The sequence below is a fragment of the Sphaeramia orbicularis genome, chromosome 15 (genome assembly GCF_902148855.1).
Source record: "Sphaeramia orbicularis chromosome 15, fSphaOr1.1, whole genome shotgun sequence".
In the NCBI taxonomy this organism is placed as follows: domain Eukaryota; kingdom Metazoa; phylum Chordata; class Actinopteri; order Kurtiformes; family Apogonidae; genus Sphaeramia; species Sphaeramia orbicularis.
In genome coordinates, this window is record NC_043971.1 from 17,796,100 (window position 1) to 17,940,278 (window position 144,179).

Below are 144,179 nucleotides of genomic sequence, written 5' to 3' on the forward strand. Positions count from 1 at the left end.
GTGAAGTGGTTCATGTGCATTTAAAGGGCCAGCGCTCAAAATGACCTTTCTGGTGTCATTACTCAGAAATAGGGTTGAAGATGGACCTGTGGAGTTGAATTAATGAAGAATTCAGACCCAAGCATAGCATTTACAGTTTATGTAGACCACAGGGAAATGTTTTAAAATGTATAATTCCATTTAAAAAAAAGCTAAATAACACTCCTTTAAGAAAACATCCAAACAGTTAAACAAAAAGAGTTGAAAACATACATAGGGGTGAGAGCTAATAAGCTATGCTTCTTCTCACTCCTTTCCGAATATGACTTTTTTTTTCTTTTTCTTTCTGTGTGTATCATTATTTTATGCTTCCTTGAATTTTCATTTCTATATTATGTCGTGCAAAGAAGTCGGTAGCAATCAGGCAGCTTGTATCATTTCCATATTTGAAATAAATCAATGAAAAAAAAACAAAACATACGAAATACTGACTTTTCCTACAGGAGCTGTTCATTACTGATTTCTTTTTTAATTGTTTGTGGGTTTCAATACTGTCCACATATTTCCTGTATGTTTCTTGTTAGAAATAAAGACACGTCCATTACAACTTTGCAAAAACAGGCTGCCCAAGACTTATGCACAGGATTGTCTTCATAAGGACACCAATTAGATAAAATCATTTAATCATTCATTTCTACAGTGAAGTAGTAGTTTGTAGTCCTAACTATTACAAATGTGATCTGATTTATCCAGGTTTTAATTTCTTTTTGTCAATGACAACTGTATTTTTACCTCATGGAATCAGGGGTGTCAAACGTGGCTTGTGGGCCAAAACTGGCCTATTAAAGGGTCGAATCTGGCCCAGTGATGAATTAGCGAAGTATGAAAATTACACAGGATGTGTGTGTGTGTGTGTGTATATATATATATATATATATATATAATATATATATATATATATATATATATATATATATTTTTTTTTTTTTTTTTTTTTTTTTTTTTTTTTTTTCAGTTCCAGATGCATGTTTCTAAATGTTTGCCTGTACAGGTATAAATAAGTGGAAACATAATATTATTAAAAGTGCACTTATTTTTCTTACATTTTCATTATGTAATTTTACTTTTTTTGCTCTAAAAACAGGGACAAAAATTTGTAGTTGTCATTATTTGTAGGTTATTATTCTGTTATTTTACTGGTCTGGCCTGTTTGAGGTCAAATTGGGCTGAATATGGCCGCTGAACTAAACATTCATGATCTAGATTAACCCCAACACTGTCATAATTCTGCATAAAATCAGCTTCTACATAGAAAATATATGTATAAAATGATTCAATAAGAGAAAGATGAGTCAGTCTCAAGGATTATGAAAAGTCCTTATAAAAGCATTCAAGTGTCTGACACTCTGTACTCATGTAGATGCTTAGTCACTGACACATTCCGGTTTTTCAAGCACATTTTTGTCTCTTCGGGATCCAGTTTCATCTTCAAACCTGCTTCCCTTTAACAAACCCATCACCACAAATCAAAATATCTGTGCTGATGGATGTCACACATGCTTTACCCCTGTGGCATTTGGCCATTTCCGCTCCGACGTCTTCTGCAAGGGTGGGTCCGGTGTACGGTGACCCCCCCACTAATCCCTGTTAACATATTGGTATTACATTAAAGGGTCTGATGACGCGCTCCCGCTGGAGGTTGAAACACTGATCTGATGAAATCCCAACAACCTGTTACCTCTGACGAAACCAGAGAGCACTACAGTCATGTTGGATCTGAGTTTGAACTCTGGACGTTTGTCAAGAAGTATTCAGATTCTTGACTGCAGACGCACTGTGAACGTCAGTTCCGGTAAAAGTCTGCATCCAAAACCTAAAAATATGAAAGTATTAAAGCTGTAAGTGGTCAAAACTGGACTCCTGTGCACACCATTGTTGTGTTTTACTTCCTGTGTCGACAGTAGTGACTGCTGGAAATTGCAAAGAGGAGGCAAAAGTTGCATTAAACCACAATGTCAGCCTTCGTGTCGGGTTTAAGGTTTGGCTCCGAGAGGCTTTTTTGTGCACATACCCAACAACAATAGGTTCATCTAGAGCACAGGTGTCAAACATGTGGCACGGGGGCCAAAACCGGCCCGCCAAAGGTTCCAGTCTGGCCCGCAGGATGAATTTGCAAAGTGCAAAACATATAAACAGTTAAAGACGTTGAACTCGAAAATAACAGCATAGCCTAGAAATAATGACTCCAAATGTTCTTCTTGGTTTAACCCTTTCATGCATTCGTTGTGAGAACCTTAGCCAAAAATTTTTTTTTTGGTGTTTTTATTCCTCCTTAGGCATGAAAAAAACAATGCGATCCAGTTTTTTTTTTCTAAGGAGTTCCAAAAATATCTATGCATTTAATTTTTGAAGTAAAGAAACGTGTTTAAAACCCAATATCAGAGAGCGATTTGAAAACAATGACATAAAAACATTTTTAAGGCTGCTAATCTGATGTCTTCTGGCATTTTAACATATTCTAATGCTAGTAATTACTCACTTCATGGAGATAATATGCCAAAAAAAAAAAACTTCTTATCTAACAAATAATTGATTTACACAAAAAAAATGTTACTGCAGATCAGGCTTACAAGAACAGCAAAGTTACAATAATGGTATGAATGTCAGGGTATGAGATGGTGCATAAGTGTCCACTGTGTTGGCTGATATGGAACTAAAACAACAAAACCCATGAATATACAAGAGAACAGCTGGAGAATAACTGTCCACTGTAGTGACCTATGCACGAAAGGGTTAATGTGAAAAAAAAACAGTATGACATCATGCAGATAAATAATGGCAACTCCTATTTTTTCTCTTTGGTTTATTGCAAAGAACATTCAACTCTGATATCCTTTAAAAATAAAACGTCAGTAAACTAAACAAATATGAACAACCTGAAATGTCTAAAGAAAAATAAGTGTAATTTTAACAATATTCTGCCTGTTTTGTGCCTTGGTCAATCTGATCTGTAATGCACATGTAAAAATCATAAGTTGAGGCATAATATTGATCAAATTTCTCTTTGTATTATTTATTTTTCTTCAGAGATTTCTGTTTTTTCAGGTTATTCACATCTTTTTTGTTTGGATAGTTTGTAAAATGTAGATGATTTCATAATTCAATGTTATTTTTTTGCATATAAAAAATTTGGAGTTGTCATTATTTATAGGCTATTATGTTATTATTTGACTGGTTCGGCCCACCGGAGATGAAATTGGGCTGAATGTGGCCCCTGGAAGAAAATGAGTTTGACACCCCTGATCTGGAGCAGCTGTGTTTAGTTCAGGAGTCACATTCAGCCCAGTATCCTCCTAAGACTCAGGAAAGTAAAAGTTTTGTCTTTTTTTTTTACATTGAATAATTGCCTTGATTCGAAACGGAATGATGCACCAGTTTTTCAGATACATTTTTTTTTTAATGGAATGTCCTTTGCAGTGGATAACATTTCAGCTAAAAAAACAAAAAAAAATAATAAAAAGAACACTCTGACATGGACTGAAAGAGAATAATACCTACGCTAACTCAACCCTCTTATCATGATGGGATAATATTGTGACTCATTGACCCACTTTGTTATGGTTGTACTTTAAGTTTTGATATTGCTCTGTCTGTGCTTGGTGACGCTCTTCTTGTGTCTTTGCATTTTCATTTTATGGTATGTTTGTTAAAAAATGCAAAATCTGTCAAAAGTAAAGTGTTAAAAAAAAAAAAAAAGAAGAAACCTGTGAAAGTCTTGTCCACTACAGGGGACAAAAACCCATTGCTGGGTCTCAGGAGGATATGATCTCAGTAAAATAATAACATAATAACCTATAAATAATGACAACTCCAAACTTTTTTATACAGTGAAAAATGTAAAATTATAATATAAAAATGTTTACATCAAGCTATTCTTCAAAAAATGTGAATGACTTGAATTAACAACCATGATCAAACTAAAATGTCTTTAACCTATAAGGACCAGTGTGACATTTGTGGCAATTCCAAAATGAATTTTTTGTCTATATTTAACCGTCCTTATGTGGTTTATCACCATTTATTGTAATATTATCTTCTGTATTTTGTGTTTTTTTGTTTTTTTTTTTCAGTGAAAATCAGGTATTTTCCAACATTTAATTTATTAATCATGTAGATGTTCATAAAAGCTCAGAGTAAAGCTGAGGATTATTATATCAATAACAGAGAAAACTGAAGAAAAGGTGATTTATTCAGTAAAATATATCATTAATTGAACATAAACCAAGTGTGTCCATCCACTGTCATTGATCCAACTCCATGGGTTTTACTGGTGAATCAGTGTTGTAGAAGATGACGGTGTTTCCATGGTAACTATGGAGCCTCTGAACGTCCAAATGGGTCATATCTGATGACCATTAAAAGATGAATAATTGTATTTTACACCAGTTACTTACACAGATTAGTGGATCAACAGGGATTAAACAGTTTTTATCAGTAGATGATTTTGGTAGATGGTGGATGTTTAGGTCTTCATGGATTAAAAAAAAAAAAAAAGTGAAGTTTTAACAATATTATACCTCAGCTTCTCATTTACACATGTTCATTACAGATAGAAGTGGATCTAACCTACAAATGCACAAAACATTTAGTAACAGGCATAATATTGTTAAAACTGTCATTTTTCTTTAGACATGTCAGATTGTTCATATTTATTCATGTCAGTCACAAATTTCTTCTGAAAAAATAGTTTGTAAATGTAAACATTTTCATATAATTTTCCTTTTTTCACTAAAACAAAGAGACAAAATAGGAATTGTCATTATTTATAGGTTACTATGATAGTATTTTACTGGTCCGACCCACTTGAGATCATATTGAGCTGAATGTGACCCATAAACTAAGATTATTTTGGTAATATTTTTACATTTCACAAATTCATTCCACAGGCCAGACTGGACCCGGATTTGGGCTGTGGACCATATATTTGACAGCCTTGATCTAGAGCACAGGTGTCAAACATGTGGCCCAGGGGTCAAATCTGGCCCGCCAAAGGTTCCATTCCGGCCCTGCAGGATGAAAGTGCAAAAATGAACCTGAACAGTCAAGGTTGTCCAAATCATTTTAGTTCAGGTTCCACATACAGACCAATGTGATCTACAGTAAAAATAATAACACAATAACCCAGAAATGATGACAACTACAAATTTTCTTTGTGAAAAATTATGTGGAAAAAATTTAAGTGAAAAAAATAAGATTACACTGAAAATATTTACATTTACAAAACTATTCTTTCACAAAAAAATGCAAATTAATACATAAATAAAAACAAAGATGAACAACCTGAAATGTGTAATTTGAACAATATTCTGCCTGTTACTAAATGTTTTGTGCCTTTATGGATCCACTGTGATCTGGAGTTGTGTTAATAATAATAATAATAAGAGATGGAATATTATAGAAATTGTTTAAATTTTAGTTCCAAACTCCAAAATTTTAACAATATTCTGCCTGTTACCAAATGTTTATGTAACACTGTGTGTAAATGTACATGTATAAATAATAAGTCGAGGCATAATATTGTTAAAATTGCACTAATTTTTCAAATGAAATTTCTGTTTTTTCAGGTTATTCACATCTTTTTTTGTAAAATGTAAATATTTTCATAATTTAATTGGGGGTTTTTTGTACTAAAATATAAAGAAAAAGTTGGATTTGTCATTATTTACAGGTTATTAAGTCATTATTTTACTGGTCTGGTCCGCTTGAGATCAAACTGGGCTAAATATGGCCCCTGAACCAAAATGAGTTTGACACCCCTGATCTAGAACTTCATTCACATGGGACTACTGTAACACGTGACTCTCTGGTGATTTACAAATTAACCCTCAAAGACCCAGACCATCTGTGGCTAAATGTTGAATAACTTTTTAACCAGGTTCCCAGACATATGCTTTAAAACGTCTGTTTAAGTGCAGTTCTTCAGCTTTTCAGTGCTGTTACATTTGTCTTATGTGGATTATTAGGCACTCTGTAGCAGGGATGTCATATTTATTTTAGTTCAGGGCCACACATAGCCTGATAGTAAAATAAGTAGTAATAATAAGTAGTAAAATAACAACGTACTGTATAAACCAGGGGTGTCAAACTCATTTTAGTTCAGGGGCCATATTCAGCTAAATTTGATCTGCAGTGGGCCGGACCAGAAAAATAATAACATAATAACCTAGAAATAATGACAACTCCAAATTTTTATCTTTGTTTTAGTGTAAAAAAAAAACCCCATTAAATTCTGAAAATACTTACTTTTATAAACTATCCACAAAAAAAAAAAGCCCTGAAAAAACTGAAATTTAAATTAAAAAACATACAAAATTTAGCGCAATTTTAACAATATTATTCCTCAACTTATCATTTCTACATGTGCATTATGGATCAGATCTACAAAGACACTAAACACTGAGGAATAGGCAGAAAAATTGTTAAAATTGTGCTGAATTTTCTTTAGACATTTCAGGTTGTTCATATTTGTTCAGGTTATTCAAATTTTAGTGTTACAAGATAGTTTGTAAATGTAAATATTTTCATAATTTAATGTTATTTTTTGCACTAAAACAAAGAAAAAAAAATAATTCTAGATTTTTTTTAAACTTAATTCTAGATTTTTTTTACTTAATTGAAGTTTTTTTTTTTGCTTAATTCAAGATTTTTTTTTACTTTATTCAAGATTTTTTTTTAAACTTAATTGAAGATTTTTTTTGGCTTATTTCAAGGTGTTTTTTTTGCTAAATTTGAGATTTTTTTTGGCATAATTGAAGATTTTTTTTTACTTAATAGAAGATTTTTTTTTTTTTTTGCTTAATTGAAGATTTTTTTTTTTTTTTTTTTTGCTTAATTGAAGATTTTTTTTGGCTTAATTGAAGATTTTTTTTTTTTTTTTTGCTTAACTGAAGATTTTTTTTGCTTAATTGAAGATTTTTTTTTACTTAATTGAAGATTTTTTTTGGCTTAATTCAATATATATATTTTTTTTACTTAATTGAAGATTTTTTTTGGTTTAATTGAAGATTTTTTTTTTACTTAATTGAAGATTTTTTTTTGGCTTAATTGAAGATTTTTTTTTTACTTAATTGAAGATTTTTTTGGCTTAATTCAATATTTTTTTTTTTTTTACTTAATTGAAGATTTTTTTTTTTTTTTTGCTTAATTCAAGATTTTTTCCTTAATCCAAGCTAAATTTTTTTTGCTTAATTCAATTCAAGACTGTGGAATTTTTGCACTTGGCAAAAACATCCCAGGGGCCGAACTGGACCCTTTGGCGGGCCGCATTTGGCCCCCAGGCCGCATGTTTGACACCCCTGGTATAAACGATGACAACTTTTGTTCTTTTTTTTTTTTTTTGTTATAGTGTGAAAAAAGCAAAATTACTTCATAAAAATATTTACATTTTCAAACTATCCTTCTAAAAACTGTGAATAATCCAAATTTCTAAAGAAAAATAAGCATAATTTTAACAATATTTGGCCTTTTACTAAATGTTTTGTGCCTTTGTAGATTCACTGTGACCTGTAAATTGTAATACAACCGTCTAAATGAGAAGCTGAGGCATAATATTATTAAAATTGCATGTTTACTTTTTTACACTAAAACAAATACAACATTCTGGAGTGTTATTTCTAGGTTATGTTATTATTTAACTGGATCCACTTAAAATCATATTGTGCTGTACGTGACCCCTGACCTAAAATGAGTTTGGCACCCCTGATCTAAGAGCCTTATTCACATGGGGCTGATGTAACCTGTGGACCTCCAGTGATTTACAAATTAACCCTCAAACACCCAGACAAACTGGGGCTAAAATGTTGAATCATGTTTTAAACAATGATCTTGCTTAAAAAAATCACGAAAAATTCATTTTGGAAATCGCTACAACAATAGTTAACCTGTTTCTGAAGCTGAAAACTCCACTTAAACTAGTTAATTCTTCTAAATAAAATTAAACTGAACATTAATAAAGCATCATAGCATCACAGATAGCGGTCATAATAATGGTATTTCTTAATTTTATTGATGCTAATGGTGGAATATGGTTGTCTTTTTTTTTTTTTTAGAACCATGATACTAGCATTAAGAGGATTTCTGAACATATCCTCTAATAAATATTGTAATTATAATGTTGTTCTATCCATATTTTGTAATTACACCTCCTGAATCCCTGTTTAAAGTGATGTAACTGGTTAAAAGTCACTATTTTAAATCTTTAATCCTATCAGTACATTATATTTCCAACCACTCCTTTTCTAATGTGCAAATGAAGTCATATTTTGCTTTCATGTATATGTATAAGTTTTTTTCCCCCATGATTTCTTACTACCTGTTTTATTTCTAAGGACTAAGTAAGATTACCGTGTTTTGTTGCATATTCAAAATACACTAAGCTAATAAATAAATAAATAAATAAATAAATAAATTTAAAAAAATAATTCAGGTAAAATGCAGTTTTTTCGCAGCAGTTTCAATAAAACCCATGTAGTTTGTAGTTTGACACTGGTTGGAGACACTTGTTTTTACGTTCATTTAATGATATATTTTGCTGAAAATGTCGCTTTTAGTTAAGTTTTCTGCATTTTGACACAATAACCTTTGAATTTCCTCTGAGTTTTTTATGAACATCTACATAATCAGTAAATGCAATGTAGGAAAATACTTGGATAATATCATAATAAATGGTGATAAATCACTTAGGAAAGGTTAACTGTAGAAATAAAATGATACTGAACATTAATAAAGTACCACTACATTAGAGATGGTAGTCATAATAATGGCATTTCTTAAATGTAATAATTATGCTAATTGTGGTACAGGGTTGTCTGACCTTCACAGGATTTCTGAACGGATCCTCTAATACATGTTGTAATTATATCCTTATTCTATCCCATATTTTGTAATTTCATCTCCTGAATCCCTGTTTAAAGTGATGTAACTGGTTAAAAGTCACTTTTTTGTATCTCTGATCCTATCAATAGATGTAAATAATTCAGGTAAAATTCAGTTTCTCTGCTTTTCATCCACATCAGATTCGAACCTATTTGGACCATGCTGAAAATGTCACTTTTACTTAAGTTTTCTGCATTTTGATCCAATAACCTTTGAATTTTCTCTGAGCTTTTTATGAACATCTACATAATCAGTAAATGCTATGCAGGAAAATATTTGATTTTCACTGAAAAACACAAAATCCAGAGAATAATTTCACAATAAATGGTGATAAATCACTTAGGAAAGGCTAAATGTAGAAATAAAATTAAACTGAACAATAATAAAGTGCTATAAATTTAGATATGGTCGTCATAATAATGGCATTTCTTAATTTTTAATGATTATGCTAATGATTTTACAGAGTTGTCTGACCTTTAGAGGATTTCTGAACGGATCCTCTAATACATGTTGTAATTATATTCTTGTTCTATCCCATATTTTGTAATTTCATCTCCTGAATGCCTGTTTAAAGTGCTGTAACTGGTTCAAAGTCACTTTTTTGAATCTCTGATCCTATCAACAGATGTAAATAATTCAGGTAAAATGCAGTTTCTCTGCTTTTCATCCTTATCAGATATGATCCATTTGGACGTTCAGAGGCTCCATAGTGAACATGGAAACACTGTGATCTTCTACAACACTGATTCAATAAAACCCATGTAATTTGACACTGGTCGGAGACAGTTATTTTGCTGAAAATGTCACTTTTACATAAGTTTTCTACGTTTTGATACAATAACTTTTGAATTTCCTCTGAGCTTTTTATGAACATCTACATAATCAGTTAATGCAATGCAAGAAAATACTCACCTTTCACTGAAAAACACAAAATCCAGTGGATAATATCACAATAAATGGTGATAAATCACTTAGGAAAGGTTAAATGTAGAAATAAAATTAAACTGAACATTAATAAAGTAGAGATTAGAGATGGTAGTCATAACAATGGCATTTCTTAATTTTAATGGTTATGCTATTGGTGGTACAGGGTTGTCTGACCTTTAGAGGATTTCTGATTTACCATTTAAATCCAGTATTAAATATACATGTTAAATCTACACGTTACTCTGTAAATATGTTTACGGTTTGATGCGTTTTTTACAGTATTGTTCTGATAACCACAGCTTCCAGTTTTTTTCTGTAAAAACAACAGGATTTTTTTTTTTTTTACAGTGTAATACATATTGTAATTATATCCTTGTTCTATCCCATATTTTGTAATTTCATCTCCTGAATCGCTGTTTAACGTGCTGTAACTGGTTAAAAGTCACATTTGTCTGTGGTTTAATGTCTGCAGACGCCATTGCTTCTGTTACTACTGACAGTCAGCGTGTCTTTCATCTGCTGCATTACTCTCTGTTATGTTAGCTTTGATGCTTTTACATCTGACCGTCTCACTGGGACCATAATTCAGTCCGGCTGTAACTGGACCCCCCCCCCCCACCTCCCTTCTCCACCCTCCTTTTCTGACCCAGATCCACAGATCCTCAGCCATTCTCGGCATCCACTGTCGAGGAGAAGAGGGAACAGCTGGGGTAGCCCCCGCCCACACTCTCCACGCTCCATGCCCCCTTATGCCCCACGCTGTGGGCAAACCGGGGTTATTAATACCCCTTGTGAGTAGAAGTCTGACAGGAAGAGCCAGGTTACCACAGAGAACCGCCACGAGGTTTCACGCAGGTTTCACTCAAGCCTCGTTTTCACTCTGACATAAAAAGGACAAGACTGTGTCTTTTAATTCACATTTCATTAGACTTGGATTAAAATGCAGCAGGGATTTTAATATTTACACTCATTCTTTACTTTAATTCAGTCTCTCATTTTGTTTTTTGATTCCAGTTTAAGTAGTTTTTGTCTTATTTTTTAATTAACTGGACTGTTTTAGATGAGTTCTTATTAATTTTTTGCCTTTCAGGAGATAAACTTCAAAGAATAAATTTACATTAAAGCGTGTGTGATGGTTTTAAAGGTCCCACATGAGCCATTAACATTAGAGGAAATTGAGCTGCTTTTACATGTAATTTGTGTTCAATTGTTGACTCTAGTTTTTGAAAACTGTTCAATATTCATCAAAATCATCAGTGATTTATTATGATGAGAATAAAGTAGTTTCACACAATATGGGGCCTTTAATGAACCGTGGGATTATAAGACACATTTAATGTTAAACTCCTTTAAGCTTCTGTAAAGTAAGCTTTTCCTCATAAGACCTGAAAAAAGTGAAACTGAATAAAAACCATCTAAAACTAGTCAATTTCTCAAACATAATAATAACAATAAAACAACTTCTGCTGTTGTCAAATTAAACAAAAACCAAAGTGGAAGACTAACTAAAAATAAAAACTAATGAAAATTTCAACATAACTATGCTTCAGAGCAGAGTTGAAGTAAAACTGGGGCAAAGTTGACGGTTCTAAGCCCACTGTTTCCTCTGAGGTGATGTACTGCCATCTAATGGACATGACCAGATTGATGGTGTAAACTTTTATTCTATATAGACAGTCAATAGAAACTTTGAGGTAGAAATGTATGCATATTTACCTTCACCAGGAGGTACTGTGATCATTTTGCTTAGTGTGTTTGCGTGTGTGCATGCGTGTTTGTTTGTTTGTTAGCAAGATAACTCAAAAAGTTACGGACAGATTTTCAGGAAATTTTCAGGAAATGTTGATACTGGCACAAGAAAGAAATGATTAAATTTTGGTGGTGATCGGGGGGGGGGGGGGCAGATCTGTCTTGGCAGAGGTCTGCGCTCTTTGAGTGCTTTTCTTGTTCTACTTGTAGGGGGTTGTAATTATTCATTGTGGATTTATTGATGACTTAGTGCTGGGGTAGTTGAGATCATGATGAGTTGTCATGTTGTCATGGTTCATTGCACATGGGTTGGTCTCTTTGCAAAACTGGACCAAATACACACTGAGCAATACTCAGTGGGTATCTGCACAATTTGAGGATTGGTTTTGAAGGCCTATATAAAGGTCCAAAAAAGGCCACCATTGTTAGTCCAGTGAACTGCATCATGCCACGTCTATCACGTGAACAACGTCTCCGGGCACTGGGTATGGTGGAGGCCGGTTTCAGCTACAGTGATATAGCCAGGCCTATGTATGGGCTGTTCCCAACCCACAATCAGAAACCTGGTTGAGTGCCACAACACCACAGGCTCTGATGATGATAGACCGCATCCAGGGCAAGAGCGAGTGACAACCAGGCCATACCTGATACATTGACTGTTGTGACTTTGTGTTCGGCAGGTGCCATTTTCTCTTGTTAAGTTTTTTGTTGGAGTTTGTGTGGAGTTTGCATGTTCTCCCTGTGTCTGTGTGGGTTCTCTCCGGGTACTCCAGCTTCCTCCCACCATCCAAAGACATGCACTGATAGGTTAATTGGTTAATCTAAATTGTCCATAGATGTGAATGTGAGAGTGATTGTTTGTCTCTATATGTCAGCCTTTGCCCCTATGTAGCTGGGATAGGCTCCAAGCGACCCCCATGACCCTAGTGAGGATAAAGCGGGTTCAGAAAATGAATGAATGAAAAGTTTATTGTTTTGAAATTATTCTTGAAACTTTAGATTTTTGTTTTTGTGTGCCAATATCCTAAACAAATGATTCATATGAAAAAATTCCAGTTTAGGGTTTCAAAATAAAAATTATGTCGAAAAATATGGTCTCAAAGTTTTCATTGACTGTGAGTGTATTTTTACTGGTCAGGTACATCTTCTAGTCAGTACTAACTGTATTAGCTTTTATTTGCCAATTTTAGCCTTTGAATCCAGTATTTATTCCACTCTATCACTCTACTTTTTAGGTTGTTTTTAATGTGATTTAATCATTTTTATCTCATAAACTTGTTCGGTCTCACTATAGATTCATCCATTATTTGTAAAGCACCTTGTTTGATTCAAAGTACGACATAAGACAAGGTGGAGTTCATTCGCTCCTTCATTCATATATTCATTCATTCATTCAGGTTTTATTGGTCCAAGTGCTGTCACATTCCAGCACAACAAGGAATGACTATAGGTCCACCAGAACTGGGAAGGAGGGGGGTATTCGTAAATAATTTTTCACATTTGTCTGATCCGTACATTGGGGTGTAACATCAGACAACAAGCGCTAAAGTCAGTACGATATAGTGACGTAGCTAAAACCAGCTGTGTGGTCAGTTAGAACTACTGTTGTGTCTATTATCACGAGGATTACCGGGTGGTCAGGGACGTTGTTGCTAAACTGGCTCTACTTGAGACTATAATTCCTCCCGTCGTCTTGTTTTTGATTCGTCCAGGTCCAAACGCAGAGGTCCGTGAGTCAAAGTGCATCGGCTGATTCCAGACACTGCAGACGTACACAGCTAGCTGAGTGCAGTAGACGGTGATCCATTCGTATTCACCTGAGATAAGCACAGAGGGAAGCGACGCAGAGGGGAGGAGGGATGGGGGCGAGGGGGGGGTGTAGGTGGGCGTGTCCGTGCTGGAAGGGCTGCAGGTGGGACGCTCTGTTTCTCACCCCTGGAGATCTCCATTGCTTTTCCATGGCTTCGTCTAGGTGGTCCTGATCTGAGCGTAGCGGATTTTAGATCTGCAGGGAAGAAGAAGTAAAAAAGGAGTAGAAGAAGAAGAGGAAGAAGAAGAAAAGGAGGAGAAGAAGAAGAAGAAGAGGAAGAAAAGGAGGAGAAGAAGAAGTAAAAAGGAGAAGAAGAAGAAGAAAAGGAGGAGAAGAGGAAGAAGAAGGAGAAGAAGAAGTAAAAAGGAGAAGAAGAAAAGGAGAAGAAGAAGAGGAAGAAGAAAAGGAGAAGAAGTAAAAAGGAGAAGAAGAAGAAGAAAAGGAGGAGAAGAAGTAAAAAGGGGAAGAAGAAGAAGAAAAGGAGGAGAAGAAGGAGAAGAAAAGGAAGCGAAGAAGAGGAAGAAAAAAATGAGGGGAAGAAAAGGAGAAGAAGAAATGGTAGAAGAGGAAGAAGAAGGTGAACAAGAAGAAAAGGAGGGAAAAATGAGAGGAAGAAAAGGAGAAGACGAAATGGTAGTAGAGGAAGAAGGAGAAGAAGAAAAAGAGGAGAAGAAGGAGAAGAAGAAAAAAATGGAGAAGAAAAGGAGAAGAAATGGTAGAAGAGGAAGAAGGAGAAGAAGAAGAAAAGGAGGAGAAGAAGAGGAAGAGGAGAAGAAGGAGAAGAAGAAAAAAATGGAGAAGAAAAGGAGAAGAAATGGTAGAAGAGGAAGAAGGAGAAGAAGAAGAAAAGGAGGAGAAGAAGAGGAAGAAAAATGAGAAGAAAAGGAGAAGAAGAAATGGTAGAAGAAAAAAGGAGAAGATGAAGAAATAGAAGAAAAGGAGGAAAAGAAGAAAAAGGAGAAGAAAAAGAAAAAGGAGAAGAAAAGGAGGAGAGGAAAAAAGAAGAAGAAGAGGAAGAAAAAATGAGCAGAAAAGGAGAAGAAATAGAAGAAAAAAAGGAGAAGAAGAAAAAAGAAGAAATGGAAGAAGAAGAAGAAAGGAGATGAAGAAACAGAAGAAAAGGAGGAAAAGAAGAAGAGGAGGAAGAAAAGGAGAAAAGTAGAAGAAAAATGAGAAGATGAAGAAATGGAAGAAGAAGAAAAAGGAGAAAAAGGAGAAGAAAAAGAAGAAAAAGGAGAAGAAAAGGAGAAGAAAAAGAAGAAGAGAAGAAGAAAAGGAGAAGAGGAAGAAAAAATGAGAAGAAAAGGAGAAGAAATAGAAGAAAAAAAGGAGGAGAAGAAAAAAAGAAGAAATGTAGAAGAAGGAAAAAGGAGAAGATGAAACAAAAGAAGGAGGAAAACAAGAAAAAGAAGGAAAAGGAGGAGAAGAAGAAAAGGAGAAGACAAAAAAAGAAGAGGAAGAAGTTAGTTATGGATTACATCAGTGGTGTTAAACTCACTGTAGTTCAGGGCCACATGCAGAGCAGAGCAGTAAAATAACTAAAAAAACCTAGAAATAATGTCAACACCAATTTTTTCTCTGTTTTAGTGCAAATGTTTACAATCTTCAGTGCAGTTTTAACAATATTCCACCTCAGTTTATCATTCACACATGTGCATTACACCTTACACCTCACAGTGGATCTACAAAGACATAAAACATTTAGTGTCAGACATAATATTGTTAAAATTGCACTTCATTTTCTATGGAGCTTACAGGTTGTTCATAGGTTATTCACACCTTCACATGAACATCTCCATAATGTCATTTTACTATTGCAGTTTTTCACATTAATACAAAGACAAAAAAATCAGAGCTATTATATATAGGTTGTTATTCTATTATTTTACAGTCTGGTTTGCTTGTGTGTGGCCCCTGAACTAAGATGAGCTCAACATCCTTGAATGTTAATATTATTTTTTCACTGTTAATTCATCCCAGGGGCTGAACTGGACCTTTTGGTGGGCCGGTTTTGGCCCGCGGTCCGTATGTTTGACACCCCTGGATTAGAAGATGAGGATGAGAAGGAGTGTGTGTGATGTAATCTGTTACATCTGGAGTCTATTTTGTCCTTTCTTTATTGACGTTAAAGCCTACAGTTATTTCAGCCTTTCTACGCAGAGGACTCGAGTCGGATTTTCTGCTCGCCACTGTTTGGACAAGGAGTAAACTCACGTCAACAAACTACCAGCTCCCAGCACAACAACACAAACACAAGCCCGCACAAATCTTTCATACTGAACCTTTAGGACAAGGGAAGTTTGTGTAGCGCATTTAGAAAACACAACACATCGCTGCCTGAAGACCTGAACAAACAACAAACAGCATCTGGATAAATTAACACGAGGAAATTACTATAAACAAATGAAAAACAACAAATGCTACGTACAAATTGACATGAATAAAACCATTAAAAGACGCTAAGAGATTAAAAAACAACACATTTCGTGATTAAAAAAATTCAATCAAAGGTGTTAGTCGATGTAAATCTTCACCTAAACTGACTGTGTTTCGTTTTTGTTTTTTTATTAGTGTATTCTTTGAGTAAAACACTTTGTATGTGGAATATAATGGTCGGTTTGTTGCTTTCAGTCTTTTCTCTGTACAGGAATGTCTTTTAACAGATTCCGGTTCAACAAACCCATTCAGACAGATTGATTGTAACACGAGTAGAGTTTTTACAAGGAGCTCCATTCAATAAACACTGAGCAATGTTTAACGTCGACTGGTTGGTTGGACTCCATTATTTCAAAAACACAGTATTTCACTCTTGAATGTATCCTACTAGGAATCACTGATACTTTAGTTTATCGATCATTATGTTTAGAATTATATTTCTCCAAAGCTAGTTGACAGAACATCACAAGCATTCTGTTAGAATCAAGTATGAAATAATAATAATAATAATAATAATAATAATAATAATAATAATAATTCAATTCAATTCAGTTTTATTTGTATAGCCCAATATCACAACAAGGTTATCTCAAAGGGCTTTACAGAGTCAGGTGGATGTAAACATCAACAGTCAAATAAACATAAAATAAAATAAAATAAAATAATAATTATTATAACTTTATTTATATAGCGCTTTTAAAAACTGAGTTGACAGACAAAGCAGAATTGCACAACAGCAGGATGTAACTGAAATAAACAAGACGCAAGCAAAGACACTAAAACAGTAGTTCCCAACCTTTTTTGCCTGTGACCCCATTTTAACATCAAAAAGTTCTGGTGACCCCAGACATTCAAAACAGAGACATGTTTTTGGCAAACATAATTTGTTTTTGATCATGTAATAGTTTGCTATACTATGTTGCAAATAAACATTAATTTTAGACAACATTTAGACTATATAATGTAAATTGTTATTAGTAAGTTTTAATTTTTAAATTTTTGTTTTTTATAAATTATTAGAAATGTTCTGGTGACCCCAGACATTCAAAACAGAGACTTTTTTTTGGCTAAAATTAATTTGTTTTTGATCGTGTAATAGTTTGCTATACTATGTTGCAAATAAACGTTAATTTTAGACAACATTTAGACTACATAATGTAAATTTTTATTAGTAAGTTTTGATTTTTTAATTTTTAATTTTTTAAAAATAAATTATTAGAAATGTTCTGGTGACCCCAGACATTCAAAACAGAGACTTTTTTTTTCGCTAAAAATTTGTTTTTGATCGTGTAATAGCTTGCTATAATATGTTGCAAATAAACGTTAATTTTAGGAAACATTTAGGCTATATAATGTAAATTTTTATTAGTAACTTGTAGTTTTTTATCAATTACTAGAAATTTGAGGCGACCCCATTTGAATTCCAGGCGACCCCACGTGGGGTCCCGATCCCAAAGTTGAAAATTACTGCACTAAAATATGGAAAACAACACAACACAATAAAAGAGATATGAAGAGAAAACTAGAAAAACCATGACACTCTGAATAAATTAAAATGTATTGAAGTAGAGAGGACAGAGATTACAGAGACATCACATGATGTTGTCAAATCAATGTAAAAATGAAGAAATGGAATAAAACAACATCATGTATGTCAGTATAAAAGAATAACCAAAACAGGGTGAAATTAAATATTCAAACATTAAGTGAAGTGATTAGATTTTGGTTGTAAAAGGCTAAATAAGCTAAATAAATAAACTTAAATATTGCTGGAACTAGAATGTCTGTCACTAACTGCAGGGTCCTGGTATTTCAGAGAACTACATGAATAGTTCATGACAGTGGATGCATGTGTTCGTGTTGATCATTTCCTGTCTCTAGTCTGATAACCAAATCAATGCACGCAGCTCTAAGCAACATGAGACTGATTTAGTTTCATTTTGTCTTCGACCAGTTGACCCGAGCAAGACAGAAAGACAGGCCAACAGGAAAAAAAAAAAAAAACACATCGGAGGAAACCGCAGTGTTTTCCATCTGAGAACATAAAAATCTAACATTATTGTAAAGTGTAAAAGAGAAAATTGTGTCATCCATCACATGAAATTTTAACCGGGTAACTAATATGTGTATACAGTGACATTTCAATAGTAACTGAGTGTTTAGAGTAAAAACAGCACCTGGGGGTCTTCTCTGAAGGCTGTCTGGCTTGAGAGGAGCTTTTAAACTGGGCTTCAAGTCTGGAGTAGATGCCTCCTGCTGGCTGCAACACACACACACACACACACACACACACACACACACACACACACATAGAGCAAAAACAATCCAGCATCAAGCAGCTGCAAAAACTAGCACAGACACCATAGGAACGACCACAAGTCCTGATACTGAACAGCAGTTTTACATTTACAGACAGGTGACAAATTAAAGGAAAAAAAACAACATAGACTGTTATAGTGGATTATTGGTCCAGCATGCACCACCAGAGCAGTTTTAGATCCTCTTCGTATTTGAACTCTAAAGGATGCACACATTCTAAATAGAGATATTCCTCATGCGGTATTTTGATGTGCTGTTTAACATGCATTACTCGATATATACAAAAAAACCCCACTTAAATCGTAGAAGAGACCACCCCCGCCAGTATATTATCGTATGTGTGTGAGCAAACAGGAACACACACCTCTTTTGTGTCCTTGGACTTGCTCTGCTCCTGCTCTCCAAACCTCATCTTCGTCAGGTAGCCGACGATCTCCACCATGCGGCGCTGATCTGATGAGAAGGAGCGACGAGAAAAAGCATGAAATCACAGAAACTCATCAGCGTGTCGAGGGTATTTTAAATATTCATCCCTCCTTTACCTTCTTCTCTCTGAGCATCCTGGTTGTAGCGCATGGAGCGAGAACTGTCCCACTTACTTTTCTGAACGCTCACCCTGAAAAACACAGATTTGGTTTGTTTTTTATTCCGAAAAACGTAACGTTCAGCCTAAAATGCACGACTTCTTACTTCTCTGCTGGTATTCATTTGCTCATACAGTCGTGGAAAAATTATTAAACCATCAAAAGTCATCAAAAATAATGGTTACGCAATCAAGTACCAACTCCTGTGTGTATCATGTGACTAAAACAGACAGAAAAGAAAACATGGAATGCCTAAAAGCACTGTTTTTGGCAGTACAATGCCATGGCTACTGATGTAAGGACTGAAGTGATTTTGGTTATTATCAAGAAAATCATGGAAAATGGCTAGATATCAGCTTTGAAATTAAACTCTTATGAGCTATTTTTGTTGTTATCATTATATTTGTCCAAACAAACGTACCTTTAGTTGTACCAGGCATTAAAATGAATAAGAAATAGAAGAAAACAAAGGTGGTCTAATAATTTTTTCTTCAACTGTATATTGCATTCCATTGTACATACTGTTTTTACATTTGTTTTTAATTTTTTTATAGTGTACATATTTTTATAGGGTGTTTTATATTTTATATTATCTGAGTATTATGGTTTAACTGAGATCTAAATTTCATTACATGTACATGTAATGACAATAAACATTCTTGAATGTTGAGGGAGTGTTAACAGGTGAACTCACGTGAATGGCGTGCTGTCTCTTGTCTGTGACTGTGGAAAGGGAAAGACATCAAAGAAAAGACAAAACAAACACTTACTTGAGGTCATGATGTCCAGCTGAGGCACTTGAAGCAGATGTTTTGGACTAGTCATGCATAAATGCGGAAAGCTCTAATTCGTGGCTGTTGCTTTATCTTCCTCACTCAGTAAAATAAGCTACATTCACCTTCAGTGTGTCCAATTAAATCCAAAATAAACTCCTGGAGTTTTTAGGACACATAATGTCCTAAAAACTAATACCTTTTTAGGACAGTTAAATGCAACTTTAGCACTTTATTTCACTGTGTCTAAGTGGTTTTGTGCAGTTTCCTCTTTCATCTAAAGGATTGGAATGACTCACTTTCTCCTGTTTCTCTTTGCGTTGGAAGTTCGGAGAGGACAGTTGTTTTTTCAGAGGTCTGTGAGCCTTTTTGGCCTTCTTAGCAGCTGGAGATGAGAAGAAAAAAAAAAGGCATGAGCGAAGTGAGCATTCTGATGCCATCTGCTGGAGAAAGCAAGCAACAGCTTTTGTAACAGAATTCAGACCTTAGTGCAGTTCATGTCAGGGGTTTTCTCTTAGGAAATGATTTGAAAATGGTTATTATTACTTCAAAGTCCTGAAGCTCTGATCTAACTGAAGCTCAGGACTTAATATCAGCATTAGTATGTGTATTCTAAACATCATTATTTTCTTATTTTCCAGTCTACACAGGTGAAATGAGGATGATTTGTAGCATGCATCCACAGAAATAGTTGCTAACAAAAACCCTAAATTCAACATTCATATTCTTTAATGTATATAGCGGTATATATTGTAATAATAGTATGTTTATTCCTTACTATAGTACTTACTTCTATCATACTTTTATTTTTGTACTATGTTTGCGCCTGTCACCAAGAAAAATGCCAGGAACTCTACACTGTACCAGGTAATAAACACTATTCTGATTCTGACAAATACCTGTGAAATAAAACCACTGAATGAAATATTAAAGCCATTTAAAGCAACTCAGTAGTAGCTATTTTCAAGTAATCCTCCATGTGAAAACATTAAATTAAAGTGTGATTTTTTTCAGTTCTAAAACTACATTTACCAATATCTCTGGGAGTCAGTTTTATGCCAGAATTTCTACATATGATAATCCATTTTAATACTATATATATACAGTCAGTGCTTGACTACAATGTGAAAACTAAAGGAAATATAAAGTTTTGGAAATTAAGACCAAAAGAAAAACTCATTTTGATGGTATATTTTTCCAAGTACTATGTGAAGTTTTTTTGTGAGTGTTACCATTTATTGCAGGTATATCAGAATTAAGTGATATTTGTTATTATATTTATGAAAAATATCAGATTTTCACACTTTTTCTTTGGCTGTATATGAGTATAATGGTTTCATTTTATACATCAAATGTATTTCAGATTTTTTTTGGGAGACACATTATTTCTTTTTATTTCAGGAACTTTTTTCACTAATACATTTTGAAAATTATTCTTTAAGGTTTTTGTTCAGTAAAATTTCAACTCAGCCCAGTGAAAACTAAAGAGCTGATAAGAGGTACATTACTTATATTAATGATGGCATTAGGCTGTTTCAAAACGATCCGTGTCACGACATAGGCTGTGTAATGTAAAAATAGATGCCACGAAGACACAACGTGAGAGAACAGTGAGAGAAGCGTCTGTTTAAATAGACTAGGGTTTTATTATTACGTGTCCTCGTTTCACTGTTACTATTTGCTCCACAGTGGCCAAAGCTCACTGAAACATTTAATGCAGCCGAACATGACATTTATCAAGAGGTCAGAGGTGATTAGTCACAGTAAAGGGCAAAAAAACCTGAGGGCGTCACGAGGCACATGGTAGGAGACGGTGTGAGTGATGCAGGAATCGCTGAGGGGGTGAAAAATTATACCAACACTCACAATGTGTCGAAAACTTCAGTCTATTTTAGAGATGATATAAAGGTTGAATATTTGCCAGAAGAACTATCCTGACTCTGAGGATGAGTGTATGAACCTGAACACGTCTTCCCAGGGCTGGGTTTTTAGTCATGAGGTTTACCAAAAAGTGGGAGTTTGATGGTTTTCCAAACTGACTGAGTCACATCAGGTATTTATTTTCACCCCGCCCCCCGACGGGGAGGCAAAGGGTAGACAACCTTTCAATAATACATTTTTACAGAAAACCGCAGTGATTGATTTAATATTTCTATAGGTAATTTCAGTGGATGAAAACAAGCCCATTTATTAAGGGGGAGCACTGTGTGGAAAAACAGTATTTAATTCATGTTTTGCATGGTTAAACATTGTAGAGTACAGCATCAATATGTCTAAAGGGCTCGTCCGGGATTTGAACCCGGGACCTCTCGCACCCTAAGCGAGAATCATACCCCTAGACCAACGAGCCACATGCTGTTGCACAGATGTACCATCCCGACCCCCCAAGGAGAGGCAGGGGTAAGGTTTTTGGTTCAGTTTGTTTGTTTGTTAACACTCTAGCAGCAAAAATCTTGGTTGAATTCATACCAAATTCGGTTTATAGATTGCCAGTGACCCAGAATAGATCTCATTATATTTTGATAAAAAGTAGGTCAAAGTTAAATTTTTTTATGAATTAAAAAATTTTTTTTTTCCCCATTTACTTATAATGGGCGAAATTTCAAATGTCTGTAGCAGCAAATCTATTGGGTGAATTCATACCAAATTTGGTTTATAGATTGCCAGTGACACAGAATAGATGCCATTACATTTTAGTAACAGTAGGTCAAAGTTAACATTTTGATGAATTTTTTAAATCTTTTTTTTTTCCCCATTTAATTATAATGGGTCAAATATCACATCTCTGTAGCAGCAAAACTGTTGGTTGAATTCATAACAAATTGACTGTATAGATTGCCAGTGACCCAGAATGGCTCTCATTACATTTTAGGAACAGTAGGTCAAAGTTCAAATTTTGATGAATTTTTAAAATCTTTCCTTTTACTTATAATGGGCAAAATATGTGCGAGGGGCGGGGTTTGTTGTGCCTGGCACCACTTGTTTTTATCGTCATTTTAATTTTTCATGTTCACTATTATTGTACGTAAGTAGATACCTGTGTCTTCATGTATGTAGAGTTCATATGTATTTAGAGTTTTTATTATTTTACTCTTTATGTCTTTTTTTTTTTTTAATAACATTTTGCATTTATCTATCTAGAATTCCTTGTATGTTTTTAGGTAAATAAAGCTGATCCTGATTCTGGTTTACACGACAACCTGCAATTAGTGACAGATGTTTCAAAAATGATACCTGATGAGCAGCGGCTGTTGAGCATACACTTTATTATAAGATCTGTCAGCTTTTGTCATGATAATTGGATGGTGGAATGGTAAGAAGGAAAAAAGAAAACCTGAACCCTCAATTCAGTCAGATGCGTCCACTATCCTTGTATCATAATGAACAGTTGTGACCAAAAACAGCTACAATTTGCTCAAGTCCAAGTAAACTGATGACATTTTGTTAGATGTTCCTAAGATATCACATTTTTAAAGATAATAGGGACTTGCTGTGTGTTTTAGAAATTGTTTGGATTTTCCTGCAGCGCTCAGGATGAATAACATGATTGAAACACTACAGCAAGTAGCACGACTGATGTGCTTCTTAAAGACAGGTACTTGTGGAAAATACTGTTTATTTCAAGTCAAAAAGTGAAAGAATCGATACAAACTACAGCCTCCAAGTCTCAAACAGTAAATAATGTAGTTGAAGGAATATCTTTAAGTGGCGGTACAACCATTTCCAAAAAATGAAGGAAACAGACTGCTAACATTACAGAGGATGAGCATGGTTATCCTGGTTATTTAAGATGTAGAATCTGATGCTGTTTTTTCCTGTTATAAAAATGTTGCCAAAAAGAAAAGTCTAGCTTCTCTTAACTTGAATATAACGTTTTGTTTCTTTTTTGATGAAGGCATGCGGGATGAAGGTCATAAGGACTGAGACATTGTAGAAATAAGTGTTCAAAAAAGGAGTGTGCAGGAAGCCTATCTTGTTATTTTAACAGTTTACCCCTTCTCAAATGCATTTCAAGTGCATAGATTATTTTTAAATGTTATAAAAATGTTCAATATAAAAAAGTAACTCCACCTTGCTTTTTAGACAGCTCCTCCTCGTCCCCCACCTCGTCTTCGGTGACCTCTGACCCCGTGGTGTACTCCTCATCTTCTGATAGGAGAGACTGCTGCCTCTGAGGGGTCACAGGTTAAAGACAGTCAACACTGACCTAAGAAACATCATGATGGAAACTCATGTACAAAGTGAAAATATAATACAGGATGTATGAGATTAAAGAGGGAAATGAGGGAAAAGTCCTACCAGTTGAAGACTCCAGTTTTTCAAAAGGGAAAACTGGTTAAAAAAAAAGAAAGTATCTGAGGTCAGAGGATACAAGGAGAGGAGGTGAGGAGAGGAGTTGAGGATGTACAACTAGTGAAATGTAAAGGTGGGATTAGACTCACAGTGCTGCCGTCTCCTCTGAGCGGTCCAACGAGGGTCGGCTCCAGGAGGACATCGCAGTCCTGAACCTTCTCTGAGCTTGACGGACTTTCCTCGGCACTAACACACACACACACACACACACAGTATCATATATACTGCCCGGCCAAAGAAAAATCGCGACAGGAACATTTCACTGCATCACCTTTGGTTTTGATTACAGGAGACATTCACTGGATTTACTGTAACTAAGCAAATAGTTCAGATCCTTCCATTGGTAAGTACTGCAGTGGTTAATATGTTTCAGCTGTAACAAGTTATTTAACTCTAATTCAGTATTTTTCAACCTTGGGGTCAGGACCCCACATGGGGTCACCTGGAATTCAAATGGGATCGCCTGAAATTTCTAGTAATTGATAAAAATAAAAATAAAAACTTATTAATAAAAAATATATGGCGAGTTGAGAGAGAAAATCACAATACAAAAAAGACATGACAAACTGTGAAGCTGAAACTGAAGCACTGTGGTACTGTTTGTCTTTCAAATGTTCATTGTGATCAGTTTTAAGATGCCGCAGCTCTTTCATAATTCATAGTTTGAGTTATTGTTTGTTCAGTATTAATTGTCAGCCTTGGAAATACAAGCTGGACTGACTGTACATATCCTGATCAAGGAAAATAAAATCTTCACTTTTTTTTGGCTTTTCTGTCTCCATCTGTAATAATATACATTAAATAGCCTAAATGTCGCCTAAAATTAATGTTTTTTTTGCAACATACTATACCAAACTATGACATGATCAAAAACAAATTAATTTAAGCAAAAAAAAAAAAAAAAAAATCACCATTTTGAATCTCTGGGGCCTCCAGAAATTTGTGATGTTAAAATGGAGTCACGAGCCAAAAAAGGTTGGGAACAACTGCTCTAACTGATGCAGTAAGTGTCCTCTCATGTCTCTAATGTCAAGAAGATTGGACAATGCCAGGATTGATCAGGATCATCAGGTTTGTGACGGAATGGATCAGGGAGAATGAGACATCATGTTGACACATGGATTCGCCACCATAAAGTCCAGACTCTAATTTGGGATGTGATGCAGAATTGATGCAGCTGACCAATTCGCCATCATGAATAATCAAAATTTAACGCACCTATAGAGGGAAAAAATATTATGAACCTTATTGTGACACTACGTAAGCATTATGTGGCAAAAAAGATGTCACAGTGAACGCCTTCTGTAACCAAAACCAAAAGTGGTGCGGTCAAATATTGCATGTGTGACTTTTTTTTTTGGCTGGGCAGTGTATTTTAATTGAACACTAACGATCAGTAAGAGCTAACAGCTTTAAATGTTCCACACAGTGGTGCTCACCCCTCTGCAGACGCTGTGTGGGTTATACACACTGCGTCTCGGTGCAGAAGCAGGTCGTTCAGGACTCTGGTCTGGACTGAAGTCTCCTCGTCACAGTTCTCCTCATCAGGGACGCTCACTATGTGGTCCCGCATCTTACAGCCCTGCAGACACAAAAACATGGAAATGCATGCACTCAGCACTTGCATTTTCTCAAAATGGGAGAACGTGCTCAACTTAGAATATTTGACCTGATGCAAACTGGACGCCCAGGTGTAATACAGCTACTTAATGTTTGTTAGGCTTAGTGTCCACAGGCAGTTTTTTTTTTTTTTTTTTTTTTTGCACTGTCAGATTCTATTTTTAAAGCACTCAGCGTTCTCAGAGCACAATGGGTTTTTTTACGCTGCGCTCACAGTGTTCTAAGTTGAAAAGAGTTCAACTTTTAGATCATCAATGTCACTTTGCTCTCAGCAACAAATCAAAATCAACAAGAGACATGACTTACAATATCAATAATGATGGAGGAGAAACTCAGTGACAACCCAGTTATTTATGATCTAATACTGATGGATTTACATGATCTAATGAAAGAACTGAACATCCTCCACATATAATACATTCTGAAAACTTGAATAATAATGGATTAGATTTTTATAGTGCACGGCCGTCAATTTGCACCAAATGACCACCACCAAACATTCGTACACCAGTGTGAGTGACACTGGAGGCAAGGTGGGTGAAGTGTCTTGCCCATGGACACAACGGCATATGACAAGGACAGAGTGGAATTTGAACCGCCAACCCTTTGGTTTTTGAACCACTTGCTCAACCTTTATACACTACATCGCTCTGATGCAGCCTCGGACTAAAACACATTTCAACACATCCTACTTGGTGACACTAATAATGAGGTAAGTATTTCTATAAACAGTTAACTTACAAGTGTCTCGTCTTATAAGGATGTCATTACATTTAGAAAACAATATGAGGCAGTTCTCTTTGTGATGCTCTGAGCTCTGACAGTCTATTCATGCTAATACTCCATAAAGCAGTGATCGACTAATTTCCTGCTCAATTTTTTAAGTTTATCTCCTTGATAAATCAGCTGCACATTTAAAGTTTAGACACATACATTCCCACCTGAAAAACATCTTTAAACTACTTTTTATGAGCAAACAATAGTAGTATTTCACATATTGTGATTTAGACCAGCCAGTAATGAATGAATGTAGTAAGGAGGGTTTTGTTTGTAACTATAGCAACAATAAGTGCCCATCACAGGCACTCTGAACGTCAGGTCATGGGAACTTCCAAAACAAAAAATCCTGCCTGTGGACACAGACCCATTATGCTGTAACTCTCTTTCTTGCTGCTTTTATGTAGCTTGGTTTAGTCAAGAAAGTTGTTCTGCAAGAAATCTTTATCTTTATTATCCCCAAGGTGGACAAATCGTGTGCAGTCAACAAAACTGCATTGAAAGCAACCGACCTTCAGAACCAACAATAGGATGAAAAACGATAAAACATATGTAGCTACAGTAGCAGGGACAAAGGAATTGTTCTGTTCTTCTCCTGCTTATTCAGAAATTTGGACCACAAGGACAGAATACATTACAGACCTGCAAACTCAGAGGGACTGAAAAAGATGACAAACTAAATCACCACCGACCGACTGACCAACCAACCGACCGACCGACCAACCAACCAACCGACCAACTGACCAGATAAATAAAGTTAACAGATGGTTGACTGTTACAGTGATCCGAATAATACAGATTATTCCTAATTACCTCCGCCAAGGAGGTTATGTTTTTGCCAGGGTTTGTTTGTTTGTCTGTCCGTTAGTGTGCAACATAACTCAAAAAGTTATGGACAGATTTTGATGAAATTTTCAGGGTTTGTTGGAAATGGGATAAGGAAGAAATGATTAAATTTTGGTGGTGATCGGGGGTGGGGGGGCCCACGGGGGGGGGGGGGGGGGGGGGCACTGATCAGCCTTGGCGGAGGTCTGCGCTCTCCGAGTGCTTCTAGTTTTTTATTATTTTCTTTGGAAAATCCGCACAGGGGTAATTTCAGTATGACAGGTTTCACTACCAGATGTTCACATCAAAAAGAATGCGGTTGCGCATACCTGAAGGTTTGGAGCATGTGCATAATTCTTAGGGGGTAAAAAAAAATACATACACAAAAAACTCGCATGATGTGTTCTATCAACATCGCTGAAGATTCTGAAAGTCCATTTTACTGAGTGGGTTCGGAGAGTCAGGTGTAGACCTGCAGTGATGTTTTTCAACCTGTAGTGCTCAGTGTGCTGCCTCCAGAGGCCTATATGGCAATGACTTTCATCAGTATCAGTGACGCCCCTCCCAAAAAAAAAAACAACAAACTTTTCTGATTTAGACAATCCACGTGGATGGGCAATTTTGAGATCAAAACGGCAAATTTCACCAAATGGTGACTAGTGAGGATGATAAAGTAATGATAAGCCTGTAATTTCACTGCATATCTTTACAATGCTTTGCAGTTGCTTTCTATTTCTGTGAGACAGTGATGAAAATAAAAAAAGGGGAGTACTTATTCAAGAGAACAAGAATAAAACATTATCATAAAAGTCTGACTGACATTAAAGCCACAAAGTTAAAGATAAAAATACATGTTACTGGTTAGTGACTCAAACCTCAAACTGTTATCAACGATGGTACAAAGACACTTATAATTATCTCCTGCTTCAACATAACACTGTGTTTATAAAAGGTGAGTCATGATTGGATGAAGAAACTGAAGAAACAATTAACAACAACAACAGGAACCAAGACCCTGCTGAAAATGTCTCCTAATAGTGTCTTCTGTTTCTTTGTTTTTCGTGGGATATCGGTGTAAGAGTGTGTTTTTACCTTGGGCATACCAGTGGGATCAAAACGTAAAACCCTCTGGTTGCAGCAGGGGTAGATTCCTGCACCATGCCATCCTTTCTCTGCTCCCAAACCAGGGTATAACACACTATCAGGGTGGTATCTGCAGTGGGTCAGCTCCGCACACACAAACACCTACACACACCATCAGAAAATATAACATCAGAGTTTTCTTATTAAAAAAAAACAACAAAAAACTATGTAGTACCTAACTGTATGTCTATGTCATTACAAACACAGTATACAACATTGTTAAGGACTTGTCTTTGTGTCTTATTCTTTTATCTTCTCAGCCACTTTTTACACATGTAGCACATACACACTCACCTGCTGGCATCTGGAGCAGGTAAGGTAGTTGATGGTTCCCCAGATTCTCCAGTAGACCAGAACCCAGGACTTGAGCTCCTCATACAGGTCTGTGATGTATTCATGCACATCCCAGCTCTTCTGTCTGCAAACACACACACATTACTGCCCTTAAAAAGCAAAATGGTAGAAATGGGTCAGCTAAACTCTCATTCACAGACACTGACAGACTCATTTTTTCCACTCAGATGCATGTGCAGAGTGGAAGTGCAACATCTAGTGGTAAAATCTGGTAAAGTGGTTCGGTCTGGTGTTCAGCTTCATATTGAACCACATAAAAAATGTTGACCCAACCCTTCTGAATAGGGTAAGCCTGTTCTCCTTTTACACTGATTTGTCATAATACCTGACATGTGAATAGATGATCTCTCCTCGGGCATCAACATTAATTTTCCCTGGAACACAGGAGATCTTCCTCTCTGTGTCTTTGGTGAGCAGCTTAAGGCACAGACCACACCTGAAAGTTAACACAAACATGACGAAATTACCAGAGAAAAAACAAACAAACACAACTAAGACTCTGTGGAGGTGAAACTTCCAGCTTGTACAAACCTGTAGAGAGTCGAGGCGTTTCCTGGTGAATCCCTGCTCTTATAGTTTGGATCGAACAGACGCTCAATTTTCTTCTGGAACAATTTGCTTTAAAGGTGAAATAGAAGAAAATGATCAAAGAGTAGCTACATTTGTTACCATATGCCTACACATACACGATAAGTTTTCAGAAACCCTGATTTCGGATATTTTGTGTTCTTCTTACCTTTTAAACTTGTCCTTTTTATCCCTGATGTCGTCGGCCTCGTTGTGGTTGAACAGCTCTGCAATCCGAGTGGCCAGGTTACTGTTGATGCAGTTCATGTTGCAGGGCGTGGCCACGATGGCGCTCATGTGTTTGTGGCAGTACTGGATGCACTCCTCCACCTGTACATCAACCAACACATTCAGCTCTCATCACCACTTTTACAGAGAAAATGTATTCAATTTTCAGTGACCCTGCCTTCATTCTTACCATGTGAATACTACTGGGTCTGTACTTTAATTAATTAAATACATTCTTTCTTTAAGTTATAAATACTGTCCAAAACATCCATGCAGCAAGAACTTAACAAAGCTCTCTGGGCTTCTTGTTTCCCTTGTAAACATTACAGGCTGATTATATTTACATGGTTTCTATATGATATTTTTTTTATGTCTTATCTTAGCATGGACAATCAGTATTTGGACAGTTATACAGACTGTATTTGGTTTTTCAGGGTCAGTGCTGCAACATAGAAATCCTAAGTCAAGTGAGAAACATTCTGCTAAGTCAGTTTGGTCATAAATCTCAAATGCAGGCATAAATGGCAAAAATCATATGTCTTTATGCGATTTATGTGACTCAGATCACATACAGTAGCATCTGACATTTCCAATACTAGACCACTTCTGTATGTGGTCTTAAATCAGTATTATTGTCTTAATTTCATAACAGACAAATAATAGATTGACATTTATCAAAATACTGCATGGTGCTTGGTACATGTAACATCTTTGTTATTGTCGTGGCTTCATAATTCTGATATTGATCAAATTTAACAAATGATGTGAAGCCGTTTAAAAAAAAAAAAAAAATCACGCAATATGGATTTCAATGTGACTGAAGCTTATTCTCAAGCCATTATTAATACATTAAAGCCAAACCGCTGTGAGTTTTGCTCAAGTCTCTCTGCATTGATTTGTCCTCAGTTTTGGGTAGTGTTCCTTCAGCTCAGTTTCATGGACTTTTACCTCAGCATGTTCCTTTTCATATGATATAGGTTTCCAATTTGCTCTGAGGTCATACAATTCAATTCTTTATATACTGGCATAAGCCTAACACTTAAATGTAGAATAATAGTGCATAACTGTCCCAATACTTCTTGTCCTGTCCTCAAAAGGTATAATTAACAAAGATTTGTACCATTCAGTTTCCATACTTTACACTGAATTATCAGAAAAACAAAAGGCCCAAAGCACATCACCATCAACACCCAGCATAACACGTCACAACACTTACTAACGTATCCATCTTCAAGAACTCGGAGGAGATCAGGATTGAGATCACATTGCTGGGCTCTGTAACCGACAAACACCACATGACCAATGGACGAACATAAAACACAGAACACACAGCCAGTGACCCACCAAATACACACCACGTTTAGTGACCAAAAAAATGAAAATAAATCAAGCACCATCCACTGAGTTACACAAACAGGGAGTGTAAGTGGCAGCTCAGGCATTAACATGTGTATTTCATGTAATATCGACTGTTGAAGTAAAGTTTTTCCTGGGTTTTACCGAGCCGGGGTTTGTCCTTGGCTCCCTCTCCTGCTGAGTTCCTCCTGACATAGTTCATGAGCCAGTCGAAGATCTGAACGTCGCAGTGGACCGAGATGTCCACCTCCTCCCACCGCTGCGGATCCACGGACAGATACTCAGCAAAGTAACGCATCTCTTTGACCAGAAGGTCTCTGGGACAGGTGAAGTCCTGCTTCAGGTTCTTGGTCTCATCGCACACATGGATGACCATGTTGGGACTGTGAGGAGAGGAAATGTTTACATGAAGAAACCCACCAGCCAACATGACTCCAGAAAACTGGGACAGGTTTGACCCTGCCATTAAATATCCACTGTGCAACATTTAAGGGGATTAAAAAGAGTCCACAGTTTTTCTACAGCAGCTCCAAACGGACTTCGTCTTCCTCTTTTTATGATTTACAGAGGGTGACATCCAGCACTAATGTGCATCACCATGACCTACTATTGTCCGGTGTATGCAAGTATTAATGTCCTTTAAAAACCCTAAACGTTATGTGTAGCACCTCAGCATTTTAGACCAAAATTCTGTGAGATTTCTTTATCACTCAGAAAAGCAGACAGAAAAACACTGTTGTGTGTCTTTGATATTTTATCAACATTCTAATTATAAAAAAGCAAAAATGAGCATAAATGTATCGTTTTTGGTCAAATAACAACAGTGAACAAAAGGGTGTACTGTATCTAGGACCCCCAAAAACCTAGGGAAATCCTTGTGAAACAGTTCATAGAGACAAAAAGTTGAAAACATACTCCCGTGGCTTTTGAGGTTTGTTATCCTCCTCTAAAGAGACTCTTTTCTCTTTCTTCTCCACAACATCCACCCTTCCAGAAGATGCTGATTTGGACACTACTAAAAAAAACAAAAAAACAAGTGAACTTTCAATCCAGTTACAGAACATCTCTGATATTCCACACCAGCTCTTAGTTGATATGCTACTTATTATTCAGTGTCAAGTCAATGTATCATATTAACCATGGTTTTACCATGGTTACAACTTGTGAATAATCCTATAGCTCTGCCCTCTCTCCTGCCCTAATGCGACCTGATGATTTCCTGATGAGCACAATCTGTGCTGCAAAAAACAAAACAAAACAAAACAAAAAAATCTAAATCAGTCACTATGCCAAAGGTAAGATAATATGCGTGAAGTTCAGGGAGCAGAAGGGAGTGAGGGGACAGACAGCATAAAGCTTCAGTTTTTTTTTTTTTTTTTTCTGGGTCCAATTCAGATTAGTCATTCTTATTCAGCGGACATATTCACTCTTCTGTGTCATTACCATATCCTGTACTAATGCCTTTGCATAATAAATCAAGCAAAAGACATTTTGGTCTTCCAACATATTGAGAATATTAGGTTTTTTGAGGCAATTAATTGAAATAAAACTTGCATCTTCATTAAATTGGGTTTAGCAAACACTTCCTGTGTCCTTTGTCAGATTTTTATCTCATATTTGCAAACCAGAAAACCTTTGTGTGATTGGCAAATGTACACGCTTTGTCAAAGTAACTAATAGTTATTTCCAAAGCTGTATGCAAACACAGAATAAAATGAAGTGTTGGTTCTAGGAGTGAGTGGAGACGGTTGAGATGTAGTATTTAAAGTGTCTTTGAAGTGTTCTGCTCATTGTGAACTATCTGACCTGTGGTTTTGCTGGTGCTCTGGCTGTTTCCTGTCTCCACCACCTCCCCAGTGTCCAGCAGTGTGGGCAGGCCATCTGAAGACGAGTTATGTCCTTCTGTCAGTGCATTACATTCATTGTCCACATGAGGAAACCCACCGGTGGTCTTCAGCTCCTCAAATCGACGGGCACACTGTAAATTCGCATCATTATATCCAAACAACTCAGGATGGAGGAATGGCACAGATGGACAAATAGACATTCTGGATGAATGCAGATATTTCTCACAATCCAGAACTCCTCTTACCTCCTTAGGAGTGAAGCCCGGCACAAGCTTGGCCACATTGTCCCAGTTTATGGGCTGGGGTACTCCCCACAGAGAGCCCAGCACCATGTCCAAAACCAGGACGTTGTTGTCGTAGGGAAAGTTGTTGTTGTCTGAGCAGAAGCGGCTCATCTCTACAAGACACCAAATGGAAAAAAGATCTCAACGCATTAATTTTAAAGATTATTATCAAAAAATGTTTCCCACAAAGTCATCCTGTACCTACCATGCTGAGGGGCCACAATATAAACATCAGTAGGTAAACATAATAATAATAATAATAATAATATAGCGTGTGTAGTTTGTCTCTTTTTCATCACCATGCATTGTAACCTTAATTTACATCAACAGCAAAATGATTATGTAAGACTCTGCTCACCTCAATATTTCAGTTCATTATAAGATTGTGGTGGAGCCAAACAGACTATAGTGGGCCACCACAGTCTACATCATTAATGGGAAAGACTTAGACAGGGGAAGTCAGATTTAAAGTGATGGAGCAAAAGATTACTCTCTTATCACTGAACCTGTCCATTAATTTTGATTTGATGAATTATCTGATTGTCTTTTGTCAATATTTGTCATATTTACCTAAAATAAACATGCCATCTCAATCAGAACAAATCACCTCCTGTCACTTGTTGAATTATCAACTGGTCATTTTAGGGAAATGTGTAAGTAAAAGACAATTCTATATGAATACTAACTGTAAATTTACAGCAGGCATCCCATATTATCAATCTAGTCTAATCATACAGAAGTCTGTTCCCATAATAATGAGATACTTTCTCTTAATATTTATGACTGTAATGAGATACATATATGAGATACATATATGACTTAATATCTCATTAGCATTGACAGATGGTTAAGTTAAAGCTTAAAATAATTGTACTTCAAGGAGATTGGCAATGGACAAATATTAGATTGGTCCATAATGATCATAGAGAATTCATGTAAAATACCTGAAATTAAAATAAGATTCAAGCAGTCATGTGTTAGGATCCATGCAGTATGTACTATCCTGAAAGCGTATAATATTGTCTTTAAGGAATAATGGATCGTGCACCCTACATTATTGTTCATCTGGCAAATTCTGTATATCATGAGATTTTAGCATTTTATGAAACCATTCTCAAATCTATGACTTACTAATTCATTACCCTGAAAACTTGAGAAAGGCTCTTATTGTTGTTAAATAATATGTAATTATCAGTGCATCATGAATCATAATTATGTCACATTATGCCATAATTATGAAACACTATGAGACAGTGGTGAATATGGGTTTGCTGAGTTTAATTTTCCCTGTTTTTGTGGTGGGTGCTGTATTATATCAGACCATTTACTGGAGGTCAAACACTCCATCCTCCTTAAACACATCACAGCCTGTCAAGTCCTGAACGCACCACTGCTTTAACGTTACATAATGTCACTAACAAAAACATTAGGTCGAGTATTTGTGTCTTTGTACAAACACGACGTGAAATGATGATGTTACTGGAATAAGTAGACAAACTCCGGGCGGTGATGCTAAAGCAGGCCGAGTCTGTCCGTCCTCCTCCCGGCCACAAATAACGACATCAACCGCTGTGAGGTGAAATTAAACCCGTTCATTCTTTACGAAAATTAAAACAAATAAAAAACGTCTTGTATATGTAGACGTACTTAACTGGTGTCAGAGGTCTTCCTCTCCGTTGGCTCGTACAGTTTACTTCTTTTATGTCATAGTGTGTGAGGTGATGCTGGTGATGAGGATGATGATGATGCGGGTTTCTTCTACCGGCTAACTGCAGCCATGGCTAATGCTACCGCTAGCTAACTTTGCGGGACAGGATCTGTTGCCTTCTGGTGCCCTCGGTAAATTCCTGCGAAACAACTCTACAAGTCACCTCAAATACTGGTATCTCATTTGATCGCGGTCAGATCTAATAAAAACCCAAAAAGTCGTACTTTTAGTTAATAATATAATGAAAAGTTATTGATCTTGAATCTTCGAGTTGGTTTTTACCCGTAATTTTAACATTTTCGTTGGACCCTGAATGCAGCAGAATACTCGACCTAACTTAGCTAGACCTGTTAATGTTTTTAACATACAACCACTGGAAAATATCGAAGGAATGTACGGTCAAAAGTACTAAATTATATTCTAAATAACTGTATAATAAAAGACAAATAAATGATGCTTTTCTGTGTGTTGTGAATGAAGTAGCTTCTCTGTCCATTAGCGTCCTGTTGCTGAGAAACGCTCTAATGCACAGTGAAAAAGAGAGATAGAGCAAAGATTAACTCTTGTAATGTTATACTTAAAATGATTCATATCGGTTCATTATTAGGTTATAGTCTCTTTTAATGGTTCTGTTTTATATACAGTGGTTAATAAATGTAATAGACCACCACCCAATGTAAGGGTTCTGCCACAGCTGCCCTAAATTAACAGCAGTGGTAATTACCAAAATCATTTTTTATGATGGTTAATCCGCCAGTATGTTGTTTAACCGAAATGATATTTTTAATGCTAAAACATAGCCTAATTATTGTTGTTCACTGTTAATTTTCAAATGTACTGTTTTACAAAAAAAAAAAAAAAAAAGCAAGGTACATTACTATTTCTTGATTAATATGTCAAATTTTAGTTATTTACCACTATTTATTACTTTTATTAGACTTTTTCTTGTCATTGTAACATGTTGTTGATGAAACAGATTAATCACTGAAATAAGTATGTAGTGGAGGGCTCTTATCTAAGCCTAAAACTTAGATCCAAATGGTGACTTTTTTTTAACAGTATATAAATGCATAGGCTGACTTTATGATGATAACAGATGAAATGGGTTAAATACAACTAAACTAACCTGAATTTCATCCAGTAGGCCTATAGACAACTTTTCAATAATATGTTTTTACAGAAAACTGCAGTGATTGATTTAATATGTATATTGGTATTTGCAGCGGAAGGAAACAAGCCCATTTATTAAGGAGTAGAACTGCGTGGAAAGTTATTTTATCATGCATATTTCGCATGGGTGGACATTGTACATCATCAATATGGTAAAGGGCTCGTCCGGGATTTGAACCCGGGACCTCTCGCACCCTAAGCGAGAATCATACCCCTAGACCAACGAGCCACCTGTAGGAACATATAAGTATTATCCTGCTATTCGAAGGGAAGGCAAGGGGTATTATTTTTGGTTCATTCTGTTTGCAATTCATCTCACATCATCTCAACTGGGCTTTGATCAGGTGATTGTAGAGATCAGGCCATGCATCTGCAAATTATCAGTCAAATATCCCATACTTTTTCACTCAGTTCTTTCAAACTTAAGTTGTAAAAACTGATTGCAAAAGCAACAAACAAGAATTGAGAATACTGGGTTTTGTTGCATACATTTACAAATTTCTATTCTAAAATGTCTTCTATATTATGTTTTAGTGTTTACTCTGTAGGACATGTCTAAGAATATAAGTGGACCTTGAGTGTGTACTTCAATAAAGATAAGACATGGAAGACAAAAGTTGAGTTTCTGAAAATATTTATTTTCAAAATATTTATATTAAATATTTACATAATCACTTTCTGTAAGTATAGAACTGCTGAAAATGTGCAAATCTAGCCTGTTCATATTCTGAATGAATCCGTTACCATTTACACACTTAACGAGGGCCACGTCAAACAGACTTATATAATTATAATCTGAAACACAACATTTACACTTACGTTTTCCACCGTCCATATATAAATGATACATCGCTGCACCTCTTACTTAAACTAAACCCTGTTCCATCTCGACACAGACATGACCAAAGCAACAATGCACTCTATATCTGATGGACTTTGACTTGTGTGAGGATAAACACACCTGAAACACAACAGTACACTGAATCTGTGTAGAAGCCATTTCTAGAAGAAGGGTCACACAGTGTTGGATAAGTTTAACCATTTCCTATGAGCCAAGGGGTTAATTTAAGTCATTCTCACTAAGGTCCATGGTGCACTCTTAGCTGCAAAAATCTATTAACGTCAGCTGATTATTAATCAAGCTGTAAGAGCTGCCCACACCAAGAACAACTACAAGGATAAAATCATTCAATTCAGGTAGATGGTGAAGGTAAGTCAGAGTCTGAGTGATTTTATGAGTAAAGTATGTATCCACTGAACACATCTGAATTTACAGGAGTCACATTCAATGCCTGTCAGTATTTTTTGTGGACATTTTAAGATAAACTGCAGCATTTTTGTATTAATTTCATATGAGGAAAAGTGGGTAACTAGCCACGCTTTTGTCCCCTTTTCTACAGTGGGATGTTTGTGAATAAAAAGGTAAAAAAAATGCATCAATTTCATGATCAACATTAATTCTAGGGCTTCAGCACAGTTGGAACATGCACTGAACGTCATTACTCAACAGTATGGATGCTCAATGTGTTATAGTTCCAGTTAGATTTCTAGGTGTGGACAGCCCTTTAGTTACATATTGCAAACAAGTACTGACTAAGCCAAGCCAACAGGTGCACCATCACAAATCATTCTTCTCTGGGATGTTTAGAGTTGTACTGGAGGGCAGACTGGAGTTGATAGAAGCTGGTGTTTCTGTATACGCCGCCTCCAGCAGCTCCTCTGATGACGGTGGAAAGGAACCGAGGCTGGAGGTGAAGCCCGGGGCTGGATACGGCTGTGGATGTACTGCAGGAGCCGTTTGGGGGGCCTGTGGGTTCTCTTGCTGGATCTGAGCGAGTGCCTCCATCTCCGCCTGCTTACGGCCTCTCCTTTTACCCAGGACTTTCACGTAGTTGGCTGGGACGAGCCCCGTGGTCTGACCATCCACGCTGGCCAGAAGCCAGCCTCGCACTCTGGGCTGTTGCTCTAAATAGTGAGAATAAAACACATACAGATATTAAAGGGGTCACAGTTGGCTAAATCTACTTTTATTAGTCTTTGGTACATTTGTGTATTTGGACCCTAATAGTTCCAAAAGTTTGAATTTGAACCCTCCAGGTGCTGCAAAGCTATCTTTATATTAAATTTGGCAAAAATCGAGTGGATTTCTACAACCTGTTTTAATTCCTGCTTAATTTGTTACGTATTACAACTAGCTACATCATGACATTTTACACATGTAAGGTCAAGACTTCTGACAAACATTTCTCTGAGTATGCCACAACTGTTCATCAGCAGCAGTGGTTGTAGTAAAAACTGAAAATATGTCCAAACTTTGAGCCGATTACCTAAAATATTCCGTTGTTGGTTGAATTAATGAACGTGTCAGTCAGACATAGGGGCCTGTGGAGTTTAATAAATTAAGAATTCAGACCCAAGCATAGTACTTACAGTTTATGTAGACCACAGGGAAATGTTTTAAAATGCATAATTCCATTAAAAAAAAGCAAAATATCACTTCTTTAAAGTTCTCCAGTTCAGTATGGTATCTTTCATCAAGTGGATTCAAGACAGGACCTGATCTTAAGGTGAAAAGACAGTGGAGGGGGTTGTTGTGAGGAATCACATAATCAGATGATCAGTACTGAGAAAACATTCACTGTCAATGGCCAGTGGAAAAGTGTAATTACAGTATTTTACAGACAGAATTACACAATGGGTTTGTAGTACTGATGTTACTAGGCCAGTCAGTTTATAGTAATACCATATACAACAGGAATACTACATAGATGTTTTCAATTGTAGTGAACTTTAACCTGCAGACTGTTTTTTGCAGCTGCTGAAGAAATAATTCAGATTCAGATCACTTTATTTATCCCCAAGGGGCAATTCAGTTTGCAGGCATGGGTCACAGCAAAGGACAAGACATTAGATACATTCCACAATACACACAGATCTCTCAATGTACAGGACAGCTGAAGGGTCCAGCCATAAAGTGCAGCAGTGACAAAATACACCAGTAGCAATAAATAGATAAAATAGATTTTAAAAGCTAAAAACCTGAAAAAAAAAAAAAAACAACCTACCAGCGAACCTGCCAACCAGAGCAAACTCAGGGAGAACTTGTTATAGTTTTGTTGTAACTCATTTACATGTTAAAAGAGGTGGATTGTCATTCTACACTCAAAAGACCCGTAATATTGTAATGACAAAATTTGACTTTGCGTGCTAAAAATAAAAGAACAATCAGAACTACAAAAAGATTTTAAGTAAACTTATACAGATTGTGCAAGGTCCATAGAACTTAATGGAGCTTTTTCTGTTTTCTTTTTCAGATTTCTGTCATAAACCTCCTCCAGCTCCAGCTGGAGGAGGTGTCTGGGGAGAGGGAAGTCTGGGCATCCCTGCTTAGACTGTTGCCCCCGCGACCCGGCCCCAGATAAGCGGAAGAAAATGAATGGATGGATGGATGTCATAAACTGGGAGGATATGGATGAGTTGGTATGGAATGAAACAAATACCACTTGAAAATAAGCCATAATGCGGAGCCCTCACCTTTAGGTGCTAGGTTGAGCATGTCTCCAGCCCGCAGAGAGATCTCCTCCTCAGAAGCAGCTGAAAAGTCATACTCTGCTCTGGCCACCACATGGTCATCCTCCCCACTCGCCCAGTTGGTGTCTACACATAAAAGGCACAAAACATCTTCCACTGTTACAACTAGAAGTACAAAAAAACCCCCAGACAACAGACATGAAGACTGATTATTTCAATTTTTTAAATCGACCTAGGGAAAATATACAGTCCAAATAATAATAATAAAAAAAAAAACATACTAAAAATTTAAAAGCTTTGCATCTATATTTGGTGAGATTTATGACACTCTTTTTATGCAAGATGACATAATCTGTAGATATAATACAATAGTAATACAACACAGAATCAAATAATGAAAGTTAAAATTACCATACCATATTGGTAATTTTATACCATATTATTCTTTAAGGTTCTTGAAATCAAATTTCAACTCAGTCCAGTGGAAAATAAGCAAATGGTAGTGCTAGTGTAGATATTTATGGAGAAAATGTAAAAATGATGAAAAGTGACAAATCTGAAAAAATCATTACAATAAAAGTGATATGATTAGAGCTGTGGGATATTTCAAGGTTCATTTTACATGATTTTGATGATTTCACGAGAAAGACAGACATGTTGTCAGCTACATTACCTGGAATTACATGTCAGGGGCATACAATTTAAAAAAATACTACTACTACTAAAAAAATATATTGAACAAAATGAATATTTAATACTTTGTTTCATGCTGACTGTGAAATTGCTCAAATGATCTAAGTAAAAGGAGGAAAAGAATCAAATATGAGTCAGTACTTTTTATTTGAACAAACAAGGCAAAAGATAATTTTATATTCAGATAAAATTCAAAACTAAAATTACCATATGGAAATACTTTAGAAACCATCAATTCAATGACTTCACAGAAAATGTGTCATGTTGTGATGCAGTATGTGTCACTATATCGATCTTAAATGACCTGTATCTGTATGTTGGTCATATTACAAAGCCCAAATGTGCAGGAAAGGTAAACATTTATTCTGAAGGTAAAAACCATAAATGCGATCCTTACTGCTTTCTTCAGACCAGGAGCTGGAGCTCAGCAGTTTCCAGATGAGGTAGGGTCCTCCCAGGACTACTGCAAAAAACAGAATGATTGGCCAGGACTTGACAGTGTTATCATCCATCCCTGGTCCGAACCCTCTGGAAGCGTTTGTAGCAAGGGTGTCAGTTGCACTGTCTGCCCATAAATCCTCCACCTCAGAGTCTGTTCTTCGACCCAGCAGCCTTTGTAACCGTCTGTAGAGGTAGCGCAAGGTGCGTACCAATGCAAATGCTGACAGAACCCGGGTCAGGTGTGCACGTAACCGTGTGAAGTGGTTAGCCACATCTAGAACAGCACGGAAACTGTTATATACAGCTGAGAAAGTGGCATCCAGCATCATGCTAACAGAGGCAAAGGCGTGGACGATGCTTTCAATGGACTGGAAGGCACCACGGCTGCTCTCCTCCGCCTGCTGTACAAATCGGCTGGGGGCAATGTCATCATTGTGGGGTAAGCGGCTGTATCCACCCAAACCATAGGCACCACCATAACCACCACCATAGGCACCACCATAACTGTAGGGACTGTATCCACCATAGAGGGAGCTGCCATAGGGGGAGTAAGAGGACGTAAAGGAACTGTAGGATGGACGGTAGGAATTCTGTACAGGACGAGGAGGCACTGGTGGCACCATCCTGGTCAAGACAGGAGGGCCAGCAGATGTGGAAGGGGCTGAAGGTGGTGAAAAATCTGTAGACCTGTGAGGTGAGAGAGTAAAGATGACATCTTTGGTGAGTTTACGACAGTATTGTGTGCACATCTACAGCAGACTGAGTTCACTTTATGCACAGGAATAGCACATTTATACAGTAAACAAACTTCCAATATTTAGTCAAAAGTGAACAAGGCTGAAAGCCCTGGTACTGAAAAAAATCATGATATCAATTCAACTTTAATCTGGACTCAAAGGTCCAATATAGACAGAGAAACACAATATAAACAGGGGGGAAAAGATATGCATGTAGGAACTGTATACGGGTGATTAGGGGAGGTTTCAGATTTGAAGTCATCTGAGCTCATCTTCATATTATACAAATAGGAAAAAAATTTATACTGTTAAAGGCAGATAAATGTGATTGGTTGTGTGTGAATGATAAGATTATAATCTATGTTGAACTGAGCTGAGAGCTTTGTACAGTCCAAAAATACAAATACTAGATGAGATAAATCACACAAGACACAATAAACACATTAATATTATGCAAGTGACTCCATAGATGTAGAATGTGGTAATGACTGATGTTCTGCTGCAAGCTTTAAAAGTGCCAAAACCCACCTGACACAGACACACAGTTTCATTCAAATATGTACAGTGTTCACAATATACAGGTTTTCTGTTCAAATAGAGCATTAGAACAGTAACTGATCAAAGACCGTAAGCTCCTTGTCTTGTTTAAAGCCAAAACTGTCACATTCTGTGCTGGAGGGTTTTTAATCTTGTATGACAGGCTTTAAAGTACATCCATCTAATATTTAAATGTACTATGAAGACTTACTTCCAATACAGACTGAACAATGTGTTTTTTTCTCAGGGCTGATACTGACTGATATTTGAAACCAATAAATGCAGTAAAAATTACAACCTTAATGTCAATTTAAAAAAAAAAAAAAAAACTCTGATGCACAGCTGTTATAAGATGCTAGACAACATACAATTCAACAGTATCTCAACAACATTTATTGTAAACTATGAGTATGGGCTCTGATCACTGGTCTAAAATAGCTTTGTTTTAAAAGAAACTTCAGTTAGCAGCCTACAATGACCTGTGCTGGAACAAACTGAGCTTCATTAGTGCATTAAGTATTTCACCTCCATGAGTATTTATATTAATTTCATGAACTTAACAAAAACAAGGGGAAAAAAACTTGTTATTAAAACCAAGAAGATTATTATATATAGGCCTATCTTATATAAAAGATTACAGCGGTCCAAGGTATATTAAAGCTGCTTATTTTTGTTTCATTCCATGGCTGGCCTTTTTTGTAATTAATGAGACCAATTAATAGTGTCTGAAGTACTTTTAACCTATTATATTCTGTGTTCTGGTCCTTAATGAACTAAACAGGTACAAGGTTCACATTCTGCTAACTCCACAACATGCATATGACTGAGCACGGCCTGTCAGCCCTGGGTTACTTTAAGTTAACTTATCTGCAGTTTTAGATTCTCTATTTCTTCCAAGGGTGAAGTTTGTTTAACGGGCTTTCGTCAGCTATTACAGCAAATACATAAATGGAAATGTATTGAGACTATGCTGCGTCAAAGATCTGTTATTTTGCCCCTCCTGCCTGTGCAACTTTAGCATTAGCTTACCAGCTAGCAGCACGGAACTCACAACAACCCACGTTTTTATCAAATAAAATATCAGATTACCTGTAATTTACGGGCGCACTCATCGCCCCCGGAATTCTCCTTTCCCATGGTTTTTGTGGAGGCCGTGAATCCATGGTGTAAAATAATAAAAAAATGGCCACTAAGTGTGAAATTTTGCGAACCCTTGGCCGAGACCTGTTTGTCCCACCACTGCCGTTCCTGATGATGCCTTCATGGACTCACTCGTAAATTCCTATATTATAGCAACTCATCGGTTTTATTATTCCAGTACGAGGGGAGGAAAAATCTTTTGATAGCAGTAAAAACACACTATATGTACTTGGAATGCAATTTTTAAAATCAGTTTAAGAAACTGGAGTAGCTTACAATAAATTCTTCACGTCAACTATTCCGATCAGTCTGACCGAAAATCTGACATGTTTATAAACACTTAAAGGTGTCTTTTACTGAAGCGGATGTTTGGTTGTAATTCATGTGTTGGTGAGTTACTGCCCTCTTCTGCTATGGAGTGTAAATTAGGCAATACTGAGAATATAAATTACTTTCAAAACTAGAAAACTGAAAAAGCAAAACTTTTAATTTTTGCAGTGCCCACTATATAACCTATTAACCTTGAATTTGATACAGAATGCTACTTATCTCTTCTCCCATCCTCCTTTTGGTGCTACATTTGGTTACTTTTCTTCACATTACACAAGTAACCATTGGTTTACTGACATTAATTTACACTTCTGTATTTTCTTTCTTCATAACTCCTTACCTCCTGATCCACCACATTCTATCTCACCCTTACAGATGAAAGCTTTCTCTTGCCAGACAGAGGACAAATCTCAACCTATTAATCCTTCCTCATGTCTGTTTTTTCACCCATCATAATGCAACAAACACTCCTATCACTTGTATTTTTAGTTAAGCACTTTCTCATGTAGGCCTACAAATAAACATGGCTGTAGGTATGTTTAAAAATACCCCATTACAAGTAAAAGCCTCTATAAAATAAGTAATCATGAGATAAATATTAGCACAATATAGTTAAATAAGTACAAGTACTGCTTTGGTCCATCTGAAGGATAAATAATCTATAATTATTAATGCTTTCATCAGGTCATCTTTAATGCTGCAATTGATGAGGTTTTGCTTCCTCTAGGATGTGACATCATAATCAAATAGTTGATTTTCAGTTTTATATACAAACATTTAACCAGGTGACTCTTCCAAGAGAGTAGCATGGACATAGTAACAACAAATCAAGAAACAACAAACAATGTTTATACAGTATAAATAAATAAAGTACAATATATAGTTTAATACAATAAGAGACCAGAATAATTAACGTTACAGTTCAAGAATGATGTCAGTGCAAATGTAGAAGTAATTGCATTAACCAAAAGTATTACTTCTATGCTCCTTTAAGGTTTTAATTCCCCAAAAGTAAGGCAGATCCTTCTGTAAATCATTTCATGAAATATGGGCAGTGTTTCAAAAAGATGTTTTCTTCTTATTGACCTAAATTTGTGATAACTCCGGGAACTACCATTTGTAGGATGTTCTGGGAGTGCAGACCATATTGCTTTTGGGTTTTACCCATGTATGTACAAAGATAAGCTGGAACCACAAGGATGGATTTATAAATAAATACCAACTAAAGTGAGTGTCTGTGAACATGCAGAGAAGTAGACTTTGCAACAGGATACAGAGGATAGTGAACACAGCCAGTCATAAAACACAAAGTTCTTAAATAGTAATTATTTATTCATTAAATCCAAACAAGTGAAAAACCCATGAAAGACAGGAAACACAATCTTGTGTAACTCCGGTTGTGCAATGAATTCCCTCAACAGGTGTCCAGTCCCTGTGATGAACTAGCGACATGTCCATGGCATACCCCACCTTCGCCCATAAGTAGCTGGGATAGGCTCCAGCGACCCCTGTGACCCTAGTGAGGATAAAGCGGGTTCAGAAAATGAATGAATTAAGTTATTTAACCTTGTGGTGAACATGTAATTAGAAATACTGAAAACATAAGGATAATGTCTGTTAAAGGGGTCACATTTTGCTAAACTCACTTTTATTAGTCTTTGGTTCATTTATTTGTGTATTTGGACCCTAATAGTTCCAAAGGTTTGAATTTGAACCCTCCAGGTGCTGCAAAGGTGTCTTTATATTTATTTTGGCCAAAATTGAGTGGATTTCTACAACCCGTTTCAATTCCTTCTTAATTTGTTGCATCTATAACTAGTTACGTCATGACATTTGCACATATAGGGTCAAGACTTCCGAGAAACATTTCTCCGAGTACAACATAATTTTTTTTATCAGCAGCAGCGGTTGTAGTAAAACTGAAAATATGTCCAAACTTCGAGCCGATTACCTGAAATGTTCAGTTGTTGGTTGTATTAACGAACACAAGTGACTGAATGGGACAAAGCAGTTCAGTCAACAACTTGTAGGGGGTGGGGCGTGAAGTGGCTCATTTGCATTTAAAGGGCCAGCGCTCAAAATGACCTTTCTGGTGTCATTACTTAGAAATAGGGTTGAAGATGGACCTGTGGAGTTGAATTAATGAAAAATTCAGACCCAAGCATAGCATTTACAGTTTAAGTAGAGCACAGGGAAATGTTTTAAAATATATAATTCCATTTAAAAAAGCCAAATATCACTCCTCTACGTAGAAGATCTGATTTGGTGAACTGCCCCTTTAAGAGTTTTCGCATTGTTTTTGTACTCTGTCGCTTTCCGTCAAAACCGGAAGTGTTGTGGTTGTGTAGTTATGATATGTAAGCGGTGTGTTTAGCGCTGCTGGTTCAATCTAACATATTTTTTTTTTACCTTTAAAAGAGTAGAACGAAGCCTCAGAATGTCTGGGGGGACTCGTCTGGAAAACGCTAACCCTGTTATTTTCCAGCGGTCGGGGGAGAGGCAGCTGACCGCGTCCGAGGAGGATGATGATGTTCATGACCCCATCGACGACCGAGAAATCTTCGATATCCTGTTTAAACTATGGGTTTAACTGTGTCTAGACATTTCTTATGGTTCACACTGGGTTTACACATGCCATGTATCTGCATAGTTGTTAAATGAGATATTCACAGATAGTCTGGAGAGTTTGTCTTGCAAGCTGTTGCATCATTTTTAGGTAACTGCGTAGCTAATTACAATATGTCACTCTGTTAGTGGAAAATATTATGAAAACATAAAATTGCAAGATACCCACCAAAGAAAAATGTGAACTACAGCAAAACTGCTCTTGGGAAGAAATTAAGTTTGGTTTGCTTGATATTGCATAAGTATGACACAAGGATCACATGTCAGCAGAAAAATGGCACTAATTTCACATTTGGTGTCTTAAGGTTAAAAATGTACCAAAACATCACTAGAAATGTCAACTAATATACAGTTCTGGAAAAAAAAAAAAAAAAAGAGACCACTGCAAAAGTATCACTTTCTTTGATTTTACCATTTGTAGGTATCTGTTTGAGTAAAATAAATGTTTTTGTTTTATTCTCTAAACTACCGACATTTCTCCCAAATTCCAAATAAAAATATTGTTATTTAGAGCATGTATTTGCAGAGCTCGACACATGGTCACAATAACAAAGAGATGTAGTATTTTCAGACCTCAAATAATGCAAAGAAAACTGAGTCATATTCATTTCTAAACAACACAATGTTAACGTTGTAACTTGGGAAAAGTTCAGACATCAGTATTTAGTGGAATAACCCTGATTTTCAATGACAGCTTTCATTTTCCACTGCTGTTGGATGACTTTATGCAGCTCCTGGCAGAGAAATCCAAGAAGCTCAGCAATGTTCGATGGCTTGTGACCATCCATCTTCTTCCGAAGGTTTTCAAAGTGGGTTCAGGTCTGGAGAATGGGCTGGCCATGACAGGGTCTTCATCTGGTGGTCCGTCATCCACACCTTTATTGACCTAGCTGAGGCCAGGAGCATTGTCCTGTTAGAAAAACCAGTCCAGAGTGTGGGAACATTGTCAGAGCAGAAGTCCAGTAGTTTTCAATATAGTTATTTTTTGATTCCAGTTGCTTTTGTGGTACTAATAACACTGTTTTTGCCTATTGTAAGAAAATAGCGATGGCCACATTAGTGGTTTTTATACTTCTCCTTCTTAAATAAGACATAGAGCAGGTGTTTATTAAGTAGAATAAGGTGTGCTTGTGTTGGAATTCAATAGACACAGGAATGGAATGGCTGTCATACATGATTTCAGAGGAAATTGCAATGGTCTCTCAATTTTTTCCAGAGCTGTATAAGTTTAACACTTAAGGATGGGCATCTATTTTATAGCATTTGCATTGTATAATCTTTAACAGTCTTCAGATTGTACCTTTAAAACAGGTGTCAGTTGATCGAAAAAAGTGGATCAGGTTCATCAAAGTTAGTTGAATTACAGCTGAAATTGTAGAAATTAAAATAACCAGCAAATCCTGTTCTTTTATGGAAAGGTGAAATCCTCCGTAAGATTAAAATCTCTACTACAAGAGTGACTCGGACAAGCGAGTAGTGTAGGCATTTTTATAACAAATAACAGCAGAATACAGAACTTTCATAGTTTACAGATGAATGAATACAAAGATCTAAGGCCATAGATGAGGTCAGTAAAGAAGTGTAGCGGTGGTTACATCAACCAAGAGTATAATTTCCTCAGTACTTTAAAAAAGACTTAAATTCCCTCAGAGTTTCTGCAGTGTCAGGTTCCTTTTCAGGTCCTTCTGTAAATTATTTTAGGAAGAAGCATCAGCAGCATCAGTGTTTTTTGCTCAACTTTGTTCTGACACTTGGAATAATTTGTATAGTGCTTTGAGACAGCAGATTATATTTATTTTGGTCCACCAGCAAGCGGCTGCATAATTTTAAAATAAGATCAGATAAGACTTTATTGATCCCACCATGGGGAAATTTCACAGTTGACAGCAGTAACATACAACACACCAGTGCAAGAGAAAGACGGGTAGAAAAAACCCCACAAGTGAGAGGGAAATATAAAGGAAAATGAGAAATTTGGTATTTATATAAATATTTATATAAATAGAGAATTAGAATTAAACAGTTTTAAAATATAAAATTTAAATGGTATTTACATATTTACATTATTTACATTTTGGTTGCACATGTACATGGTGTGATATAGGGGTGGTGGGGGTGGTGGTGGTGGTGGTGGGGGTTTACTGTGAACTGTTATAAAATCTGATGGCTGTGGGGTGGAATGACCTGTGGAAGTGCTTCTTCTTGCACAGTGTGTAAAAGTCTTGTGCTGAAGGAGCTGCTTTACTAGATTAACTGCATGTAGTTAATTTTCCCCCAATACTGGTTAACTGATCTAGCAATGTTGATCATAAAATACATTATTTTAGGGTGAAGTCAAATTGATGATTTTACTTGTATTTATGTATTTTCTATGTTTTAACTTCTTTTAGCAATGTCCTGAAAACTTTTTACACTGTTTAGAAGTGGTGTTATCAGTCATTTATAATGCTCGACATGTGTAATGAGTCTTAATGACATGATGATCCAGGAAAGCAGCTGCAGTGGGCGACTAACCTCATTAAAATGCAGGACTGAGAGGTTTAGAAGATCCTTCATGCCCACTGCCATCAGTTTATATCAACTCTGATGTTTTGTAGGATGATGATTACTTGTTCTTTAATTCTATTTTTTTTGTTTGGTTTTCTTTCTTTCTTTCTTTTTATAGAGCTAAATAAAATACTGAACTTCCTCTTGTGGATCATTAAAGTTTATCTGCATCTGTTAAATTCTTTAACCAAAGTTACATCTGATCAGATCCATCAATGACCCAGAGCACCCCCTCTCTCTGGAGGAGCTCAATGTGGTGGAGCAGGTCCGAGTAAAGGTACAGTATGTATCTAATATGTTTTGAAGTTACTTTATGTCTGAAAACCATTATCATTGTATTTCTCTTTTTATGTTAAAATATTTATGTTGGGAAAATGACGCATCCACACTTTAACACCAGTTTTAAGCAGGAATTTTGACAAACAGAATAAAAACTACTGATACACTTTAAAGCTGGTTTTCTTTCTTTCTCAGGTGGATGATGCAGGGAGCACTGTGGGTGTGGAGTTCACTCCCACCATCCCCCACTGCAGCATGGCAACCCTTATTGGTCTGTCAATCAAAGTGAAGCTGCTGCGCTCCCTCCCTGACAGGTTCAAAGTACGTGTGCATGAATGGAAAGAATTAGAATGCTTTTTCTTTGAATGATTTAAGTTAAGGTGTTTTTTTTTTTGTTTTTTTTTAACTCTTATTTTCTCTCAGATTGACGTTCACATCACCCCTGGAACTCACGCCTCAGAGGATGCAGGTAAAAAAAAAAAAACAAAAAAAAACGTAATGGTGTATTTTGCAACGGTTTTTATGCCAGTATCATGTTTTGTTCTCTATACTGTGGTCACGAAGTAGTTTTTACTAATTGTTCCAAGTGTGATATTAACCTAATCAATGCTGAATGAGTTTTCTTTCTGACTGTTAATTTTGCTGTGTGCAGTGAACAAACAGCTGGCAGACAAAGAGCGAGTGGCTGCAGCTTTGGAGAACTCATCGTTACTGGAGGTCGTCAATCAGTGCCTTTCCACCAGGAGCGTCTGAGCCAAAAACCAGCTCTGTGTCATCCTGCTTTGAGACACATTTTGCACAAACAAAACATGCAAGTAGCTAGCAGCTAGTTTTGGTCTGACTAGTTGTTCAGTCATCTTGTTACATATAAATGAAAACAGGTGTTCTCCACAGAAAAGTATAGGGATATGAGGAAAATAACACAAACTCAAAGAGTGAAAAAACACATCTTTGAGTGAAATGTGAAGGTCTTTGATGTAAAAAGGTTAATAAGAGTTTGAGTGACTTTGTAAAATTATTAATGCTTGTGAATTTTATAAAGGAAATGTACACATTAATTAAATAAAATGTTGAAAGTATTGATTTTCATACAATTTTTTTGTCATAAATACAATGGAACTGCAAGAACGGAAGTCAGATTGTCAGTTGATTTTTGTCAGAACAGCATGAGTAATGTACATACCTGATGAAATCACAAATACATTACAAGCTAAGAGACAAGTTTACAAAAACTGCTGTAGTGTGTGTCCACTGGACAGAAGGTTAAAGTTATTACTGTATTTTAATGACCATACTTGTCCAGTAGGGGGGGCCCTTGATCTATTCTCTCCAGTGCTCCATGCAGAGTCATCTGCCCAGGCTGGTTGTGTGTCCATCATATTTAATGAAGCAATTTGGCAGAACAAGTTCTGAAATATTCAACATGCTTTTACTCCATCTCCTGCCTCAACTCATCGGACAGCTGGGAATTTATTTGGGCTTTATTCAACTAATGGATCTTTGACCCTTCATAAAAAGACCAAAATATGGTCATAACTTTTAAATAGTTTGAACTCAGAATAAATACACTGGTAACATATTGCTAATGTAAAGATCATATAGGAAATTAAAAACAAAAAAAAAGATAATGCAATCACTGCATGTTAGGTGCTGGATCTCTCCTCAAAAATCAGCAGAACTCAACTGAACTTTTGCTATTAATGACAATAATACGTATTTGAAGAGTAATTGTGTGAAAATGCAAATTCATGAAGTGAAATACTAACAAAGCAATGTGTTAATAATAACCCTGTCTTTAAAGAGGATCTCAATTAATAATAGAGAAATATACATTTAGTTTGTTTTATGGGATTATAACTGTTGGCGGAAATAATTTCTGTTCCTAAGGCTACAATAATATTGTTTTGTATGTGTGAGAGTATTTCTTTTTTTTTTTTTTTTTTATCCCTTGTTCCACATCTGGAAACATTGCATCACTGCTAAAACCCCGGATAAGAGACCCAGCAGACACAGCTGCAGTAAGTCTGATCCAGAGCCTTGCAGAGGGAGGGTTTCACCAACAGCATTGATCAGGGAAGCCCTGGAGAGGAATGACATGCACAAACCAGATACCACTTACAAGATGATAACAGGACTCTACAAATAAGTCCTTTAGCTATTACTATAACAATCAAACATACGCGGATATTCAGTAAAATATGTATTTCTATCGAGTCAGTAAGTGTAGGATGCTAAGATTATTCCAAATGATTATTTTTCTAGTTAGGAAAATTAGTAATAATGAATTCCAGTTAATGAGTTGCCTAGTTTGTGTATCGTACATGTAGCTAAATTACATAATATTAGCATTATAAGGCTAAGTTAGCAAAATGTTATCATTATGTTAATGCATTATGTTAACACTAGCGTGTTGACCCATGTGGATCTATGAGTTTTAGATGTGGTAGTTTTTATGCTGTTGTGTATTTGTGCAAGCTGTTCCACATTTGTCCAGCAGTCACCACCAAAGTGTTCTAGGCATAGCAACTTGATTGTAAGGCAATTTTATTCCAAAATTACTAATATCTCCCAAAATATTGGTCCTAGGAACTTCCTGTTTTCACTACTGTGTTCCTTGACCAAAAATACACAAGTATGTCAAACTGCAACAGTCAGCTCTTTCCAGATTTTGTGTGATTCTTGAGACACACGCACAAATGCACGCATGCACACAGAGGCTACTAGGCTTTTATAATATAGATTATATTAATTATGTTAATGCTAATATTATGCAAACAATTTTTCATTATGTTAGTGTTATTTTTTCAAAGTTGGTTCCTGTTTGTGTCTTACATTATGTTTTAAAAGTTTTAATATACTTGAACTGTTAGATTAGTTATTTAGCATCCTAACATTAAAATAATTTTGCCTTGTTTACTTTTTTCAATCATGATAGCAAGCTAATTTAGCAAGAAGTTTGCTCTTATGCTAAGCTAAATTAGCATTCGGGCAATTTTATTTTTACATTTTATGTTGAGGTTGTTTGAGTGTGAGTTATGTAAAAATATGGTTAAATTTCATTTTAATGTGTCTATGACATATTCAGTTTTACAGATTAGTTGATGTAGTGAAAAATTTATAGTTGTCATAAATGTGGCTTGTAAAGTTATCGGGTTTAGCTATGTGTTATCCAGCGAATCACAAGTATTTGCTCACAGGAATCAGATGTACACAATGTTCAAAAAGTTGTTCCTGTTTGTGTTTTACATTATATGTTTTAAAAGTTGAACTGTTAGATTGGGTATTTAGCATCCTTATATCCAAGTAATTTTTCCTTGTTTAGTTTTTTTCAATCATACTAGCAAGCTAATCTAGCTACATTAAACAGAAATTAAGTTTGCTCTTATGCTAAGGTAAGTTAGCATTTGGACAATTTTATTTTTACATTTTACGTTGAGGTTGTTTGAGTAGGGGTTATGTAAAAATATAGTTAATATGTCTGTGATATATACAGTTTTACAGATTAGCTGATGTGAAAAATTTATAGTTGTCATAAATGTGGCTTGTAAAGTTATCAGGTTTAGCGAAGTGTTATCTAGCAAAACACAAATATTTGCTCACAGGAATCAGATGTACACAATGTTCAAAAAGTTGTTTCCTGTTTGTGTCTTACATTATATGTTTTAAAAGTTTTAACATACTTGAACTATTAGATGACTTATTTAGCATTCTAATATTAAAATAATTGTGCCTTGTTTACTTTTTCAATCATGATAGCAAGCTAGCTAAGTCTGCTGTTATGCTAAGCTAAATTAGCATTCGGGCAATTTTTTTTTTAGATTTTATGTTGAGGATGTTTGAGTATGAGTTTTGTCAAGAATATAACTGAATTTCATCTTAATGTGTCTATGATATATGCAGTTTTACAGATTAGCTGATGTAGTGAAAAAATTATGGTTGTCATAAATGTGGCTTGTAAAGTTATCGGTTTTAACTATGTGTTATCTGACAAAACACAAATATTTGCTCACAGGAATCAGATGTACACAATATTCAAAAAGTTGTTTCCTGTTTGTGTCTTACATTATATGTTTTAAAAGTTTTAACATACTTGAACTATTAGATGAGTTATTTAGCATCCAAATATTAAAATAATTATGCCTTGTTTACTTTTTTTCAATCATGATAACAAGCTAAGTTTGCTGCAATGCTAAGGTAAGTTAGTATTTGGGCAATTCTTCAGTTTTACAGATTAGCTGATGTAGTGAAAAAAATTATGGTTGTCATAAATGCGGCTTGTAAAGTTATTGGTTTTAGGTATGTGTTATCTGGCTAAACACAAATATTTGCTCACAGGAATCAGATGTACACAATATTCAAAAAGTTGTTTCCTGTTTGTGTCTTACATTATATGTTTTAAAAGTTTTAATATACTTGAACTATTAGATGAGTTATTTAGCATCCTAATATTAAAATAATTGTGCCTTGTTTACTTTCTCAATCATGATAGCAAGCTAGCTAAGTCTGCTGTTATGCTAAGCTAAATTAGCATTCGGGCACTTTAATTTTTTACATTTTATTTTGAGGTTGTTTGGGTATGAGTTTTGTCAAGAATATAACTGAATTTCATCTTAATGTGTCTGTAATATATGCAGTTTTACAGATTAGCTGATGTAGTGAAAAAATTATGGTTGTCATAAATGTGGCTTGTACAGTTATCGGTTTTAGTTATGTGTTATCTGGCTAAACACAAATATTTGCTCACAGGAATCAGATGTACACAATATTCAAAAAGTTGTTTCCTGTTTGTGTCTTACATTATATGTTTTAAAAGTTTTAACATACTTGAACTATTAGATGAGTTATTTAGCATCCTAATATTAAAATAATTGTGCCTTGTTTACTTTCTCAATCATGATAGCAAGCTAGCTAAGTCTGCTGTTATGCTAAGCTAAATTAGCATTCGGGCACTTTAATTTTTTACATTTTATTTTGAGGTTGTTTGAGTATGAGTTTTGTCAAGAATATAACTGAATTTCATCTTAATGTGTCTGTGATACATGCAGTTTTACAGATTAGCTAGTGTAGTGAAAAATTTATAGTTGTCATAAATGTGGCTTGTAAAGTTATCGGGTTTAGCGAAGTGTTATCTGGCAAAACACAAATATTTGCTCACAGGAATCAGATGTACACAATACTCAAAAAGTTGTTTCCTGTTTGTGTCTTACATTATATGTTTTAAAAGTTTTAAAATACTTGAACAGTTAGATTAGTTATTTAACATCCAAATATTAAAATAATTATGCCTTGTTTGCTTTTTTCAATCATGATAACAAGCTAAGTTTGCTGCTATGCTAAGCTAAGTTAGCATTCGGGCAATTTAATTTTTTACATTTTATGTTGACGTCTGAGTATGAGTTTTGTCAAAAATATAACTGACTTTCATCTTAATGTGTCTGTGATATATACAGTTTTACAGATTAGCTGATGTGAAAAATGTATTGTTGTCATAAATGTACCTTGTAAAGTTATCAGGTTTAGCGAAGTGTTATCTAGCAAAACACAAATATTTGCTCACAGGAATCAGATGTACACAATATTCAAAAAGTTGTTTCCTGTTTATGTCTTACATTATATGTTTTAAAAGTTTTAACATACTTGAACTGTTAGATTAGTGATTTAGCATCCTAATATTAAAATAATAATGCCTTGTTTACTTTTTTCAATCATGATAACAAGCTAACAAAGTTCGCTGCTATGCTAAGATAAGTTAGCATTTGGGCAATTTTTCAGTTTTACAGATTAGCTGATATAGTGAAAAAATTATGGTTGTCATAAATGCGGCTTGTAAAGTTATCGGTTTTAGCTATGTGTTATCTGGCTAAACACAAATATTTGCTTACAGGAATCAGATGTACACAAAGTAATACATGATGTTGATGAGCAATTTAGGTACAATTAATCCCTCAACACAAAGTATGAAGAGGTCATTTGAAGGGCTGCTATACTACGTGTCTGCAGAAAATGATATGTAGTGTGATAATTCTTTCCAGGGTTGTGTAATGTTGTCATTTCTGGTGGTGCTTTGTGAGAGTCTTGTCTCAACTCCGCCTCTGTAAGGCTCTGGATGAGGCCAGTTTAGCTGGCCTGCCTGGCTGCCAGTTCTCTGCAGACTTCAGGATTGGCTGCACACAGATCCTCAGCGCCAACCTCAGCACATTCACGATCGATAGAAGATTATCAGCCCTGCACAGTATTCCGTATCAACAGAGGTAAGTTGAGCACACGTTTTTCTGACTTTGTTTCGCTTTTGTGTGTGTTGTGCGTGTGTGGAAAACAGCTTCAATGGAGCGGAAACCGTGAGACTTGAGTTTGGTTTCCATCCGAAAAGAAGTTGTCATCTCTTAGAAAGTAGCAGTGAGTGATTGTAGCAGTGATAACATATGATCTGACATGAATTGTTGACTTGTCGGTTAAAAGAAGTGTTTATTTGGTCAGAAACGTGGTGCAGCTGTACAAGGCTCTGGCAGGGGCTTTGGCAACAGGCCAGGGGTTGTTCTTTCTTCAACCCATAAATGATGGTCAATGGGAGTCTTGAATTAAACTCCTTTTTCTTTTGCAACTTCCTCTGCTTTCATATTATTAGATTAAACCTCGACTCATACATCCAAACTGAGCATAAGGCATGTGTTTTGAGTTGTGTTTTTTTTTGCAAAGTGAGCAGCAGAGTGAAGGGGAAAAAGGAGCAACCAGTGTTTTCACTTATTTTGACTTCAAAGATTCACACATACTCAGATAATCCAGTCCTGACTGCAGCTGGAAGGAGCATGCACATCATCAGCTGGAAATGGGTCAAAAGAGAAGGAATGCATGTGTGCAACCTGTTTGACAGAATGCCATTTGTCTGTTAGAAGACGCTTTGCATGGACGTACATAGACATGCTCTTTGAGGCTGAGCTGCTTCTGTAAACATTTAGTTTATCCAGAACTGTGCGTTGCAGATGGAGAAGTTCAGAATAAACACATGTTGATACATTATCAATCTAATGGAAAGCAGAATAATGTGTCTCTCTTTTTTTTTTTTTTCTCCCCACAGCTCAGAGGCCTGTTCAGATATCATTTACATAGTTGTTTATAGTTTAATTCCACTTCCTCTGTTACAGTTTGTGACAGTTGTTTAAAGTAACCTAATTTAAGTTCAGTTTTATTCTGCAGAACCACCAGAATATCCTCAGAATAGAATCATTCTGTTTGGCAAATCTTAAGGGCTTAAAGACAAAGCATGTAACATTTTCTTTAACAATAATCCTTCACCCACATAACTTCGGGCACTCTATATTTATCTTCTGTTTGACTCATTTTTATCTTCTGTATCTGACAAAACTGTTGCATCATGCCATTTCCAATCAAGGCAGTTATATAATGTAAAAAAAAAAAGAAAAAAAAAGCCAAACCCTTTCCTCTCTGGGTCTCGGGAGGATATGTGGTTGTGTATTTACCTGCAGACATCCTGCCTTCTACCTGTATTTTCTATTTTCCTCTTATTTTCCTGTGTTTACCTTTGGAGAGGGAGTTTGTATCCAGCCAATAACAGCATCCATCATGCATGAATGAAACAACCGAAAATACAGTGAGTTAAAGGGGTCATGTTTTGCTAAACCCACTTTTATTAGTCTTTGGTTCATTTATTTGTGTATTTGGGGTCTCTAATCGTTCAAAAAGTTTGAATTTGAACCCTCCAGGTGCTGCAAATGTATCTTTATATTCATTTTGGCCAAAATTGAGTGGATTTCTACAACCCATTTTAATTCCTGCTTGATTTGTTGCGTCTATAACTAGTTGCGTCACGACATTTGCACATATAAGGTCAAGACTTCCGACGAACATTTCTCCGAGTACGACATAACTGTTTATCAGCAGCTACAGTTGTAGTCCATACTGAAAATATGTCCAAACGTCGAGCCAGTTACCTAAAATATTCAGTTGTTGGTTGAATGGGACAGAGCAGCACAGCCAATAACCTGGAGGGGGCAGGGCATGAAGTGGCTCATGTGCATTTAAAGGGCCGTCGCTCAAAACAACCTTTCTGGTGTCATTACTCAGAAATAGGGTTGAAGATGGACCTGTGGAGTTGAATTAATGAAGAATTCAGACCCAAGCGTAGCATTTACAGTTTATGTAGACCACAGTCAAATGTTTTAAAATGCACAATTCCATTTAAAAACAAGCAAAATATCACTTCTTTAAGTTACACAGTTCTCTCTTCTTTGGATTCTTCTCAGTTACTGCCCAGTCTGACCGGTTGGTGATGCAACAGAAACACCTCTAGGACTTTCCTGTAGGCTGTTGTGTTGGTGTTTTTTTTTTTCTTCCCTTTTTTAGAATATAATCCCTTGGACTGAATCAATGTTGTTGTTATGTTATGTTATATTTTGTATTTCCTGTCTTTTATCTCACCATTCCAGTCTGTTGCTCGCTTGACCACCATTCTCACTTCCTCATTTGCTGAGTGAAGAGGAGGGGCCATGTTTTACCAATTGTGTTTCCAGAGTCAAGTGAGAAGTGTTACATACTTTGACTTTAACCTTTTTTTTTGCATTTCCTTTACTGGCCTGTTGTTGTGTAGTTTTCCGATATGGGTGATGCAGGTACGGACCATATTCTGATAATTAATACCTCAAAAGATGAACAATACTGATCTGATAAAGCCATAATGTGATTTTCTTGAATATGATGCATTGGGCTGGTGACTATTCTTTCTTTTGTTTCTTTCATAATGGATCTATTTATATTATTAGCCCAACAACAGCTGAAGATGCATTTGCAGATAAATCACTTCCTATAAGGTGCCCTGAGGGAAAAAAAGGACTTTGTTTATATGCACTTTAACATCCTACTGTTTGATATGCATCATGTAAACTACAACAGTACCGTACTCCCAACTCTGCATGTTTTACACATCCAGCAAGTCAGTAGTTTCTAAAACTAATGTTGAGATTCATGCCTAGAAAGCTTATTTTTCTGGAGAAACACCAGGAGAAATATGCTTACTTTTAAACTTAATGGAAGACAGCACCAACCTTTTCATGTAGGTGTTTGAAGGACTGAAACTAGGAGACTAAAACACCCCTTACTTTTCAATGATGAAAAATCTTATTTTTACTTGTTAAATGAATGTGGGAATTTTAATATTCATGGAGAGCTGAATAGGACTGAGCTGGTGGGAAACAAATATTGATATTATCATGATAAATATTCAACCAAACTTTTCTTCTAGTTTAAAGGCAAAATTTTGATTCTAGGGAAAGATTAATAAAGGTTATGGATCATTTTAAACTGTTGTTTTCGTCAGAACTTTTCAGATGTCGACAGGTAGAACATCCATACAATTAAAATGCTAAAATATTGCTTCAGTGTCAAAAAATACTGTGTGAACAACAAAACGCTGAAAGATGTAGCTTTATTTGACAATGGATACAAAATAAAGACTAAAGACACTAAGAAATCTAATTATCTGGATGTGAACCACTTAATTCCATGGAATACTATCATGATTCCATATGAAAATTGTATTGCTATATGATTCAAAATTATATCATGATTTCTAGAGTTATAATTTTATCACTCAGCCTTAAGTAGGAATAATGTCATTTTTGAAATTAAGGCATAAACTAAGATATTCCCTGGATGTACAGTGTTTTTCATTACAAACACATTCATTGGCCAAAGTAATGTGTTTATATTGATTGTTTGTATCCAACCTACAGTTATATATCTCCAGTTTATAGTAAAATGTTAGCTTGATCAGCTAATTAATTATTTACTGATGACATACTCATGACATATGCTGTGACAAGACCTAATGACACATCATTGCAGATGCTTTGTTTCCTTGTTTTTTTGGGGGGGTTTTTGGATTTTAAGGTTACGTAATCCATCTGTGTGTAGAGTTGTCATTTCTGTGGGTCTCTGCGTAGTTTGGACTGACTTGGCTGCTGTCCTGAGTGTCCACACAGTGTTTAGTCATTCTTGGATCTTTTCAGCTGTTGTTTAGTTCTGTCAAATCTTCAAATGAGATGTTGTCTTGCCAGTAGAGCAGAGGAGAAGTGCCTCGTCTATCTGCTGATGTCGCGTCTTTTTGCATTCTTATTCGTGTGCCTTGTCACAGAACTAGTTTTAGTTTGAGTTCTTGGCATTCCTTAGTGCCTCGGAGGAGTGCAGTGGGATGAACCTAGCCTTGGTTAGGAAGTGAAGGGATGGGTGAATCCACAGCCATGTCTCCCTGCTCTTTGCTCCTTATTCAGATCTGTCATGCTCGTCCTCCAACCGTGTCTGGTGATTTCAGCTCGTCCTGTTTTGCATTCACTGATTAAGAAATAGCATGTGCAAAGAATTGAGACACTGTTCAACATTTGTGTTTTGCAACAAGAGCGTGGCATGTGCATTTGTGTAGTGTGTGGGTATAGAAAAAACATAACGCAATGTTGTGGTTTGTCTTTGTGCTCAGCCCTGTTTCCTCTGTAAATCATGTGATCCTGGCATCTTTGTATCCATCCGGCACCAAGACTCATGACCATGTGGCTCTTGTGTTGTAAATGAGAAACACCACAATCTTCAGCCGCATTCTTGATTTAGACAAAAAAAGATTTATGTGGTTAGTAAATCCAAGAGTTGTAAAAATGCCGGTGTTGCTGTATAGGAGCAGCAGGTACTAGAACATAGTGATAAGCACTGCAGTCTGGTTTCCTCTTATGACCTTGGTAGAGAGGAAATGGATGAATGAATTATTATTAGAAACCAGCCAACGTATGGGACACTGACAGTTTCTGGAAATTCGCCAGTAATGGGGGTTGCTCCTCAGAAACAGGATAAACAATATTTATGTTTTTCTCTTCAGACTTTTTCTATGATAAATGAGGATTCCTTCAAAGTAAATGCATGTATTATCACAATATCCTTTCATTTTGGCCTCACAAAAACTCTCAACACTTGGGTTGTCAAACCACTGAGTCAGTTTCCACAAATTTAGTGATGGTTGGTGGCATTTGTGCTTGGCCTACAGTTTATGAGTCATATGTGGTGTGATGTGTGATCACAATGCATGTAAAGTGACTGACTAGCCTGAAGGCAAGCTGAACTAATGTGCATGTGACTGTGACATACAGGATGAGGGGTGGGTGGGTGGGGGGTGGGGGGCATGTAAATCTTCTCTTCTCTTCTCTTCTCTTCTCTTCTCTTCTCTTCTCTTCTCTTCTCTTCTCTTCTCTTCTCTTCTAACTGAAGACATAATATCATTGTCTGTAACTGATACACTAGAGCCGAGATGATATTATTTTCTCAACTTAATGATGCAAGATGGGAAAAGGCATCAACCACATCTACTGTCTCATAATTAAAGACACAACAAACACAGTAGTATCAGCAAATCAGCAAATCACCTCTAATAGGCTTTATATTGTGATTTTTAGTTGCAACCGTTGATTATTTTCCTTGAGGCTTAATCTGCCTTTTACTTAAAAGATTAATCAATTACTTAATTTTTCTATAAAATGTCAAAATTGGCTATAAATTAAGCCTGTTAAAATGGTCTGAGCAAAGGATGATTTCCCTGTTTTTATTCAACCATCTGGAGGTTGACCTGTTGTATGATATACGATAGTATGTTGCAGAAAACTGTTTAATTGACCAGTGTCATCACTCCTCACCCCCGAAAATTTTAAGACTGAAAATGCGCTATGCATGGGTAGGGGCTAGATTTCACTTTCTTTTTTTCTTTTCATGTGTTTTTTTGTTCAGACGACTAAGTCAAAGTAGTTAATTAGCATATGCAGAAATAAATATTAAGCTATCTATAAAAAATTTAGGAGGGAGTGAATTTTTTTTTTTTTTTCAGCTCTGTGTTATTTTTCTTTAAGGTCAACATTTCCAGTTTAGAAGCCTTGTATCAGTTATTGACTATTATCAACCCCAACATCAGTAGACACAAATAGATGAAAATGTCCAGTTCTTAATGCACTGTGTGAGATGTTCAGGCTCCTGTTGCTGTAAAAATTACTAAAATGATGCATCCATTGTCCATGAAGTGCTGGTTAACTTTTTCCACTTCATCAACTAATGACTGCAGTGCATTAACACTGTTCCATGTTTTTCACTAGCAGAAGTTAACCTTGTTAAATAAATGCCTGTGGTTATTTTCTAGGCCACAATAATGGAGTAGTAAGTGAAGGAAATAGTCTAGATTTCTGAGAATTACTTTCGGTCTGAAGTTATACAGGGATGTAGGCACAAGGTTGGTTTTGGAGTGACGATAATGTTTAATTCTGAGTCATTTTATCAGTATGTACTGAAGTTCTGTTCCCTGAAGTGTCTCCTTGTCTTTTTAACGAAATGCAGTTTCACTTTATGCTCATACTGTATTTATTTAGCTAAAGATATCTTGGCTACTTGCTGATTTGTCATTTCTTTGCTGTGTTTTAATAGTATGAGCATTTCTTCCTGGAGCATGAGCCAATTACAATGGCATTTGTGGGGAACACTGGCCTATTTTATGGTTTACTGAAGTACCAGCTCAGACACTTTTTTTCCCCTGACTGGAGACTGGTGCCTGGTAAAGAAAAACAGCTGAGCACATGGGGGAACGCCAAGGTGTCTCTGTTTTAAGACAACGCTGTGCTGCTGTAGTCGGCTGGAAAGAGGAGACAAGAGGCAGAGTATTGAAGTGCAGACCGCTGCTGACTGTGTTTCGAGGCAGGAAGTGTGACATGGAGAGCACAGGAAGTGGCTGCTATGGAGCTACGCTAACCCTTTCTCTTCTGGCAGGGGATCTGTCCTTCAGCACCGTGGCTGGAAACCATTCACTTTCAGTTCAGTCAGTTTAATAGAAACAGTATGTTAAACAATGTAACACATACCCAGACTTATTTCTCAGAACATGTGGTGGATGACAGATACAGTCGTGGAAAAAATTATTAGACCGACCTTTGTTTTCTTCAATTTCTTGTTCATTTTAATGCCTGGTACAGCTAAAGGTACATTTGTTTGGACAAATGTAATGGTAACAACAAAAATAGCTCATAAGAGTTTAATTTAAGAGCTGATATCTAACCATTTTCCATGTTTTCTTGATAATAACCAAAATCACTTAATCACTTGTACTGCCAAAAACGGTGCTTTTAGGCATTCCATGTTTTCTTTTCTGTCTGTTTTTGTCACATGATACACACAAGAGTTAGTACTTGATTGCATAACCATTGTTTTTGATGACTTTTGATGGTCTAATATTTTTTTCCACAACTGTATTTCAAGTGAATTGTGGTGCAAATATAGCATTTGAAGTGGACAGATCCCAGTTCTGTTTAACACAAGTGTCTAAACGTCATCTGTAAAGTTTCATGTGATAATTAAATGAAAGAAGATTAGAGGTCTAAAAGTGTAACGCAGCACACAGTTCCCCTTCGTCTGTAATTTTGGACCCCTTCTAATCTTTCTCCTTATTTTCTCCCTGTTATATATAGTTATTCACCTTCTGTTTCTTTTGTGTTTGCTTCTTCTTCACGCTTTACTTCTTCATTGTGGTCATCAGCATGAGTGATTTCGCTTACAGTCAGATCAGAATAAGTCTGTCTAGTCTGCCTGTGTTTCTGTTCTCATACTTACCTGTTGTAAAACAAACCAGTGGTCAATCACTAATGCTCTGATGTGTTGTTTTGGCATTGCATGAGCAGTTTGAGGAAGTAATTTTTTTTTTAAATTTACAATGTTTAATTACATGTTCTTTTAGACCTGTGGTTCTCCTTTTTCTTGGATTGCCATTAACCAAACAACAATTTTTAAAATATTTGTCCAGTCTTCATTAATTTATGGGCTCTCGCTTCTTTGTAGTTTAATCAGGATAATTAAAATGCAGTTTTAAAAGGGTTAAAATATGGCAGATTAAATGTGGAAATCATATAACCTTTCTACAGAGTTCATTTTTAACCCCACGGCTCAGTGGGAGCCCCACATAACCCCCCTCCACCCCCATCCCCATGTGGGGAACTGAAAAAGAGGAAGTGCTGTGTGCCGAATATAAAGTCTGAGTGTGTGCACAAGTGGGACTTCTCTGTATGTGCAATGTAGATGTCAGTTTAGAGGAAGAAGAAGAGGAAGAAGTTCAACTTGAAGCTGATTATTATTTTTTTTTTTTTTGTCAAAATTTCAGATGCTGCTAATCTTCCGCTTTTTTCTGTTTTCAGCTGTATGTGGCTGCTGTTCACATTTTGCATTTTTATGCGGAATGAGCTGAGGTGCTTCTTCTACTGCCTTCTGAACATATTGCTGATTCTTCTATGGGCACAAATTGAGTGAGTAAACATTTATGTTCCCAAACGTGTTGATGTTTGTGAAAATGACTGTGCTATTCTTCTATGCACTGATGTAGAGAATATCAACACTGTCCCAGTGTCATTTACATCACAAAGGTATCACAAAGAATCACAAAGAACTGAGACATTTCGACAGTCTAAATAAAAATGCCAGCGCACCAGTGACGGTGATTAACGGAACAGTTCTGCATATGACATCTATGGTCACAAAGGCAGTTGTATTCAGTTGTTATGCAGATGAAGCAGCGGTTCTTTAGGTGTGGACGTGCGCACAAGAGAAAAATGATAATGTTTGATTTGATCACAGTAAAAAATTAGGTTTTAGTTCAGATAATAGTATTTTTGTAGTACTGTTTGTCAGTAGAACAGCGCACATACAGAACAGAACACCTGTTTCTTTGCTGTATGGTATGTCAAGTCTTGAAATATACAAAGTGAGGTGTAAGAAATTCAGCGTCTACAAGTGAAAAGTTGCAGTTCATTTTAAGTGCATGAACTTTTTTTTGTTTTTTGGCTTTGTTTTGTTTTTGCAGTGTTGCATCATGTAGAATAGATATTATTGTATTGGTTTAACTTATGGGAAGTGGTACATTGTGCAGTGGTTTGATCTGAGAACCAGAGCTGTGACAAAAAATTATCAAAATATCATGTCTCAATACAGGTCAAAATGACTATGTGGAAAAGCAGGTTTCTTATTATAATTTGAATAACATACTCAATAAATATTAACTAACCAAATAACAAGTACTTGCTCTTATTTACTTTTTGTAGAGTCTTTGAAATTTGTCAATTCAGGGTGTTAAAAAAAATATAAAATATGAAATATGAATGAAATGGAAAACTATTTCAATTATAGTGGCAAACCAAACAAATGCTTTCTTAACTTCAAACCAAACATGTAATCCTCTTATATTGGTTTGATTGTGGGCATCTCTCTGTGCTGTAATTTGTAAAATGTGGTTTTCTGGCCCATGTAAAACTTCACGCTGAACCACAACCATGCAACAGAAGTAGGTAGGAGCTCTTGTTTTGGCTGGAATGACCTGGTTCTGTGCCATGTTCACTCTCCTCCATGTTTGTTTGCATTTCCTTCCAACTTTTGTGCCTACATCTGCTCTGTGTGGATGAAAACAAAGCATTGTCCAAATGTTGCTGTAAATAGTGTTATTTATGAACAGTGAAATAAATATCATGAGCTATAACATCATATTGGACAACTCTACTGAGCATCAATTCTGTTAAGGTACAGGTTTTGTTACTTAGTAGAGACGTCTGTGCTTCATGCTTTAATTTAACACTAACCTGTACCTAAATTACACTTGAAACCGGAAACTCTTAAAATAGCGTTTATGTAGACACTTCTTTATTGAATAATGTTTTACCAGAGAATATTTCTGTCATCACAAGCGCTTGAAGAAAGTTAACCTGAAAATTATCCTGCTGAGTCAAAATTAAAACAACAGTAGAAGAGCCACATCTGCTGCCAGATTCAGCCGCTCTGTGAATGTGAGCGAGCAAGCGAACACACCACAGGATGTTAGCTTAGCCACTCAGCACAGTTCCTGCATCACTGACACATTTATTACTACACTGGGCTGCATTCAGAAGGATAAAACATCCCATTGGTCTCACTCAGATTTGAACCTTATTATTTTACTTGATGATTTTCAATAGAGAGACCTGTTGGTAGGTTTTCTTTCTGTAGCGGTCTGATATTGGACTTTTAAACTGTAACTTTGGAACAGTTTGGAACAGGAAGAAGCTGATAAGTGATTAATCTGCCGATATTATTGATGCTCATCCAAAAGTTGTATGCGTTTATCAATGTGGGCCATTTATAAAATTCAGTATCATATGGATTTGTCAGAGCACGTGTGGGGGGGTTATATACATGGGCTGGGGGCAGCAGTTATATATGTGGGGGTGCGGTCCATAACTAGCGTAACTAAGCATGAAGCAAAAGTGAAACTTAACATGCTTTCAATGTCTGACTCCCGGCCTCTGTGCCTCTATTATACAGTGAATCTTACATGAAATTTTCACAACTTCTAACCTGTATCCACTGGACCCCCTCCACTGCTCTATGGGCCCCATTACCCCCCCCCCTCCCCCCCCTTTATGGCGCCTCAGGTGTTTATGTCTGAAATTAACTATTTTCACTTTATTCCACTTTATACGCATAAAATAAGATATTATTGTAATTAATTATCATGGTAAGAAGATATCACATTTATTGATCATTGTATTTGTAATAAATATTTAAAGTGCAAATAAATATTATAGTTTATACTAAAAAACGGTTGATTATGCAAATCTAATTGTGTGTGAGGTGACCAAAAAAGTGTATATGAATGGTTTGTATGGATGTTTTGTGTTATTGTAAAAATATACAGAAGAAAAGGTGTGTTAACAAAGCAAAGAAAGCAGATTTAATTTAATTATTAGTATGTAAAAAGGGGTGGGAGTCAATAAGTTATACTTCTTCCCACTCCTTTTCGAGCACAGAAACATTTTGTTTGACCACGTTGTATGGTTCTTTGTTATCTGATGATTTTACACTACACTACTACTACTACTACTACTACTACTACTACTACTACTACTACAAACTGGATGGTGAATAAATAGATTCCTAAATGCCTGTTGTGAATCACAGAACATCAGAAGTGAGCAATTTATTTTTCTTCAAAGCATTTTCAGTTGACAAACCCACTATCAACTTCTACCAATCAGTTAAAATGATTCATTTGTCACAGTGCCTACTTTCTAATCAGATTTGAGCAAAAAGTAATGGAGACTCACACTTACATTCTCAGTAGACAATAGTTTTATCATCATGTAACAGAAATTCCATGTTTGCTTGTCAGTATGTTTTAATTTAAGACAAAATGAGACTTGTGCATCTACTCCTGGCCTTGTTTTTAGACTATATTACAAGGTTTTATTGGTGTTATCAGAAAGGTAAGAGTCGTTTATTCCTATGCACTTAAGCTAGGTACATTGTGTGCTGTTTTGGGTTACCTCCGATGAAAAATTTGATAACTTATGAATTTAGGATAACCATCTCCCTACTAATCTACTAACCGAACAACAGGAATGCAGCACAGACTGATACAACCACACAACCTGTTTATTTGTGGTAAAAATACTTCCTTGGCATTTGAAGGGTTTTTTTCCTCCTCCTTTTTTCCTCACACACCTCAACACCACTGATGCAACAGTGTGGTTATTGGCTTAGCTTCATTGTTTACTACTACAGCGGTGCATACAGATGACAGGTGTGTGTGTTGTGTGTATTGACTTGTGTTATAATTTCTGTTGGGTAGTACAACAATTTTTTTTTTTTTTTTTTGACTGGGCTTTTAACAGCTTTGAGAGTATTTATCAGTCCACATGTAATTTTTCTATTGAAATTGTGTGTTATAGTTCTTCAAATTATCCTTTAATATTCTGTTTTTAGGGTATTAATTGTTTCTAGATTGATTGAACTTCAGAAATGTTTTACATTTGTAAAGCTAGTATTTTATGTCTTTTACCACTTTCTTTTATTGACTTCACTATGTCACTGTGGTCTAATAATTATTTCCAAAGCTCTACCTTTTTGGCTTACTTTACTCTTATCATGTGTACAATGAAAGCTTTAATGAATATTGGTAGAGTTGGACAATATGGCCAAAAAAAATCTTTTTTTTTTCAGTATTATGGACAATTTTTGATTTTAATTGATTGTTTTCTGGTGACATGAACCGAAGACAACACCTGATTAAAATACTCTTCAACTTCTTTATTTAACATATATGCCATAAATGACTTTAGACACATATTCACAATTAATGTATTACAAGGAAAGGTCTAAAGAGAAGTGATCTTGATGTTGTGATTGAAGCTTTTTCATTTTTTCAGATAGAAAAACTTGATTAGTCAAAATAATTTCATATATTACCCAGCTATAGGGGTTCTTTGACCTGTATTAAGAGTATACAGTATGTGCACATTACATTTTAAAAAAAGGAGATAAATACATATGCCTTCAACATTAATAGTGCACCGTTTAGAACACAAAATAATAAATGTATTAATTATATTCCAAAATTGTAACTGTTAATCCACTGTGCACATCACTTAAAGCAGTAAACAACATTAAACTAACTACCTATTGAAGTGTTACAGTTGTTTTAATCGTGTTGAATATATTAGCTATACCCAACATTAACCTTCTATTTAGGTATTATCATAATACAGTCTGTACTCAGGTTTATTTTACAGTGTGGCTGCCTGTAAACGTATAAGATTATAGACTCAAGACTGTAGGCTATTTTAAAGAAGCATATTAAGTGTAGATGAGAACTTGAGTTTCTTGTTGCTCTTAAACACACACATGACTAACTTGGATGCTAGTGCTTTAAGACTATTTAAAGTAACAAGGATGATCTTATGGGAAAAAAAGCAATTTGGGGATGTAAATGGAAAAATGAGATCTAAATTTAGCCTCTGTGGTGTATATATAGTCACGTTTACTTTAGGTTTGGGAAATAGTTCAGGAATGCGTATAATGATCAGTCTCTTTCCAGTGATTTGCATTGTCGGCATTCAGTGTTGTAAAAAAAAAAGTAACTCTCCTATACTGTACCTGGAAATACTTATACTAATTATAATGTAAACAGTAGAAATTAGCTCAGGTCCTTAAGCCAAAAGAGGAATGTAAGACTCACAACTAGAGAGGCGTTGTTCGCCCCATTTGTCTGTCACTTACTGGATATAGTAAAACCACTAAAGCAAAACAGAAGAAGCATTTTTTAATTCACTGGTATTAAAGTATATTTAACAGCTGTATTCTCTAACACGTGACATTAAAATATTTACAGATTTTATTCTATTTTATGTCAATGAAGGTGTGAGAGTACAGCATCGAGAATATGATCTTGTGTGCGCGACATTAATGAGCTTGTGTAGCACAGGGGGTTCAGAGGCAGGATGAAAGACCTTTTTTATGACCACTTATAAACTGAAACATGTGTGGACCTATTTTTGCATGGGTGTGTGTGTGTGTGTGTCTTGTCGGTGTTTCTTCAAACGATCCACACCCTTGAATCGTGTGTGTAAGAGATACAGAGACAGACAGAGGGAAACAGAGGTTGTGTAGTGCATTGGAAATTTTAACACCCAGGCCTATTTCCTGTGGTAGAAGTTGATGTCTTTCTGTATTCACTACATCACACGTATCATGTCCTAATCCATAGTGCAGGGAAATAACACACTATAAATTCTGACTTACTTCCCTCCTTAAGTAGATTTTTCAAGTATAGGAACATATAAAACAGGGTGTCCACAAAGTCTCTTCAGAATTTAAAAAAATTCTTACAAAAGCAATTGATGACATATGTTAATCAGATTTGTTCTATGTCCTCAGTGGTTATCAAAGTTTTTAACCCATAAAGACCAAAACATCCACCAGTGATTAAAAGGATTTACTGATCTAGACTGTTTGATACCTATTGATCCACTAATCCTACCAATACATGTAAATAATTAGTGAAAAATGCAGTTCTTTTTATAATCATCAGATATGACCCATTTGGACGTTCAGAGGCTCCACAGTGAACGTGGAAACACCGTCATCTTCTACAACATTGATTCACCAGTAAAAACCCATGGAGTTGGATAAATGGCAGTGAATAGAGACACTTTTTATGTTCAGTTAATGATAGATTTTACAGAAAAAGATAGTTTTTCTTCAGTTTCCTCTGTTTTTGATATAATAACCCTCAGCTTTAATCAGAGCTCTAATTAACATCTCTCATGAATAAACCTATCAAATATAGGAAAATACCTATTTATAATATAACAATGCAAAATACAGTGCATAATATTTGAGTACATGGTGATATCACTTAAGAAAGGTTAAAACTATAGAGAAAAAAAATCATTTGGTAGCACTGGGTCTTTAGGGATTAATCACATTACATTTGTGTATTTCAGATCCCCTGTTGGTAAAATAGTTTCTGTTAAATAAACTCCTAAAAAATGGCTTCTCCTCAACAAAAGGCACAATGTGTATTGTGGTTTATTGAAACAAAATTTCTTTCCACGGGGTTATGTTAACCTCCTAAGACCCAGCTATGGGTTTTCTGTCCACATTTGTGGACAAGAGTTTCACAACTTTATCCAAAAAAAAAAAAAGAAAACTGTCCATCACGAAGGACATTCCATAAAAATTTTAAAAACTGCATCTGAAAAAACTGTTGCATCATGATGTTTCCAATATAGGCACTTATTTAATAAAAAACAAAAAAAGCCTGTACTTTGCTGACATTTCCTGGGTCTTAGGAGGTTAAAGATATCATGTATCAAACACAGATATGGGACATCTGCGACCTGAAGCAAAAGATCACTGATGCCATAGACACCATTAATGAGGATATGATACAGCCAACATGGCAAGAAATCCAGTCCCATCTTGATGTGTTTCGTGCACCTAAGGGTACTCATATCAAGGCCAAAAAACTTCAATATCTACTTTTAATTTTTTAATAATTTCCTCAGATTTGTCTATTCATTTGCTTAAATTGTAAAGAGACTTTCTGAACACCCTGTACTTTCTAACATTTCAACACATGTTCTTTTAGTACTTGGTGATATCACTTAAGAAAAGTTAAAGATACCGAGAAAAAAAAAATCATTTGGTAGCACTGGGTCTTTAGGGGTTCATCACACTGCATTTGTGCATTTCAGATCCCCTGTTGATAAAATAGTTTCTGTTAAATAAACTCCTAAAAAATGACTACTCCTCAAGAAAAGGCACACTGTGTATTGTGGTTTATTGAAACAAAATTTCTTTCCATGGGGTTATATTAAAGATATCATGTATCGAACAAAGATGTGGGACATCAACAACCTGAAGCAAAAGATCACTGATGCCATAGACACCATTAATGAGGATATGATACAGCCAACATGGCAAGAAATCCAGTCCCATCTTGATGTGCTTCGTGCACCTAAGGGTGCCCATATAAAGGCTAAAAAACTTCAATATCTACTTTTAATTTTTTAATAATTTCCTCAGATTTGTCTGTCCATTTGCTTAAATTGTAAAGAGACTTTCTGAACACCCTGTACTTCCTAACATTTCAACACATGTTCTTTGAGTACATGGTGATATCACTTAAGAAAGGTTAAGGATACAGAGAAAAAATCATTTGGTAGCACTGGGTCTTTAGGGGTTCATCACATTGCATTTGTGTATTTCAGATCCCCTGTTGATAAAATAGTTTCTGTTAAATAAACTCCTAAGAAATGACTACTCCTCAAGAAAAGGCACACTGTGTATTGTGGTTTATTGAAACAAAATTTCTTTCCCCGGGGTAATGTTAAAGATATCATGTATCGAACAAAGATATGGGACATCAACAACCTGAAGCAAAAGATCACTGATGCCATAGACACCATTAATGAGAATATGATACAGCCAACATGGCAAGAAATCCAGTCCCATCTTGATGTGTTTCATGCACCCATATAAAGCCCATATAAAGGCCAGAAAACTTCGATATCTACTTCTAATTTTTTAATAATTTCCACAGATTTGTCTGTTCATGTGCTTAAATTGTAAAGAAACTTTCTGAACACCCTGTACTTCCTAACATTTCAACACATGTTCTTTCTACTTTTTACTTTTATAAAATGACTCATTACTTTGTTTTACATGCATTCCAGGTGACTAGTGTTTTGTATTGGATCGCAGATGATTTTCCATATATCTCAGTATTTCAGCCTTCATGAATTTGACAATAACTGAAAAGGAGACACCATCAATTTTTGTATAGTCAGTGAATGTCAGACAGCACAAGAAAAGATGGAGCAAGACACAACAAGACAGGACAGGGAGACTCGATCCTACAGAGAATTAATGACCTGTAAAACCGACACTGTTTATGAGAGTTTTACACAGGAACAGCCAGTTTCTTTTACCATTTGAGTACATTTCAGATCTTGTAGTTGTATGTAGCTAGAGATGTAACTATATGAAAATTTCATATCACGATTATTGTGACCAAAATTATCATGGTTATCATTATTATCGTGGTATTGTTGAAATGTGCTCAAAATATTCGAAGAAGTACTCAAAAGTAGTTATATATGCACACTGAAATAATTTAACCAAGTTGTATTTAAAAATATAAATAAATAGATAACACACACAATGTACTTTTTGTTGGCAGAAACATTCCAATATGTTGTACATTAACTTGACTAAATAAGTTAAATTAGTGCTTCTACTCTTACTAGTAATTTTACTTGTATGTGAGTAAAGAATGCATGTACTTTTGCCAACTCTGCTCAGGGTTTTTCCTGGCTCAAAATGAACTGGAAGTGGTACAGTCCTGCTTTTTACAAGCAACATATTGTAGGAGTTTTAATAATTATGTGATCAGGGAATCACATTTAACAGTTTGGCTGTTACTTGTCAAACAAACAGGTCTTCGGAATCAGTGAATACATGTTGCATTGACTGTGGTCATTTAGTGGTTATCTCCACCCTGCCTGCAGATTAGACTTGAATAACAAATGGATCAGTGTGTCAAACCCTTTGGTACCCTGCAAGAAAACTTCAATACCTGAGTGCAGCTGCTGTTAGACAGTAATATTTTCCATTAGATTCCCCCTAGGAGTTGTATTGAGATCCGTGGGATGTGCAGAATTCAACAGAAATGGCCACTTCATTATTTTCTGCATAGGAAAACCCCTTTCTGCTAATTTCGTCCAACTGAAAGTTAGATTGAGGTGATTCTCTTGGTGTCATAGTTGAAATGCACTGGGAAGTTCTTTCAGCTTTGTTGACTCAAACAGGAACATAAGTAGTTAAGTGTTCAACTGTCAGTCACTTTAATGCCAAACAAAACCAAATACTTGCAACACATATGAAACTCATATTGACTACTTTCTTCCTGTGTGATTTCGTGTGTCGCCCTGTCATTTGCTGTTGTGTCAGTGCTTTGTGTCATCACTGCTACAGGAAATAAGTCAATGTGTATCAGCTACACGTAGGCCTGGGCTGTTATAGAGTTGAATCTTTTATTTAGTCTTTGACTTTAGTTTATGACTCAGTTTTTGTTAGTTTTACAAGCACATAACTATTCATGTGTTACTTTTTTGTTTTGATAAATTTGCTAGTTTTACTTCTAATTTTACTTTTAGTTTGTCAGGGAAAGCACTGATTAGTGGAATCATATACATTACTTGAACAACAGCACAATCAATTACACTGGTCTACAATTTTTTAGAAATGGTTTGCTTCAGAGATTAAATGTGCTAAATGTTACGTATTTTAATAAGATTAATTGGAAAATAAATGACTAAAGTGCCGGTTTGCTGATGTTTTCAAGGTATATGATTAAGTGTTATTACACATATATATTGGTTTATGTACATTTATATAATAGTTTTATAAATCTTCCACTAAATAGAACCTGTAAAGTGAATGTATTCTAATGTGCAGACAGTGTTTTGAAGTAGATCTTGTAGCTCTGAGACAAATATTTCTTTTGAGTCAAACCAATTCTCTCATTAATTCTTGAATTTCACATTTTGACCCAAGGCTGTATCTTGGAAAGTTCAGCCAACCAGCATTTTTTACTTGATTTTTTTTTATCAGTGACTCTCATGTGGTAAAATTTCATTACTTTTATTCTGGAAGCATTTTCCTTGTAGACCAGTGTTATTACCCGGAAAATACTGAGTAATCGATCACTCTATCTGAAATAATTTACTACTCATTATTCTAGTGAATGAGAATTATAATACCCTGTTTGACTGCTGCAGTACTTTGTAAAAAGTAGTGACCATGGTATCTTCACTATGTCCTACTTAAAATCCAACAATACGCTGTCATTTTATAGATATTTACTACTGTTGCGTGACTCCACAGCTGGCAGTTAATAATCAATATAAAGGTAAATGAGGAGTAAATGCTGGTAATCTTTGTTTACAGCTCATTACTGAGTGAAATATTGTTAATTTTATGTGAATGGCTGAGTGATTTTGTACATATTACAGTATTCATTTTAGCTTGTATTTACGTTTTTTGTTAATGAATCCTTTTATTTTATCAAGATTTATAAATTCATCTTGAAATCTATCAAATTCACTCAGCACAAAGTGATAAACTATTTTCCTGTTCATATGTAAAAAAAAAAAAAAAAAAAAAAGTAGAACTGCAGTAATAATAGAGAGTTCATTTATCCGTTCTGCATTGTGCATATTCACAATATCCAGAGAACTATGCTGCAGAAATCATTTGAACATGTAGCAGCTTTAAGCTATTATGGTGAAGCATGTGCACTGAACATGTCATTTTTATGGTTGGCTCTCGCACAGTGGTTAGGTTTATTCCTGTTTTGCTGAGGGGCTTATTTTTCCCCTCATGGTCTATATTTGGAAAAAAAGTGACGACCAATTTAAGATAAATGTAAACAGCTAATCTTAATAAAGTCTGACCAGGAATTATTATGTGGGACTATGTGTCAGAGTAACATTAATGTGTACTGTATATAATATGTTAAAGGCAAAAATAGACATTAGGACAGGATTAGCCTTCAGTTGAGTCTTTAACACTATTATGATTAAATGTGACTTTGTTAATTCATTCAAACCTTTATTTAAGTGACACTAGTACAGAGAAAACATTTTTATTCTTTTTACTGATCAATGTAATTATATTTTTAGAATACATTTAGAACTTTATGCCTGTAACACCCTCAAATAATAGAGACAGTGACAAAATAACACTGAAAGTATTCATCGTATTTGCATTCAAATGTTATGTAACATCCCACTATTTAAGGTTAATTGGTAACAGGTGAAGGGATCAGGATTTGGAATGCTTTGTCTTTATAACAATAGTTTGTAGGGGTGTTAGAAAAATATTAGTTCTGCAATATATCGTGATATTTCATTTCACAATACTGTATCGATATTAAAAAGTACTGTATCAATATTTTTAGGTATTTATTCAAATGCAGATATGGCGGAGGTTTATTTTTGTTTTTTGTTTTTCTTTATTGTTTGTATCTTATTTATTATTCTTTAACACTGTTTTATTAAGTAATGGCTATTTGAAGCATCCTAAAAGCACTTTTTACGGTCTGAGAGGCAGATAGTAGTTCCTTTGGAAACTAGGAGAATTAGAAATATGTTGTGATATAGCATTAGATCCTGTTCTGAAATTAAAATATGTTTAGTATTTGTACATATTTTTGGTGCAATTCAATCCTTCCAGGAAATAATCTTTAAAAAAAAAAAAACAGAAACAAAAAAAAAAACTGCCCTTTTAATAGTATCATGATATATCGTGATTTATTGTATCGTGATTCTAGTATTGTGATTTGTATCATATCGCCAGATTCTTGCCAATACACACCCCTAATAGTTTGTGGCTCAACACTTCCTTACAAATTCCATGAGACAATTGACAGTCAGTTCAAAAGTAATATTTCTCATTGCAAATTATATCGTGAAAATATTTAGGGAGTCTGAAGGGCTTTAACTACCTCAGACCCCTTCGGTGGCATTACATGAAAACTATAGTTCACATAACATAGTCGTCCGCTGCATCCAGAAGCAGAGTTGTTTTGATTCTGTGCAGAAACAGAGTTTTCAGGACTCTATCTCATCTCAGATGGACAGAAAGACAGTGGAAACCCATGCAGTTGTCAGAGGAGTCTACGTTCCAGCTTGTTTTCAGTAAAAAAAAACCCCAGAAAAAAACACTTACACCAGACTCTACAAGCCAAAGATGTAAAAGACCATCTAGAGAATTTTCAGCAAAAGGTGCAAAAACAGCATCTGTGATGGTTTGGTGCGTCATCAACACCCTCATAGCAGACCTGCATATGTGGGAAAGTATTATCACTGTGAAGGCGAATATTGGAACGTTAGAGCCTTTTAGAGAAGAGGCCCTGGAAATCCATGGTTATTTCAGCCCAACAAAACCACGCCTCATTCTGAACGAGTTACAAAAGCCAGGTTTCATAGTCACAGTGTGAGTGTCCTGCCTTTTATCCACATGTGTCTTGTTGAAAATGGATATTATGAAGAAGAGAATCACAAAGGCTGAAAGTCTACAGGAATAGCCAAAAAAACATGGAAAAAGTGCAAAAATGTGTATCCCCACTTCCCAAATGATTAAAAGCCATAATAAATAGGAAAGGCAATGGAGCACAGTGGTAAACATGTCTCTGTCAGTGTGAGTGTTGAAGGCATTAAGGTCTACATCTGTTTGTATTCCAAAAATACAATTAAGGTAGCGGGTGAAAACACTTAAACTCTTTTCCTTGTGCATCTAGCAGTTAAATAAAGTGACAAATTAGTTAATAAATCATGTGTTTTAGATTTTACTGCATTTTAAAGCATTCAAAAAGGGGTTTGTAACTTGGAAAAAAAAGGATGAACTGTCTCACTATCATTGTTCTAGAGACATAAGTCAAGTAAAAAGTACTTGCAAAGATCACCAGGTAACAAGTAAAGAAGTTTTTTTTTAAATTGTACACCACAACGGTGATGAGCAGAAAAGGGAAGGAAGTTAAGGAGTGGTGCTAAAACAAATGCAGACTGTGAAGGAGTGATGTAGAGCTGGAAGAAAGTGAGAACAGGGAGGAGGCAAACGGAGTGATGCGTAGCTGAGATGTACTGTAGAGGTCAAGAATATGTGTAGCTGTGATGTGGAGGTATCACCATCCTACCAACCGGATGGCTGCGGCAGTGGAGCCGCATGGTGACTTCCTGTTTGTCAGCAGCATACAGGAAGTAAGAGGCCTCTAGAGGATGGTTAAAGTGAAGTGAGAGACTCAGCTGACTGTGTGAGTATCTCTGTGGAGGAAAGGGGTTGAATTCAGTGTTTTGCTTTAAATATTTATGCTTTTTTTGTCGTAGACTCTTTTGTATTCAGGCTTTTTCTTTTAAGTCTTCTTGTTACTTTATTTACACATTTCCATCTAATGCTGTCCTTTTTCTCGGGGCAGGTTACAGGAGTGTAGATGTATGTTTCTTAGAAACCTGCACTTCCTCTTACAAAATGAGTGGGATGACTATCGACTCATAATTCTAGTATATTTGGAAGTGTGTGGAAGTGTTACATGTTCATTGCCAAGGGTTATATATAGATATCTTTACTGTTAAATACTTTTTTTTTTGTTAATAATCGGTTTGGTGTAAAGTTTATTTGGCTGCCTTTTCTTCAGTGCAGGTCAGTATACGAGGGGGGGTGTTTTAGTCCATTTAGTTATTATTTATGTTTTATTACCTCTGCCAGGGAGGTTATGTTTTCATCTGGGTTTGTCTGTCTGCTTGTTTGTTTGTTTGTATATCTGTTAGCAAGATGACTCAAGAAGTTATGTAAGGATTTTGATGAAATTTTCAGGAAATGTTGATACTGGCACAAGGAACACATGATTAAATTTTGTTGGTGATGGGGGGGGGGGGGGGGGGTTGTCTGTCTGTTAGCAAGATAACTCAAAAAGTTATGGAACGATTTTGATGAAATTTTCAGCAAATGTTGATACTGGCACAAGGAACACATGATTAAACTTTGGTGGTGATGGGGGGTTGTTAGCAAGATAACTCAAAAAATTATGGTGGGATTTTGATGAATTTTTCAGGAAATGTTGATATGGGCACAAGGAACAAATGATTAAATTTTGGTGGTGATGAGGGGGGGATTTTTTGTTTTTTTTCTGTCTGTTAGCAAGATAACTCAAAAAGTTATGGAGGGATTTTGATGAATTTTTTAGGAAATGTTGATACGGGCACAAGGAACAAACAAGAAAAGCACTTGGAGAGCGCAGACCTCCGCCAAGTATGATCAGTCGTCCCCCCCTCCCCAATCACCACCAAAATTTAATCATTTCCTTGTGCCAGTATCAACATTTCCTGAAATTTTCATCCAAATCCATCCATAACTTTTTTAACTATCTTGCTAACAAACAAACACACAAAGCAAGGTGATCACAATACCTCCTGGCAGAGGTATTGACCAAATTTTGGTGGTGATGGGGAGGGGGTCGACTGATCTGCCTTGATGGAGGTCTGCGCTCTCCGAGTGCTTTTGCAGTTTGATATATAGTGTATTTTATTGCTGCACATACACATAAAGTCAACTCAAGCTGCACTTCTCTGTGAGTACTATCTTTCTTGCTGTTGTTTGTGCAATGCTGTGGGCACCAACTTTAACTTCACTAGAGTTGTGCAGAATTGCAACACACCAAATGTCATTACACTGCTAAAGGCTACTGTCAAAGGCATTTCCAACATGTCAAATGGTTGATAAGCTGAAAGGCTGAATTTATTTTTCCTCTCCAATTCATTGTGTAAATAAAATTTTTCTACAGAGCCTTCTTGGGAGTCCTTTGAATAGCATTAAATATTTGGCTTACTGCTGTCTGGGTCTATATATTCCATCCCTGTATATTGTTAAGGTGTGTACCTGTTGTGTGTGTAAAATTATTAGACCACTGTGACTGAGTTTTTACACGTCAACATTTGTCTTAAATATAACTTGTAGAGCCATCGGAGTGTTTTTATGTGCAAATGAGAGTCAAAAATCAGCCAAAACATCATAAAATATTTGTTTCAAAAATGTAATAAAGCAATAAACTGTATCTAAACTGACATTTGTTGTTCTAAATAGCAGATAAGAGAAGCAATCTAAAGACAATTACTATGATCTAATAATCATTTCCACAGTAGGACACATAAATGTGATAACTGCCAATTATTAGAGCTAATGGTAATGTTTTGCACAGTCGTGACAATTGTTTCCATTCACCTACTCACCCACAGGATTAAATTAATAGAAATGTCATTGTTCCATTTATATTTCCTTACCAGTTTTTGTGTGCAATCTTAGAAGACATAAAATGAACGGAAAAGGCAATTAAATGACCGATCACTGTCATTTGTAACTATAATTTCATTACTGTGACAGCCCTAATGGTAGAGAAAAGAAAGATGTTAATGGGGTAATGTACATGAATCTGTGAAAGAATAATGTTTGCAAAGGCGGGTTTTGAGGTTCTGTTTTTGACAACTTGACACATTTTAAGTTTCTCATAGCTGACATTTAACTGTCGGTGTATCATTGCATGTAAGCTGGAAAAAAAAAAATCAATAATAGAGTTTTATTGTAATTGCCCTATTGGTGGATGTTGATGTTGGGTTATTGATGAGCGTGTGATATCTCCATCAGGGTGCGGCGTCCAGTGCAGACAGAGTGAAGTGGAGAGAGCAAGATGCCGGCCCCTCCTCCCCCTCCACCCCCAGGGCCCCCCCCTCCTCCGACCCTCGCTTTGGTGAGTTGTGCTATATGTTCATGTCACTTTGCCTTATTCATGTCACTTATTTTTCGGTCCCTCCCACTGAGAGCGAAAGAAATACAATGAAAAGATGCAAGACAAGGAGAAATGAGGAAGCACATTTTTTAGTAAAATGAGACTTGATTTCCTCTCGGCCGTCATCTGAAGCGACATCTGTTTCTGATGACGCCTGCATTTCTAGATCAGCTCTTAGTCTGGTGCTATGGTGCATGCAGTGCTGTACTATCAAAACAGGATGTATAAATGTCCTCCATAAGGACAAAACAAAAAATATAGCACAGTCATGTTTGCATCTCATAACCACCCATTTATCTAGTGTACGTGCAATAAGGGCGAGGTCAAATTTGTTTATGTAGCACATTTACAACAACGCAAAGTGCCCAAAGTGCTGTATATTAGAATAGATGGTGATAAATCGCTTCAGAAAACTTACAAATAGAGAAAAAGTCATTTGGGAACTGCCACAAAAATAGCACCGGGTCTTTATGGGTTCAGTGTAAATAGGCAAAAATACAAGATATGATAAAACCAGTAAAAATATATAAGTATACAAGATAAAATATACTAAAACGGATAAAAACAAATACACAATAATAGGACAAATAGTATCCTGTAGGTTATTCACAGATCAATAGGGCTGGGTATCATGGCCAATTTCCTTAATCAGTTCGATTCATAAGGTTCTGAATCAATTCATCATGATTTAATTTGATCTGATCCAATATCCAATATTCATTCAGATTTATTTAGTGATACCAAATTACAATTTTGAGCTGTAACCTGATTATTTGACTACCACAGCCATGCAACACATCAATACTGGTATCAACATTGACATTAGAAAGGAAATAAAAATATGAAATTTCAGCAGTACATACCTGAATCTTAAATAATGAACGGGACAGAATGAATGTGGCTCAGAACGGACTTGTTATTAATTTTTATTCTGTTTTTATGGCTGGTGGCTCCTAGTATTAAGGCACATTACTATCACCTATAGTTGAGTGTGGATCCAAGTTAATATTCCTTGAACGACCGGCTTCCACGACCCCTCTCAGAGCACCTCCGCCGACCAGACAGTACTAGAGATATAATGATTAGAGATTTTGGTGCTATGATTATCGTCAGAGAAATAATCACGGTTTCATGATTACTACGATTATTTTGCAGGGGTTTATACATGGGGGTGCGGTCTGTGCCACGCATACCTCAGAATGGGTACATGCAGACCATACGACCGTACATCCCTTGTCTTCCTGCTGTTGTGAAACTCATTTACCTTTTCCCTACCTCCTGAAACTTCGCAAACTTTCATTTGAGGGGGCAGGACGTTTGTTTAAGGGGGCATCCTTCTGTCATTTTCACTCATGGAATGTTGAATACAGTGCTTGTGTAACGTTGCTTTCGTTCCATGGGGGAAGCGCATATTGGCATGTCTTTGATTCTACTCTTAATCTACTGTACTTTATGAGGGGGTTTTTGGCAGCCTTGACGATTAATTAACTGTGACGTTTAAAATCGTGATTTATCGTAACACCATGACTAGGGATGTAACGATGTGAAAATTTTGTATCACGGTTATTGTGACCAAAATTATCACAGTTATCATTATTATCGCGGTATTGTTGAAACTGTGCTCAAAATGTTCAAAAAGTACTAATACACACACTGAAATAATTTAAACAAGTTGTATTTTGGAAAAAAAACAGTAACAAAAAAACCAAATAAAATAATAGACACAATGTACCTTCTCTTGGCAGAAACATTAAAATATTAATCCTTAGTGGTCTGAGCCTATTTTGTCCATTTTTCAGTACTTTTGATTTTGCCTTTATATACTATATAAACAAATGTTTACTATACCCATGTTTGGGAGCTTTTTTTCAGCACAACTTTGTCTATCTAATGTCTTTTATTTTTTTCACTTTAACCTACTATATCAACACAAAAGGACAGAAAACAAAAAAATACAAAATCCGATTTGAAAAATGTATATAATTTATTGCATAAATAACACACAGATGCTTAAGGAACCTTTTCAAAGACTTTAAAAGTGAATATTGGTTCCAAATATTAGGTATAGAAAATTAAAATTGTAATAAATTAAAACTATACTCAAATATTTGACATAAAAAGCATAGCTTTACATGGGCGTTTTCTCCCCTAAAAGTGCGGTAATCAAACACAGTTATCATGATAATTAGAATTTAAACGGTAATACTAACCATCTGCAATTTTACCGCGGTTTATCATTATACTGGTAATCGTTACATCCCTAACCATGACATCATTACAACCCTAGATGGTACCCGGGTCAGGTGCTCACCATCCCGCTCTGAAAAATTGATCTCATCCACTATTACTCGATAACACAAAATTAAAATAAAATCAATCCAAAATCGATCAAATAAATTTTTTTTTACCTAGCCCTACAGATCAGAATGCAGTTTTAAAGCGGGAAATGACACATATCTTCCTGATGAGGTTTTGTAGTTTCTTGGTTAGTGTAGTTTTTAGCCCACATATATCCTCTGTGTTAGTTCCTTTAGTTGTCTCAGGTCTTTTTATGATCTTCTGTTTGAATAAAGTGGGTGAAGATTTCATGTAGGATGGTGTGGTGTTTGGCCTCCATCATTAAGCCACCTCCAGGATCTTTGCCTGAGGAAATAACAGCACTGAAATATTCGTCATGATGGCAGACAGGATCGATTTCTGAGCCTCTCAAGGTCAGAGGAATGGGAACCGTCAAACAAGAGAACTGAGATCTGTTTGTCTTTTCTCTGTCTGTCCAATGAGAGCAGCTGCTGTGTCCTCCCATGACCTTGTCCAGTAGAGACCCCTTGTGGTTAAATCATGTTGAAATAATGTATTTACACTTATTTTTGGCATAAATTAATGTATTCAAGGTTAATAAAGCTATTAATCAGATGATTCTTGGAGCTTAAGTTAATTGTTTTATTTTGTCTCAGTAACTTTGACTCGCTTTGCGTCTGTTTCAGGCCAACACAGAAAAGCCAACTCTGAACCGTTCAGAACAACAGGGGAGGAATGCTCTGCTGTCTGACATTTGTAAAGGCTCAAAACTAAAGAAAACTGTTACCAATGACCGCAGCGGCCCCCAACTAGATAGTAAGTTTGCGACCAAACACCAAATACTTTACAAAGATTCTGTTTATTGTCTACATAATGGAGAGAAAGCAGTAAATATACCTGTCATTTTACATTTTTTTGCAATTGTTATAGTGGTCTGAAGAATATTAATGTTTTCTGCTTATCTTTTCAGAACCCAAAGGAGGAGGTGGAGGAGGGGGAGGTGGTGGTGGTGGTGGTGGAGGAGGAGGAGGAGGAGGAGGTTTTGGTGGAGGGGCTCCTGGTGGTTTAGGAGGCCTGTTTGCGGGTGGGATGCCAAAACTGAAATCTGCTGCAAACAGAGATTCCAATGGTAAAACAAACAAAACATTTATTTTATTTGACTTCCAGGCTGGGGCAGGATGTACTGTTCTGTGAAAGCTGCTGTCAGTGAAAGAACTTAATAGAAAGCATTAGCTCAATGACTATTTTTGTATTAAAAGGGACAGTGTGTGTAGATTGTCTTATCCTTTCAGCAATAGATCTTTGTGATACGAACAAAATCAGGATATTCAGACTATCCTTAACTTCAGCGAATAGAGAATAATTTCATGTAAAATGACCACATGCAAATAAAAAGCAGAGATGGCAGTTGAGTATGCAAGTCTTTAAAGAAATCCCAAGTTACTGTGGTTAAAATCAGTCAATTCAATTTGAGCTATAAGTCAAGCCAGTCCAGTCATACGATTGAATTCTGATGATCCGCCCCACATGAAAAGTCGAGCCATCAATTACAAGGATCCTAAGTAGCACTTTGTTGTGAAATGTCTGTTTTTGTTTAGAGTGTCTTTTCTGTTGTGGTATTTGTCTGACAGTTGCCACAGATCCAAAGAGAATATCCAAGAGGACAATAAAGTCACTAAATGAACTACAATAGAGATTGGTTTTCTGTAAAAGGCTCCAAAGTAAAAGCAGAAGTCAGTCAGTACTAGTCTCAGGGCTTTAGACTGCAGTAGTTCCAGTATTTTCTAAAACTTAATCTTTCTAACTTCATCTCAGAGGCAAATATTACCCTGTTTTCTCCACTGACAGCTTTAGTTACTTTTCAGAAACAGTTTTTCATCCCCTAGATCAGTGTTTTCCAACCTTGGGGTCAGTACCCCTCGTGGGGTCGCCTTGAATTCAAATGGGGTTGCCTGATATTTCTAGTAATTGATAAAAATAAAAACGTACTAATAAATAATATATGGTGAGGTGAGAGAGACAATCATAATACATAAAAGACATGACAAAGCTGGACTGACTGTACATATCCTGACCAAGGAAAATAAAATTCTCACATTATGCAGTAATCTCAACCTGGCTTTTCTGCCTCCGTTCATAATAATATATGTTATATAGCCTAAATGTCATCTAAAATTAATATTTATTTGCAACATAGTATAGCAAACTATTGCATTAACAAAAACAAATTAATTTTAGCAAAAAAAAAAATTCTCTGTTTTGAATGGCTGGGGTCGCCAGAAATGTGTGTTGTTAAAATGGGGTCCTGAGCCAAAAAAGGTTGGGAACCACTGCTTTAGATGTTAAGTAAATGACACGTGTCTTGTAACGTGTTGGTTGTGAATGTTTGTTATGAAGTGTTATTTTATGGGTTGTTTCAACTTCACCTCCTTCTGAAGCTAAAGCAGATTCTTGAAAAAAAAAAACCTTGGATTAACTTTAAGCAGGCCTGTATTTACTGAGCTCATAAAACTGTGACTTAAGAGATGTGTAGATCTCACATGCTTAACTCATCAAATTTTTTGGCATAAGTCAAGTTAAGTCTGTTGTCAGTGTTGGTGAACCAAGTCTCAATTTAAGTCATGTGACTTGAGTCCCGCACCTCTGATAAAAATTCCTCATATTTGATTATATTTCTGCTTTTATTTAGGAGGTGTTTAACAATTTCCAATTACACATCTAGCAAAATATATTAATGATGAAATATTACCAGGTAAAGGTGCAAACTAATTAAACATTGCTCTAAAAGGTGAATATTCAGTCTCTAATATTGTGGTCTGGCTACAGTAGATGGGGGTTCACATAGGCATATGAGCTGTACAATGTACTGCTATCAACATACGTTAGACGCCTGAAAGAATATCATTTTAAGACAACACCATATTTAGAATGTTGTCATTGCTTTAACAGCCTTTTCAGACAGGGGACTGTAACTATGATGTCACTGTCTTTAATGCCATGTGACTCCTTTGACTAAAACTGTAAACAACAGCTGGTGTACCCCTGCCCCATTAGGATATTTTATACGTGTTGTGTGTATTGTGTAACCTTGGTGTGTTGATACATGAGTTTGTATCCTTTTAAAATACCATATTCACACCATAAATCCTTCATAAATACCATATTCACACCATAAATCCCTCATAAATACCAAATTCACACCATAAATCCTTTGTACAACCACTCTTTAGCATGTCCAGACTAAGTGCAAAATATGGATGAAGAATTATGTGTTATCTGTCTCCATATAGCACAGGTGTCAAACCTGTGGCCCGGGGGCCAAAACCGGCCTGTCAACGGTTCCCATCTGGCCTACGAGATGAATTTACAAGTGCAAAATGCAAAAATTACCCTAAAGATATTCACAGTCATTGGCATCAAACTCAAAAATAATAGCATAATAACCTTGAAATAATGACTCCAAATTTTCTTCTTGGTTTAATGTGAAAAAAATTATGACATTATGCCTAGAAATAATGGCAACACCAATTTTTTCTCTTTGATTTATTGCAAAGAACATTAAATTCTGATATCCTTTAACAAGAAAATGTCAATAACCTGAACAAATATGAACAACCTGGAATGTCTAAAGAAAAATAAGTGCAATTTTAACAATATTCTGCCTGTTTTGTGCCTTGGTAGATCTGATCTGTAATGCACATGTAAAAATCATAAGTTGAGGCAGAATATTGATAAAATTGTACTTGTTTTTCTTCAGAAATTTCATTTTTTCCAATTATTCACATCTTTTTTGTTTTGGATAGAAATAGTTTCCTCATTTAATGTTATTTTTTGCACTAAAAAATTTGGAGTTGTCATTATTTATAGGCTATTATGCTATTATTTTACTGGTCCGGCCCACTGGAGATCAAATTGGGTGGAATATGGCCCCTGAAAGAAAATGAGTTTGACACCCCTGCCATATAGTGTCCTTAACTCTTTAAGTGCCAGACAGTTAAGGGGCTAATAAGCCTTAAAAGTGCCACAGAATTTGGCCGTTTTTCAGTATTTCGCGTCATTTTTATAATATTTGAAGAATCCTGCAGGAAACCGCTCAGTAACATCCGACCGATTGCTAATTAGATTCAAAACGCACCGGACGCAGCCGATTCATTATTGATCGTAATTTGCATAATTCATAATAATAATAATAATAATAATAATAAAAATAATCTTTATTTATATAGCACTTTTCATACATTAAAAACTGTAGCACAAAGTGCTTTACATATCAGTTTAAAAATCAGTACCGCCCCGCGCACACACACACACACACACACACACACACACACACACACACACACACACACACAGACACACACACACACACACACCTACACACACACACACACACACACACGCACACACACACACACACCCATATACATGCAAAGCCACAAGCTCACACATACTTAAGAAGACTGACTGAGCACGGGTAGACCAGAACAAAAATATACAAGTAAAAGTAAAACATCAATTTAGGAGGCGCTGTCTCAGGGAGCCATCCGCACCAGGAGGCAGCCGCCGACCCCAGCGACCAGGCACCAGCAACACAGCCCCGCATCCCAACTAGTGGGAGAGGGCCAACTGGGACCCCCACCCACCAGAAAGGAGCGGACCCCAGTGAGAGAAGGCGCCACAGCCTCCGGAGTCCACAGCCGCCCCCCGGCATGAAGGGCTCCCTCTGATGAAACACCGGAGAATAAGAAACATTAAAAAGATATAAAAATATTATTCGGTCGCGTGACCTCAAATTCCCGTCTGCTTGGTCTCAAAAGGGGGACACAGAAAGAACGTCATCGAAATGTGAGAAAGAAATGGGGGTGGATGGTTTGTTTGTACACAAATATGGCGTGTTCTCCAAAGCCGATCTGATCGGCCCGTGGCACTTTACAGGTTGTTTTCGTAAAGCCGATTTAATCGGCCCATGGCACTGAAAGTGTTAAATATAGAGAACCTCGTAGATATATGGTTGTTATGAAGTTGATGGTCCACTATTGAATCTAACAGTGACCATTCTCTCTTTCTTCAGACTCAGCACCCAACCGAGGACCTATACTCCCCCCAGGAGGTCGTTCTGCTGGTCCTAGCCCCTTTGGAGGAGGATCCAGCGGCCCTCCAAAACTCCCGGGGACCCCTGGTGGTCTTCGCAACAACGTCCCTGATCTCCCCAAAGGCCGACCAAACTTCTCCTCCAGACCAGACAATGCAGGAGGGCCCCCTCCTCCTGTACCCAACACCCCTCGACCGAACCAGAGCTTCTCCTCTCGTGCGGGCCCACCTCCTCCATCACTTCCTGCAGGCCCCAGACCCAGTCCCTGTTCAGCACCACCACCTCCTAGTGTTCCACTAGGCAGGCATGGACCTCTCCCTCCCCCACCAGGAAACTCCTCAGCAGGATCGAGACCGGGTTTCTCAGCGCCTCCTCCTCCTCCGCCAAACAGCAACCGTCCCCCATTACCACCAGCTCCAGGAGGGAGACCCCCACTCCCTGATGAAAGACCACCACCTCCACCAGCCCCTGGGGGTGGACATCGACCAGCTATGCCCCGCGATATGCCCCCTCCTCCCCCCTCGGTCAATGCCAAGCCTTCCTCTGTCTCCTCCCCATCTTCACGTTCTTCAGGTAGTGGGAGTGCACCCCCTCTTCCACCAGGCCGACCCGGTCCTCCTCCACTCCCACCCACCCCGGCTGGTGGGGACGACCACAACACCCCTCGTCTGCCGCAACGGAACAGCTCACTCAACAGGTGCCCCTCTGACTTCCTGTCCGGGATATTATAACTGTTAAATTCATGCATATATTTAAATGAGTCAGAGCGTTGAAATCTGACTGGAAGACCTGATCTACACTTTAAAAAAATATTGATTCACATATTTTTAATCACAATCTATCATTTGAATGTACTAATCACATACAGACTAGATGTGTACCTGAATTTCTCTAGTATTCTATTCAGGAAACCCCTGTTTTACACCACAAATCACTATTTAAAATGTATTTTAAAAGATCCTTAATTAATATATTGTCTTTCTAATTAAATTTTCCTCATTGCTGCCATCTCACTATCGTCTTGTACACCTTCCCTTTAACTCGTAGATGCTTTTTTGTCACGCATCACTCCTGACACTTTTCTCCACCCACACCACCCTGCCTACACTCTCCTCTGCACCTCCAATCCAACAGTCAGGCTGCAGAATATTAACAAATTCATGTAGCAGTTCTTCTTACTATAATGATGTAATCCTAAAAACAAACAAGACAGAGATTTTTTAGAATAATTTACGGCCTTAAAATAAACACGCTTACCTTGCAGCTTCCACAGACTTTAACACATAGTTTGCATCATGTGCAAGGTATGTTCAGCTATCTATATTAAGATAGTTAAACAGTTACAATGGCTTTTTTTAATGATTTTCCTTTGTTTCTTTGAACACATCTACCTCTTATTTCAATCTTCTTTTACTCCAGCATTTTGTCTAATTCCATCATGTTAAAATATGCCTGGTAATAACAGGCTCTCAGGCTAAAAAGGCCTAATCTTTTTTTGCTGGACAAATGCAGTTATTGATTTCTGCTCTAAATCATCACTATAAATAAATAAAAATATAATAAATAAAATAAATAATCATTCATATTTAGAATGACTCAGTGTTCTCTGGGGTTTTCTGTAGAATATTGAGTTTCTATATTTTTTTATGTAAGTTTCCCAGGCAAACATACAGTATATTTCACCACCATCTTATTTTCTATTCTGTTATATCCATGTATCTGTGGCTGTGCAGGGTTGCCAGGCTGCTTCTGAGGAAAAAGGTTGAAAGCTGATTTTTACTTTCCAGGGACTACTACTGTTTGTTGTGTTGTTGTTAAATGGCTTAAGGTTGTGTTTGTCCTCCACAGTCATCCTGCAGCTCCACACGGCCGGACAGGACATCTCCCACCCCCACCAAATGAGAGACCCCCATCACTTGGACGGAACCAGACCTCAGTTCGCTCAGGTGAGCAGTGTCTGTCTGTCTCTCCCGCTCTCTCTCTCTCTCTCTGTCTGTCTGTCTAATCTCCATTTCTATCTCTCTCTCCCTATATGTATTTTTTTCCTGCTGTTTGAGCGTAATTTTAATCCTGTTCTTTGTTTCTGTTTTCTTAATGTTTGTGTTTTTCCCATTCATATGAAGATTCAGATCATTATATTTTACACAACATTAAGTCGCACACTCTTCTTTTCTTGCAACAAACTCAGAAAATCCTCCTTTTTTCTTCATTTGAACAGGACTTTAATAAAACTTAGTTTGTTTTAATCCATTAACATGTCTATTTTCGTATCCTACCTCCACAGGTCCTCTTCCTCCCCCTCCTCCTACAGGTCGCAGTGTGGGCGGGGGCAGCATAAGGTCATCACCAGCTCCTCCGCCTGTGGGTCGGCCAGGCCCCGAGCCCCCTCGTGGTGGACCCGGTGGTAGACCCCCCCTCCCTCCAGACAGGCCAGGGACAGGAGGACCTCCTCCCCCTCCACCGCCCATGGGGAACGGCTTCCAAAATTCTCATCACAACCAGATACAAGGTGAGGAGCTCCTCAAATCTGACTGTTGATTTGAGTATTTCTTAAAGAATATGAGCAGAGTAGAAACAATGAAAGAAACTATGAGAGCTGTTTTATTTTACAGACGAGTGGGAGTGTCGGTTTACTTTTCATCCAGCGTCAGATTTTCCTCCTCCTGAACCTTACGTGCCCTGCCAGAAGACGTACCCGAGCAAAATTGCCAAAAATGAAGGCAAAGGTTTGTTTCACATACACACACTACTTAAACTTTTATTCTCTTTTTATATGAACAAATCTCTTATTTTTCTTGTTATAACATTTTTAAAGCTACAATATGTAACACTGATGAGTGTTAGTGTGAGCCAGTTGCCGGTTAATATGCTCACATTAGCATTCACTCTTTTAATTGTTATGGAAAATACGATCTGTGACTTTTACGTATAAATCATTACCAAGGCTGTTTTCAGGGCTTTTAACCGTCAGAGACCCAGAACAGCTTTTGATCAGTTCTAGTTTATTCAGTTTTTCTAAAGTATTTCCACATACATCATCAACATACAGGTGTCGAATGTCATCTGTTTGAGGTGAACCTCGATTTCATTCAAGTTAAAGTTTTCAAATCCAAGTTAATATTTCACATGTGCTTTGTCTGAGAATGAATGCATTTACAAGAAAAAAATGCAAAGCAAATCTGATGTCTTCAGTGTGTAGCATGTCTGATCTTTCCTAAAAAGCTTAGAGCCATCTCCAATGAAGATACCATGATGACTCAATGCTGTATAATATTAGGCTTTAAATATTAGGCACTTCAGAGCATCTCAATGTTCAAATAAGTAGTGTTACCGAAAAGCTACAAAACTCCACTTTACCTGACATTTTTAAATAGAGGGGTGTAATTCTGAACAATGTGCCATTGTAGCCACAAATGGCAGCTTCAGTCTGTGAAGGTTTAAGGTATGTTATGTTATCATAGACTGTGTATAATTAGTGAACAGAGGAACCATGATGTCACCGACTGGTTCCTAAACTGCTCTTTTGAAGCTTAGATAATAGTTTGCGATGCTGGCTTTTTGAAGGTAGAAGTGACCATATTTAGACAAAAGAGGCAGGGCTTAGTGCCACCTCTGCAGAGTCATGGATGAGCTAATGCTAAATGCTAGCTTACCGGCTCGGTATAATGGTAAATGTCAGCAAGCACTGTGAAACAAAGTCACTTTACTGTCCTGTTAGTCAAATATGATCATCACAACTACAGCAGCTAGTGAAGCTGTCTCTGGTATGAAAGCCTTTTATTTGATTAACAGAAGAAAAAAATAATGATGGACCATTTTGTAAAACAAGTGAGAGTGAAAGGGTCCTGGAAGAAAATTATTGACTTACTATTTTTAGAGACAAGTTCAGTGTAAGTCTATAGGAGCCAGGGCTTTTTGGATTCACCCCCATTAGCTGTAACGCAACTTTAATTTACCTCTGTATTAACTTCATTTTGGAGTTGAGGTTCTTTCCTCTTGGTTAAGAATTATTATTATTACCTTTATTTAACCAGAAAAAAAAGATCACTCACAAATATAAAAAAAAAAACAAAACTATTATACATTTTACTTTTTACATTTACGTTCTTATTTTTTCCATATATGTTGCATATTGTACTTATTTTGAGTTTTCACTGTAATAAACTTGCTGATGCTTTGTAAAGTGTAACTCTAGAACACACTTCACACTTTTTTTATTCCCTGTGACCGTCCTGATGAGATCCAGGCAAACATGTGCAGTAAACGGAGCTTAAAGTCCAGCTTGGTTTGACTCAGTGCTACCATGTATAAGAACGTAAAGTGTCCTGACTCTTGTGTGTTTGCGTCTTTGTAGGTTCTGGTAAAAAGGAGAGGGGGGCTCCTCCTCTTCCTCCTATACCCAGGTGAAGAAAACATGGCACACATCACACCTGGAGCTCCTTCCTGTCTTCTCACTTGCCTCTTTCTGTTTCGCTCATTATGCTTTGGCCTGCGTCTCATGGCCCATTTGAGGACTGTATTATATAAAATGGACAGAAGTACTGTTGACCAAGTAAGCGATGGATGGTGGAGTTTACACAACGTGCCTCTGCAGGTGCAGAATCGTAGCCCCTGAAAACCAAAGCCTGTCCATACTCTGGTACACTGTGCTTAAATAAAAAGATGTTTTTTGGGTTTATAACCTTGCTTAGCTGATGCATTATGGGTGAGTTTTGTTAAATGCATTACTTCAGGTGAAGTTGGCCACGTAGGAACAACAGTATTTTCACTTTTATCGACCTCCTTCTCCCTGTGGCAAACGGTAGCACTGCCACACAGTGTTGGATAACTGCAGGGTTTGTAACATTTCTGAAAAACTCTTTCTATCCTCTGTCTACAACAACAACTATATGCATTTTACCTACTTAAAAAAAAGACTATCCAAACTCTTATACAGGTACTCTGTTCAGAAGCTGACTATTTTTTTGTGTTTTCCTTCTGCCTTTTTTCTGTGTCAGATTGTAATTTCAGGCTGCACTCAAAAGTCGGGGGAATAAGCCAGGGTTGCCTTTTGTGCCTTAAAAAATGTGTATTTATGTGTCATGTTTGTTCAGCTGCTTCGGATCTCCTCTGCTGGAGGAAAACAGAAGGAATACAACAACTTGATTTCTGCAACATGCTAAACGTTGAGTAAAGCAAAAACCCAGACTTCACCCAATGCATACAGACACGGAGCCAAGAAAAAACTGGCTCCGACCTCCTGCCTCAGGATCGGGAGTACGAGGGGTGAATGATTTGCCAAAAAGCCACATGTGCCTTCACAGCATGTTTATCTAAATCTGAGTTTCTGTTGAAACCAGCGAACGGTACTTTTCATTTGATTGTTTGTGATGTGAGATCGCGTTAAATGTTTGTGATGGAAATGAGGTGTTTCAGAGGACGTTGGATGGGTTTTACAGCAGCGTACGTTTACAACTGAACTCGGTCTTAACTTGGTTTTGTTATGTGCTGCCTTTCGTTACTATGAAGGACCTGTCTATGTACCGCTATGATTTAATCAAGTGGTATTGAAGGACTGTTTGTTATATTAAGTTATGTTTCAAGAATGTGCAGTATTATTATTTTTTGCTTTATCCAGCACTGCTTTGAATGATCTTCTGTTTACGTGATGTATTATTATTATTATCATGTGTTGGTCAGCAAAACATTCTCTTACAGACAATCATGGGAAGTAAACATATTTACATTAATAAATAAAATGCTTTAATATGCTTTATATGCTGTAGTTGTGGTGAAATGTGTTTACTTACTTGCTGTACATGCTTGTGCTCAGAAAGTGATGGCATTTTGGAGTTATTCTTTAGATAATGTAGGACACAGGTGTCAAACATGCGGCCTGGGGGCCAAATCTGGCCCTCCAAAGGGTCCAATCTGGCTATGGGATGAATTTGTGAAATACAAAAATTACACTGAAGATATTAACAATCGGGGATGTCAAAATCATTTTAATTCAGATTCCACATACAGACCAATTGGATATCAAGTGGGTCAGAACCAGTAAATTACTGTCATATTAAAACTATAAATAATGAAAACAGCTAATTTTATCTTTGTTTTAGTGTTTTAAAAAAAGTAAAATTACATGAAAATGTTTATAGTAGAAACTGTTATTTTACAAAAAATGTGAAAAACCTGAAATGTCTTAAGATAAGTAAATGCAATTTTACCAGTGTTCTGCCTGTTATTAAATGTTTTGAGCATTTGTAATTGTAATGTAAGTTGTAATGCACATGTGTAAATCATAAACTGACAAACTGAGGCATAATATTGTTAAAACTGGACTTGTTTTTCTTAAGACATTTCCAGTTGTTTGTGTTATTCAGATTTTTGTAGATGTTAAGAAAAAAAAATCTTGAATTAAGCAAAAAAAAAAAAATCTTAAACTAAACAAAAAAAATATTGAATTAAGCAAAAACAAAAATCTTGAATAAAGCAAAAAATCTTGAATCAAGCAAAAAAAAAAAATTTATGAATTAAGCCAAAAAAATCTTGAATTGAGTAAAAAAAATCTTGAATCAAGCAAAATAAAAAATCTTGAATTAAGCAAAATAAAAAATCTTGAATTAAGCCAAAAAAATCTTGAATTAAGCCAAAAAAAATCTTGAATTAAACCAAAAAAAAAAAAAAAATCTAATAATAATTATATATTGTTAAAATTGAACTTGTTTTTCTTAAGATGTTTCCAGTTGCTAATGTTATTCAGATTTTTGTAGATGTTAACATTATCATAATTTAATTTTACTTTTTTCCACTGTTATGTTTTTTTACTGGTTCAGCCCACTTGAGATCATACTGGGCTGAATGTGGCCCCTGAACTAAAATGAGTTTGACACCCCTGATGTAGGACATAAGCAAGAAGAGTGTACTATATGTTTTTGCAAGCCATATTTTTCACGCAACCCCCCCGCCCCCACCACCACCACCCAAAAAAAAAAAAAAAAAAAAATCTGCACTTATGCATATTTACCATACTTGCTTGTTGTATGCCACTGCTGTTGTGACGTACTGTATTGTGCAAAAGTCTTAGCCCAACATTAGATTTGCTGTTTTCGTAAAATTCTAATGACCACACGTGCATTTCTCCATCTCTATATTAAGATACAATCTGCATTTATGGGAAGTATGTGCAGCAGTAAAAACAGAAGTTTCAGGGAAAAAACAGCTTCTATAAACCAAATTAGTAATATTTAATGTGAGTTCTCTAACCTTTTTTTTTTTTTTAGACAATGAGATTTATTGCATTTTCTTCTAGAAAATATGTAAACTGGAGAAAGTGTTTAGTCAGATTAATTCTATGAAAACTAAATAAGTTTTATGAAAGAAGGTTAGTGAGTGAAATGATGCTGTATGTGACTGCACTATATTGAGATATAACAGTTTTATTATTTAAGGTGTTTGTTGGAGTTCTTTCCTGTTCTCTCTCACCATCTTTCCACTGTTTTTCCCCTCATTCAACAGTGCATTTCACTCCTTTCTTTTTGTCAAGCAGTTAAAACTAAAGCCACAAAAACAGAATATGTGATTTTTCTCCATTTTATATACGCTCAGATTGCTAATTTCCTGCTAAAACACATGCTGATTAATACCACAGCTCTGCCACACCGCATTTGTATTAATTATTGGTTATTTTGTGTCTATTTCAAAGAAGCAAATGTTCTTTAGCACTGGTTACCCTCAGCATTATTGTGTTTAATATGAATAATTCACATTTAACTGCATACATGTGCGGCTTTTAACTAGTGCAGGGGTGTCAAACTCATTTTCTTCCGGGGGCCACATTCAGCCCAATTTAATCTGAAGTGGGCCGGACCATAAAATAATAGCATGATAGCCAATAAATAATGACAACTCCAAATTGTTTTAGTGCAAAAAATAACATTCAGTTTTGCCAATATTTACATTTACAAACTATCTGAACAAAAAGGATGTGAATAAGCTGAAAAATTAAATTTGTTAAGAAATGTTAGTACAATTTTACCAATATTATGCCTCTTATCATTAATAGCAGTGGTTTTCAACCTTGGGGTTGGGACCCCACGTGGGGTCACCTGGAATTCAAATGGGGTCGCCTGAAATTTCTAGTAATTGATAAAAAAACGTAAAAAAAAAAACCAAAAAAAAAAAAACTTACTAATAAAAATTTACATTATATAGCCTCAATATTGTCTAAAATTAATGTTTATTTTCAACAAAGTATAACAAATTATTACATGATCAAAAACAAATTAATTTTAGCAAAAAAAAAAAAAAAGTCTCTGTTTTCAATGTCTGGGGTCACCTGAAATTTGTGGCGTTAAAATGGGGTCATGAACCAAAAAAGGTTGGGAACCACTGATTTATAGGCTACATATGCATTACAGATCAGATCTACGAAGGCACAAAACATTTAGTAACAGGCAGAATATTGTGAAAATTGCACTTCAGTTTCTTTAGACATCAGGTTGTTCATATTTGTTCAGGTAATTCATATTTTATTGTTAAGAAATAGTTTCTTAATGTAAATATTTTCATAATTGAATGTTTTTTACACTAAATCAAAGAGAAAAAAAAGGTGTTGTCATTATTTATAGGTATTTATGATATTATTTTTGAGTTTGATGCCCTAACTTGCACTTTGCCAATTCATCCAGTGGGCTGGATTGGAAACTTTAGCGGACCACATGTTTGACACCTGTGAACTAGTGTTACACACATTTACCACCTTGATCTGCTACGCCTGATTGCATTCTAAAACAAGAAAAGCACTCGGAGAGCGCAGACCTCCGCCAAGAGAGATGTGCCCCCACCCCCCACCCCCTTGATTTTTTTCATTATTTTCTTCATTTTCTTCATTTTGTTTTTATATTTTCTTCATTTTGTTCATTGTTTTCTTCAATTTTCTTCATGTTGTTTTTATATTCATTTTGTTCAATATTTTCTTCATTTTTGGTCATTTTGTTTTCATATTTTCTTCATTTTTCATCATTTTTCTTCATTATTTTCTTAATTTTTCTTCATTGTGTTTTTATATTCATTTTTCTTAATTTTGTTCAATGTTTATATTTTCTTCATTTTTGTGCATTTTGTTCATTATTTCCTTCATTTGTGTTCATTTAATTTTATATTTTCTTCATTTTTGTGCATTTTGTTCATTATTTTCTTCATTTGTGTTCATTTAATTCTGTATTTTCTTCATTTTTGTGCAATTTGTTCATTATTTTCTTCATTTGTGTTCATTTTATTTTTGTATTTTCTTCATTTTTGTGCATTTTGTTCATTTTTTCCCTTCATTTGTGTTCATTCTGATGATGTGAGTCCACTCCTCCTTCTGATTGGACCAACCCCCCCCCATCACCAACAAATTTTAATCATTTCTTCCCTGTGCCAGTATCTACATTTCCTGAAAATTTCCCGAAAATCCGTCCATAACTTTTCGAGTTATCTTGCTAACAAACAAACAAACAAACACTCACACAAAGCAAAGTGATCACAATACCTCCTGGCAAAGGTAAAAAAAAAAAAAAAAGGCTTTTCTTGTATACAGGTGCACTTTGTAATACTGCCCTCCCTGTATGTTAACTTTCAGCCAGTAGATGGCGCCAAAGCATAAGTTTCAGAGCAGAACATCATGGAAAAGCTCATATGAATAGTGCTATTGTTGTTCTCACCACCCTGAAGACAGATGTTGGATTGAGAAATTAAAAACATGTCAAATTTGAGAAGGTAATCAAACAAATTAGCTGAAAAATACAGTAAAATCCCTGCAAAATCCACAGTTTTATGGGCCAGCTGAAACCTTTTAGGCTCATACAGGGTCCTTCCACCCCTCTTAGTATTCTCAACAACCCCATTTGCTCATTGGACTCAGGTCAGGGATGATAGAAGTCAATCCCAGCGCAGATGTCCTCCTCCCCATCTTTTCCTCACAGCTCATCATGGGAAAAGCCGAGACATTTGCAGGTCATCTGGGAGATAAAGTCCTTCCTGTGTTTTCTGGACTCTGCTCAGCAGTACCTGGCAAAGTGACTTATCTGAGGGGCAGCTTTAACAAGGTGCTAAAACCAACCCAGCTGACTCCCTCAGTGCAGAAAACAGCAGCTTAACTCCGAGTTAATCCTCATTCCACTGAGCTTGTCTTCGTGTTATATGAAGTAAGCTTTTTCCTACAGAAAAAATGCATTCAGCTTTATAGAATGTATTTAGCTCTTTAAGTCACTGGAGCTTCTGACTGGAGATGTGGAGTGATGATTTTGCAGTAATTGGGTCTAGATTTCACATTTTACATCGTTTTGAGACTTTTTTTCTTCTCTGGTTTTATCACATCAGTCGGCTTTAAGGAGATTTAGTTGCAAGGTCAGACAAAAAGTGACCGGAGGACATTTGAAAAAAAAAAAAAAAAAAAAAAAAAATATCCACAGTCTTTAAGTCAGTCTGAGAAGGAAACAATGGCCCAGTACCTTACGGGTTCATCATCTCCAGACACGCTGACTAATTAGGACTTGAAAAATGAAAATGTTGAATTCAGACATCTGAATTTCAGATGGGGTAGTGAGGCGACTAAATCTAGGTTGCATTATAAAAGAAGTGCAGAAGACGTGGTTTAATGATGCTGACTTCTGTTCTTGTAGCTATTACCATTGTGTGTGGTGGTGGACTCAGATCTGTTTGTGGTACATTCCAGCCTTTTAGGCACATGCACATCTGAGGCGTTCTCCAAGATGTGTGCATAGGAATTAAATTAGTCCGTCTGACTCTTCATCCTCACAAAGATGTAGATTTAAATAAGTCGTTGACAGAGAAACACTGTTAGGAAAAAAAAATATTAGACCACCCTTGTTTTCTTCTATTTCTTGTTCATTTTAATGCCTGGTACAACTAAACTAACTAATGTGTTTGGACAAATATAATAACAACAAAAATATCTCATAAGAGTTTAACCCTTTCATGCATAGTGGTCACTACAGTGGACAGCTGTTCTCTTGTATATTCATGGGTTTTGTTGTTTTAATTCTATATCAGCCAACACAGTGGACGCTTATGCACCATCCCATAATACACTGCAATTCATACCATTACTGTAACTTTGCTTTTTTTTTTTTTTTAATCAATTTTTAATTTATTTTCCTTGTGCATCTCCATAAGTACAATATAAAAAAAAGAAAGAAATTCACATTTTATGATACAAGATTTTGTGACACACAAGGTATACCCCCCCCCCCCCCAAGCCTGATCTGCAGTAACATGTTTAAATGTAAATCAACTGCTAATAAAAATTGCGAATATAATAAAAACATCAGATTAGCTGCATTAAAAATGTTCTTATTTCATAGTTCTCACACAGTATATCCCTTTCTGATGTTGTGCTTTAAATACATGTTTCTTTGCTTCAAAATTTAACCCTTTCATGTATACTGGTCACTACAGTGGACAGCCATTCTACAGCTGTTCTCTTATATATTCATGTTTTTTGTTTGTTTGTTTGTTTGTTTTTGCACATATCTTTATTAAAGTTGTAAGACACTACATATCTTTTCTGACATGAATTGGTAACATTGTGTAGATCTCCCCTGTGCATACTCTCACCCCCAGAACTACAAGCCCCCCCCCCAAGTTTTCACACAATTTATCTGTAAATACATGTTTCTTCGTTTCAAAAATTAAATGCAAGGTGTCCAGCTGAGTGGACATTTTTGCAGCTTCATGTAAAATAGGTTCATAAGATCATTTTTATTAGTAGTAGTAGTATGTCTTTTTTTTAACTTTATTTTTTTGTTTTTTATATATTTTTTGTTTATTTATTTATTTATTTTTCATAAGAAAATTTTCAGTTGCATTGTTTTTTCATGCCTAAAGAGGAATAAAAACACTCAGGAAAAAAATCTTGATTAAGGTTCTCATAATTCATGCATGAAAGGGTTAAACACATGGTGTCCAGCTGAGTGGACATTTTTGAAACCATAAAAAAAAAATAGGTTCATTAAAAAAATTTCAATCGCATTGTTTTTTCATGCCTAAAGAGGAATAAAAACACTCAGGAAAAAAATCTTGACTAAGGTTCTCATAATTCATGCATGAAAGGGTTAATTTAAAAGCTGATATCAACCCATTTTCCATAGTTTTCTTGATAATAACCAAAATCACTTCAGTTCTTACACCAATATCTATGGCATTGTACTGACAAAAACAGTGCTTTTAGGCATTTCATGTATTCTTTTCTGTCTGTTTTAGTCACATGATACACACAGGAGTTAGTACTTGATTGCATAACCCTAATTTTTGATGACTTTTGATGATCTAAGAATTTTTTCCGCGACTATATGTGTTTGTCAATGTGAAAAAGAGCAAAAACATAAAGATTTAATAGATTCTGTTCTTTATTGGTCACACAGGGGTTTTGCTTTTGTTGCTCTTATACTATATCCAGAAAAACATCAGAAATTTATAAGATGTTGCTCTCAAATACCAGCACCTTCCACTGTGTTGACAGTCAAAACAGTAAAGTTCTAATGACCAGTCGTATGCATTTCTCAGTCTCTGAATTAAGAGCCAATCTGGATATATGTGTAGTATGTGCAGGAGTAAAAACAAAAGTTTCAGGGAGAAACAGCTCCTATAAACCAAATTGGTAGGTTTTAATATGACCTCCCTTTGCATTTAACATGTCTTTAACCCCTTTTTTTCAGACAATATGAGATTTATTGCATTCACTTTCTGTTTTATACCAGGTTTCATTCAATACGTCAAATGTTTCTGTGCTGCTTCTTGTCATAGGGTCAGAGGTCACACTAAGTCACAAATTTAATCTTTACAACCCATTTAGTTAAGTTTTTTGTGTGTTTTTTTTAAGGCTGTGCATGTATTTCCTGTATATCCTTATTGAATATGAAGAAAAGAGAATGAGAAATAAACATGTATGCTCATTTCAACCCTGCAAAAACAACAAACTGAGAGGTGGACTAAGACTTTTGCACAGTACTGTACATGACAGTCAGTTTACCATGTCTAAATCTGCATCCTAACAAAGATACAGGTTTGAATAAGTCATTAGGAAGGACAAAAAGAGAAGTTTAATAGATTCTAGACCTGTTTTTTATTGTTCTCACAGTTTTAGTTTTTGTTGCTCTTATACTACGACCAGAAACACAATGAAATAACAAGATGTTGCTCTGAATTACTGGCACCTTCCACTGTTTTGACAGATGACAGTAGCCTTATGTCTACGCTTGGTACATCCTCAGAGGAAAATGACAAAAAAATTAGCCCGAGGCTCGCTGCCCGGTTTACTTTTTCTACTCTAAAAAAAATTCTGCAGTGGACAATCAGCTCCGCATCTTCTTTGCATTTTGATTAAATCTCCGTTTCTACTGATCATAACCTAGATTTACTACTCTGCCTGCCTTGTAAATCAGCTAAATAACTGTCATTTTGATGGACGTAAACTTTTAATGATGCTCCCCCTGACATAAAACTTCTCAGATTTCAAATATGTTTGTCGCATTTTTTTGGGAATTGCTTTCCAGACATTTTAGTGTGCATGAGTCAAGTCGGTCTGACAAAGGATAAGAAGAAGAGAAGAGAAAAGTGACAGCTATATGGGAAGTGAGCTGTGAGCAGAGCAGGAAGAAAGGGAGGAGAAGAAATGTGCTTTTTCTCTGAGTGTGTGTGTGTGTGTGTGTGATTGACAAGGAAAGCCGCATGGAGGTTTTTACATAAGCGAGGATCTGAGAGTTGACTAAGTCCCTGCTGCATTGTAATTAGAGCATCGAGCAGTAATTAGTGAAATGATATATACAGAACATGCTCCTCGTGCTCTGATAATAATCCCAGAAAACACACACACACACACACATATACCTGGCGTGCACGTGTACACCTCTCACGCCACACTTGCTGCCTTTGTTCATGGTGGAATCACACAACGCTGCGGCACAGCACTCATTGTTATTCTTCCTCTGTGTCATTGTGTGCCTTTGTTCTTATTCTCAGTACAGTATACGGCTCAGGCTCTGGCTCGCCTCTGTAGTCTCTAAACATGGGCGCCGGCTCCCTGCCCCCTTTGAGGTGAATGCACAACATCAAACGACGATTCAACAAGAGTGTCTTACTGAGCTGCGGCCAGCGCCTTTCCAGTTTACTCAGTTTAATACAAAAACGCCTTGCTGAATCTTCAGAAATGAATCTGGCTCATTGATGCAAAAGAAAGCTCAAATCTTAATAGTTTCCACAACTTAAAAGTCAAAACTTGTCTTATCTGGAGCTCTTATAAAATAGACCCGGGTTGTCTTTAATCCATATGCATGGGGTCAAACTGCTTTCCACATCTGAGACCTTTCGATTTGCCTTCATGTTTCTGCTGCCTTTAGGCTTTAGGGCAGGGGTGTCAAACTCATTTTAGTTCAGTCGCCATATTCAGCTAAATTTGATCTGAAGTGGGCCGAACCAGTAAAATAATAACATAATAACCTATAAATAATGACAACTCCAAATTATGTCTTTGTTTTAGTGCAAAAAAAACCCATTAAATTATGAAAATACTTACTTTTATAAACTATCCAAAAAAAAACCCAAAAACCCTGAAAAAATGAAATTTACATTAAACTAGAAAAGCACTCGGAGAGCGCAGACCTCCGCCAAGCGCAAAAATTCCCCACATAATCGGTGATACAAATCCTACATTTATTTTTTAAAATAAAATCTGCCTTCTGGATCAGATCCGGATCAGCCTTTGAAATGTGATAGAGGACCCCATTGTCAATTCCTGAGTTAAATTTCATGAGTTTTGGTCAATAATTAAGCGAGATATTGGGAAACGAAAATTTTGGCCCCATTTACCATAATGTTAACGAAAATTTCAAAGTGATCCAGAATCCAGGATTTCTTCCGGATCACCCCCAAAAGTTAATCATTTCTTCCTTATCCCATTTCCAACAAACCCTGAAAATTTCATCAAAATCTGTCCATAACTTTTTGAGTTATGTTGCACACTAACGGACAGACAAACAGACAGACAGACAAACAAACCCTGGCAAAAACATAACCTCCTTGGCGGAGGTAAAAATGTAAGAAAATTTAGTGCAATTTTAACAATATTATTCCTCAACTTATCATTTCTACATGTGCATTATGGATCAGATCTACAAAGACACTAAACACTTAGTAACAGGCAGAAAAAGAGTTAAAATTGTGCTTAATTTTCTTTAGACATTTCAGGTTGTTCATATTTGTTCAGGTTATTCACATTTAAGTGTTTCAGGATAGTTTGTAAATGTAAATATTTTCATAATTTAATGTTATTTTTTGTACTAAAACAAAGAAAAAAAAATTAATTTGTTAATTCTAGATTTTTTTGGGCTTAATTCAAGATTTTTTTACTTAATTGAAAGGGTTTTTTTTTTTTTTGCTTAATTCAAAATTTTTTTTAGTTAATTGAAGATTTTTTTTTTTTGGCTTAATTTAAGATCATTTTTTTTTTACTTAATTGAAGTGTTTTTTTTTTTTTCGCTTAATTCAAGATTTTTTTTTTACTTGATTAAAGATTTATTTATTTTTTCTTTTTTTGGCTTAATTCAAGATTTTATGCTAAATTTTAGATATTTTTTTGGCTTAACTGAAGATTTTTTTACTTAATTGAAGATTTTTATTTTTTTTTTTGGCTTAATTGAAGATTTTTTTTTACTTAATTGAAGAATTTTTTTTTTTGGCTTGATTCAAGATTTTTTTCCTTAATTCAAGCTAAATTGTTTTTGCTTAGTTTAATTCAAGACTGTGGAATTTTTGCACTTGGCAAAAACATCCCAGGGGCTAAACTGGACCCTGTGGCGGGCTTGATTTGGCCCCTGGGCCGCATGTTTGACACCTCTGCTTCAGGGCTTTGGAGAAGCACGTACGAACCGGCTTCACATCACGTCATATTATGTTGCATTGCCCTGCAGCGGCAGCATGAGGGGGTTTGGGTGAGTCAAGGTCACTGGAGATTTTAGAAGCTGCTTTCATGTACCTTCATAGGTAAGGTCACATGTTGCTGCTCTTTTGTTTTTGATCCTCTGTCTGAACAGGAGCCGTGTCAGAGGTACATGCACACACTGTTCTTTGGTAATTCTAATTTCTGGAAAAAAAAGAAGAAACAGTGACCGGTGGTGTGTCTTTCTTTAGCGCACAGGTGTCAAACATGCGGTCCGGGGGCCAAAACCAACCCGCCAAAGGTTCCAATCCGGCCCGCAGGATGACTTTGCCAAGTGTGGAAGATATTAACAGTCAAGGGTGTTGGACTCAAAAACAAAAGCATAATAACCTAGAAATAAAGACTCCAAATGTTCTTCCTGGTTTAATGTGAAAAAAATAATGACGTTATGCCTATAAATAATGTCAACTCCAATTTCTTCTCTTTGATTTATTGCAAAGAACATTAAACTCTGATATCCTTTAACAATAAAACGTCAATAACTTAAACAAATATGAACAACCTGAAATGTCTAAAGAAAAATATGTGTAATTTTAACAACTTGTCTACCTGTTATGTGTTTTGGTAGATCTGATCTGTAATGTACATGTATAAATCGTAAGTTGAGGCAGAATGTTGATCACATTTTTCTTCTTATTTCGTCTCATTTTTCTTCAGAAATTTCACTTTTTTTCAGGTTATTAACATCTGTTTTTGTTTGGATCGTTTGTAAAATGTAAATTATTTCATAATTTAATCTTATTTTTTACATATAAAAAATTTATTTATAGGTTATTATGTTATTATTTTACTGGTCCGGCCCACTTCAGATCAAATTTAGCTGAATGTGGCCCCTGAGTTTGACATCCCTGCTTTAGAGTTTGTTTTTTTATGATCTGCAGAGTGGAATCACAAACACAGCCAACAAAGTGTCTGAGTGAAGGAACATACAGAGGAACACTCAGCTCGTATACACTCTCTCGCCCTCCTGCACCAGTCAGGGAATTTTTTTGTGTCTGCACCTCATTGTCACACCATATTTAACACTATACTGGAACATTAACGGTTTCAACGTGATGACGTGTTGAAAGCAGATGAAGAGTCTCCACTCCATAAATTCATAGAGCATTAAGGATCACATATAGGCAGCATATGTAGAGCCTATACTAACTGTGAATGTCCTTCACACATTCTCATGTTGCAGCAGCCAGATATGACAGCTTATTACTCCAGTGAAATATCTTTTAATCTACCTGATGCTATTTTACTGCTCATTTTTGACGATTTAATCTAGTGATTTTCAGTCACTGCGGTAGCTTATAAAGGACATTTACATAAAAATATAATGTGAATCTGCATGAATTTGTAGTAAGTCAAAATAGTCAAATAGATACAAACTGATCATTATTTATTTTTCCTCATATATTTGTACATTCATGTGACATTGCTGCATATATATGGTCATAACCCATTTTTTCCTGATAAAACTATAGAACTTGATTGTGTATTGCATCGTTATGGTTAAGGATTACTACACAAAGAGACCAGGTGAATGAAAATAGGGCTTTCTGTTTCCTTATTTTGTTTTTTTTTTAATTCATCCTCCCTAAATAAAGAAAACTGCAATATGAATATGGAAAACAGGATAAACTTTCAGCCGTCACACAATAATTTTTAAAGAAAACAGATAAAAACATACTAATATATAAAAAACTCATGTTTTACTGATATCAGCTGACGTAAGCAAATATCAGCATATATATTATATGTCTCATATTGTTATTTAAAAGGAGAAGATAAATGATTAAAATGCTGCCATTCCAAATTTTAAGCCTTTTTTATACAGGGTGGGGAAACAAAATTTACAATATTTTGAGACAGGGATTGAAAGACAGTGTATGACCAATTATTTTATTGAAAGTCATGAGAATTTATTTGCCACAAGAAAATATTACATAATAGAAAATGTTTTTATTCTATGTGTCCTCCTTCTTTCTCAATAACTGCCTTCACACGCTTCCTGAAACTTGTGCAAGTGTTCCTCAAATATTCGGGTGACAACTTCTCCCATTCTTCTTTAATAGTATCTTCCAGACTTTCTCGTAATAGTTTTGCTCATAGTCATTCTCTTCTTTACATTATAAACAGTCTTTATGGACACTCCAACTATTTTTGAAATCTCCTTTGGTGTGACGAGTGCATTCAGCAAATCACACACTCTCTGACGTTTGCTTTCCTGATTACTCATATGGGCAAAAGTTTCTGAAAAGGTATGGATAATAGTGTTAGGTATGATTATGACATCAATATATGTTTGGTTTCAAAACAATTGACGTAGTGCCTGCTGAGAAAAAACAACTAAATGCTCATTGTAAATTTTGCTTCCCCACCCTGTATTGGGGTGGCAATAATCACAATTAAATGTATTTTCCTGATTAAAATCGACAAAAAGTTTCCTCTAGTGGAGTTAAGACCAGTCTAAGATGCAGTACAACAACAAAAGACAAAACTAGAGAAAAACAACACAAAAGACACAAATCAAAAATGTCATGAGATGCAACAAGATGAAAAGGGCTTCAAAATGAGGTTTGTTGACAGCGGAAAAGTAGGTCAGTCGGTCAGTTGTTTGTTTCCTGTGTCTGTTAGTTACTTTTTAGATAACATCACTTGTCAAGATCAAAGTGATGCCGACATTAAAAAAAAAAAAAAGTTAATCCGACAATATTTTATGGTGGAGGATTCAGTTAAAATATAAAAAGTACAGAAATTCATGAATAGAAAGATAAATGTATGAGTAAAAATCTTAAATATAGACAAGTGAAAATAATGGAATTATATGGAAAACACTCATAATACATAATAATTATAGTGTTAAAACATTTGGTGTTGAGTGTATATGAGGATAATTTGCCCCTCTTTGGTCATATTACTCTATATAAATAAGTAGGTTGTCTGTTGTGCATTAGTTTATGAGTGCTTTTAGTATAAACTGTGTAACTTTACTGTGAATTTTGCGGAAGCCAAGAATGGCCGTAGATTTACATATTATTTTATGATCGTTATCTCTCTCTCTCTCGTGATAAATTCATTTATTTTGTTATTTCGTAATAGAGAACCATGGTCAGAACTTCACATTTTAGCCTTCAAGAGCTGTACAGAGCAGAACACACATTTAATAACTAACAGCAAGTTACAATAACTATGAGAAAACAAACTTTGTGATGTTGAGATAATGAATTAATGTATTTTATTATCACGAGAAAATGACTTTAAAATAATATGCAAATCCACAGCTGTTCTCGGTTTCTGTAGAATATACAGTGATTTTGCTAAACTAAAGTCGCAGAAGTGAAATGAAGTAGAAGAATGAATGAATGCAGTAGGTAATGAGCATGTTTTTGTTTAGTTTTCTGAGCTGAAACAATTGAAGTGCAATGAATTTAAGAACAAATGATAAAATGTTGTGTGTGACTCTAAATCAATTCATCACTATAAACAAAATTAGAGCACAGTTAAAAAAAAAAAAAAAAAAAAAAAAAAAGATGGATTTCACATGCTGCAGCTCGAAAGTTGCAGAACCAACTTTAAATCACATTGCGTCTCAATAACTTTTGGACAAACTAAATAAACCAAAAATGTTTTCAACAAGTAGTACGGATGTGTGTGTGTATACTATAAGAAGAGGAAAGGCAGCCATAGGAGAATAGTAGCACAGGAAAGCCCAAGCCACTGTTTTAAATTAAAGATGCAGGAGCTAAAATCAAGCAAAAAACGCCAGAATTTAAAAAATACACCTTCTTTCTGCAGTTTTCTCCTCTCAATCAAATCAGAAAATGTAAATATGAATATGGATGGTTTGCAGAAAAGTAGCATCACTTTCCCAAGCTTCAAACCGCAGAGTAGAGAATTGTAAAAACAGATTTTAACCCCCTACTTCTCTGGAAACAGCTTGCATGGAATTTTGTCTATAGTCAACAAACGGAGCCAAGAGGAGGTGCAGATTTATAGAACCTTTGCCCAGTGATACTCGAAAACTTAACACACTGGTACTTAAATAACTCACAAAACCCCCAAACAGCCACCAACGACCAAAGGCATCTACTGATCTAAACAGCTTAAGAAGTTTTCAACCACTAATCCTATCAATACGGTTAAATAATTCAGTTATAGTGCAATTTCTTACCTTTTCAGTGGTATCAGGTGTGTTTATTTTGGACGTTTAGAGGGTCTGTAGTGAACATAGAAACACCATCGTCTTCTGCAACATTGATTCACCAGTAAAGCCCATGGGGTTGTTGTGGACACTTGTTTTTATGTTTAGTTTATAGTGTATTTTGCTGAAAAGGTGACTTTTGCTTCAGTTTTCTCTGTTTAAATGTAATAGCCTTTGAATTTGTTCGAGCTTCAGGTCAGTATATTAAGTAATAATCATAATCTGTGTTGTCATTATAAACAAGGTACAGTGAAATTGAGTGCAATCCATCACAGTGCAAAGAAAGCAAGCAAAGAAAGAAACTAAACTTGCATAATATAATGAGAAAAGAGAATGTCCTATTTATTTATTTATTTATTTATTTCGAACATGTAAAGACACAAAATAAAACAAAACGAAGCAAATTAAGACAAAAAACAAAATGCCGTTTAAATGAACAGAATCTATCTTTAAGCACATACAAGTCTGAATTTTGCATGGTCAAAAAGGAGTAGGAAGAAGTATAAACTTAACCCTTTCAATTGTGAGAACCTGAGTCAAGATGTAGTTTTTGAGTCTTTTTATTCCTCCTTAGCCACGAAAAAATAAATGTGATTGAGTTTTTTTTTCAATGGAGTTACAAAAATATCCATGCATTTGATTTTTGAAGTAAAGAAACATGTGTTTAAAACCAAACATCAGAAAGTGATATGAAAACAATGAAATAAAAACATTTTTAATGCTGCTAATCTGATGTCTTCTCACATTTTAACATATTCTAATGCTAGTAATTACTCACTTCATGGAGATAATATGCAAAAAAAACCAACCTTTTTGTCTAACAAATAACAATTGATTTACACTCAAACATGTTCGTGCAGATCAGGTTTATCAAGAACAGCACAGTTGCAGTAATGGTATGAATGTCAGTGTATGGGATGATGCATAAGTGTTCACTGTGTTGGCTGATATGGAACTAAAACAACAAAACCCATTAATATACAAGAGAACAGCTGGAGAATAACTGTCCACTGTAGTGACCTATGCATGAAAGGGTTAATAAATAGATAATAGAAAAAAATTATATAAAATGTATATGTATCAATAAAAGCATGACACATACAGGAAAATATTGTATTTTTAATGAAAAAATGCTAAATTCAGTGTACAATGTTAAAATTAAAAGTAATAAATCACTTTGGAAAGGTCAAATATAGCGCAACATTCGCCACAAAATACTTCTAAGGCTTTAAATGTTAATGTAAACTGTATTTCTACTACTATGTTGTAGATAAATTATGGTATATGAATCTCTAAGGCTCCATAAACATGGCCAGTATAGTCACACCATCAGAAAACTGAATATACCACTGACTCTCGTAATATGACACGATATAACCTTGAGATGTGGTTGCGGTGGATGGTTTATTGTATACGATGTGATAACAGCATGGGCTCATACAGACCAGCAGGATAAAATGGGGCTAATTTCATATTAACATGTACCAGTGACTTGGAACTAAGAGGAAAAGCACATTTGAATAATTAAGTTCAAAACAGAGCTCAAAGTCGGTGACATAGTACAACCAAAAAAATAACCTTGAGTTAATGAAGGAGGCTGCCTGCACACACACACACGCATGTATGCTTTACAGACTGTGTTTTTGCTCACACGCATGCACAAACATGCTTGGATGCACACACTTATGCATACAGCACACTAAATCCCTTATGCTGTGTAAGACAGTTTAGGCTTTCTTGTGCTTTGCTTCCTCTGGTGGAAAGAAGGACAATGAGAGCTTTTGAACCTGTGACACAGTGAAGCGGAGGACAAGACGGCAGTTTGTTCAGTGACCTTTATAAGTTTCACAGACTGTCACTGTTACATAAAGAGATGTCCGCACAGACATTAAAAGCACCAAAAAAAAAAAAAAGAGCCTGGTCGCACATTTGTAGACGCTTACATACAGGCTTAACCCTTTATCAGGCAAGTGACTATTTTTAGTCATTTCCAAACACATTACAAGACAATAGTCGCTTTTCCTTTGACCCTCAAATTGCACCAATGTAACTTGAGCATAAAAATGTACTCTCGTTTTTTGCTGAAAAGTTTTTGCGCTATATCAGAAGCTGTTGTTAGATTTTTCAGATAATACACAGCACATAAAACAACAATGGGAACTGGAATTAAACGAAATATTGGATGAGGATATCTGGGGAAATGTTTGCTCTGGTTGTCACAGGGGGATGGGGAGTCAGCTTTGGAAGGAATTTGACTGGAAGGTTAAAATACGATTTTTCAGAACCCTATAAAATCTTTTCTCTCTAAAAGTGGTGTTAGCAACAAGTGTTGGAGAAACTGTGGTCTTGTCGGTGATCAGACACACATACTTTGGGAGTGCCCCATTGTGAAACACTTCTGGACTAGTGTAAAAGGCATATTGGGTAGTTTACTTAAAGTGAACCTCTCTATGGACCCATTATTATTTTTACTGGACATATTCCCTGATGGTCTGTCCCGCGACCAAGAATTCATACTACATCTTCTTCTGATGACTGCGAGAAAAATGATAACAATGTTATGGCTGAAACCTGAATCACCTACAATTGGACAATGGATACAAAAAATTAAACAAGTTTGTCTAATGGAACAGTTAACAGCACAGCTACAGCTGAAGACTCCGACCTTTGAAAGAAGATGGAGACCAGTATTCAGTCTTATTGGAATGGATATTTAAGCCTGGATTGTTTTTTTTGTGTTTTTTTTTTTTCCCTCTCTCCTTTTCTTCATTGTAACCAAATATTTTATATTGTAATCTTGGGCCCAATCTCAGGACAAATGTTGTTACTCTGTACATTGTCTTTTTTGTTTTATTTTGTTTTCTTCAATAAAAGTAAAAAAAAAAAAAAAAGTTTTTGTGCTGGCAAGAGGTGTTTTTTCAGGTGTAGCGTAAATAGTGTATCACACAAAACTGTAATGGAAAGACCTTTTTCCTCAACTAGAGTCATGTGAATAAAAAAAAAAAAATTGATGGTGACGGACCTTACAACAAGCGAACAAGAAGAATTTTAAAAGAAACATGGTGCAGTATGTGTGAACACACCAGGAAACCGAATCATTTTTTAATTTAGTGCAGGATAGAGGGGTAATATATAATAATAATGAATATATCTGTAAATCAACAAGATATTTATGTTCGTCGCCATGTTTATGGAATGACTTCTCGTGTCATCTTGCGATAATAAATAAACAAATATTTATGATATAAGTATTTGTGATTTAATGGAAAAACCAATATTACGCACTTCTGTTTTTTCAACATTTAGTAAATATCGGTAAAGTTTTGCGCAGATGTCCAATTGAAAAGCTACTAGTCACAGCAAGGGTTACAGTGACTCAACAATCTCAGGTCCAATGTGGTCTACAGGGTCTGCAAGGTCCACCTCTGCTTGAACAGTGAGTCAAGGATATTATTGTTAACGAAATGACGAAAACTAGAATTGTAAAAACATTTTCATTAACTGAAATAAATAAAAACTATAATTAAAAGAAAAAAATGGTAACTGACTGAAACTGTATTGTGTGTTTACAAAACTAACTAAAACTTATAAAAATTATGGATAAAATTCCCTTCGTTTTCGTCTTTTGTCAATGTCGGATTGATACGAAATCGATTTATTTCCCTCAAGCAATTTTAGCTGCTGGTACCATATGATATTTAACAGTCCGTCACTTCTCGTAAGTTGTCGTTTAGAGTCATTTTCTGGTCCCCACTCTACCTGGAAACATGGAGACTAAAGTTGGAAAACAGCAGAGTCCTGTCTGGGATTTATTTGAATATGACGGTGAAGAAGATAAAAGATACGACAAAACTAAAACTAAATTAAGCTAAGCATTTAGAAAATAACAAAAACTAATAAAAACTAGCAAACCTGCTCTAAAAACTAATCAAAACTAACTGAATTAGAGGGGAAAAAAGTCAAAACTAAATAAAACTAAACTATAATGAAAAATCCAAACTATTATAACCTTGCAGTGAGTGTACCTGGTTTATTATGTACCATGAAATAAAGATGTTCGAAGTGATAACATGTATGTTGACAGATGTTTGGATCAGCACTTATGTTAATATAATGTTATGAAAGTGATGCTCTAATAGACAAAAAAAAAAATTCGCAGAGAGCTACTGGTATTTAGCAAACCAAAGGTGGTTGTGGAGAGGGCATGAACCATTAGAAAAAGACAAAAATCCAGGCACTCACTTGGTTAGAAAATTTAAAATGCTTTTATGTCACAGAAGGCCCATGCCGATTCACGTTGGTGTGTTTTTAACTCTAGCCCCTATGAAGTAATCTGCAGGCCCACATGAAATAAAGGCTTTTTAAATGTTCTAAGCAATTTTTGTCTTTTTACAGTGATGTTCTAATGTTCTAAAATTAATTTCCTTTCACATTACATACATTTTTCTTGTGTTTTTTACATATTCAGGGTGGGGAAGCAAAATTTACAATGAGCATTTAGTTGTTTTTTCTCAGCAGGCACTACGTCAATTGTTTTGAAACCAAACATATATTGATGTCATAATCATACCTAACACTATTATCCATACCTTTTCAGAAACTTTTGCCCATATGAGTAATCAGGAAAGCAAACGTCAAAGAGTGTGGGATTTGCTGAATGCACTCGTCACACCAAAGGAGATTTCAAAAATAGTTGGAGTGTCCATAAAGACTGTTTATAATGTAAAGAAGAGAATGACTATGAGCAAAACTATTACGAGAAAGTCTGGAAGATACTATTAAAGAAGAATGGGAGAAGTTGTCACCCGAATATTTGAGGAACACTTGCGCAAGTTTCAGGAAGCGTGCGAAGGCAGTTATTGAGAAAGAAGGAGGACACATAGAATAAAAACATTTTCTATTATGTACATTTTCTTGTGGCAAATAAATTCTTATGACTTTCAATAAAATAATTGGTCATACACTGTCTTTCAATCCCTGCCTCAAAATATTGTAAATTTTGCTTCCCCACCCTGTACTTCTTGGATTTTTTTATTTTTTGCGACTTATGGGTAAGGAACCAAATATGGTAACTTAATTGACCTTGATTTTCTACATAACAATAGAAAATTTTTTTAAAATTTCTTAAAAGTAATAACATTTCATTGTGTTCTCCAAGAACACACTAAGGGAGAAATTCTGAATTTCAGAGCATTTCTGCCTGTTAAAGGGAAGTTTTTCCTCGCCACTGTCACCAGTCGTAAATGTTTGCTCCTGGAGGATTCTGTTGGGTTTCTGTAAATTGGCTTAAAATTTGATTTGCTCTGTCTCCCCTTTATGTGAAGCACTTTGTAACATGTTGTTTTAAAAAGTGCTATATAAATAGAGCTTTACTTACTTACTTAGTTACTTCTGTGAGTCCTCTATAAAGGGTTAAGCACAAATGTACAAAACATGACTAAAAACAGTTTTGCAACAGCAGCTGGGATGAATTGAGTCTTCTTTTAAATGAGAGAAGAGTTGCTGAATGGTTGAAACTGAAAGGCAAGTTTACAGTAAGGTAGCATATTTTGATTGTTTCTCTTTTCGCAAAGTCTTTTCATTGAAAAACTAGACTAGTTTTCTTTAAAAAGCTGTTTTTCAGAGATGTATTATTCATCCCAACTCCTACTATATATCAGTATTATGATGTAAACTACAAAGCAAAAAATGCAAGTACTTTCGAAATGAAAAAAAAAAAACCCCGAAAGAATAAAGAGAAAAAGAACAAATATTAAGATGCCATTGTCATCTCATAGTCCCTCTATAGTCCAGAACCCCTGAGTCGCAAAGGGAGCTATTTATGAGGATAAAACACACATGCAAGCCTGGAACTGTGAAAATACAAAATGATAAATAAATAAAAATCTAAGCAGACGAGTTAAAAAGGAGAAGCAGAGTATTTGAGCTCAGGCTGTGTATGCATTTTGCAGGACTGATTTTATGTGTTGCTGCTGCACTGCCTATTTGCAAACCAGCATCTGAAGGCTCTGACTCTATGTTGCCCTGTAGTTTATTATTGCGATTCCCAAACTCTGCTGTGGTGAATTTGGTGTATGCTTGGGGGAAGTGATAAGGTGTATACAGAGACACAGCCCAGAGTGGGTGTTTGGGGTGTAAGTAAATAAACTCCACCCACAGGTGAATACATTTAAATGTTCTATTATGACAGGCGATGTTGCATTAATTTTTATTAATCAGGAAATGGGGAGAAAAGCCTGCAGTGAGCATGTTTTTGTATGATGTGCTAAGCCCGCACAGGGAAAGGTGGGAAATGAACCCTGTTAAGAAGGTTTCCACCGACACCTTTGAAGTCGGTCTATAGCTGCTAGGGAGGACATGACAGAGAGCTAAAACGAATGAGATCTTTAATGGAAAACGACCCCTGAAGCCCTCCAGCCCTCCTTGATCCGACACGAGGACATAAAGAACGTGTGTGGCAGATAAAAACTATGAACCATCACAGACTTCACTTAGCATTCACATTACTCTCTTCAAAGAGGCTAATTCAACACCACAAACGCAAATATGTCTGAACACACCCCCCTGCAGGCATTGTCACTTCAAGGAAGAGGGCCTATTTAAGATGTGGCGTAGAAGACAAGTGGGTGGTGGGTGCCAAAAATGACTTTTAACGGCGGTAAAGGGTCTAGGTTAGCAAAATGCCACATGCTCTGCTTAGCAGGTGATATAATTAATTGTGATTTGTCTGATGTGCTATGAGGGGAAAAATGGTCAATGTGATAAATGGGAGAAGGAAAAATATTTGTCTTTCAGAAAATCTATCACGTTCCAGTTCAGCTACAACGCCTTTGACGCAAACTGTGCAACTGTGCAAAAATGCACACTGCCTCTGGATTGTCACCGTGTTTGAGGTTTGAAGCCCTAATGGATTCTTGCAATAATTATGATGATTACTTTATCATTCTGTACCTCTTAGTGCACTGCGCTGCATCAATATCATACTCAGATATTAATGCATATGAAGAAGATATGCAGCCCCACATGAGCACCGAACAGCTCTGAGCTTTCAACATTTGCAGATTTTCATTCTACACAGTTACCAGCTGTGTAGTGACGAAGAAAGTGGAATGTTGCATTCTCCAATGTTCTCATTTTAACCTTTTCATGCATACTGGTCACTACGGTGGACAGTTATTCTACATCTGTTCTCTTGTGTATTCATGGGTTTTGTTGTTTTAGTTCCATATCAGCCAACACAGTGGACACTTAAGCACCATCCCATACACTGACATTCAGACCATTACCGTAACTTCGCTGTTCTTGATAAACCTGATCTATAGTGACATGTTTGAGTGTAAATCAATTGCTAATAAATATTGGGAATATGATAAAATACGAAAAAAACATCATATTTGCTGCATTAAAAATGTTTTGATTTTGTATATTACTTTCTGATATTCAAAAATTAAACACACGGTGTCCAGCGGAGTGGACATTTTTGGAACTCCACGAAAAATTATGAAGGTAGATTTGTTTCTTTATTGCTTTAACCAAATAAAAAAACCAAAAAAAAACCAACAACATTCAATTAAAAAAAAAAAAAAAATCACTTCAATCAAGGAAAAAAAGTGTTCAAATGCAAGGGGGTGAATTGGGATTCAGCCTATATTTACTTTTCACCCCAATTCAGTGACTTTTGTGTTTTTGCTTCAAATGTGTCCAGAGTGTTTGAAACTTCCATGACATTTTGGAGGTTCCACCAAGATTTTTGGGAACTTTCTGACAGTTTTTCGTGCTGCTGCTGCTTTCTGGGGAAAATCCAGATGTTTTAAAACTGGCAGGAGGCCCACTGTGTGGATGGTGGAGTTTCTTTAGGAGACAGATGCAGAAAGTGGAAAGCAAAAAATAATTGTTAAAAGGATGTAAAAAAAAAAAAAAAAAAATCAATTTGGAAAATTCTTTGTCATGTGAAGGCTTCATTTTTGTGTTTTTGCTTCAAATGTGTCCAGAGTGCTAGAAACTTCCATGACAGTAGTTACCAGTTTCTCTTGCCTTCACTGACTTTAGTCTTGGCTGCAGTTTGCCACTTTGAGGTGATTTTAGTGTGAAAATGGCCTTTGCATTCATTCCCTCCTCGGTGCATACAGCAAAAGATTGTTTTCCCTCTGATTACTATATTTTAGACACGCTCAGAAAATTCAATAATATTTCATTCAGTCTGTCAGACCTGCAAAGAGACCCCTTTTGTGATTGTCACCAAATGTTTTCAGATTGTGCTGTGAGACACAATAAAGCGACTGATGACTGCACTCAAGCAACAACAGGGAAAGTACAGTTTCTAAGATGATGTTGGATCGATTAGGTGAAGACAAGTTTCTAAAGGCTTTATAAGTGCTGGTTTTTGCTTATTTTTCTAATGAAAATACTAAAAGCAGAAAAGAAAAGGAGGAGGACTGTTGAAAGGGAATTATACATAATAAAAGATGACTATGGGCAGAATGTACAGGGAGTTCAGTGGCCTTGATAAATGTCAGTGTCAGGCAGCTCTAACTTCACTTAGTTTGGGTCTTCAGTTAAGAAACAAATCAATACTTGATGTAGTCGTTATTTTTTTTTTAATAATCTTTTTTATTAGGGCACATTTTCAGTATACATATCCTCCCAGCACAGGTATAAGCATGTCCAATTTTCCCAGTTTTCCAAAAAAACAACTAACAACAAACAAAAACTTAAACAAAAAAAAACAAAGAGAGAAAAGTAGTACCCCCTCACCCCCCACCCACATTGGTCCACATTTACTTAATTATGAGTGTTATAGCTGTTCTATTCTGTTAAGTTTTCTATAGATGTTTTATCAAAGAAAGAGAGGAAAGGCTTCCGTGTAATGTCTAATTTCTCAGTTGATCCTCCGAGAGAAACTTGATGTAGTCTTAGTACATTTTTATAGACTGTTGATTTTTACGCATATTTGCACCCAATAAAGAGAAGTTCTATCAAAATTACTGTGTGTATGTATATCACTCATTGAATAAAGTATAAAGTTCATTGTTGATACACATCTGAATTATAATATCATCAAGTTTTCTTCTTCAAACTAAACTCATAGCTGCTTATTTGGATAGACAGTCAAAATAACACTGTATCTTAGATTATTCACATGTATTCTTCAGCTGATAGTTTACATTATAGCTCTGTTAGCTTAGCCTTGTTTTTAGATAGAAAACAGACACAGTAAAACCACAAATCACCTCTGTTTTCTGTACGGTTTGTGTTATCAATAGCTGCATTAAAGATTCATTCATTTATTTGTTTGGAGCAGAAGAAAAAAACAAAATATTTTTATGTGAACAAGGAACTAATATCAGAGCAAATATATTAATAAATACGTGATCAAGACAATATAGCATTTGCCATGAACACAAGTAATAACAAAAACAATTCAATATATATTGGTCAAAAAGGAGTGGGAAGAAGAACATCTATTAAATCCCACCCCATTCTCACATTTATAAAACATAACACATCACTTTTACTTCCTTAATGATGAAGTTACATCTGTTTAGAGTCCTAATAATATAAATAATAGATAGTAAACAGATTAGGAAAACTGATGTATATCACACATAGTAGCTATCGAAATTATAGTCTGCATAACTTATAATATAATATGTTTCAACAATAATTACATACCAACAATGGTAATAGAAGTGACACATACCATCATGGTAGTAGTAGTAGTAGTAATAGTAGTAGTTTATTTGGTCGTTAATTACTTTAAACAACAAACAAAAACAACATATCCATTGTTCCATATATAATGTGACCGAAAGGGTTTAGGCTGAAGTAAAGACTTATTTTGTCTAACCCTATTTACAATTAACACAATGTTTCCACATGAAAACAAACACATTTTCAGTGTAATCATTGCTAAATATACAACAGAAGAGAATACATATTTAATTACTTCAGGTAAATCATGTCCTTATCTCAATTACCAATATTGGTCCTAGTCTTTTAAAGTAGTATTTTCTTTAGTCAATCCTGAACTCTATATTTTTGAATAATAGTTAATTTGTACATCTTTTTAAGAGTTTTAGTTGTTTTAGATTGGTAAACAACAACAAGAACATACCAACAACAAGATCTGTTTGGAATCATCCAAACAAGGTCAGAACTGTCACAGTTTGGTCTGCACCGTGGATCAAAAAACAACCTCTGATAGATAGATAGATAGATAGATAGATAGATAGATAGATAGATAGATAGATAGATAGATAGATAGATAGATATTTTATTAATCCCAAGGGAAATTCAAGTATTCAGCAGCTTTACATACAGCATGAGACAAAAAACAGACAGACCAAAACACAACACAACAGTGGGTTAGTAGCCAGGTTGACATTAGGGTTAGTATACAGGGGTTGGACAAAATAATGGAAACACCTTAAAAAAATCAACAAAATATAATTTAATATGGTGTAGGTCCGCCTTTTGCGGCAATTACAGCCTCAATTCTCCGAGGTATTGATTCATACAACTTGTGAATTGTTTCCAAAGGAATTTTAAGCCATTCTTCAGTTAGAATACCCTCCAACTCTTTTAGAGACGATGGCGGTGGAAATCGACGTCTTACTTGAATCTCTAAAACTGACCATAAATGCTCAATAATGTTGAGGTCTGGGGACTGTGCCGGCCATACGAGATGCTCAACTTCATTAGAATGTTCCTCATGCCATTCTTTAACAGTTCTAGCTGTATGGATTGGGGCATTATCATCTTGAGGTGAAGGTGTTTCCATTATTTTGTCCAACCCCTGTATATGCTCTAAAAGACACTTGCTAAAGAGCAAAGATAATAACATCCCATAATAACTTTATACCTTCATAAGCCTCAGAATCAAACCCACCTGTGTAGAAGAAACGCTGCCATTTCAGCATCAAACTCCATTCTTTTTATTTACAGTTGTGTCCAGTAGAGGAAACAACAGCAGGGCTTCTAACTTTCTTTGACTCTAAAAGTTGAGTCTTTATGGTTCTCATCCGGAGTTGTCACTTTCTGATGCTTTGCTCAAAGGTCCTGTGGTGTCAGTTTTCCTCACCATAGAAGCCTGGCAGAGTGACTCACTAGTCCCTCTGGTGGTCACATAAATCCCTCAGCTGTTGGTGTTAATAAATTCAGCTACAAACAGTATATGATCTGCACTTGATTCGATTTTTTATACGCAGGTACATAGTCATTCATGCAACAATATCCACAAATTGGGGTGTGATGCTATTGTTTTCTCTATGTTTTCCTTGTTCTCATGCACCTGTGTCATAAGAGGATACCCAGACACACGGAAAATAATTTGTTTTGCAAGATAATCATATTACTATGCACTTACGTAAGGATATAAGCATAAGATATGCTGTCCCACAATTCCCTGTGAATAATATTCTGAGTTTAATCAATAGGCTATGGACACGATGCTTTTACACTACTGATGTAAAATGTAAAGCTAATGCAGCAGCACTAAGTTAATGCACAACCTGTGCTTGGTTTGCATTACTTATTCCTTCACTTTGAGCCTGGCAGCCTTTCTGAATATCATTAATTCATTTTCGTTCTGTCACAGATGCCCTAAAACTAAACTGTAAACAGTAAACTGTAATCTGGATCTTCACAGGAAATGAAATTCAGCCAAAAATAAGCTTGAGGAACTGTATAAACTTAATTTAGCATGTAAAGTTAAGAATGATTAGTTTGATGTACTGCAAAAGAATTTCACATGGAATCTGTGGATTTAAGCTGATCTTGCAGAGATTTATTTCAGAATTTTGACAAGAAGGTAAAGTATGACTGATTATTGACGAATAGAATAGAATAGAATAGAATGCTTTTATTGTCATTATACACATGTACAATGAAATTAAAAGACAGTTCTGTCATGGTGCAAAGTACAAGTATAAAAGACAAATAGATTAAAAAATGTTTAAATAAATAAATATATATATTTCTTTTTCATTTCTTTTTCAATTATGGTGATGAAGTCTAGTGTTTCATGTTTCCAACCTGCATTAAACAACATAAGAACATACAGGGCTAAATCCATGATGTGCTTTTTGTTGTCCATCTCCAGAGCCCTATACTTCCACCACAGCAGACTCATTTAACATCCGTTTTCTGTAACTGCAGTTGGAGTCTCTCAACACCAAAGCTTATGAATTCTCCTCTCCATTTTTTCTTGACATAGTCATGTTTTGCAATGTCAGGAAATGTGATTAGAAAAAAGCAGACAGTCTGTAATTTTCTTTACTTTTCAACCGTGTACATGTATAAAAGATTAGAGAGAAGTCTGTCTGTGGATTGCAACCAAATTTCTAAATCAGAAATCCACAGACACTAAAGCAGTGCTCTTTAATCATGGGGTCGCCTGAAATTTCTAGTAATTGATTAAATAAATAAATAAATAAATAAACTTACTAATAAAAAATATATGGTGAGTTGACAGAGACAATCACAAAACATAAAAGACATGACAAAGTCTAAAGCTGAAACTGAAGCACTGTGGTACTGTTTATTTGTCAAATGTTCATTGTGGTCAGTTTCAGATGCTGCAGCTCTTTCATAATTCATAGTTTGAGTTATTGTTTGTTCAGTATTAATTGTCAGCCTTGTAAATAAAAGCTGGACTGACTGTACATATCCTGACCAAGGAAAATCAAATTCTCACTTTGTGCAGTAATCTACACCTGGCTTTTCTGCCTCCATCCATAATAATATACATTATATAGACTAAATGTCGTCTAAAACTAACGTTTATTTGCAACACAGTATAGCAAACTATTACATGATCCAAAACAAATTAATTTTAGCAAAAAAAGTGTCTGTTTTGAATGTCTGGGGTCGCCAGAAATTTGTGATGTTAAAATGGGGTCACAAGCCAAAAAAGGTTGGGAACCACTGCTGTAAAGACTCTACTGATTTTTAACATTTATCTGGATATTACCATTGATTATTTGAACTACTGTATGAATGGGGAAAGTGTATTTTAACTATGCTATGTCTAAAGGCAGCATATTTTTCAGCATCGACAGCACTGCAAGGATATTCCCATTTCTGCTCCTGTCAGTGAAATGTCTTCTCTCTTTCTGTTCTCTCTCATCACATCTGAAAACAGTTTCACACAGTTTAACAGTCTCCGCTTTGACTTCTGCTCTTCAGTTTCTCACTCGGTAATTTCATCGCGTCTCCATCCTTTTCGTCCTTCTCTCTTCCACTCTGAGTTCAGCCACTAAATCAAACTTCACGACTAAACCTGACGTTTTAAGACTGTTTGGCTCTGTGCTACTGATATAATGCGGTTACAGGTGTGTGTTATGGACTATTTGAACACGACTCAGTTAATCACTTCACGTCGTACATAACAACGCCCTTTAACTGTTGTAAAACCACTGTAAATCACGGCCTCGCTGAGCTTATTGCTTTATTATAATACAAATGGATATCATACTCGCTCCATTTGTCGACACAAACACACAACACTGCACTTTAATAGGTCTCGCACAGTGTTCTAAACTGAGAAGTACTGGTTTCTAAGTAGGTTAGTAACTCTGTCTGAGTGACTTCACAGTTGCAGAGTCAAAGCCAGGATATCAAATGACTCTGTCACCCCCTCTATCTTTCACTCTGAAATTTCTATCATGACACTCCTCATTACTGTGGCATTGCACCCCATATCTGCTCTAATTACAGAGAAGTACAGCTGTCCTTCTGTATGTACATGTGTATGAGTGATTTACTGTTCCGACTGGGCTTCGTTAAACCCTGCAAGTCTTCAGAAGTAACTGACTGAGGCTCAGTGTGTTGATTCAGTTTGTGTACTCGGTGTGTGTGGATGTGGATTAGACTCTGGAGGCAAACTTTGTTCTTTGGTTTCTCTGCAGAGTACGGAGGAGACAGGGCAGCAGTGTGGACAAATATATCAGCAAATGTGTGATTAGAGGCTTGACCCCTCTCTCCTTTCTATTTCTATTTCGATTTCTATTTCTATTTTTTTTAACCTGTATTTAACCCTTTCATGCATGAATTATGAGAACCTGAGTTGAGATTTTTTTTCCTGAGTGTTTTTATTCGTCTTAGGCATAAAAAAAACAATGCAATTGAATTTTTTTATTTTTATTTTTTTATTTTTATTTTTTTATGAACCTGTTTTTCGTGGAGTTACAAACACATCTGCTCATCTGGACACCATCTGTTTAATTTTTGAAGCAAAGAAACATGTATTTAAAACCCATCATCAGAAAGTGATATGCTGTGTGAAAACTATTCATTCATTTTTTATTTATTTCGTGCATTTACAGAAAAAATGCAAATTCAAAATTCCAAAATCATTCATCTACACTTGAAAAGGAGTGGGAAGAAGAAAAACTATGAAACAAAAACATTTTTCATGCAGCTAGTCTGATGTTTTCTCACATTTTAACATACTCTAGTACTAGTTATTACTAACTTCATTGAGATAATATGCAAAAACAAATTTTTTTTGATTAAGAAAAGTGTTAATTACAGTCTAATAACAATTAGCAATTGATTTAAAATGTATTTCTTCAGATCAGGTTTATCAAGAACAGCAAGGTTACAGAAATGGTATGAATTGCAGTGGATGGGGTGATGCATAAGTGTCCACTGTGTTGGCTGATATAATGATAATAATAATAATAAATTGCATTTATAAAGCACTTTTCATTCTGCAGAATCTCAAAGTGCTACAGAGAGAATATATGGAACTAAGACAACAAAACCTATGAATATGCAAGAGAACAGCTGTAGAATAGCGGTCCACTGTAGTGACCACTATACATGAAAGGGTTAACCAGGAAAAAAGATCCTGTTGAAATTAAGAACATCTTTTCCAAGGGAGTCCTGGCCAAGAGGCAGCATTAAATACAACAAACAGTTACAACATACAGTAATTTACAGGACAAGTCTATTTCTGTTTCTATTTCTATTTCTATTTCTATTTCTATTTCTATTTCTATTTCTATTTCTGTTTCTATTTCTGTTTCTATTTCTATTTCTACAGGGTGTCCCATAAGTCTCCATACATAGGAAAAATAAACGTTTCTTGACATAAACCATTTTTATTTATATAATATGCTCTATATGACTGCCATTTTGTCAGGAACACATTTCAATGCGTGTCCTCCACTGCTGAAGAACTATAAAGAAGAAATATAAAGAAATACATGTTAGAACCATATGTATTATGTCTCCTATGTATGGACACTTATGGGACACCCTGTATTTCTATATTTTGTTGATCCCAAATTTAATGGTCAAGGCAGCAACAGACTACAGTGCAAAAAAACATGTGCATGCATAAGATATAATAAGTAAGTAAAGCAAGTAAGTAAATTTTATTTATAGAGCACTTTTCACAGACAGAGTCACAAAGTGCTTTACCAATTCAATTCAGTTCAATTCAATTCAATTCAATTCAATTCAATTCAATAATAACACCCAATCAAACTTTATTTCAAACTTTATTTGTAAAAGCACTTAAAAATGATCGCAGTGGACCAAAGTGCTATACAAAAGAATAAATAAAACCAAAATAAAAGAATAAAATATAAGAACAGATTAAAAGGCATTGAACTGGACAAAAAACAAAACAGTGCTGTGCAGAAGAATAAATAAAACCTAAATAAAAGAATAAAATACAAGAACAGATTAAAAGACATAAAACTGTACAAAAAACAAAACACTGCTGTGCAGAAGAATGAATAAAACCTAAATAAAAGAATAAAATACAAGGATAAATTAAAAAAACATACAAAGCTGTACAATTTAAAAACAGCAAAAGATAAGAACAATAAACCAATACCAAAGAAAACAATAGGATAAAAATAATACATTCAAACATCTCACATGGTTTCAAAAGCAAAGAAGAAAAGATGGATTTTAAGAAGGGATTTAAAAACAGACGGTGAAGAGGCCTGTCTGATGACTAGGAGCTGCTAATAATTATAATAATAGTTATAAAACTAATGACTATATATATTTAGAACAGATTTACAATTTCTATTTCTATTTACCATTGGTAGTCACTTTCTTCCCTACATCTGCAGCTAAAACTACTTTTTAACCCATAAAGACCCAGTGGTATTTTTTGTGGCAGTTCCAAAATTAAATATTTTTCCCTATATTTAACCATTTTTAAGTGATTTATCACCATTTATGATAATATGATCCTCTGTATTTTGCATTTTTCAGTGTAAGTCATGTATTTTCCTATATTTAATTTACTGATCATGTACGGTAGATGTTCATGAAAACTCAGAGTAAATGTAAAGGATATTATATCAGAAACTGAAAAAAAAAATGAAGAAAAATGGACTCATGTCTGTAACGGAATGTAAAAACAAGTGTCTCCATCTGCTGTCATTGATCCAACTCCATTGGTTTTACTGGTGATTCAGTGTTAACGAAGATGATGGTGTTTCTACGTTCACTATGGAGCCACTAAACGTCCAAATGGGTCTTATCTCATTATGCTTGATAGCTGAGAAACTGCATTTTACCTCAATTATTTACATGTATTGATAGGTTAAGTGGATCAACTGGTATTAAACAGTTTAGATCAGTAGCTTGTGCTTGTGGTCGCCTGTGGCTGTTTGGGTCTTTATGGGTTAAATCATGTAAATAAAAAATGACTTGACTTGAACAAACAACAAGAGCAAACAGAGCTCTGCGCATGTAATATCTATAGAGACATGTTTTTTTTTTTTAATAACAAGTGTTTCAGACCAAGTTAGGTGCAGGACGCTGTGATTAAAGTTGGAATAAAACTGACTTTCATCTACCCCCAAATTATGTTCAAAGCATACAGATAAAGATTGAAGACAAAAAAAAAAACAAAAATAGGACCAATGGCCCTGTAGCTTACCGGCCAAATGAAAAGCTTTGGGAAATGTATCCAGATGCCATTTATTATCACCCAGTTATGTGTATTTATTATATTACAGAAATAGCCGATGTTTTGGTCATATTCCAATCAGATCTGTAAAAAATTCAAATTTCAACTTGAGATCATTGATACTGATTTATTGGATCAATCCACTTCCTATCGCTTCTAATGGGAAAATTTTTCAAAGTTGCACCAAATCCAGAATCAGATCCAGATGGAAATAATGTCAATACCTTGTGTTGACATCATCATACAGAAGCTGTATACCAAGTTTGAAGTCAATCAGAACTGTAGTTTCAGAGAAGAAGACGATTGAAATGTTTTCCCCATAAGAGCCCATGTTAAATTTTCCGTAAGTTCCCGGATCCAGAAGAAGATCCTGATCAGCATGTGGCCATTATGTTTTGGTCATCTCCCCATCAGGGCTGGACTGTAGAAATTTACACTGGATATCATTTATATTTACTGAGTTATTGCATCGATCCACTTCCTATCTCTTATAATGGGGAAATTTTTCAAAGTGGCACCGAATCCAGAATCAGATCCGGATCCAAATAATGTCACTAACTTTTGTTGACATCATCATAAAGAAGCTGTATACCAAGTTTGAAGTCAATCGGAATTGCAGTTTCGGAGAAGAAGACGATTGAATGTTTTGTAATGGACGACAGATGACGACAGATGCCACATGACGACAATAGCTTATGGTCTGTCGGCCGGTAAGCTAAATAAAAAAGCAATTTCTTCAAACATATTGTCCGACTGAACTACTGGTAGGATTCATTCATTCATTCAAAATTTTAGCATAGCTCTGTTTTAAGACAGGAAACAGCCCTAGCAAAACTACAAATCACCTCCATTTTCTGTAGTTTGTTCTGAAACTTTCTCTGTATTGCTCTTTATTATGGTTTGATCCATTCTGTGTTTTGTTTTCCTCATATTTCAATGTTTTTATGATTTTATTCTCTTGTAGATATTCTATTTATTTATTTATAACCACACTGAAGTGCCTTTGTGTATATTTGATCTATATAAATAATAAACCTGTCTCATCCTGCCTCAAAAGATTGTCTGATAATACGATTTAAATGCATTTTGCACTGTGCTCAGCTTTATTATTCTTTAAGGACTTTTTTTTCTTTGTTTTTGCAATTGTGGTTGGCTCTTATTTACAGTTGGGGGAAAATATATTAGACCACCCTTGTTTTCTTCAATTTCTTGATCGTTTTAATGCCTGGTACAACTAAAGGTACATTTGTTTGGACAAATATAATGATAACGACAAAAATAGCTCATAAGAGTTTAATTTCAGAGCTGATATCTATCCATTTTCCATGGTTTTCTTGATAATAACCAAAATCACTTCAGTTTTTACATCAATATCTATGGCATTGCACTGACAAAAACAGTGCTTTTAGGCACTCTATGTTTTCTTTTCTGTCTGTTTTAGTCACATGATACACACAGGAGTTAGTACTTGATTGCATAACCATTGTTTTTGATGAGTTTTGATGGTCTAATCATTTTTTTTTTCTGCGACTGTATTTTGCTGATTTTATTTAGATTTGATTTATTAAGATTTTTTTATTTAGATTTTTTAGACTTCCACATTGTTGGACACAAAGGATGTTGAGAATCCTTAGATGCATCCTTAAAATTTCTCCAAAAGTCAATGGAAAGAACCTGAACATTGGAACAGTCCTCTGCAAATCCCGGTGATTTATCTTTATGTAAATGAGTCCTTGAAGGATCCCTTCGTGAGACTGAGAAACAGCCTTTATGATCAGGCCCACATCCAGGACTGAGCCACCAGCTCCAGGTGAATGGGGAGTTATGGGGATTCTTTATAATGAGTTAGTTACATCTTATGTTCTCCATCCCCTATTCATTTTTACTAGTTTGATCAGTTAATATGTTCTCCCTTCGCGTCTTATGGTCAGGTCTGTTTTTTTGCTTACCGGCCGACAGACCGTAAGCTATTGTCGTCATGTGGCGTCTGTCATCTGTCGTTCATTACAAAACTTTCAATCGTTGTCTTCTCCGAAACTATAATTCCAATTGCCTTCAAACTTGGTATAAAGCTTCTTTATGATGATGTCAACAAAAGTTAGTGAAATTATTTGGATCCGGATCTGATTCTGGATTCGGTGCCACTTTGAAAAATTTCCCCATTATAAGAGATTGGAAGTGGATCGATGCAATAACTCAGTAAATATAAATGATATCCAGTGTACATTTCTACAGTCCAGCCCTGATGGGGAGATGACCAAAACATAATGTCCACATGCTGATCAGGATCTTCTTCTGGATCCGGGAACTTACGGAAAATTTAACATGGGCTCTTATGGGGAAAACATTTCAATCGTCTTTTTCTCCGAAACTACAGTTCTGATTGACTTCAAACTTGGTATACAGCTTCTGTATGATGATGTCAACACAAGGTATTGAAAGTATTCCAATCCGGATCTGATTCTGGATTTGGTGCCACTTTGAAAAATTTTCCCATTATAACAGATAGGAAGATATTGATCCAATAAATCAGTAAGTATCAATGATATCAAGTTGGAATTTGAATTTTTTACAGATCTGATTGGAATATGACCAAAACATGGGCTATTTCTGTAATAGAATAAATACAAAGAACTGGGTGATAATAAATGGCATCTAGATACATTTCCCAAAGCTTTTAATTTGTCCGGTAAGCTACAGGGCCATTGGTCCTATTTTTTTTTTTAAATTTTCTCTTGCTGTTTTATGATGTGGAAATTAATAAATAAATAAAGTGAGGGGGAAAATAATAGTTGTCATAATGATACAAAAATATCTAATAATAATAATAATAATAATAATAATAATAATAATAATAATAATAATAATACCAGTAGTCTAATTTGCTAGTATTATTGTGGCGGTGGTGTTTGAAGAAATTGCTAACAAAGATGATGGTGCACATAGCACCTTCACAATAGCTCATGGCCTGTTGGACGGTGAAGTAAAAATGAAAGGATCAAGGATGACAATCACTTTTGATGTTAAAGAATGTCTTCATTTGCCTTTTCAGTTAGTTTTCTAGAGATGAAAATAGGGTGCAAGTTTTTCCATGAATGAGCACTGTGCAGAATAGGACTTGATTGTGTTTAATCGGTTGTCTCTTCTTTAACACATACAGAATGTGATTAATGGTCTGCACTTAGGAGCTGCTTTTAAAGGTTACTCCTGCAATTTGGGTGAAATTTTGGTTTTCTATTGCACAGAGTCCGGGGATTTTCCCTGAGATGCAGTAAAGACACAGCCAAAGTTAACCATACTCTACTGAATAGTTTGTGAATCCATGTTCTCTGCTTGCTATCCCTGTTTCTGCCTCTCACTTTCCCTCAGTGTCTCTTCTGCTGCCTAACGTTGCAGCCTGGCACACTTTGAAGGAAAAGGCCCTCTGCGAGTGCCAGCTGGGAAGTTTTAGTCAGAAAGTCAGAATATCACTTCAGCACTCCAAAGCAATCGCAGACATATTTTTTATTCTGACCACCTGTATGTCCATGCAGGTCTTGAACACACACGGTTCTTCCCCCCTTTCCCTGAGCGTGTGGAGCTGTGATGAGCCGGTAAATATGGATGAGTTTGTTGCTTTCTCTCACAGTTTCAGGAGATTTGTGTTGAGCGTCGGGTGCCCGGAGCACTCTGGCAGCCAAGCTTTTCATGAATCTTCTGTTCACTGTTCAATTATTCAGTCAACAACAGCAGTGAGGGGAGTGAGATGGAAGAAGGAGGGAGTCACCGAGTTAGAGTGAAATCACCTGTGGTAGGTATGTTAACCTCTATAACAGGGGAGAAGAAAAACTGTAGCGACGTTTGTGTGTCAGAAGTAAAGTTGTGGCTGTGTTATGTGCTTGTTCTGGAAATACTGTGTGACACAGAACCTCTGAGAATCACAAATATATCAATGTGTGATTACCAGTATTGGGAGTAATGCGTTACAAAAGTAATACATTACAGTAAAGGACTACTTTTTGATGTAACACAGTAGTGCACAGGTGTCAAACATACAGCCTGGGGGTCAAATCTGGCCCGCCAAAGGTTCCATTCCGGCCCATGGGATGAAAGTGCAAAAATTAACCTGAACAGTCAAGGTTGTCCAAATCATTTTAGTTCAGGTTCCACATACAGACCAATATGATCTCAAGTAAAAATAACAACACAATAACCCATAAATAATGACAACTACAAATTTTCTTTGTGAAAAATTATGTGGAAAAAATTTAAGTGAAAAAAATAAGATTACACTGTGAAAATATTTACGCTTACAAAACTATTCTTTCACAATAAAATGCAAATAAATACATAAATAAAAACAAAGATGAACCCGAAATGTGCAATTTTAACAATATTCTGCCTGTTACTAAATGTTTTGTGCGTTTATGGATCCACTGTGATCTGTAGTTGTGTTAATAATAAGAGATGGAATATTATAGAAATTGTTGAAATTTTTGTTCCAAACTCCAAAATCTTAACAATATTCTGCCTGTTACCAAATGTTCATGTAACATTGTGTGTAATGTACATGTACAAATAATAAGTCAAGGCATAATATTGTTAAAATTGCACTAATTTTTCAAATGAAATTTCAGTTTTTTCAGGTTTTTAACATATTTTTTGTAAAATGTAAACATTTTCATAATTTATTTATTTATTTTTGCACTAAAACAAAAAGAAAAACTTGGATTTGTCGTTATTCGTAGGTTATTAAGTTATTATTTTACTGGTCTGGCCCGCTTTAGATCAAATTGGGCTAAATATGGCCCCTGAACCAAAATGAGTTTGACACCCCTGCAGTAGTGTAAGGTATTACTAATCAATTTTAAGTAATATTTTACTTACATATACTTACGTACATATTCTATAGTGCTTGCATTACAGCACACTTTTTGCCCATAATTTAACTGCTCAAATGAAAAACAAAAAACAAACAAAACAAACAAAAAAAAAAAAACCCAGTAAGACCACAAGACCTTAATACATAAAAAAAAAGGAAGGAAAGTCCTATTTCCTGTTGGTGTTCAGCCAGTGGGTGAAGACGGCAGAAGACAGTACATTGTCCACATGGACGTATTCTCATTACTAACCCTAACCCTGTTTTCCAGAAGCTAGTTAGCATTAGCATGATCCCTGTGATCAGCAATGACAAGGTAAGCTAATGTTTCTATGACTAGTTAGAATTCTTTATCAATTGCAGATTCATCTATCACAATGCAAGCGTTCCTGGCAGGGGCGTAGAATTGCGTATGGACGCTAGGGACACGTCCCTACCAATATCCAGCCACTACTGTGTTGTCCCTACCAATACAACCGCTGTCCAGTGTTTGGTCAATGATCATGGCACACAAAGGGTAAATAGTCGGTCTCTACTAGAAGTCCCGCCTCTAACCTAATTATCACTCTCTGATTGGCTCTGTGGTTTTGATATCGTACATGTGATTGGCCGTCCCCGCTGTTACTCCATCTACTTGTAAAAGCTACAGTTACCCGCTAGTTGGACTGGACAGGAAAAAAAACAAAGTTGGTCCGGACAGGAGGCAGTTCGTATCTTCAACCGCTTAGTGTAAGTCGTCAAAATGTCTGCATTTGTTCTGCCTGGGTCACGTCAGCTAGACGGATTTGAATATCAGAGGTGTCATTTACATGTACATTTGTTCATGTGCCTGTTTGCCTGCATGCGTGCGCGTGCATATGCGTGTCCGTGCATGCAGGGCCGGTTCATGGCATAGGCTGATAACTGATAACATGATAATTCACTATTATATTATCTTAAAAATAAAGAAATGAGAGGAAAAAAACAAAACAAAACAACAACCCCCTCTGTACTTTCTCAGGTGAGCTCTCCCAGACCGGTGCTCACTGTGTGTGTGAGTGACAGAGACAGAACAGAGCTGAATGACAGACAGACAAATGTAGAACTAAACATCCAGGTAAAGGATGGAGAGTTTATCACCATGAAAAGGCCTTCCAAGGCCTTAACTGCACAGTTTAGAAGAGGAGAAAAGAGGAGGCAGAAAAGTAATCCAATTACAGAGGTATGGAACCTTTTATAATGTTAAAAAACGTTTCATGTTACTAGCAACAGCTAGCTGAACTGAAATGAAGCAAAGTTGGCTAATAATGGAACTGTAGATGATTAAGATAGGAGATATCTGCTAAGGTGTGGTTTACTGCTGCTGAACTGGGTTATACATGTTTCTGTCTGGTTTATATATGCTTCTATCTGGTTACCTCTGCCAAGGAGGTTATGTTTTTGCCGGCGTTGGTTTGTCTGTCTGTGTGCAAGATAACTGAAAAAGTTATGGATGGATTTGGATGAAAATTTCAGGAAATGTTGATACTGGCACAAGGAACAAATCATTACATTTTGGTGGTGATGGGGGGGGTTGATCTGCCTTGGCGGAGGTCTGCGCTCTCCAAGTGCTTTTCTAGTTTATATATGTTTCTATTTGGTTTATATATGTGTCTATGTGGTTTACTGCTAGTTGGCTGTTTGATATGTGTTTCTATGTGGTTTGTATATGCTTCTATCTGATTTATTTATATTTCTATATGGTTTACTGCTAGTTCGCTGTTTGATATATGTTTCTATGTGGTTTATATATGTTTCTATCTGATTTATTTATGTTTCTGTGTGGTTTACTGCTGGCTGCTTTGTGCGTCTCCTCTCATGCTTCATGTATCTCCTCTTCGTGCCCCCCCATATGTATGTGTGTGTGTGTGTGTGTGTGTGTGTTTGTGTGCATGTGTGTGTTTTTTAAGGAGGGGCACCAAATTCATATCTCGCCAAGGGTGCCAAAATGGCTAGAACCGACTGACTATGGTTGTTTGCTTGTTTGATCAGCTCTACATGACGTGAAATTATGATCACAAATGCAAAAAAACATCAACTTTCAGGAGTGCTGCCTTGGAGCACTTTTGTGTCCTCACCAATCTCAGAATCAAACCTAGTCCTTTCCTGCTGAGATTTGAACATCGTAGACTTTAGCATCACAGACTGAGCTATCTGTCCACATGTACTTCAGGGCGCAAATGTATGCGTCCCAAGGCTTTCCTATCTCTTGTATTGGGGGGGGTATGTATGTAACTCAAAACTAATAAAGGGGTCATGTAACACATTACAATTCTGAGACAGTAATATTGTAAAGTAAGGAATTACATTTAAATAACAGTAACAAGTAATCTGTAGTGTATTACAGTTCGGAAGTAACTTGCACAACACTGGTGACTACACCCTAACACTCAGATGACAAGTGCTATTTATGTCGGCACAGACTTATAACCTCCTCACAGGTAAAGTTTCTCTCATGTTCCAAGCACACATAGTCCTCCCATTCTTGAACTGAATCCAGGGTTGTATTTCTGCCAGAGAAGTGGGTCTAAATGGCTCCTTCACACTCATGGCTCATGTTCGGGACAGCGCTTATGTGAATCCACCAGTTTGATCATGCATGCAAGCAGCTGATTCGTCTCCACACAAACACACACATACACATACACACTGTCAACCTCACTCAGCGGGAAAGTTTTCCACATGAGGTTTCATTTCAGAGATGGAGAGAGGTGACGCTGCAGAGGGAGAAGGGGACACAGCACAAACCAGCAGGGGGGAAATGAAGATTAATTAAATCTCCAGGGTTTCTAGGAAGCAGTTTTTTTGGGAAGGAAACTCTCCATGCCCTCCCATCTGTGTGGCAGCGCTGGCCTCATCAAATGATGGATGAGGGGCACATATCACCACGGGTCTTCAAGCAAACATGATTTCTTTTTTTTCCCTCATTAGCTTTCTCGCTATACAGTTCCATTCATTCACAACTTTGTTTATTCTTTAATCACAGAGGAGAGCCACAAGCCAGTGTTTTATTTTTATTATTTCTTTATTTAACTGTTTGTATTCTATCCCAAGGCTCCCCAGTGCTAAACAAAGTGAAAAAAAATATTCCAGGCTCCAGTCTTTTTTAAATTTACATTTTTTATGGATCTGCTCCTAAATTAACCCTTTCATGCATAGTGGTCAGTAGAGTGGACAGCTATTCCAAAGCTGTTCTCCTGTATATTTATGGGTTTTGACATTTTAGTTGCCAACACAGTGGGACACTTGTACATGATCCCATACACTGTCACCTATTGGCCAGCCATTGGAAGTGTTGAGGTGTTTTTTTTTTTTTTTTTTTTTTTTAACTCATAACCAAGATGGCTGACAGGAAGTCAGAAATGCTGAACATCCCAGTAATATCTTGGAAATCCCTTTATATCAGGACAACCCTTAAGGTAGAAAAAATAAGCTTGCATCAAGTAACATCTAAGGATTAATATCAGTGTTAAAAATTCCAGATATTTATTTTATACTGGAAGAAATTTGCAGTTAATCATTTCCACTAAATTGACGCCATGCATCACTGGCTGTATTTCAACTGCAATTCATACCATTAGTGAAACTTTACTGTTCTTGTTAAATCGATTGATCTTCAGCAACATGTTTTAGTGCAAATCAATTGCTAATTGTTCTTAGAGTGTAATTAACAGTTTTTTTTGTTTTTTTTTTTGCATAATATCTCCATTAAGTGAGTAACAACTAGTATTAGAATATGTTAAAATGTGAGAAAACATCAAATTAGGAGCATTAAAAATGTTTAATTGCATAGTCTTCCCACAGTACATCATTTTCTGATGTTGTTAAATACACATTTCTTTGCTTCAAAAGTTAAAAGTTTGGTGGACATTTTGTAACGCCATGAAAAATAGGTTCATGAATAAAATATTGCAATTGCAATTGCATTGTTTTTACATGCCTAAAGAGGAATAAAAACACTCCGGAAAAATGTCTCAACTAAGGTTCTCATTATTCATGTATGAAAGGGTTAATAGGGTTCATCTTTGACCCATGCCCTACCCTTCCACCAAGTTTCATGAAAATCAATAGTGTCAATGCAGAGGTTTTTTACATAATCCTGCCGACCACTTTTCATTATATCTGTTATTAAGACAATAAATTTTAAGAACATAAAAAACATAAAAAGAAGAAAGTAGACGCTGTTTCCTGCTGTGTCTTTTCACCCATGCCGAGACATGCCTTTAATTTCACTAATAAGAACAGTGTGCTTTAATGCAGCAGGAAAACGTGTTCAATCAATTGTTTTTCTATATTTTGCAAGTAAGAAAGAAAATCCTACATTTACTATTTCTGACCAGTTTTTTTTTTTTTCTTCATCTCTGAATTAATGTAAGTGAAGTTAATGAAAATGTGCTGCTACACTTTGACTATGATGGCGACTATAGACTACATGCTGGTTTCTTTATTAGACAATCAATGATGATCATGAAGACTCAGAAAAGCAGAAATCCATGGCGGAAATAGCTTCAATATTTTAGAGAGCACCCAAAATTCCACAAATCTCGTTTTCTGGGGAATTTAATTAAAATTTTTATTCAGAACAGTCTCATAAGACGTGATGCAGGACATCAATAGTACAAAATATACTGTTCTCTCTCTTTTTTCTTTTTTGTATAGAAAAAAAGGGTATCAATAATGCTTACTGAAAGGAAGAAAAAGCAAGCGGAAAAAAAGTCGAGTAAATAAAGTAAATAAGTAAAAAAAAAAAAAGATTAATAATAATGATACTAACAAGTTTGTACACATAGCATCACATTTTTAGGAAATAAGAAAAAGAAAATTATGCATAAATAGATATATATCTCTACACACAAAGTGGTATTTATAGTCATAGTACAAAGAGAAAAAAAGTAAATAAGTAGAAAATGGATAATAATAATGATATTAACAAGTTTGTACACATAGCTAATCACACTTTTAGGAAACTAACAAAGAAAATTATGCATAAATAGATATATATCTCTACACACAAAGTGGTATTTATAGTCATAGTACAAAGAGAAAAAAAAGTAAATAAGTAAGTAAAAAATGGATAATAATAATGATATTAACAAGTTTGTATACATAGCCAATCACACTTGTAGGACATAAGGAAAAGAAAATTTTGCATAAATAGATATGGATATGTCTACACACAAAGTGGTATTTATAGTCATAGTACTAAGAGAAAAAAAAAGTAATTAAGTAAGTAGAAAATGGATAATAATAATGATAGTAAAAAGTTTGTACACATAGCCAATCACAATTGTAGGACATAAGACAAAGAAAATTATGCATGAATAGATATATATGTCTACACACAAAGTAGTATTTATAGTTGTAGTACAAAGAGAAAAAAAAAGTAAACCAGAAAAGCACTCAGAGCGCAGACTTCCACCATGACAGATCTGCCCCCCCGATCACCACCAAAATTTAGTCAGTTGTTCCTTGTGCCAGTATCATCATTTCCTGAAAATTTCATGAAAATCTGTCCATAACTTTTTGAGTTATCTTGCTAACAATCAAACACACAAATGCACAAACACACAAAGCAAAGCGATCACAATACCTCCTGGCAGAGGTAATAAGTAAGTAAAAAATGGATAATGATAATGATATTAACAAGTTTGTATACATAGCCAATCACACTTGTAGGACATAAGGAAAAGAAAATTATGCATAAATAGATATATATCTCTACACACAAAGTGGTATTTATAGTCATAGTACTAAGAGAAAAAAAAAGTAAGTAAGTAGAAAATAGATAATAATAATGATAGTAACAAGTTTGTACACATAGCCAATTACACTTGTAGGACATAAGACAAAGAAAATTCTGCATGAATAGATATATGTCTACACACAAAGTCGTATTTATAGTTGTAGTACAAAGAGAAAAAAAAAGTAAACAAGAAAAGCACTCAGAAAGGACAGACTTCCACCATGACAGATCTGCCCCCCCACCCCCGATCACCACCAAAATTTAGTAAGTTGTTCCTTGTGCCAGTATCATCATTTCCTGAAAATTTCATGAAAATCTGTCCATAAATTTTTGAGTTATCTTGCTAACAAACAAACACACAAACGCACAAACACACAAAGCAAAGCGATCACAATACCTCCTGGCAGAGGTAATAAGTAAGTAAAAAATGGATAATGATAATGATATTAACAAGTTTGTATACATAGCCAATCACACTTGTAGGACATAAGGAAAAGAAAATTATGCATAAATAGATGTATATGTCTACACACAAAGTAGTATTTATAATCAGGAAGGAAAAAAAAAATCCAGGGGAGCTTATGTCTCATTAGTAGGAACCCTGCTGCTCCCGTCTTACCCTGGATGCAGCCAAACATAACCAGTTCAAGGGAGAACCAACAGTTTAGCTGAGAAAGTCTATTATTCCACCCACAATCAACTGCTTAAATAATGAAATAAAGGCAGTGGTTGCGTCCTGATCGGTGACACCAGCAGAGCAGAGTGCAGTGGTTTCCATTCACCACTATGTGATTGCATTACAGCAGGTCCCATTGCCTCATTTCAGACCCTAAAATTCTATTACTTTCTGCGCTACATATCAAAATAGTCCACACAACAGCCGAAGCTTTCTCTCGTCCTATCTCCTCCTGTCGGTCCTCTTCTATTATTCCTCTTTGATCAGTTTCTTTCAGTCTGTCTTTCTCTCTGACTCCAACTCAATCACCCTTTTCTCACTGTTAGACGTATGACTGACAGCTGTGAGCTTTCACATAATTGCATCATAATTTTTCACCCATGCTCAATTGACAGCTGAGCCAAAAATACATACAATACACGGGCCTTTCTGCGGGTTAATTTTAGAATTTGACTCAAACCCCAGAACCTTCTTGATGAAAATGATATTTAGACGCATCCACAGCACATCTCTGTAAGAAATTCTGTCTGTCCATCACCACTATCTTTAAAATGCACTAATATAAAACCAGTTGTTTACACACATCTGTACTAATACTGTCATTAAACAATGGCTTAACAGAATGGCATAAACATTCACATGGATTCAAAGATGAAGATATTTTGATGGCTAAACCTCAAAGAATAGAAAATTAAAGGCTGCAGAACTAAAATGCTTGTTACTAATGGTAGGTTGCTTGTAATTAAGAGATCTGTTTGAACAGCTTATAATATAAGGATAGATTTAGTTTGATACTGTAAAGCAGGGGTGTCAAACTCATTTTAGTTCAGGAGCCACATTAAGCCAAATTTGATCTGAAGTGAGCCGAACCAATGAAATAATCACATAATAATGTATAAATAATGTCAACTCCAAACTTTCCTCTATGTTTTAAAGCAAAAAACGTACAATTATGCGATGAAAATGTTTACATCTACCAAGTATCCTTTTAAACAGTGTGAATAACATGAACAAACTGAAATTTCTTAAGAAAACTAAGCGCAATTTTAACAATATTATGCCTCATTTTATCATTTACAATATGTAAATTACAACTTATAGATCACAGTGGATCAACAAATGCATAAAACATTTAGTAACAGGCAGAATTTGGGTAAACTTGCACTTCAGAGACTTCAAAATGTTCATATTTGTTCAGGTCATTCGTGTTTTTGTGGAAGGATAGTTTGTTTTAGTGTAAATACAGTAAAATAACATGAAACTGTTTACATTTACAAAGAAAAAAAATTTGGAGTTGTGAGTATTTATAGGTTATTATTACAGTATTTTACTGATCTGACCCACCTGAAATTAAATTGGTCTGTATGTGGAACCTGAACTAAAATGATTAATATCTTCAGTGTAATTTTTTCATTTCACAAATTCATCCCAGGGGCCAGACTGGACTCTTTGGTGGGCCGGATTTGGCCCCCGGGCTGCATGTTTGAGACCTCTGCTGTAAAGGTAATGACACTGTACAGCCATATATAAAAAATTACATCAATTTCATGAGACAGTTTTAACTTATTCATGAGACTAAATCTGATACTTATTTGTCAAATAAATCACATTTCATCAAAGCATCCATTTATGACATTCCCAAAACTTTAGAACATGTCATGTTCAAGGTCAAATTTATTTATAGAGCACATTTAAAATAACAGAAAGTGCCAAAAATGCTGTACAAAGTTGTGATACAAATGCAAGATATACTAAAACTAGTAAAATAAGAATAAATACAAGATATATTAAAACTGATAAAAACAATTACACAGTAATAAGATGTCTGTATATATAAATACACAATTACTAATTTTAGCTCTTAATACTTTTTACTGTGTTAGAAACACTGACCCGTTTATTCATTCATTCATATATATTTTCTGAACTGCTTTTCCCTAAAGAGGTTTGCGGTGATGCTGAATATTGGATGCTATCCCAGCTGCTAACAGATGAACGTAGGGTACACATTGGCTGGACGTGTCGCCAGTTCATCACAGAGCTGATATAAAGTTGGATTATTTGCTTAAATGTGATTTACTGTCCAATAAAAGCCTTTGAAACCTATATAATGCTTCTAATTGCAATTCAATGTAACTCAAACACATGGGATTTAGTTTTTTAAACTTAGCAACTTTTACATCAACAAAGCTTGTGTCATTTCCAAAACTTTTACCCACAACTGTACAGATAAACAACCATTCACTTTGACATTTAGTAATAATTTAGACTAATTACCCTATTAAGGTACATGCCAGTGGATGGTGGGGGGACGCTGGAGTACCTGAGGGGAATAAATGCAGACACAGGATGAACATACAAACTCAACACCAAGGTTATTAACTGACGAAAACTAGAATTGTAATAACATTTTTGTTTAAACCTAAATAAATAGAAACTATAATTAAAAGAAAAAACGGTAACTAACTGAAACTGTATTGTGTGTTTATAAAACTAACTAAAACTTATACAAATTATGGATAAAATTCCCTTCGTTTTCGTCTTTTGTCAATGTCGAATTGATACGAAATCGATTTATTTCCCTCAAGCAATTTTAGCTGCTGGCACCATATGATATTTAACGGTCCATCACTTCTTGTCACTTGTCGTTTAGAGTCGTTTTCTCGTCCCCACTCTACCTGGAAACATGGAGACCAAAGTTGGGAGAGAGCAGCAGAGTCCTGTACAGGATTTATTTGAATATGACGGTGAAGAAGATAAAAGATACGACAAAACTAAACTAAAACTAAGCATTTAGAAAATAACAAAAACTAAGAAAAATAGGACCAATGGCCCTCTAGCTTACTGGCCAAATGAAAAGCTTTGGGAAATGTATCCAGATGCCATTTATTATCACCCAGTTCTGTGCATTTAGTATATTACAGAAACAGCTCATGTTTTGGTCATATTCCAATCAGATCTGTAAAAAATTCAAATTCCAACTTGAGATCATTGATACTGATTTATTGGATCAATCCACTTCCTATCTTTTATAATGGGAAAATTTTTCAAAGTTGCACCAAATCCAGAATCAGATCCAGATGGAAATAATTTCAGTATCTTGTGTTGACATCATCATACAGAAGCTGTATACCAAGTTTGAAGTCAATCAGAACTGGAGTTTCGGAGAAAAAGACGATTGAAATTTTTTCCCCATAAGAGCCCATGTTAAATTTTCCGTAAGTTCCCGGATCCAGAAGAAGATCCTGATCAGCATGTGGCCATTATGTTTTGGTCATCTCCCCATCAGGGCTGGACTGTAGAAATTTACACTGGATATCATTTATATTTACTGAGTTACTGCATCGATCTACTTCCAATCTCTTATAATGGGGACATTTTTCAAAGTTGCACCAAATCCAGAATCAGATCCGGATCCCACTAATTTCACTAACTTTTGTTGACATCATCATAAAGAAGCTGTATACCAAGTTTGAAATCAATCGAATTGTATTTTCGGAGAAGAAGACGACAGACGACGACAGACGCCACATGACGACAACTGCTTACAGGCCAATCAGCCGGTAAGCTAAAAAAAACTGGCAAACCTTCTCTAAAAACTAATCAAAATGAACTGAATTAGAGGAAAAAAAGTCAAAACTAAATAAAACTAAACTATAATGAAAAATCCAAAACTATTATAACCTTGCTCCACACAGAAAGGCTCTTGCTTCTTGCTGGGAGCCGACAGTGCTAACCACTGCACCACCACGTCACCCATGCTTCCAGCACCTGGTATTCTGATTTGGTCTAATCATCCAAAAACTAACTTGACCCGAACCTGCTTAGCTTCTCAGATCAGATGAGATCAGGCATGTTCAGTGTGGTGTAGCTGCAAGCTGTAGAAGCAGACATCTGTAATGCTGTCAGGAAGTTACCCCTGTACCTGTTTGTTGGTACTATGATAGACATCTTAACTGTGCATGACTTGTCTCCTGTTTGCCATATGCGCTCATATTTGTGGTTTATGGCACATGTCCCTTCCTGATGAACAGAGCAGGCTGCTGGATTTGTCCCTCCCTTATCATAAGCAGAACAGAGGGGCTGTTTAATGTGACGGCCTCGCTCTTTCCCCTCTAACTCTGCGCCATCAGATTCAACGTGACACACACATCGCTACTACGCAGATCTGAACTGGCTTCTCACTTCACACCAATCTGCACGGCCTCTTCACAGGGCAAATGCTGCTGTCTCCTCCAGCACTGACACGACACACACACATATAGACACACACACGCACACTTGTACATGCAAAGACTCAAACAGCATACGCACTCATACACACACATCGTTAAATGACCAATTCATTCCTGAAAGCAACTATGATGCATCTTTTGAAGTCTGCCAGTTTCCCTTTAGACACTCCTCTGTTCACCCTCCTGCTGCACAGCTCACACAGAAAGCTTTATTTTTTACTTGTTTTGAGACAGATTTTATGATTTCTAAGTTTATGCACTGTCACAACTTTTTCTGCGTTGTTAATTGCTAGAGTGTGCTTTAGTCTGGTATTAATGTTTGATTTGCTCTATGATCAGATTATTAGCTGCAAACAAAAATGATTAAAGGAGGAGGAATCCAAATTGCATTTCTATTTCTCCATTTGGCAATTGTTGAAGATGTAACAGCTCCAGTTATGTCTATCACTGTGAGTCAGTGGTATCTGATGTGTGGAACAGTTCTGACTTACTGGCCATTGCAGTAGAAATTTGTGACTTCAGTGAGTTTGGCTATTTTTAATTTTCTTCCCTTTTTTTTGGTCCTGCATTGATACAAACATACAGTTTCAATCATTAGAACATCAAAAGTCATCAAAAACAATGGTTATGCAATCAAGTACTAACTCCTGTGTGTATCATGTGACTAAAACAGACAGAAAAGAAAACATGGAATGCCTAAAAGCACTGTTTTTGTCAGTACAATGCCATAGATATTGATGTAAGAACTGAAGTGATTTTGGTTTTTATCAAGAAAACCATGGAAAATGGATAGATATCAGCTCTTAAATTAAACTCTTATGAGCTATTTTTGTTGTTATCATTATATTTGTCCAAACAAATGTACCTTTAATTGTACCGGGCATCAAAATGAACAAGAAATTGAAGAAAACAAGAGGTGGTCAAATAATTTTTTCCATGACTGTAAATAAGAGCCAACCACGATTGCACAAAAAAAAAAAAAGAAAAAAAAAAAAATCCTTAAAGAAGAATAAAGCTGAACACAGTGCAAAATGCATTTTAATCGTATTATCAGACAATCTAATGAGGCAGGATGAGACAGGTTTATTATTTATATAGATCAAATATACACAAAATGCACTTCAGTGTGGTTCTAAAAAAATAAACAGAATATCTACAAGAAAATAAAATCATAAAAATACTGAAATATGAGGAAAACGAACCACAGAATGGATCAAACCATAATAAAGAGAGCAATACAAAGAAAGTTTCAACACAAACTACAGAAAATGGAGGTGATTTGTGGTTTTGCTTGGGCTGTTTCCTGTCTTAAAATGGAACTAAGCTTAAATTTGGAATGGATGAATAATAAACTTTATTGCAGACACAAGTCCATTTAACACAAGCACATAATATACAGAATACATAGAATAAACATGAGATACAGAATTTTTGCACATTATAAGATATACAAACTATTGCAAACAAAACAAATGTACCTTTAGTTGTACCAGGCATTAAAATGAACAAGAAATTGAAGAAAACAAGGGTGGTCTAATAATTTTTTCCACGACTGTAAATATAAGCCAACCGGGATTGCAAAAAAAAAAAAAAGAAAAAAAAAAAATCCTTAAAGAGGAATAAAGCTGAACACAGTGCAAAATGCATTTTAATCGTATTATCAGACAATCTAATGAGGCAGGATGAGACAGGTTTATTATTTATATAGATCAAATATACACAAAATGCACTTCAGTGTGGTTCTAAAAAAATAAATAGAATATCTACAAGAAAATAAAATCATAAAAATACTGAAATATGAGGAAAACGAACCACAGAATGGATCAAACCATAATAAAGAGAGCAATACAAAGAAAGTTTCAGCACAAACTACATAATAATTACTAATAATACTAATAAATACTAATAATTTTTTCCGCGACTGTACACGCATCTACCATCTCCATCTTATAATACATCCATAACCTCTTGAGGAAACTTCTCATGGGCATGAACGCCCTTTACAGCGACCCAGCAGACAATAATCCAACCACTAAGCACACTTCCCTTTCTGTTGATTTCAAATGTAGAAAAATGGGAACAAATTTGATGTCATATTTGTGAAAAAAAAGGGAACGTGGAAGCAGCCAGATTCAACAAAAGAACGGGGGTAGGATAATGTCAGCCCAGATATGAAGTAGGAGGATGAAAACATGCTGGAATTGTATCCTTCAGCTAATTGTGTTTATTAGACAAAAACTCAGGACCAACTGATGCTAAAAAATGACCTGTGCACCACTGCGACCACTTGTTTTCCATATTGTGACATCTGCTGAAAAGTCCGAGCTAATTTTAAAATAAGCCAGGTATTTTAAAGGGATTTAGGCCTGCTTACTGGAGTGGAAAGTAAAACAGGAGCAGATGGGCCTGCAGAAGAACAACAAACACTTTTTTCAAGGTAAGACAGTTCCCTTTGGTTCAGCGTGCTAATGTTTTTGGCTGTTTTAATGAGCACTTTGTTGGTCCTTATGACCAGTCCCCATCTGTTTATGTAACTAATAAAAATAGGATTAACAGAGGTGTCAAACACACTGGCTTTGATCGAAAATGACACCTTTAGTACTCCCTGCAGCTGAGTTACAGGTGTACAGGTGTGCATGAGAGAACCTTTGACTTAATATTCTTTTTTGATGTTATCACATCACAAGACATGCTTTTATTATTAAAAACTGGACGCCTTTGGTTTTAATTTGTACTGTTTGGCAGATTACAAAATGTCACAGAAAGGTTAGAGAAAAGTGCAAAAAAATAAGTGATACTAATAATGGAGAGGCTTGAGTATGTGTGTCTGCTCTTTAACAATGCATAGTTATGTGGTAAATAAACTAAACTGAATGAATTGTTATGCAGTCACCTTATAAGTAGGTCTTAATTTTGTTTAGACAGTCATTTTTTGGGGGGAATAATATGTCATTTTAGTAAGTAGAATGCAAATACTAAGTATGCTAGGTAAAATATATCTATAATTTTATAAATTACACATTTTTATTTATGCACCTTAATGAAAAACATGAATTTTGCTGTGTTTAATGCACGGTTCACTGCAGTTGAATAATGGAAAATGGTTTTCTTTCATTTTATCGACATTTATACATTCCTTGCCACATGTGGTTTTGTTTTCAGTTATGGTCACAGATTATAGTGATATGTTAGGAGAAACCAAGGACAAAACAAGTGGGAAAATACATTATTATTACTTTGGCTATGGGTGTTCTGGTGGTGAGAGGGTATGATGTTTGTAAAGAAGCTGATGTTTTACATTGTGTGTGGGTGTTATTCCAGAAGATGAAAAGTAATATGCAATTCATGACAGCACTTCCATTATGAAAATATTTTGTATTCCAGTTTTAGTGCTTGGATGGATACAATCATAAAATGTTGAAGGAAAGAATCTGCACCATTACATCTCCCTAAAACCTACTATATTTTGCATCTCTGAAGGTCACTAATGGAAATTCATAGATTAGTTTTCTAAATACATTATACATGTTATTGCTGAATACGTGACAAGACTCTAAACTATGCAACTAATGGATTGTGGAGTTATAGTTTTTCAGACTTTCGTTGGACGCAACTTGGATTCACCGGTTATACTGGTCTATGAGCAAAATACTTTTCAGACTCAGCTTTATTGTCATTCAAACCATGTGACATGAACGAAAAACAGTTCCCCAGGTCTCTGTATATACAGCATACATAAAATTCAAATAGTAAATAAAAAAAGGAAAATAGAACAGCTAAAATAGAATAGAAAATGATAAAAACTACCATAACATCCTTTAACCTCCTATACAACGGCATATTAGGGCCACATAAGAAAAAAAAAAAACACATATCAATCACTATGAGAATAAAGTCGTTATTTAACGAGAATAAAGTTGTTATTGAACGACAATAAAGTCATAGTTTTAAAAAGTCTTTATTTAACGAGAATAAAGACGTACTTTTATGAGATTAAACTCGTAATATTTTGAAAATTCGACAGAGTTTCCGGTTTTACAGCGAAGGCAACAAGCGAAGCAGCAACTTTCCCTTCTGTTGGACTCTAAAACTTGGAGCAGAATCCCCACTGTTTGTTCAGAAACACCAAACCCTCTCTGTTTAGTTCTCTGGTGGAACCACTGATTGCCCTGCAGCTGACCACTTCATCAGTTTCTCCTCCACAAAAGAGGCAATTTGCTACAAATCAGTTTGGTTCTTACAACAAACCCAAATGTGTGCAAACTCTCTTCAAAGTCCTTATACTAATGTTTGATGGGGGGATAGACTCAGTATTTGGCCTTTGTGCCGAGCCCCCAAATGAAAGAAGACCTGCACTAAATGTTCACAGTTCTACATCAATGAGTAGGTACAACTTCTCATTATATAATGACTTTATTCTCATTAAATAATGACTTTATTTTCATTAAATAACGACTTTATTCTTGTTAAAGAACGACTTTATTCTCATTAAATAACTACTTTATTCTCGTTAAATAATGACTTTATTCTCATTAATTAACGACTTTATTTTCGTTAAATAATGACTTTATTTTCATTAAATAATGACTTTTTTAAAACTACGACTTTATTCTCATTAAATAATGACTTTATTCTCATTAAATAACGACTTTATTCTCGTAGTGACAAGCGTTTTTTTTTTCTTATGTGGCCCTAATACACTGTCCTACTCCTGCGATCCAGCTAAGAGTTTCACAACTTCATACAAAAAAAGAAAAGAAAACTGTCCACCACAAAGGACATTCCATAAAAATTTTAAAAACTGCATCTGAAAAACTGTTGCATCATGATGTTTCCAATAAAGGCACTTATTTAATAAAAAACAAAAAAAGCTTGTACTTTGCTAACATTTCCTGGGTCTTAGGAGGTTAAAATAGAATGAAAATGAACTCAAGTATGTACAGTATTGCATAATGAAAAATAAAATAAAATAAAAGTAGGGAAACTTTACACAGTTTTGGTCACTATTATTTTTTCTAATAAAAGTGTGAAGCAGCTCAGATGAGGATCAGCACCTCTAAGTCTGAAGTCATGTTTCTCAGTCAGAAAAGGGTAGATGAGTTATTTTCTTGGGGTTCTGTTCATGAGTGAGGGAAGGACGGAGCAGGAGTTTAACAGGCTGATGGGGCAGCGTTAGCAGTGATGCAGATGCTGTATACGGATCTGTTGTGGTGAAGAGGGAGCTCTGAGCTGAAAAATGAAGCTCTCAATTTAGTGGTCGATGTACGTTCTTACTCTCACATATTTATTTTATTTATTTATTCTATTTATTTTAATATTTTAATATTTTATTTATTTATTCTGACATATGGTCAGAAGCTGTGGGTAGTGGCCAAAAGAACAAGATTGGAAATAAAAGTGGTGGGAATTAGTTTAAGACTCTGCCTTAGGGATAGGATGAGGAATACAAATATGTGGGTGGTGCTCAGAGTAGAGAAGCTTCTCCTCCACATCCAGAAGAGCCAGCTGAGGTAGTCAAGCATCTGGTTAGGAAGCCTCCTGAACGCCTCCTTGGTGTGGTGTTATGGCCAACTGGGAGGAGACCCCAGGGCAGACCCAAGATAAACTGGAAGGATTATCTCTGGGCTTACTTTAGGATGCCTAGGAATCCCATTGGATCATCTACAGAAGGTGGTTGGAGAAAAAAAGGGAAGTCTGGGATTCTCTCGTTAGGGTAGCTGCCCCAGATAATAAAAAAAAAAAAAATAGATGGATTGGTCCCTAATACAGTAAAATTGATTCCAAGTGCCAGCTGTCCATAGTTTTAGATACAGTATAAGATCAA

General features: G+C 35.7%; 4 protein-coding genes and 2 non-coding genes across 9 annotated transcripts; 2 read left to right on the forward strand and 4 right to left on the reverse strand.

Moving 5' to 3' along the window:
• Positions 1 to 12,945: 12,945 nt before the first annotated feature.
• Positions 12,946 to 34,667, reverse strand: sanbr (SANT and BTB domain regulator of CSR). 3 transcript variants are annotated; one of them, XM_030155779.1, is made up of 21 exons: positions 34,518 to 34,667; positions 32,827 to 32,978; positions 32,541 to 32,712; positions 31,650 to 31,749; positions 30,879 to 31,117; positions 30,595 to 30,653; positions 29,320 to 29,480; positions 29,115 to 29,201; positions 28,909 to 29,019; positions 28,524 to 28,647; positions 28,179 to 28,331; positions 25,304 to 25,446; positions 23,954 to 24,050; positions 23,811 to 23,843; positions 23,583 to 23,682; positions 19,811 to 19,896; positions 19,433 to 19,461; positions 18,697 to 18,770; positions 18,519 to 18,607; positions 18,013 to 18,095; positions 12,946 to 13,594 (listed from the first exon to the last, which is right to left on the reverse strand). In XM_030155779.1, the coding sequence occupies exons 2-21, from the start codon at positions 32,974 to 32,976 to the stop codon at positions 13,558 to 13,560; spliced, it is 2,127 nt and encodes a 708-aa protein (XP_030011639.1). In that variant the 5' UTR covers positions 32,977 to 32,978; positions 34,518 to 34,667; the 3' UTR covers positions 12,946 to 13,557. The 3 variants fall into 3 exon arrangements, with proteins under 3 accessions (XP_030011639.1, XP_030011638.1, XP_030011640.1); XM_030155778.1 differs by having other exon boundaries at positions 34,513 to 34,667; XM_030155780.1 differs by lacking the exon at positions 23,811 to 23,843 and having other exon boundaries at positions 34,513 to 34,667.
• trnap-agg (transfer RNA proline (anticodon AGG)) lies at positions 21,790 to 21,861 on the reverse strand. The gene has a single exon. It is a non-coding gene; the product is annotated as a tRNA-Pro (tRNA).
• Positions 34,668 to 35,900: 1,233 nt separating the features above from the next.
• trnap-agg (transfer RNA proline (anticodon AGG)) lies at positions 35,901 to 35,972 on the reverse strand. The gene has a single exon. It is a non-coding gene; the product is annotated as a tRNA-Pro (tRNA).
• A 388-nt stretch (positions 35,973 to 36,360) lies between these two features.
• On the reverse strand, positions 36,361 to 42,954 carry pex13 (peroxisomal biogenesis factor 13). The gene is made up of 4 exons (XM_030156356.1): positions 42,772 to 42,954; positions 40,365 to 41,095; positions 39,278 to 39,400; positions 36,361 to 37,708 (listed from the first exon to the last, which is right to left on the reverse strand). Exons 1-4 carry the CDS (start codon positions 42,843 to 42,845, stop codon positions 37,362 to 37,364), a joined length of 1,275 nt encoding a protein of 424 aa, XP_030012216.1. The 5' UTR covers positions 42,846 to 42,954; the 3' UTR covers positions 36,361 to 37,361.
• A 2,514-nt stretch (positions 42,955 to 45,468) lies between these two features.
• Positions 45,469 to 49,684, forward strand: ciao2b (cytosolic iron-sulfur assembly component 2B). The gene is made up of 5 exons (XM_030156782.1): positions 45,469 to 45,716; positions 48,522 to 48,601; positions 48,799 to 48,924; positions 49,027 to 49,072; positions 49,256 to 49,684. The coding sequence occupies exons 1-5, from the start codon at positions 45,590 to 45,592 to the stop codon at positions 49,354 to 49,356; spliced, it is 480 nt and encodes a 159-aa protein (XP_030012642.1). The 5' UTR covers positions 45,469 to 45,589; the 3' UTR covers positions 49,357 to 49,684.
• A 4,986-nt stretch (positions 49,685 to 54,670) lies between these two features.
• wipf1b (WAS/WASL interacting protein family, member 1b) lies at positions 54,671 to 91,470 on the forward strand. 2 transcript variants are annotated; one of them, XM_030156657.1, is made up of 10 exons: positions 54,671 to 54,854; positions 62,817 to 62,924; positions 78,184 to 78,286; positions 81,310 to 81,439; positions 81,594 to 81,752; positions 85,695 to 86,412; positions 87,564 to 87,661; positions 88,000 to 88,224; positions 88,328 to 88,441; positions 90,070 to 91,470. In XM_030156657.1, exons 3-10 carry the CDS (start codon positions 78,227 to 78,229, stop codon positions 90,120 to 90,122), a joined length of 1,557 nt encoding a protein of 518 aa, XP_030012517.1. In that variant the 5' UTR covers positions 54,671 to 54,854; positions 62,817 to 62,924; positions 78,184 to 78,226; the 3' UTR covers positions 90,123 to 91,470. The 2 variants fall into 2 exon arrangements, with proteins under 2 accessions (XP_030012517.1, XP_030012519.1); XM_030156659.1 differs by lacking the exon at positions 62,817 to 62,924.
• The last annotated feature ends 52,709 nt before the right edge of the window (positions 91,471 to 144,179 follow it).

What these genes read in the sequence shown, in the direction of transcription:
- sanbr (XM_030155779.1), bottom strand. Translation starts at nt 32,976, where the DNA reads ATGAGCCGCTTCTGCTCAGACAACAACAACTTTCCCTACGACAACAAC. An exon ending in AGAGACAGCACGCCATTCAC is followed by an intron (nt 18,771 to 19,432) that starts GTGAGTTCACCT and finishes TGTGTTTTTCAG; the next exon opens with GGTGAGCGTTCAGAAAAGTA. An exon ending in AGTCCAAGGACACAAAAGAG is followed by an intron (nt 18,096 to 18,518) that starts GTGTGTGTTCCT and finishes TGTGTGTTGCAG; the next exon opens with CCAGCAGGAGGCATCTACTC.
- pex13 (XM_030156356.1), bottom strand. Translation starts at nt 42,845, where the DNA reads ATGGATTCACGGCCTCCACAAAAACCATGGGAAAGGAGAATTCCGGGG. An exon ending in AGTGCGCCCGTAAATTACAG is followed by an intron (nt 41,096 to 42,771) that starts GTAATCTGATAT and finishes CTCACCTCACAG; the next exon opens with GTCTACAGATTTTTCACCAC. An exon ending in GCTCAACCTAGCACCTAAAG is followed by an intron (nt 37,709 to 39,277) that starts GTGAGGGCTCCG and finishes CTCACTATTTAG; the next exon opens with AGCAACAGCCCAGAGTGCGA.
- ciao2b (XM_030156782.1), top strand. Translation starts at nt 45,590, where the DNA reads ATGTCTGGGGGGACTCGTCTGGAAAACGCTAACCCTGTTATTTTCCAG. An exon ending in TGGAGCAGGTCCGAGTAAAG is followed by an intron (nt 48,602 to 48,798) that starts GTACAGTATGTA and finishes TTTCTTTCTCAG; the next exon opens with GTGGATGATGCAGGGAGCAC. An exon ending in CCCTCCCTGACAGGTTCAAA is followed by an intron (nt 48,925 to 49,026) that starts GTACGTGTGCAT and finishes ATTTTCTCTCAG; the next exon opens with ATTGACGTTCACATCACCCC.
- wipf1b (XM_030156657.1), top strand. Translation starts at nt 78,227, where the DNA reads ATGCCGGCCCCTCCTCCCCCTCCACCCCCAGGGCCCCCCCCTCCTCCG. An exon ending in CTCCTCCGACCCTCGCTTTG is followed by an intron (nt 78,287 to 81,309) that starts GTGAGTTGTGCT and finishes CGTCTGTTTCAG; the next exon opens with GCCAACACAGAAAAGCCAAC. An exon ending in TCATCACAACCAGATACAAG is followed by an intron (nt 88,225 to 88,327) that starts GTGAGGAGCTCC and finishes TTTATTTTACAG; the next exon opens with ACGAGTGGGAGTGTCGGTTT.